The sequence below is a fragment of the Equus asinus genome, chromosome 10 (assembly GCF_041296235.1).
Source record: "Equus asinus isolate D_3611 breed Donkey chromosome 10, EquAss-T2T_v2, whole genome shotgun sequence".
NCBI classification, from domain to species: Eukaryota; Metazoa; Chordata; class Mammalia; order Perissodactyla; family Equidae; genus Equus; species Equus asinus.
The window spans coordinates 82,664,846-82,809,024 of record NC_091799.1 but is presented as its reverse complement, the minus strand read 5'-3'; the positions used below and the strand labels follow the sequence as shown (position 1 = coordinate 82,809,024).

The 144,179-nt window shown below is 41.7% G+C and overlaps 1 protein-coding gene across 4 annotated transcripts; it reads left to right on the top strand.

Moving 5' to 3' along the window:
- Nucleotides 1-31,855: 31,855 nt before the first annotated feature.
- NPR3 (natriuretic peptide receptor 3) lies at nt 31,856-99,339 on the top strand. Of its 4 annotated transcripts, none has more exons than XM_044779447.2 (8): nt 31,856-32,646; nt 44,179-44,301; nt 54,520-54,686; nt 86,669-86,804; nt 92,511-92,605; nt 94,571-94,706; nt 96,182-96,266; nt 97,294-99,339. In XM_044779447.2, exons 1-8 carry the CDS (start codon nt 32,625-32,627, stop codon nt 97,403-97,405), a joined length of 876 nt encoding a protein of 291 aa, XP_044635382.1. In that variant the 5' UTR covers nt 31,856-32,624; the 3' UTR covers nt 97,406-99,339. The 4 variants fall into 4 exon arrangements, with proteins under 4 accessions (XP_044635382.1, XP_044635381.1, XP_014688732.1 ...); XM_044779446.2 differs by having other exon boundaries at nt 96,179-96,266; XM_014833246.3 differs by lacking the exon at nt 31,856-32,646 and adding an exon at nt 33,143-34,358 and having other exon boundaries at nt 96,179-96,266.
- Nucleotides 99,340-144,179: the final 44,840 nt, after the last annotated feature.

The window sequence follows — 144,179 nt, the reverse complement described above, 5'->3', positions numbered from 1 at the left end:
AAAATTTCCTTCAGTAGCAGAATGGATAGGTAAACTATTGACATACCCTACAGTAATCAGCATGAATGACTTAGAAGTATTAAAAATATAACGTTATGTGAAAAAAAATCCCAGGTTATAGAATTATGTTGTTTATGTACATAGCAGATAAAAGTATAAAAACATGCTTGGAATGAAAAGACTCCAGCTTCAGAATAGTGGTTTCTTCTGCGTCGGAGCGAGGGAATGTCATTGGATGAGGCCATGTAAAGGACAGTGGCCACACGGGTAAATTTCACTTCTTTAACAAAAAAAACTGAAGTGAATATGGCAAAATGAAAATATTTGTTACAGCTGAGTGAGAGGGATTATGTGTTTATTATGTCATTCTCTATACTCTTTCATATCATTTTGAAATATTAATAATAAATCAATAATTAATTAAAAATCTCAACATAAGACATAATGGAGTTATTTGGATTACTTTTCAAAAGCAACTTTTTAAAAATAATGCAACATTAAAAAGAAATTCGAACTAGTCTCGTTATCGAGTCAAACCACGTGGTGAGCCAACGAGCGATTTACAGTTTTTCAACACTGTACTTTGACTTAAAAATTGATTTGGCATGCAAACTTCAACTCACTAAGTGTTGTATAATTAGCAATTTGTCTACTTGTCTTTCTGAATGGCTTGTCAGTGAGAATATTGTCTCTTGCTTTCTTTTTTACAAAATTCCACTTGAAAAGGGGCTAAGGGGAATTTTCCACCAACAGTAATTCTTACTAAAAACCTCTGTAGTATGACACCTCCAGCATGAATTTGCTTTAGCAGGAGAAAGTCATTGTTCCAGAATTTTCTTCCCCAGGGACTTACGCAACAGATATTAATTTTCTCTGTGGAACTAGATGGAAACATAAGCTGGGTAAAATTTTTATAATGAGTACAGAATTATCTCTTCACTGTGGTGATATTGAATATGACTTTATCCAAATAAGGGTAAGAGAATCCACCTTCACCAGTTCTACATTTCTGCCTTATGCAAAATGTTACCGACAAGTTTAAAGTCACTGCCATTTAGAAATTTAAGCCAATCTTCTTGCCTGTTCTTTTCTAGTCACCTAGTTACTCTGTACAGTCTTAACTCTGCAAGTATCATGTTGTACTCTTTCTCCAGTCTTCCCAGATTGCAAGGATGAGGTTGCTGACACCCTACAGGGAAGGAGAATTTCTGGGTGAAAAACAAGATTTTAAAGAGTTGAGGGAGTGGAGTCAGAAGTGAACATATCAAGGTTCTTATACAATTTCTTTGTTGTTCACTAAGTTAGAGCAGTACAGATAATACGTTCAGGGCTGCAGCTGGGCCATACAGCTCCTCTGTGCAAAGATTAAAATACAGCTCTTTCTCTGGGTGGACACAGCCTTAATCAGCCAGGTGCCCTTGCGCAGGACACAACCTGCCCAACCATGCATGGCAGCTCTGAGAGGGATTATCCATGGCATTGTACACATCTTAATATAGTAATATGAATATGCTACAAAGAATTTATTTATTTATTTATTTTGAGGAAGATTAGCCCTGAGCTAACATCCGTACCAGTCTTCCTCTAGTTTATATGTGGGACGCCTGCCATAGCACGGCTTGACAAGTAGTGTGTAGGTCCATCCACATCCAGGATCCAAACCAGTGAGCCCCAGGCTGCTGAAGCAGAATGTGTGAACTTAACCGCTGTGCCACCGGGCTGGCCCCTGCTACAAACAATTTAAATGTGCAACCCCTTGCTTGATAGAAACATTTTCAGGTCTCTCTCCTCTGCACTTTCAGCAATATGCATGCAAATTTGTTTGGCTTTGCTGAGATGGCGTGTACAGTAAGAGGCATTTTCCTTCCTCTGAGTCTGTGTGTCTATTCAAACGGTCTGCGAGTCAGGACTGTTGAGTCATTTCTCACACTCACCCGTAGTTCCAATTATGATGCCCCCAACAGAGCCTGGGGAGGGATGGTGGGAGCAGGCATCCTGGGCTTAAGCAGCAGAGGAATACAGCAGTACAATGGTAGATTGGTTCTGCCCACAGACAGCACCCTTGAGGAGAAATAAAGTAACTTGAGTGCCAAGCCTTGTCTTCCAAATATTTTTTTCAATGCCCACATGCAGTCTCATCCAGTTTGAATGTCAGCAGTCCCAGGCAACTGGAATTATGAAACTGCGTGAAGCCTGGCACAGGGACCTTCCTGTGGAGGGAATAAATGATGGATTTCTTTTATTATTGAATACCCCTCCCAATAATTGGCCAGGATTAGAAAATTCCAAAAAGAAAGAGCTACAAGAAAAGCTGGAAATGTTTTTTTGAATTTTTTCAGACCACTGACTCTGTTTCAATCAGAATTAGTATTTCCACAAGAAATTTTAAAGTACGTATATAATTTTGAAACAATCACACAGAAAAATTGCAAGTACAACACAGAGAACTTTTTCGCCTCTGAGACTTGTCTTTTCCCCTTTGTAATTAGTAAGTATTTTGTGGGGAGAGACTCTGAAACTATGTGTGTATCTTGTGTCTCATTCGTCTTACAATTCATTGATTGTTTTCTCAATATGAATATGGGCTCGTGTGTTTGGGTAATAATCGATTACTACCATAATTTATCTTGATAAATTGTTCTTGTTTTTGGCCCCCGTTCAGGCTGGCTTCTGTGTCCTTTTGGCATGTCCCTCACTCTGTGAGCACTTCTTGCTTTCTGGCATAACATGGTCCAGACTCATCTTTACATTCCCTGCCCCAGGATGGAGTCAGTCATTTCCTCTCAAGGAGCCCTGGTTCCTTTGAGTGGAGAATGGTGTTTAGGATTCAAGATCTGGGTGCTACGTGTGCTCATTGCTACTGGTGTATTGTTGCTCCCAGGTCTTTTTGATGGATGGATTCTCTCCCTCTTGATATATGTATGTATACAAACACACTTATGTCTATATTTCTCTACTTATATCTATTGAGAACCATGACTTCACACCAATACCTCCAATTCCAATCCATCACCATAGGGTTCAGGCATTCCTTCCCATATGTGTACCTCTCTTCTGCATGAGAAGCTTGGCTCCATTATCCTTATTTTATTTCCTCTTTTGATCAACCCTCTTGTATGTAACCAATCTAACATCTCTGCTGCCATCCTTTCCTCTGCCCAGATGCCCTCCTTAGTCCCAGAGTGCTGACAGCCCTTGTCAGGCTGCCTTTCCACAAAGACATCCTCTCACCCTTGCCCCAACACCCTACCTGGGGCCTCCTCTGTGGGGGCGCCCTCCTCCTCAGGCTAGAGCTCTGATGTGTCCTACTGGGCTGTCCCCATGTGTGACACTGTGTTCTCCTGGTGAGCTCTGATACCCTGCTTGGGGCTATTCTCTTTCCTTATGCTGGAGCAGAGACGGAGCCAAGGAACTTTGCTTGAAGCAAAGGGACCTGGATGGGATTGTGGCTGACCCCACATGGTGTTATTAAAGATTGAATAACCTTGGCAGACCTGCTGATATAGAAATGTGTTCTGACGTCTTTTGGGGCTAAAGAACAAAACTACAGTCCTGGGGGTGGAGGTTGGAGTTTCCCCTGAAAGGAACGGACAGTCTGACCACCAGTTGTCCTGGAAAGAGGTCAGTCCTGGGGAAGGAGGTGGGAGCGTAAGAGGTGGGTCTCAGCAGAGGCAGAGGAAAGACGGTCTCTTTTCTCCAAGGCCTCAGGTCAGTTAGGCCTGGATGCTGACAAGTGGAGGTGTTCAGAACCCACATGTGGTGGTGAGGTGTGCTGGGCCATGTGACGTAAAGGCAGACTGGGGGGACCCAGAACAATGGGTAGCATTTTAATCTATTCTTTATGTTGTACTTTTCCATGACTTTTGAAATACACACACACATGCACAATTCAAGTCACCCAGATTGGAAAAAAAAAATCCCTGGAGCTATGAGTAGATTTCATCTGTAAAATGAGGAAAATAGGACACATCACATAGGATTGCTGTGTGTATTAAGTGGGATAACCCATGTCAGAGTACCTGCGAAACTGCTCATGAAATGTGGGTTTCCTTTACTTTCCATAGTGAGCACTTTAGGAACTATTTCCAGGGAAGCTTCTGTCTCACACGCTCTGAGACTTGCCTTGAGCCCTTTACTCCAACCCAAAAAAAGCCAGTTCTTTATTCCACCATCCTTCATTTTGATAAACATGCTCATGTGTGGCAGGGTGGCTCATAGCATTTAATTATCTAGTTCATCCATCATAATTGTAAGGAAACAATGACATAGAGTAAAATGATGAAATGTCAAGGTGACAAGGACTTCAGAGATGATCTAATTGGGTTTCACAACAGGGCTACATTGATTTTCTGATGGAACAATTCTCTGTTGTGTGGGACTGTCCTCCCCCTTACAGGGCACTTTACGTTCTTGATTCCCTTAGTTTCATGACAATCAAAAAACACCACATACACTTCCAGATGCCCCCAGGTGGGAGAAAATTATATTCCTGGGGAGAACCACTAAGACATTCATTTTCGCTCAAAGATAGGTAGGCCTGAAGAGGTCACATGACTTGCCAAAATTACAGGGTAGATCAGAGAACCAGAAAAGAAACTAAGTCCTATAACTCCTACTGGTAAATCTTATTATTCTCTTTACCCAGATTGAGAAACTGAAATTCAGAATGGTTAAGGACATCCCTTAGATCAGGCAGTTCACGAATGGCTAAGCTTGTGTTCAGCCCCAGACCCGGTTGTCCTCAAAGTCCACCCTTTATGCTCCATCACACGATGCTCCTAAACTAGCCCATGTCCAGTAAGAAAACGAAGACCTGGCATGCTTGGAACCTTCTACAGGACATTTCCTCCACTCTTGACTCAAACCAACAAAGGGATAATTCATAGATTTGCTGATATTTCTAAAATTTTCTAATTTTTCTTACATAAGTTACTATAAAAGTAACGTTTTAAAGTGATAGATGTTGCAGAAATCTCTAACTTTTTTTGATTATTACCCAAGTATTAACTCATTTTGAATTTTCCAAGTAATTAAACTTGCCCAAACCTACATTCTTTCAGTATGACTAACTTCAACACAGGAGTTTTCATACGGAGATATAGAATGTTGACAGAACATTTTCCCCTAAACGAATTACTGTTAAAAGCAAATTCTTTGAATTTCTGACTGTGGACATTAAGGATAATTGTATGTTGCATAAAATGAAACTAAATACTAAGAAGAGGCTTCTGTGTAGTCTCTCTTCACATCCCTAGAACATTAACTAGTTCTGTTAATCTACATAATCAGAATTATTCTGACATTTGGAACTAGCACACACAGGATTACTTTTTTTTTTGCTTTTTTGGAAGATTGGCCTTGAGCTAACAACTGTTGCCAATCTTTGGTGTTTTTTCTTCTTCTCCCCAAAGCTCCCCAGTACATGATTGTATATTCTAGTTGTAGGCCCTTCTAGTTCTGCTATGTGGGATGCCACCTCAGCATGGCCTGATGAGCAGTGCTAGGTCTGTGCTCAGGATCCGAACGGTGAAAACCCTGGGCCACTGAAGCTGAGTGTGTGAACTTAACCACTCGGCCATGGCCCAGCCCCTGCTTTTTTTTAATATGGGTGATACGAGAGCTATTCTTCACTGAAATATTCATAGCACTGTTTGTTCATGCTTCCAATACACTTGTAAACAAGGCATAGTTATAAATTAAGGAGACTAATTCTACCAGTGACAATCAAAATCCTTCTCATTGTTATAGTAGAGATGGTCACCCAGGTAATCCATAACATGCTGACATTAAGCTTTTTGAGATTATTTTAGAAATATAAGTGCAAAATTTAAACATTCTTGGAGGACTCATTTCACATATGAAAGCATTTCTTTTCAGCTATCAGTACTCTGTTCTTTTTTTTGGATGCATAATTCTTAATCTAACTCAGCCACATAATTTAGAAAAAAATTTAGAACTTACTTAGAAAGTCAATGCATGTAAAATTTGGTTATTGTTGAGTTGATCTTTCTAAATAGAGCAGAATGTCATTTTAGTCTTACTGGATCAGAAATATTTCAGAATCAAATACAGTGTTTCACAATCACTAGAAAGTAAAATTCTCCACATGTGCATTTACTCAGAAGAATAGCTAGATAATTATAAGCAATTTCATAACCAGAGGAATGGTCTGAATCCCAACCTCTATTCATGAACTCAATTTACATGTTTTTTAATACAATTTGACAAACATATTAATGCATTCGTAGAAACTGGAGCTTTCACTTACTTAATAGAGATTATCAACAACTGTAAGGTGTTTTTCCCCTTTAAGTACAGTTTGCAGAATATCAATGGAATAAGAACTATCAATACATATGAAAATTTTTCACCAAATACATATGTAGGAATTTGTAGCAGCAAATCATTGTAATACCCTTCAAAGTGTTCATCTTAGGAGGCCACACTCTTATTCTAAGGATGATGTCATTGCTCTAAACCACCGTTTCTCAAACTGGGAGTCATGTTCCCTGGGGTTCCAAGGATATAGTCTCAGAAATCCATGAGTTCTCCATAAAAAGCTTAAAAGTTGCATTAATATTTTGAAGATAATCTCAAAAATTTTAATATCAGTATGTTGCTGATCATCTGAGTGACCATTTCATAACTGGGTACTGCCAAGAATTATTATGCCTCTGTTTGCATTTGTGTTTCTGATTTATTAACATCAAATAACATTACTCTAATTATCGTGGGTTAATAAGAAAAGAACACAGAGATTTTCACACCAAGTGAAGACCAAGTAATGACCTGGCCCTGCTGTCTCAAGGTTTCCCGGTAGATTGAAGGGATAAGAGTGGTGGGAGAATTGAGTCATCACAAGGCATGCAATGGCATAGCAATGCTGAACTCCCAAATGCCTGCAGTATAGCAGTCAGGACTATATTCACATTGAGAGAGCAGCTCAGTTTCAAAAAAATACCATCTGTCGAGTTAAACTTTTGAAAGCAATTTGAATTATATTGGTTTTGTCATTTTGCTTGAATTGAATTTTAAAATTTGTTGTGGCTTTATAATTTTATAAGTGCTCTAAATCCCAAGGATTTTTACCCTTAGTTTTATGTTTGTGCACATCTAAGTAGCATTGCAGTAAAAAGTAGTTTAAGACAACACCAGATGGCTCAGAAGCTTTTCCTTTAAAATCTTTTATTTGCTTATTTTATTAAAAGTGGACCTTTTGAGAAACAGTGCTGTAAATGTTTTGGATTTTTCTTCGGGAATTGCCTCTATCGTGCATTTCTTTGAATGTTTTCAATAGTATAAATCTTTCTTCTCTTATCATGGACGTGTTTAAAGTCATCGTAGCATTTTCTATTTGCCTGCCTAACACCCATGAAGTCTTCTTGCAGTCACTGCCCCTCGGTTTTCCTTTCTGGAATTCAGTCTTGGTGGAACTGCCAATCATGGTGCCCCATCCCTCCTCCACCCCCACCTCCTGGCCTAGGGCTGGACAGGGGATCCAAATGATGTCAGTCAGACTCTCACTGGAATTTGAGGCTTGAAGCAGAGTGACGCAAGGACTGAAAATAGTTGAAGCTGATTCATCCCAACAGTGGAGGCTCAATGAGGCTGTCCGTTACTTCCTGTTACTCTGTTCCCTCATTTTGCCTGAATTCTGTCCTTACCAAGATTTACTGATCACCTGTTGCTTTAATTCTGTGGGCTAAACATACCTTTCAACAAATACTTTTATTTATTTATTTAAAAAATTGTTTTTTGCTGAGGAAGACTCATACTGAGCTAACATCTATGCCAATCTTCCTCCATTTTGTATAAGGGGCACTGCCAGAGCATGGCCACCAATGAGTGGTGTAGGTCCATACCTGGGATCCGAACCTGGGCCATCAAAGTGGAGTGTGTGGAACTTACTCACTAGGCCATGGGGCTGGCCCCCGAATCTCTTTATTTTAGATAAATTTAGCCACAGTTGGTTTCTGTTACATGCTACCAATCTTGGAGTCATAAGACTGAAGTCTGGTCAAAAAAGTTGTTGATAATGCTAAGAAATTTTGTTTTGGGTCAACAAAATAACGTGGAAATAAAGTCATATGTGTAGCATTTATTGGAGCTCCTCATCTGGCTATTCATTCTGTAAACACTGTTGAAAGAAGCCGTGGAGATTGGCCACTTTAGTGTCAAATAGAGCTCGATCTCTCACTTAGCAGCTGTGCGTTACCTTGAGCATGTTACTTAAACTCTCTAAGCCTCAGTTTCCTTATAGGTAAATTTGGGATAAGAATAGTATATACCACAAGGTATTGTTGTGAAGATTAAATGAGATAAGGTATATAAAACATATAGTAAACATTCAAAATATAAAGTATTATTGTTATTATAATTTTGATATGCTTTATGGGATAGTCATTGAGCTACATGCTGGGGATGCAAAAATAATAAGTTAAATCCAGTCATATTCTTCTTGGAAAAAACATTGACTTTGTTTGAAGAAGTACACTAATATTCTCCTTCAGGTGGAAAGGAAGGAATTAATCTTAATTAATAGTTGAGTGAGGAAGGGAAGAGAAATTAGCCAAAGAATGACAGAGTGGAGATTTTAGAGTGAATAGTGATGTAATATGATTCAGCCTGTGTAAAATGAGGGGAAATTGTCCTCTCTGTTTTAATTCTGGTGTTCTTTGTGGGATTATTGAACTAAAGGACAATACCCCAGTTATAATTTACGTTAGTTCATTTTATACTCAGAAAAAAGATCCTTGAATCAGGATTTTGGGATTAGGATATTTACGTTCAAGAAGCACAGACATTGCTTCCTTGATGGGGTGAGGGGAGAATGGGACATGGGTAATTCATGGCATGCAGTGGCATCATGACTCAAATTATCACTGCATGATACCAAGAAGTGAAGTGCAGGTGGAGGGCGAGGCTTGGGGAGATCAAGTGGCTGTGGGACTTAGTTGCTATAGTGATAGTAGTGTTTGTAAAGATTGTGGAGTCACCTGGCTTCTGAGAACCCTAGATGGTACAAGAGAAATGAAAAGCTATGAATGTAGATTTAAGAATACACACAGGGAACCAGGGGGCCTCCATGACAGCTTTGAAGGAATGCTTCATCTTCTGTAATTGCAGGCTTGATACAGCTGAGGGGTAAAGGGTGAAAAGTTACAGTGCCAATGAAATGCTTCAACCTGCCAGCCTTCTGACCCTAGGGTAAGGATACTGGTGAGGCTGGAGTAGGACATGGCTTGAAGACATTTGGGCAGACATGGACGAGGCTGAGAACTTTGAACCTGTAAATTCCCCTTAACTCCTTTGCCAGCGGAAGAAACCCCATCCCTTTCCGAGGGAACAAGCTTTCCTCTGCTAAAAGCCTTTTAAATGGGAACTCCTGGCAATTGCCTCCCAAACTAACGTCACCACTCCTTGCCTCTAGGTCCATAACAAGAGTCAAAACTTAACTCTTCCTGCTGCAGAGGCACTAAGGCAGGTCTGGCAAGAGAGAGGTTATACAGAGAGTTACAAGATGTCACTGATGGGTGTTGACAAGAGTCTGGGGAGCATATGCAAGAGTGGATTCTAAAGGTGTTAAACAGACCAAAAAGGACAGCATTTAAGGCTCTTTTGGCCTGACTTTATTAACATTGGAGCGCTCATCCAGGCTTCTAGAATTAATGTGTTGGCTTTAGTGTGCTAAATTGGCTAATCAAAATCTGGACTCAGCAGTGGCATGGCAGATTGCATTTTCTAAGGTATTTGGAATGTATATCCCATCCCACAGGCTTAGCCCTAGGGCTGAGTCAGTTCTCTGCTCTCTATCACAGCATAGTTTGGAGGAATGCTGATCATTTTGATATCCCGTCAGTGATGGAATTATGATAATGGGACTTGGTGGTCAGGAAGTAGCAAACGCCTTTGATGCCTTAGTAAGACACATGCATTTCACAGAACGAAAAATAAGCCCTGAGAAAGATTAGAGCTTTGCCATCTTTCTAGATGTCCAGTGACCTGGTCATTTTGGGATATTCCTTGTAAAGCTAGAGACATTTTGTTGCACCTTGCCTAGCTCACCGCTAAGGATGAGGTCCAAAGCTTGGGGAACCTCTTTGGATTTTGGAGGCATATCTATCCCATTTGGGCCTGCCGCTTTGACTCATTTCCTGGGCAACTCATAGGGTGCCAGTTTTGAACGATGCCTTGGATAAGAAATGGTTCTGCAGCAGGTCTGGGCTGTGATCCCAGCCGCCCTACCACTTGAACCTTACAACCCAGTAGAACCAACAGTAGGAGGGGATTTCCTTGGGGAAAGAAATTCCAGTATAATAAAAATAAATAATATTTTTATTTTCTCACTTTTATAAAATAACACATGCTTGGTATAGAAACTTTAAGTATACAAATAAGAAGAAAGAAGAAAATAAATCAACTATAACCCACAACCCATGTCACTGTGGATCCTAGCTCGGTGCATAGCCTCCCAGTCTTTTTTTTTATGTGTGTTAATTTCTTTTTCTTCAGTAAAGCAGATATTATAGAACAAGGAGTTTTGTGACTTACATTTTTCATTACGTATATTGAAAGCACTTCCCACCTTACTTATTATTCTTTAGCAACATTATTTTGAATACCTAGTTCCTGTTTCTTTGTGTGGTTATCTCATGATTTCCATAATCTCTTAGCTTCGGAGGTTTGGGTTGTTTTCAATTTCCTGCTTTGATGACAGCTATCAACACATTTTAATTCTTATTCCTCTAAAGTAGAATCATGAACTAAAAAAGAAAGAAAGCTATCTGAAAAGTTATATACTTTTAAATGAAAAATATTCATGTGGAAAGAAATCTATATATTTACTTTTCACTGGGGAGGAGGAGGGGAAAGCATCTATGTGTCCTTATAATAATGCACAACTTCCTGAACCTGATTATCCTTCTGTGATTTAGGTGGTTAGTTCAGTAACACACCCCACCAGTATTGAGCAATGTCTGGGACAGAACCACTTGTAAAATCCAGATTGTATGGATTTCCTCTGTGTTTCCCATTAAGAGTTGATTAACACCAAATAGCAGGTCTAATGTGACATTTTGTTTTTGGTTAACTCTGCCTGAGAACAACTTGTCTACTACTTATCTTCTGTATGAGTCATGATTTTTATTTTCTATGTTTGATAATGCTTTGACGTCTTGGGGGGACCTGCTGGCTGGAGAGAGACTGACCCTCCCAGGGCCAGCTGATTCCTAGAGATAGCAATGACTCTCCTGTGAGCAGCCCTTCCTAAGCAAATCAAGCAATCCAAAGCCCATACCCCCAACCGCATCCTTTATCTAATTCTCCTCTACCAACCAACGTTTCCTCTTCCCTACATCAGGTCCCAGACAACTGGAGAACCCCCATAACCCAAACCCTCACAGAATTATTCAAACTATTTAACCCTAAACTTGCTCAAACTTGTCTATCCTGTTTTCCCATTCCTTCCCTCAGAAACCACAATAAAAGCTCTGGGCCATACTTTCTCCTTTGCTCCTTCTGCCTCCTGACTGACTGACCTTGGTGCTTTCCCATGTGGCCCTGCATGCTGTGCTGGGCCCCTTTCTCTTGGGAAATGCAAGTAATAAATTCTTCTTTCAAAGGCACTTGTCTCTGTGTCTGTCACATCACCATACCTGATTAAAACAAATCCCTGGTACATGTTAGAACACCTTTCTTCTCTCCTTAACCATAAACATTCTAAAGCTGCCCAGATCCCAATTCTATGCCCATCCTCAGTGTGCTTTCCCCGTTTATAGCAACACCCATTCAGGGCTGTGTGCATCTGAGGTTTTAGGATCACCCAAACCCGGAGGCTCTGTACACCATGTGGACAAATTTTTTTCCATAAATACAGAATGCCCTTTGGGTATTGCAATTTGTCTCTTATTTTTCTTGGTTTTTAACTAGGTCTTCATGTTTTTTTCTTGGTTTTTAACTAGGTCTTCATGTTTTTTTCTTGTTCAAAAGAAGAAAACATGCATTATTTTGCTTCATCTTCTTTGAATAGCTGCATGAAACAAGAGGCCCCCTGGATTTTATATGATGCAAATATGTCTGCGGCTACCCAAATATAAATTTCACACAATGTGAATCTTTCTCCAAAGCCCAGTAACTTGACATGTAAAAGATGTGTCAGCCAAGCTTCTGTTTGATCTCCATAGCTCTGGTGGCTTAAAAATAACTCCCATTGAGAAACAGAAGAGCATCTGCTCACAATGAGTCTGGGTAACATGGGGACATCCAAGAAAACGAGTGATTCACTAGGAAAGGAGAAATCAAACAAAAATAGAACCCAAGGGCTTAAGTACATATTAAAAAACATTTTTCTGCAAAATAAGCTTGGTAGATTTTTTAAAAAACGACTTATTTGATAAATGCTGAGTTTAGAAAATTTGTAAAATTAAGTCAAATATTAAATCATTGCCGAATAATACCCCTACGCACTTCAGGCTCAGAACAGAAGTCCCCAAAGCTCTTAATAACATAATGTATGATAAGACAATAGGACATCATATTGAGGAGTGATAGAGTCACGATGCCTTGGTTCTTGGCTTGACTTCATTTGGTGGCAATGGGCGTTCACTTACCTTTCCAGGCTTTCCTTCATCTATGAAATGAAAGGATTGGACTGGCTGCATTCTTTAAGTTCTAAAATTCTAACATGTTAATAATTTACTTGAGATTCTTTCTATGACTATGCCAAGCACATCCTTAGATCTTTATCTAGAAAATCCCCCTGGCAGAGACCTTGCGTCTTAATTTATTAGCAGTACCTAACTCTTTTGATATAGCTGAACTATAGATACATACACTTACATTGTAAATAAAGAAATGAAAAAAAAAGATTAATGGCTAAAATGGAAAACTCTTTGACAATGATTTTTTCAAGGAGAGGAGGGTAGGTGATGTTCAGCACGGTTATGGAGCCAAGGAGCCCACCATTTTGGTCGGCTCAGATTTGCTCCTCAATTGGAAGTTGGCAGTTGACACACGCAAGTTCAACCCTCGTTCTGGTTGAATCCAAACTTCTTGTTTTGCCTGTGGAATGCTCCTTAGGAATATGGGCTTCAGAGTTAAGCAACTAGGTTCAAATTCCAGGCCTGCCACATACCTGTGTGACTACAGATCAATTATTCCATTGTTTGAAGGTTCAGTTTCATCATCTCTAAAATGGAACTGATAACAGTGCTTACTTCAGAGAGTTATTGTGAGGACTAGATGAGATAATGCCTGCAGAGCACTTAACAGTGTCTCGTTCTTACTCTGTTGGTCTAGTTGTGAAATCTCACTCCTCTCGGTTATTTGAACTTTCAGTGGTTTTCCAGTGAAATTCCTTTTTGCTGAAGAGAACCTGTTTAGTTTGGTTTTCCCCAGAAGCAGACCCTGAGAAAAGAATTTGAAAACAGGTGGTTTACTTGGGAGGTGCAGAAAATGTTGGTTAGGCAAGTGGAGAAATGACGTGGCGAAGAGAAGGCAGCTAAGAAAGGGAATATAGTCACGGCTACCACTGTGGGCTCCCGAAATGGATCCTACAGAGGAACTCCAGGAAACTGCAGGGACATGGGTCTTAGAGTTGTTTCCCTCAAGTGGGGCAGGCACTGGGGTATTTCTATAGTCCTATCCTCAGGGCTGTTCTGGGGTTGCTCAAAGTCTGGCCCTTCCGGCTGCCATTAGAACAGGCAGGGCAGCCTTCTCCTGCTTTGGGCAAAGCCTCCAGTCAAAGAGATGCAGGTACTGGCAGCTGACTCTGGGCTGAGGCACATGGAGGTGGTAAGGCCCGAGTGACATGGGCAAGGTGCTGACAGCATCTACTACAGGCCTAGAGCCAGTTCCAGTTGCTTGAGAATGAGAACCAGGACTGAGACACACCATAAGCAGGGCTGCAGCCAGGCTGCCTCTCCCAGGTCAATGATGCCAACATCACTTGACTTCCTGACATATGCGTGTCTTCCTAATAGTCTCAGCCACCCAGGTGCCCCTCCTTCCAGATTACTGTCCATGACAAGAACAGGCCAGATAGCTGTGTGCTGGCTGAGAGGAAGTGGAGAGAGAAAAGGCTCTCTCTGACTTGATTTCCACAGTGGAAGGCAGAGCACTGAATCCTACCTATATCATCCTAAAATTGGGAAGGGTGGGGGTTGGGGAGGCTGTTGGCCAAAAAACCTGACAAATAGTCATTGCAGCCATCATTTTGACATCTCAATTTTCACCCTCAATGGTATCCCCATGCTCCACAGCCAAACAAGAAAACCTGCCTAACATGAGGAATTACTCCTCATGTAATTAAAGTACATTCACCCTTTCTCTTAAGGAAGAACAACAAAATCATACCTTTTGTAGTAACCAGCTTCTGGATCAAGATTTCTTGATAGGGTTCATTATTTCTCTAATTCTGTGGCGATATCCCCTCAATATTCCATAACTGATGGACCACATTATAAAGTTATCACCACGGCACACCCCAAATATGATAATGGAGTAAACAGAGAGAAAAAAGGGAAAGTGGGTGAAATACATAAACAGACTTAGGATAGAGTAAGAATAGAAACAGATGGAAAGATTAACACCCTCATATCTGTACCAAATCAAGAGTAATTGGGTTTAGAGGACTTCACCACGACATAGTCCCTCTGTCTCTAGCCAGTGGCTCAGTTAGTGCTCTTTACCCACTGAGTTGACACAAAACCTTTAATCCATGGGGATGGGCTTCCTTGGCCCTGGAACACAGGAGTTCCAGTAGTCATTCGTTGTTTTCTCATCACTGGTACTGTCATGTGAGGAGGCACCCCAGGGGAATCCCTGGATTCCACTCATGTTTCTTCCTGTTCCTGCTGCGTTTTAGCATACATAGTGCCCCTTGATAGTCAAGATCAACCCTTCCGGCCAATTTAGGACTAGTTTAGAACTCACTCCATTTTTTGCTTGTTTGCCCATTGGCATGAAGATCCTGAGTAGCCGCTGTCAACTGTAGAATCATTCCTTTCTGGATTCAAAACCAGCAGAACCCAGAGTCACAGGGATAGTAGCATAAATTTTGAACGTGGATCACTGGGAGTAATAATGAAAGGTAATAATCTCATTTGTGTCCCTTGATTCCGAGATCCATGTATTCTGGCTGTGGGAGCAACAGTAACATATACTGATTGAACCTTTAATAGTCATGAAGGGGGTTGTTGAGTGGGAGCCATAACTTGAGAGTCTACTTGTAGCTGATGCTAATATACTTTGCAGCACTGTCTATAAACCAGGCTTGTTTTTTCTCTGTTTTCAGTGAACTGGCCAGAATACACTTCCTACAAGGCCAAAGGTGTAAAATAAGAAAGAAGTATCAGTAGGGAAGGAGTATCATTATGGAAGGAGTATTTAGTATTTATTCAGGGAGTGTGAAAAACTTTCCCATGAACCTTCAGGATCTGTTGGGCCTGACCTTATACATACTTCTTTCACTTGGTGTGGGGTACTGCTGGGCATGTTTGACTTTGTGTTAAGGGGCTAGATAACACTCAGTTCATGATGGACAGCTCAGATCACATAATTACTTAGTGGTTCGTGGTCAGACACTCAGTCTCCATCAGGGTCCAGCAGCAAGCCGAGGGATGTTTCCCACAAGGAGAGCATTTACTTGCTCCAACTCTTGGGCCAGCTATTGTGATTCTTCTAATGAAGCTTGTCATAGGTTCTAGATAGTATCTCCATCTTCCACAGACACTCCAAGAATCTCCTAGATCATAATAGCAAGTAGCAGACTGCTTACCCCTCGGCCCAGACCTGTTAGAGAGCTTGCTTTTACTTTGGGCCCCACTTAAAGCTAGCAGTCTTTCATCCAGTTAACCTGGGTCATTGTAGCAAACCCAAACAAAGTACATGGTCCTCTAAAATTCAAAGAAGCCCAGCAAGTGAAATATATCTTTATTTCTCAAGGGTAGGGAGCACCAGATGCATAAATTTGCCCTTTATTTTAGAGTGAATAACCCTTGTCCTTTATTTTAGAGTGGACATGTATGCATTTTATAGGATCTCTCTTCTGTCTTTACCTAAGCATATACTTTAAATGGTCTGAATAGTATTCATCATGTTATGTTTCCAGGTACCCTTAGAATGCTAAAAAGTACTTGATCAGTGTGGTGACCTATGAGATATCAAGATGGTCAAGGTCCCTGAAAAATTAATTATGTTTCAGGCTAGTGAGTTTACATACATCTGAGGAGTTGTCACAAAACTGTACTGCTTTCTGGGGCCTGTGGCCGGGTGGTTAAATTCATGCACTCCTCTTTGGTGGCCCAGAGTTTTGTTGGTTTGGATCCTGGGTGTGGACCTATCACCGCTCATCAAGCCATGTTGAGGTGGTGTCCCACATAGCAGAGCCAGAAGGATCTACAACTAGAACAGACAACTAAGTACTGGGGGCTTTGGGGAGAAGAAAAAAAAAGGAGATTGGCAACAGATGTTAGCTCAGGTGCCAAGCTGTAAAAAAAAAAAGTGTACTGCTTTCCCTGCAAGGTCAAAGAAACTTGATCTGAGGTTTTTCATTTATTGGGTTAGAGCTGGGGACAGCAAATTACAACTTTCTGACTGTTTTTATAAATAAAGTTTTATTGGAATGCAGTCACACCCATTCATTGATGGATTTTCTGGGGCTGCTTTCATGCTACAACGGCAGAGTTGGGTAGTTGAGACAGATGCTCTATGGCCCCAAAGTCTAAAATATTTCCTATTTGACCCTTTACAGAAAAAGTTTGCTAACTCCAGGGTTGGAGAAACAACTTGTTAAGTCAATAATTGCATGACAGCTTCAGGGGCTGTTTGGTTTGCTGATATCTGTTTAGACAACTACAAATACTGCCTGCACCTGAGTAAACATCAAATAATTCACCATCATTTTCCCAAGACTAATCTCTTTTCATTCCAGCCAAGTTGGGCATATAAATGGACATATGATAGGAATCATCCTCTTTCTGCACTTACAAAAAGTATTTCATGATGGCTCCAATCTCTGTAATTCTCAGAAATGCAGAATTGCTTTTGGTTTCCTATTTTGGAAAGGAGGGGAAGCCCTAGAGTCTCCACTTGGAATAAGGACTATTGTAGTAGATGAGACCATGTGTTAGGAAGCCAAAGCTAGTATTCTTAAGTTGCTGAGAATGTCTATATTTTTAGTAATCATAAGCTGGTGTGGTGGTCCCCTTGGACTCCTGGTGAGGTGGATATGGTTAAAAGAAAAGCCAGTATTTCATATGTCCTCTATGATCTCTGCTGTGATTGGTAGACAGCAGTGATAATCTGGGAACTCTGGGAGTTAGAATTCCCATAGAGTCAGTGTACAATAGTTTCCCAAAGTTTTGGGTATTTCTCTTTTTTTTCTAGTGCATGGTTATGCTGATGAACAGCTGTAGGTCCCTCTGGAGAAGAATAGGAAGAAGAATCATAGTAGCCACTTGTGGTGTTACTTCAGGTTCCTTTTCCGATGGAACCCAGATTTTTCTTCACCGAGTCTGGGAGCGGATTCAGGACTAAAAATTGAGCAAGGTGTTGCTACTCTTAAGTTACTGTTAGGACTTGGTGTTTTTCTAATTCAAATCAAGTAGGACCTTAGCAGTCTGGATTTGTATGTTTTTCTAGGGACCAAATAAATAAAAAATTCCCGAAGTTCCATGTGGGTTGGACCACTTTGATTACAATTATGACTTTACTGCCTGTAATAGCAGGAATGGGAGGAAGATAAGCAAAGTGCCTTGGATACAAAATTTAAGGAGGCATCAGTCTCAGGGTAACACGAGTGCTAAGCCCTTCACTGGCACAACCTGGAGAGTGAATGTCTCCTTAAATTTTGTGTCCTAGGTGCCTTGATTGCCTCACCCTAGTCCTGGTCCTGTATAATAGTAATCATGAGTTTCTACTTTACCTCTGATTGTTAAGTGCTGCTTCTTGCTCTCCAACATCTCTAACATATTGGATTCTTTCATTCCCGTTAATATTGAAGAGGTTATTTCAATTGCAGTGTCTCCCTAGCTATAGTGAATGTGTGTTGTGCTTCCAGATCACCCCTTTAGGAGAGAGGCTCTCAGAGCTCTAGTAGCTCGGAATGTTGGTACTGAGGGCTGTTAGCTGAGTTGCTCTCCAGGAATTGCATTCGGCTGAAGAAAGCTACTTCATCCAAGATCACTCCCCTCCCTGGGGTCAGGCTTCAATGTGGAGCTGGACACCTTGCTTCAAAATTGGGCATTCTAATTCCAGAATTCTTGGTGGGATTGCATTGCAGTGCAACCCCTCCCTCTGCCTAATCCTCCTGCCTCCACTCACCCATATATGTTGACCATAAGAACATTAACCAGTAACTTCCTGCATGCAAATCTCCTCTCAGAGTGTGTTTCCTGGAGAACCACATAATGACAGTTGGTTTCCAGGAGAACCACATAATGGAAGAAGATCAATATACCTTCTTCCAAAATCTCTTTGTCTTCAATATTCAAATCTTCTTCCTTCTAAACTCTGACCATTGAGTCATACCATTAATCTTTTCCTATCGTGCCAATTAGGATTAAGTTCAGTTGCATAGAACAGAGGAAGCAGACTCTACAATGAGATGTGGAGCAGCATCACCTTCCATCTGACTGGCATTGAGGACAGCATCATTGGTGGCAGGTGGAATACTGATTGCCCCTGGCTTGCCATAGTTGTACATTCATTAAAACTTCCAGGGGTTGGCCCCGTGTCCGAATGGTTAAGTTCTTGTGCTCTGCTGCAGGCGGCCCAGTATTTCGTTGGTTCGAATCCTGGGCGTGGACATGGCACTGCTCATCAAACCACGGTGAGGTGGTGTCCCACATGCCACAACTAGAAGGGCCCGCAACGAAGAATATCCAACTATGTACCAGGGGGCTTTGAGGAGAAAAAGGAAAAAATAAAATCTTTAAAAAAAAACCAAAAAAACTTTCACTGCTGGTGTAGTGGGATAAGACACTGGTGGACTGTGGAAAGGAATGCAGAGGTAGGAGCAGTACCACAGGTGTTTGAGAAGTTTGGTGGAAGTAGTAATTATGAGAACTGTGGAATTGGATGGCTCTTCCTGGGGGCAATTAATGAAATAGAGTAAGACAATGAAAAACTGAGGGGTATTAATCACTAATTAAAGGCTAAGTGGGAAAGACAGAGGGCCTCTTTGGCAGCATATAAAGGGACTCCTCCCGCACCTAAAGAGCAGAAAAACCTAAGGATCAGGCCTAGAGCATCATTATAAGAATAATAGTGCCCCAGAGGTGGTTGAAGTTTCAACATTCACCACGGTCAGAGCCCTGATTGGGAGAGTGGTCCCCTATGACATGGGATGGGGAAATCTGGGTCAACGTATTAGGAAATCTCGAATCCCAGATTCCTTCAAACCTCCTGAGCCTGCAGAGAGGCCTTACTACTTCTTGTTAAAGGACCATGTTCCCCGCCTGCTTGAAAACAATGCAGAAGCCTCTGCCATGTAAGACAGTATGAAGCCCCCTTGAGATCTACACCCATCTCATATCCTGGCCACCGGGCCAATAATTAGGGTTAAATCACAATAAAACTCAGCAGTGGAAGTCCTGGGCCTGCTAAAGAAGGATAGGGACTCTACGTGGAAGGAACTGCAGGAACTCACCAACAAGTACTAGTAGCAGCTGGGAGAATTTATGCAGCCTGGATCCTGAGGATGCTGACTGAAGGGAAGTTAGAACATACAGGAGTTCATCATGGGAGCGTTCTTTCGTGATAGATGATTTAACACCTTTGGCAATGACCCTGGGAAATGATATCTCTTGGAAGTTGGAAGAAAGGGAAGGACCCCCACCAAGTGAACTAGAAATTCTAGAACTGCTGTGGCAGACAGTGGAAAAGCAGATCAGAAGGTTCAGAGAAGACGGCATGCTAGAGTGGGCATACATTCTAAGGCCAGAAAGCCCACTAGCTGATTACATTCTGGGGAAGGGCCCGGAGAACAGTCCATTTGTCAAATTAAAGAATGCTCTAGTGAGAGGACACCAGATTCACTGAGATTCTCATTGGTATTTGTCCCTGTTGGACAGGGCTGATGATAGATGTTGATACAGAACTGGGCTTCCCAAAAACAAGGGGATAATAGGATTACAAAATAGTAATGACCAGCTGGTTTTTAATCGTCAGAACAATGAGGCTACAAAATGGGAGTGGCAGGAGAGTGAGTGGGTCTGACCTCTAAGAAGTCTACAGAGTTGGTTAACAGAAGATGTCTTCCCTTGGAGCAAGACAAATGGCAGGAAATAAGGGGATTGCTTAATTTATGCAATCAAGAGAAATCAAGGTTGGATAATAGAAAGGCTGAATGCAGCCAGACCAAAAAGTCATGGTCCCTTGCTCAGTTTCCAGACCTAAGCTGTTTCAAGACCCAGAACCACTGAATTAAGAAGAGGCCATGTCTCCAGGAGGAAGGACCCTGCAACATCATGGTAAATGTATGTGGTAATGATTCCCCTAGTCGTTTCCCAGAGAGACCCATGGCCATTTACTAAGATAACCAATTGCTGGCAAAAAGAGAATACCGAAACATTTCAAGGACTGTTGGACATAGGTACAAGTTGACATTGCTATCTGGGGACCCAAAGCATTTTTGTGGACCACTTTTATAGTGGGGGCAAATGGGAGACCAGGTAATAAATGGAGTCCTGACTCTGGTCCATGTCACAGTGGGTCTGCTGGGCGTATAAACGCACCAGTGAGGACAGTCCTCAAAAGAATTTTGTGTATAACAGGAAAGAACAAAAGGAAAATAATACCAAGTTTAAAGAAACCACAAACAGCCCAATTTACGTAATACAAATTATTCACCCTACCTTTATGTACTAGTTAGGATTAGGTTCATATGTATTGACCAAAAACTCAAAGAATGGCATAAAAATATACATTTATTCATTCTTGTAAAAGAAGCCTGCTGGTTTATCATCAGGGACTCAGACACTGATTTTTACTTTCTTCTTTTTTTTGGTAATATTGTATAAATTTCAGGTGTACATCATTACATTTTGACTTCTGTGTAGACAACATCGTGTTTACCACCAAAGTCTAGCTGCCAAATGCTGAATTTTCTACTCTGCCATCCTTAGCATGAGGGCTCCATCCTCAAAGTCATTGCATAGTCTAATTTGACTGTTAGAGTTCCAGCCATCATGTACATATTCCAGGAAGGAAGAAGAGAAAGGGCCAAGGACCTTAGTGTATGCTCTCCCTTGGAAGAGCCTTCCTGGAACTTTTACCCAACTTCCACTTACATTGATCAGCCACACTTAGTTTCACATGGCCTTACTTAGTGTCAAGGGAGGTTAATTAATATAGTTTTTCAACAGAGAAGATTGTTGCCTTGAATAAAATGGGATCCCGCTAATAAGGACAAGAGGGAGAATGGGTATTGGATGGACAGCTAGCTCTCTCTGCCACAGATTGCTTCCAGGGCTCAGAAGCCCTATTCAGTAGATGTCCTTTAGCTGCAACCTGGCAAAAGCTCGAAGCTACATTGCCTGTATTTTGTCTGTACCTGGAGCTTCTCTCCAGTCTCCATAAGGAGGTGTCATCTTAGAGCTGATTACCTCTGTCCTCCCTCAGTCTCCCGGGCTGGCTCAGGCCAGAAGAGCTAAATACCTCTCTGGGCTTGTCCTACTTGCTTATGGTTTTTGGCCAGAGAGTCATACCTCTTCCCTAGGTGACTCCCAGTAAAACTCACCATTTTAGTGTAGTATGCTGAGGAACTGTCCTCTAGCATGGTCGATTGTTATTTAATGGCCCCCAGTAAATCATGCATGTGGTACTCTCTTAGGAATTGCCTTCCCATGTTGACTCTGGGCTCTGCCATGTGACATGAGTTGGCCAATGAGACATCAATAAATGTCAAGCCAGAGACTTGATGTGTGCTACTGCACTGGGGCTTGCCTTCTTGGACCACCTCTGCGTAAGGAACCCAGGCCATCTTGCTGGAGATGCTACATGGATGAGAACTGTTCCAGCTAATAGCCCCAGCTAATCTCCAAGCATATGAGTGAGGCCGTCTTGGACCTTCCAGACCCAGATAAGCTGCCAGATGATTGTAGCCATGTGAGCAACCCTAGATGAAATACCAGACGAACGATCCAGCTGAGCTTACTTGCAGAATCATGAGTAAATAAATGGCGCTCTTTTAAGCCATTAAATTTTGAAGTGGTCTCTTATGGAGAAATAGAAGACTGAAACATCTTGGATATTACTCAGAGAAGTTATGGCTTGGGTAGTGTTATGGGTTGGTGATACTCCCTAACCACAAGGCTGTGGTTTTAAGAATAAGCACTCGTAAGCACTTGTTTTATTTGATCATCCAGCATCCATTTCTCCCTCTTTAGGTAGTAACAATGGAATTTTACTTAGGACAATCAATGATTCAATTCTCACATGCAATTCCTTTGGCTTCAGTGTTTGGACAGGGCGAGGTAGGTGACCTAATTCAGACAAATAAAGGTCAGGTCCCTATCTTTTCTCCAAACTCTCTTTTCATCTAGAAGACAGACTCCGAAGTTATGAAGGACCTGAGGAAGCTGGTTCAGCCTTCCTCTTTGGTAATGGAGATACACTAAACAGACATCAGAAACATACTGAGTTTTTACTGCAAAGAAGTTCCTGAAGGAAACCCTCAAGTAGAACTGGTGGGAATGTAAGCTGATGCTGCCATTCTGCAGAGTAACCTGGCCATAATAAGTCAAATAAAATATACCTTTGACCTGGCAACATAAACCCCAGGGAAACTCTTATACAAGTCCATGGGGAGACACAGATGAAGATCTTCAACAGAGCAGTTTCTGGTAGCAGAGAATTAACACATGCATCAAAAGCTACTAGAACGAAGAAAACACAAAATATGGTAGAATACTATGCAGCATTCAAAAATAATGATGTATGTCAGTGAGACGGCAGGCTAGGAGGCTCCAGTGCCCATCTCCCCATAAAAATAACAAAAACAATAAATAAACAACTTTAAACTGATGAAAACAGCTCTGGGAAAGCTCTGGACTACAATGAAGAAGGAGTAGAAACTCAACGGAGCTCAAAAACTGAGGATGGCAGTGCAGAAAAGTGTAGGAGGCATTTTGCCTGCATCATCCCATCCCCTGGTCCAAAGCAGCTAGGTGTCAAAAGTGATCCCCCAGGAGGGGTTTTACCCCACGGGGAAAAGGAGAGCAGGAGAACCCCAGCAAGCCTCACTGCCGTGGGCATGGCGGCCTGTGCTACTGAGCACCCCCACAGTCTTCAACAACGCTGAGCCCAGCTGACAGAGCTTCCCAGACTCCCCACAGCTGTGTCTCCTCCCCAGGGCTGGAGCTGACACTGTGGGACATACTAAAGGCCATATATGACAAGCCCACAGCTAACATCATACTCAATGGTGTAGAATTAAAAGCCTTTCCTTTAAGATCAGGAATAAGACAAGGATGCCCACTCTCACCATTTCCATTTAATACTGGAAGTCCTAGCCAGAGAAATTAGGCAAGGAAAAGAAATGGAAGGCATCCAAATTTAAGAGGAGGAAGTAAAGTTATCTCTGCAGATGACAGGATCTTATATATAGAAAACCCTAAAGACTCCACTAAATCCAGTCAGAACTAACAAATGAATTCCGTAAAGTTGCAGGATACAAACACACAAGAATCAGTTGTGTTTCTATACACTAACAATGAACTATCTGAAAGAGAAGTTAAGAAAGCAATCCCACTTACAATGGCATCAAAAACAATAAAATATTTAGGAATAAATTAGTCAAAGAGGCAAAGGACCTGTACAATGAAAACTATAAGACATTGATAAGGAAATTGAAGAAGACACAAACAAATGGAAAAGATATCCTGTGTTCTTGGATTAGAAGAATATTGTTAAAATGTCCATACTATCCAAAGCAATCTACAGGTTCAATACAATCTCTATCAAAATTCCAATGGCGTTTTTCACAGAAATAGAAAAAACTATTCTAAAAGTGGTATAGAACCCCAAAAGACCCCCCCAATAGCCAAACTAATCCTGTGAAAGAAGAACGAAGCTGGAGGCATCATACTTCGTGATTTCAAACTATAATACAAAGCCATAATAATTAAAAGAGTATGGTTCTGGCATAGAAACAGGCACATAGACCAGTGGATCAGAATTGAGAGCCCATAAATAAATCCGCGAATATGTGGTTAACTAATCTTTGACAAGGACACCAAAAATACACGATGGAGAAAGGATAGTCTCTTCAATAAATGGTTTGGGAAAATTGGGTATCTACATGCAAAAGAATAAAATTGGAATCCCTATCTTACACCATTCACAAAAATTAACTCAAAATGGATTAAACACTTAAATGTAAGACCTGAAAATGTAAGACTCCTGGGAGAAAACAGGGGAAAAACTCCTTGACATTGGTCTTGGCAATGATTTCTTGGGTCAGACACCAAAAGCACAAGCAACAAAAGCTAAAATAAACAAGTGAGACGATATCAAACTAAAAAGCTCCTGCACAGAGTAGGAAACATTCAATAAACTGAAAAGGCAACTGATGGATTGGGAGAAAATATTTGTAAATCATTTATCTGATAAGGAGTTAATACCCAAAATACATAAGGGACTCATAAAATTCTTTTTTTTTTTTTTTTTTTTAAAGATTGGCACCTGAGCTAACAACTGTTGCCAATCTTTTTTTTTTTTTCTTTTTTTTTCTGCTTTATCTCCTCAAATCCTCCCTGGTATATAGTTGTATATCTTAGTTGCAGGTCCTTCTAGTTGTGGCATGTGGGACTTCGCCTCAACGTAGCCTGACCAGCGGTGCCATGTCTGTGCCCAGGATCCTAACCAGTGAAACCCTGGGCCACCGCAGCAGAGCATGTGAACTTAACCACTTGGCAACAGGGCCGGCCCCGAGGCTCATACAATTCTTTAGCAAAAAAGCAAATGATCAATTAAAAAATGGACAAAGGACCTGAATAGACTTTTTTTTCCAAAAAAGATACACAAACGGCCAATAGGTATTTGAAAAACCGCTCGACAGCACTAATCATCAGGAAAATACAAATCGAAACTACACTGAGATATCACTTCACACCTGTTAGGATGGCTCTTATGAAAAAGACAGAAGACAAATGGCAAGGAGGTGGAGAAAAGGGAACCCTTGTGCACTGTTGGTGGGAATGTAAATTGGTGCAGCCACTATGGAAAACAGTATGGCGGTTTCTCAAAAAATAAAAAATAGAACTACCATATGATCCAGCAATCCCACTCCTGGGGATATATCCAAAGGAAATGAAATCAGTATCTCGAAGAGATATCTACATTCCCATGTTCAGTACAGCGTTATTCATAATAGCAAAGATATTGAAACAACCTAAATGCCCTCCGACGGATGAATGAGGAATAAAAATGTGAGATATATATAAATACACATGCGATGGAATATTACAATGAATATATGATGGAATGTTGTTCAGCCATAAAAAGAAGCAAATCCTACCATTTGTGGCAACATGGATGAAACTGGAAGGCATTACGCTGCGTGAAATGTCAGACAATGACAAATAACGTGTGGTATCATTTATATGTGGAATTAAAAAAAAGCTGATTCCACAGAAACAGAATAGAATGGTGGTTGTCAGGTGCTGGAGAGAAGGGAAAATGGGGAGATGTAGACCAAAGGGTACAAAGTTTCCATTCTAAGAAGAAGTTCTGAGGATCAGATGTACAGCTTGGTGACTGTAGTTAATAGCACGGTCTTGTATACTGGAAAGTTGCTCAGATTTTAAGTATATTCACAACATATGCAGAAAAACAGTTAACCGCAAGAGGTGATATATGTGTAATTATCTTGATCATGGTAACTATTCTTCAATGTATATGTCTATGTCATCATCATGTTGTACACTTTAAATATGTATAATTACATTTGTCAATTATTCCTCAATAAAGTTGGGGAAAAAAGAGATTACCAGTTCTAAAAATCAAACAAAAGAATGATGTAGGTTTGTCACCTGAGAGTTAAGATCTATCCATGTTATTCTCTGTGAAAATAGCATAATACAGTTTCTATATTGGAAAAAACACATGCACACACAAGAAACACTCTTTTTCAAGAATATAGCCCTTTCTATGGCATATATTAAACACATAAAGAAGAGCCTATGGAGTAAAAGAAATGTGAAGAGAGCAATGAAGGGGAGACATTAAAATAAGACAAGAACTTCGCAGATTGATGATGAATGTGCCAAGAATTGAGCATTTGGCTAATTAAAAAATTTGTACCTAAGGTTAAAGAAAACCCCAAAGTGATTCACTAGAATATGAATGATATGCAATTTGAGACAATTTGTACACTTACATAACTTGGATACAAGAAATTGCTCAAGTAGAAAGTCATTTTCACGTCATATCTCAAAGACTTCCAAGAGTTGCAAAGCAATGGATTGGGGTTAAAAATGTCCTTACTAATTTTTCCCAGACACTTAGTAAAGGGAAAAAGAACATAAAGGCTGAAAAGAGAGTATTTTTGTAGGATGGACGAAGAGAAAAGAAGAACATTTCATGTCAAAGGAGTTACCAACAATTGGAAAGTAACAATGTCAGCTTGACGAAACAATTTTCTCCACTAATGTCAGGGCGAAATTTGATGTCACAACCTGATCACCAAAAATATGAGAGGGCAAATGTCAAGAATTTTCCTGATGTTTTCCTCATGGCATTCTATTCTATTTTAGTCTCATGCATCAGCTATCCAAGATTTCATACCTACTGGAATGTACTTGCTGGAAAGAAAGAAAAAACTATATCTCACAACATTGGCACAAAATGTAACAAAAATTTTCCTTATCACCTTTAATTCCTGTTCATAGCATTACAGAAGATAATGTACTGATTTTTTTTCGGGATACTGTATTTTTCATATTAGCAAGAAAATAATCAAGAATTAAGTGATGAGGTGTTGGTATATCAATGTGTTAAGGCCTCTTAAAGTTGGTATTTAGGATCTTCAGCTTCTTACATTGTTTGCATAAGCAGAAATCCAGTGTGACCATATCTGAATGTTCTGAAAACTACGATTTTAGAATTTACATATATGAGCTAATTTGTTTTTGAGTTATCTATTTTTTCCTTTCATTGCTTCATTATTTCTCTTCTACACTCTGTTTTATAGTAATCTTTGCATTCTTTGGATTTATCATTGGTAAAATAAAATGTCAAATGCCTTCTGTATCATTCTAGAAGGACAGAATGCAGGATTAAAGGAAAAAAACCCCAGCCCCCATGGAGTTTATCTCCTTATGGATTAATGCTGGTTAACTGAGAGTATAAACTGTTCAATAATGTGATGTAATAACACCAGGAAAATTATTTATATAAGATGTTTTTGAAATTTGATATATTTTTGTCCTGATAATGTTTCTCTTAAACACAGCACATTTGACTGTTATAACATGACTATCACATAGATTTAAATATAACTTGAGTCAAATCTCATCCCCAAACAAAATAAATGAATGTCTGACAATAACTTTAAGCAGAACACCATAGTCTTTGACACAGTGTGGCTGTTTATTAAAAGGTTGAGTTGAACAAGAGCATTAAGCCCTGAGCTTGGTATTTTTATAGCCCTGGTATTTAGCACATTAGGATACATTCTATTCTTTTCTCATTATTTATGATAATACCCCTGCTCTAGAAATCACATACATTCTTTCCAGCACAATCCTCTTTTGCTTCCATATGATCTGCATATTGCTACCACTCATGCTCAAAGTCCTGCCCCTAGGCACAGCCACTTCTATATTTTCCCTTTTTAAAAAAATCGCTCTCTGACATATCCCTGTCTCTCCTCACTCCCTTTTAGTTCTCTCAGGCTGGAGGCAGCCTGAGTTTCTGGAGGAGCGCTGGAGCTGTTAAAGGCAGCGGTGGGGTGGCAAATGGCTCCTTCCTACTCTCTTTGCTGCACTGTGGAGAGGAAAGAATATCGATCAAGCTCTCATCTCAAGCTGACCAGGAGTGTCTGAGGTTGAGGATCCAGGGCCAACGTCAAAGTGATTGCCAAAAGGGCTCCCCCAGGGAAGCCACTGTCACCAAACAAATATTAAGTAAGGTCTGTTGTGGTTAGGCAATAGATAATTCCAGACGAGTTACCCATAGGCCATATCTTTTAGGGTTTTGAATTCATTCTTTCATTCCATAAGCACTATTGAACGCTTGCTTGGTATAGTACTCTTTACCAGACGTTTAAGGGAATGTAATAACAAGAGCTGCCATTTATTAATTCCCTACTGTATGCAATGCACTTTGCATGTATTGTTTATGATCCTTACCTCCACCACCAGGATGATATTATCTCCATTTTAGAAGTGATAAAATTGGGGAAAGTGAGGAAACTGAAGGTCAACTAGCTGAGGTGATAATGTACCGACACGTCTGTAAGGCCTCTGAGCGCGCTCTTTCCACAGGAAAGAAAAAAGCCGGATCCAAGAGAGTGGGCCCCAATGGCTTTGCATTTTGCCCTGAGGAAAATTTCCCAAAATTCTATGTTATATTTTTATGTGCCTTCTCAAATCCTTTCCGGAATAATGCAGTGTACAACTAAATAAACCAATTAAATATAGTCCGTATTGGTATGCATGAATTTGGGGCACATACACTAGTTTTTCTGAATGTAATAATCTACATTAAATAACTTCTATAAATCAATGATACAATTATGTGGCTTGCAAATCCTAGAAAACCTCACGCCACTACTCAGGTTAAATCACAGAGCAGCCCTACATTTTTCGGAAGTCTTTCTATGTCACTTTGTCTCAGAACATCTCCAAAGAAATGAAAAGAGATTGGAGCTGATGGAAACCCAAGTGGATAGTATTTCAGAAAGATCTGACCATAAGGAGATAAATCTCCTAGAATAAGTTTTCCAGAGAATCCCTCAGAGCCACATTTAACTACAGTTGCTGATGAAATTGAATCATAAATTTAAATAGAAAAAATATGTAATTACTATTGTTTATAGGGCTGGCAAAAAATATATAGATTTGTATACTAGAAGAAAAGGGGTCAATTAACAGAGTTGCTGCTAGTGACAGCTAAAACCTAGAAGCAAAGTTTTAATTTAAAGTTTTGGTCTTCATTGATTTTCCTCCCATGTCTCGAATGGTTCCCTCTAAAACATCAACTATGTGTTAAAAATAAAATCTCAACACACCGGATTACAGAAATGTTCTTGAATTATGTGTAATATTCTTTCATCTTTTCTGCCTCTAGGGGGAAGTGTGTTTTCAACAATTCTGTCCCCACAAGGTATTTTCTTTGTGAGCCACAGGCTTCACAGCGGTGTTCTTCAATGTGACTTCAGGGCTGGCTTAACAAGGGACAAGAGATTCTCTTTGAAAATCTGGAAGAGTTCTTCCTTTAGAAGGTGCTGCCAGGATTCTAAGGGAGAAGGTCATACAGACTATTAGAGTTGGTGGAAAAAACTTCTGATAGCATTTCTAGCACATTTCAAAAAATTGCGTGATGAGGTGCCCTATATATTGCCGTCTTTCCTGGTGGCAGAGGAATCACATATGGACACTGGTTTCATTTCACAGAGTAGGAAAACAGTTGAATACTTTATAGAAAACTTGCCACCTTATTTTAGTAACTTAAAGTTTAAAAAATATAGTTTGTGGATACTGATGAAAATATTTCTAAATCCTATAAAAAGTCTACTAGCTTCTGTATTATCATGTTTAGGGCTAAGACCGCCTTTCATTTGGCTAGTTTTATTTTATTTTGCACTGTTTCCCTGTAACTTTCTTTTGTTTTCATTCAGCAACTGTAGCTAGAAAGAACTCACTCAGTGAAAGGGTTAGCAATCTTTTGAATGTTAAAAAAAAGTGCTTCTTTAAAAAAAAGAATTTCAGTGTTTTACAGAATCGAAAGGAGCAATATTTAAAATTGAGTCCAAGGGATGTTATTTCTATTTTCTTTTTTTTCTTCTTTCTTGGTTTGATTCATCTTTATGATCATAATGCTGCAAAAAATTCTATTATAATCTTTTAGTAATTTTCTTACTGTGTTGTGTATCCTCAAAAATTAGCTCCATATAAAATAAAATTTTGATATAAAGAATGTTATTACTTAATGAAAATTAGGTTTGTTCCCAACCCTCTTTTACATAGTATAGTAGGTGGTGCGTTTTATTTCTAATCCAATCCCACTTAAGAAAATTCTTAGGAGATGAAGAGGTATTTAAGAGTGCCATGTATATCCTTTGCCCTAGATTCTTCATGTAGAGAGGGAAGGGTGTCAGGCTGGGTGACTTCTAAAATAATTTCCAGTCCTACGTTTGGAGAACTCCATGATATTCATAATATTTACACAAACTTTTAGCTTCTTGGGAAAAATCTAATTTGATGGGAAGTAAACAAACTCATAACACTAAAAGCCATATGCTTAGATTATTTGGTGGGTCTTCTTATAATCTTGTGCATATTTTCCTTTGAAAAACATTTTTAAAAATCCTTATTTCTATAAAGTAAATGTTATGGGGATACAATGTACAGCATGGTGACTATAGTTAATCATGCTGTATGGCATATTTGAAAGTTGCTAAGAGTAGATCTTAAAAGTTCTCATCACAGGAAAAAAAATTTTGTAACTGAGATAACAGATGTTACACTTAGTGTGGTGATCATTTCGCAATATATACAAATATCCAATGGTTATGTTGTACACCTGAAACAAATATAATGTTACATGTCAATTATAACTCAAAAAAAAATCCTAATTTCTGCTCATTGCAAAAATTTAAGGGGTGTTTTGAGCATCAGCAAAAGTCTGTAACACTGGCTTTTCTTGTTCTGCTGTCTAGTGTGCGGGCTCTTCCCTTCCACAGCTTGGTTTGTCGGTGCTCTTGAGTGACAAGCTGGAAGTTGAGAGCTCTGATCCAAAGGCCACCGAGAGCCTGGACACTCGCTCACACGTAAACGCTCTGCCCTGCCGGTGACCCTCGGCGCGGCTGGGCAGCGCCTGGAAGGGGAGAGGCGTTCACACCAGGGGCCGCTGAAACCTCAGACTCTCCGAATAAGCCCACGCTACCCAGTATGCAGAATCATATCGCCATTGGCCGGTGCTCCCCAGACACAGGGCATAGCGAGCAGTAATAGGAAACCCTGGTGCCTTCACGTCTCCTGGCAACTAGTTTTGAAATCCATTAAGACCTTTGGAATTCGAGATTTAGCCCTTGTTCTTTCTTTCTCTCTTTCCTTCCTTCCCTTCTTCCTCTCTTTCTCCCTCCCTTCCTTCATTCTGCCCAGGAGTTTAGGGATGACTTAATTGCTGGGAAACTCTAAATCTCAATTTACAGTGTGTGCGGATTACCCTCTCTGTGGAATTAAATTTTATGCAGATGCCCCTTTTCCTACTGATTAGCAGCTCTAATTAAGAAAGCGACAGTTCTCGCAGGAGTTAGAAGGTCCTACCTGAAGATTCAGGGTTACATAATCTGAAGTCTAAACGACCCAGAGGAGGACACGTTACCCACAGTAACATTAACGGTGTCAGAAAGAGCTATAAGGAGGGTGCCGTTCATAGCGACCGACGCTGGTGCCTGAAGTTGCCACATCTCTGGAAACCCCCATTTGCCTTTTCACCGTCACAGGTGAGAGGTCTTGCTCTCTCAGGCCTCGGCTTAAACAACAAAAACAGACGCAGCGCCTGGGGAGGCGGCACTGGGGATACGAGTCGGCTGCAAGTTTCTGCCGAAAGAGGGCGTTGGTCTAAGACTAATAGAAAGCCGTGGACAGGGACGCCCAGTCAAATGAAAGACCACTTAAAAACATTTTCAATTTATTTTAATTTGCGGGACTTAAGTGTCAGAATCCTCCCGTCCACTATAGCAGTTCACATCGCAAATGACCTCGGGGTGTTAGCACGTTCAGAGGGTCAAGTTCCATTCGAACCTGCCCTGAAGCGCGGAGGACCCCGCAAGGCTCCTCTGGCTACGGACTTCCTCACGGCCGTTTCCATCCTTGTCTCCACTGCTGTTGTGGATGTGACCAGCGGCTGGACTGGGTCTCCGACGCAGGACCTCTCGCTTTCCAGAACCGCGAGCACAGAGTCTAGCGCGCCCCCGAGGAGAAGCGGCTGGATTTCCGAGCGCAGGGGCTGGACCGGAGCGTGCGCGTGCACCCAGGGGACCCTCGGAGTATCGATTTAGGGAGAAGATCGCTTTATTTAGTTACCTGGTTTAGCAAACAAAGCCCAGAGGACGCCTTGGAGATGCTTTTCAAGCTTTTTTGCCACCTCCAGAAGCGGAATCGTTCTCCCGCCTCTGGGAGCAACAAGTTTCGCTTTTCTGCTCGCAATGCGCCCGCGGAATGTCCCCGCAACGCTGCGACTCCAGCGCGAACCCGCTCGGCCGGGGGGGAGAAGCCTGGCGCGAGAAGGAGGAGGGCGGGAGAAGGATGGGCGCCAGTTAACGCCCGGGCTAGTTGGACGTTCCAGGTCGGCGATCGAGCCGTCTGCACTGGGACCTTTGTCCCTGTTCCCTGACCTTGCGCCAGGGGACAGAAAGGTCGGGTGCCTGCCCAGAGTTGGCGCGTCAGGAGGTAATGTGGTCGGAGTGCGAAAGAGGTGAGAGGGAGCAGGACCTGCGGAATTTTGCAACGAAGCTACCAATTTCTAGGACCACCCCCTTTCTCTAATCCTTTTGTGTTTTGCTTTTTTTTTTTTGCACGGTGTATGTGTGCCTGCGCGCATTTCTTTACTTTCCAACATTTCCTTTTTAAAGCCCGGAACAGGAGAGAGCGCTGCCGCGTGCGGGGCGGGGGAGAGGCGGGGACCCCGGAGGCGGTGCGGTGCGGGCTCCTGCCCGTGCTGAAGTGGGCGACTGCGGCTTTAAGGAAAATGCGGAGGGCTGGCGAGGAGTGGGGGTTAGGGACAGGGGAAGGGTGGGAAGGGTAGGGGTGCGGGGAGGAGCCCTGATGTAAGAATGTTAATGACAGGCTCCCCCAGCCCAGCCCCCCCACCCCCACCCGCTGGAAATACAAGCCCGGCCTCGGCGCGCCATGTGTGGTAACACGCTCCGCCGCTGCCACGCTATTTAAACGCGGGCTATGGATCCAGGAACCGGCGCGAATCAATGAGATCAAACGCGAGGGAGATGCACCGTCAATTACAAGCACTGGGACAAGTCTAACTTTTTTTTCTTTTACAAATACGCTTTCAAAAGCAATCTTTGCAACGCCCAAATAGGAAGCCATCTCTGAGCAAAATAGTATATATAAAGGGAGGACGAATATATATATATTTATAAGTATATATATAAATATATTGCAGGCATACAGGTTTACACCCGGTGAACTTTTTCTTCTTTTTCTTTTCTTTTTTTTTTTTAAAACGAGTGAGATTGCAAAGAAGGACTCTTCCTCTCTATCTTTTGGCAAGTTAGTGGAGGGGGTATTCTGTTTTCTTAGAGCGCCCAAGGGGGCGCAGGGACCTGGGAGAGAAGAGTGGGGAGGAAAGAGGAAGGGTGGGTGGGGGGCAGAGGGCGAGTCAGCAGCGAGGGTAGGCGCTTTCCTGCGGCACGATGCCGTCCCTGCTGGTGCTCACTTTGTCCGCGTGCGTCCTGCTCAGCTGGGCGTTGCTGACTGGCAGCACGGGTGGCGGTGGCGGCGGGGGCGCGGGCCCGGGCGGCGGGCGCCGGGAGAGAGAGGCACTGCCGCCTCAGAAGATCGAGGTGCTGGTGCTGTTGCCCCAAGACGATTCGTACCTGTTCTCCCTGGCCCGGGTGCGGCCGGCCATCGAATACGCGCTGCGCAGCGTGGAGGGCAACGGGACCGGGCGGCGGCTTCTGCCACCCGGCACTCACTTCCAGGTGGCCTACGAAGACTCAGACTGCGGCAACCGCGCACTCTTCACCCTGGTGGACCGCGTGGCGGCGGCGCGGGGCGCCAAGCCGGACCTTATCCTGGGGCCGGTGTGCGAGTATGCGGCGGCACCGGTGGCCCGGCTTGCAGCGCACTGGGACCTGCCCATGCTGTCGGCCGGGGCACTGGCCGCCGGCTTCCAGCATAAGGACACTGAATACTCACACCTCACGCGCGTGGCGCCCGCGTACTCCAAGATGGGCGAGATGATGCTCGCCTTGTTCCGTCACCACCAGTGGAGCCGTGCCGCGCTGGTCTACAGCGACGACAGGCTGGAGCGGAACTGCTACTTCACCCTCGAGGGGGTCCACGAGGTCTTCCAGGAGGAGGGCTTGCACACGTCCGCCTACAATTTCGATGAGACCAAAGACTTGGACTTGGACGACATCGTGCGCTACATCCAGGCCAGTGAGCGAGGTGAGCAGAAGCGCGCTCCTGTCCCCCGGCCCTAACCCAACCGCTCTCTGCGACTCTCCCTACACAGCGGTCCGCTCTTCTGCAGACCGCACTACCCCCTGCGGCACTGAAGACCTGGGGATGGCGCGCATGGGGACTCCCCTGGGTATGCGCTGCCTGGCTGCGACGACCTTTGACCACCGCTCCTTGCGGTCGCGGGGTGTACGTAGAGGGTCCTGGGGAGGTGATGGAACCTGGGGGAGGGGCATCTGAGCCCGTAGTTTCCGTGTGCCCATGCCCAGGTCTGACAGGTGCCGCCTGAGTATTTTTTCCTCGCTTCCCCTTCACCGGCGCCGGGCTGACGATTAGGGGCTCACTCCCAGTGCCCTGCCCCAGCCAGGGTGTGAAAGCGTGCAGAGGCCGAAAGAACTTGTTACCCGGTCGTTTCCCGACGTGCGCCCTCTCCTACTACGGAAGTGCATGCAGATGCGCTACAGCGCGCGCGCCGCCACTTGGCTAGCTGGGGTCTCGGGGTTGCCTGGCTGCTCCTTCCACAGATCCCAGCGTTCTTTAAAAGGCTCATTGTATCGCCCTTCTTATTCCTTCCATGGCCCCTCTAGCCCTTTATAAACGAGCTCCTGTGGTTTGTACCAAAAATGCCTCTCTGTGTCTGGACTCAGGCGACACTCACTTTCCCCAGCGCGTTCGGCATCGCGGTCTCTAAAGCGGCAGGAGCGAGGCTTTGCGAAAGCGCGCGCTGGAGAAGCAGGCGCTGAACCTCCTTTCCACGGGACCCCCAAGTTTTCTCCGCGGGTCTGTGACGGTTCGAATAACCACCAAACTGGACAAAGAGTTCAAGGCTGAGCATGGTGGCTCTGGCTACAGGGAGCGGGAGGAGAAGCGGGTGGTCGCGGATACGTAAGCGCGGAAGCCCCCGGTGCGGCCGGTTGTACTGTGGAGCACGCTGCCGGAAGGCGGGCTGAGATCCCAGCGTAGCGCAGTTCCCTCTTTCCGGGTGTCAGGTTTGGCGTGCGCAATGCTCGGGGAATCTCGCCCCTGCTTCCCCTCGGCGCTCACGCGCCTGGATTGTCGCTGGCGCAATTTGGGCAAAGCTCCCCACGACACCACGAGGGGGGACCCAAGGGGAGAGGGGCTGAGTCAGGAGTGGGGCTCCCACCTGGGCGCTGCCGGTGGGAGGCAGCGCAGCCGGAGGCTGGAGGGCCTCTGGAACAGGTGGGAATGGGCAGAGGCGCCACGGAGGATGGCGCCGCGGCCGTCCCTCTTCCCAATTTGGCCACCTTGGATTCGGAGTGAACGCACTCTTTAGAGCGCAGAGGCGGGAGGTGTTGACAGTGGGGATGCATGGCCAAGTTTTAAGCGTTCGAACTCCAGGCTGTCTGCGCCGATTCCCTGCCAGCCAAGCAGGCGGGGCGCCGGCTTTGCTGATGATGAAAAAGGGCACTTGTATCCAACGGCTGCGGACTCGCCACGCCCAGCCGAGAAACCCACATCTACTTCTCTCCCTTTTCTCAGTCCCCAGGTTACTGTAGACCCCTGCAGACCTTGGGCTGCTCTGTTATCCCCGGAAGCCGATTCTTTAGCTCTCAGCGTTTGAGGGCCTGGAGCTAGGAGTCGGAGACTTCGCTGGAGCGGCTGGCGATGGGGGTGTGTCCCCCTACGGGCGAGATCCGCGGTCTGCCAGCGCGTCTGTGCTGCCACCGCCGTGGAGGGCTCCATGCAGGCAGTGACCCCTGCACACGTGGCCTGGGATTCATCGTCGGCCCAGATGAGGGCAGATCTTGGCCACCAGGCCCCTCAGCCTCACAATGGTGTGGCTGAGGCCAGTGGGGAGTGAGGGCGTCAGTGCCCTGGTGGGCCTGGGGACTTCAGAAAGCTTGGGCCACAGTCTGCTGCTGCTCATGATTTTTTAATTACATGTTCCCAAGTCTCTTTGCTTTTTTTCTTTTCTTCCAAGTTTGGATTTAGTGGTGACAGTTTGCTCAGCTGACCTGCATGTTTTACAGGTGATAAGGTTCCCATTCTTACTCTAAAATATATTTCCAACAGCGACTTGGCAGATGTTCAGAAGTGGAAAATAAAATAGTTTCTTGCCTAAGCCCGCGGCCCACCGAAATTCCCTACTCTCTGGAGAGAAAGTGGCTGGATACAAAGCTCTCTGGGGATCTTTCATCTTTTACTAATCACCATTACTTCCCTATAAGCGATTAATGGGTTAAATCGGGGTTCAGTAGAGGGGTTCAGTGGAGTTGGATGTGCGGAGCGCCTGTCCTGGCTCAGGCATTCACTGGCAGGAAGCCTGGGCTGCTACTAAACCTCTTTACCTCGGCTTCTCGGGTAAAGTGGGGGTAGTCGGGGTACCCCCATCTTGGGGACGCTGGGAGGATTAAATGAGTTAACACACAGAATGCACTGGAACTATGCCAGATGCATACTCAGTGCTCAGTAAACGTGAGGTTTTATTATATTTTACATATATGATGATAATCCCCATTACCAGAAGGAGAGGGCAGGCCTGGGGGCAAGACCCCTGGGCTGAGTAGATGTTCTGGATTTGGAGTCTCCATTCAGCTGCTGTGTGGCCTGTGCAAGTCACTCATCTTCTCTGAGGCTGAATTTCCTCTTCTGTTAGTGAGGCAGATGACAATCAGGCCTCATCAAATTGACATTAAGTGGTTGTGATTTGTGCTCACTTAAGTGTAAAAACGTACCCGACCATATTTTTGTCTTTGAAAATTCCAGGGGCCCGCCTGGTGGTGCAGCGGTTAAGTTTGCATGTTCTGCTTTGGCGGCCCGGGTTCACCGGTTCAGCTCCCAGGTGGGGACATGGCACTGCTTGGCACGCCATGCTGTGGTAGGCATCCCACATATAAAGTAGAGGAAGATGGGCATGGATGTTAGCTCAGGGCCAGTCTTCCTCAGCAAAAAGAGGAGGATTGGCGGCAGATGTTAGCTCAGGGCTAATCTTCCTCAAAAAAAGAAAATTCCATATGAAACTTCATAGAACTAGAGAGTTTCCCCCCTTTTGGAGATTACATTTTTAGCACTGTTTTGGACTTAAATTCATCTGTAAAATCGGATCACAAATGTTTGACTCTCTCACAGGGTAAAACCTGATGATGCCACCCTCCCAAATAATAATATGACTAAAAAATACCATTTGGCTATCTGCTGTACTGCAGAATGAAAAACTGAGGGATATTAATCATTCATTTCAGGGATTTTCCATCAAAGTCAATAATTAAAAAATTTTGTTTCTCTCATGTCTTTCGCTAACATATAGTATCACCAGAATACACACACCTGAGTATATATTATTTTTAAAAATAATGACCTTTATTTAAAATGGATTCCCTCATACCCTCATCTACTGCCCTCAGTATTCCACACTCAATGATCAATTTATTTTTAAAAAGGCAAGTTTAAAAACAAATATTATTTTCAAGCAATAAAAGCCAGTAGTTGTTTTGTTTATACACCTTATAAGATGCAGAACTAGAAGTATTGTACACACAAACATTTTTGTATGAAGGGCTGTAGTTTTATCCTTTTAGTTAGTAATATGTCATTAATCTGGGCCTGCACAACAACTGTAGAGATAACAATACTTAATCAGCACAAGAGTCATTTATTTTTAGAATTAGGCTGGAGTAAATGACCCTGTGGTTGATCAGTAGACCGTTTAAGCAAAGAACCCACGATAAGTGTAAAATAACTAACACACAGCAGGGGAAGACGTGACACAAGTCTTTTTAGGAGCAAGAGTTTCCCGTCTCCCACTCCCCCTTTCTTACTTCCCAGAGGCAACTGTTTTCAACTCTTGTAGCTGTTTCTGTGAGTATTTGACTTCATACCTCTACATAACATGTTACTTTTGATTTTTTCGGTTTTGGGTCTTATCTCTTGTCATCCCAGGGAAGATGATGACTTAGTTCTCTTTTACTGCCTGTTAACCACACACTCAAGCTTTCCTTCTAGTCATCCTTCCAATATGGTGTGTCAAAACATTTAGTTAGCTCGCTGTTCAGTGTCTATATTATTATCACCTTCTGAATGCTACTTGTAGCTGAGCTGTATAGACTACTATGATGACATTTTCTTTATTGTCCTACTTGTTTTTCTTGAGGTTAAAAACAAATTCTGTTTTTGTTTGTTTGCTTAGTTTCCTATGGGCTTATAACTAAATCATCTACCAATTCTGTTTTAAGCCTCCTGTGTCGTTCCAGTTTGGTTATTTTCTAAGCATGCTGCACAGTTGTCACTCTGGGTTCTTTCTTCAACACCCTCCTGCAACTCCCATCACCTCTCTCTCTCTCTCGGACTAGATCCCTGTGTGTTCTTCTTTCTTGGTTTATACTCTTGTTTTGGTGGAGCACATCCTCCAGGAGCTTTCTGAGAAAGGATGGATGAGAGTTAAAGTTTGAGACCTTTCAGGACTGAAAATTTCTTCCTCCTACCCTTATACATAATTATACAATTGTAGGTTGGAAATCATCTTCCCTCAGAATTTGAAGGATTGTCTTCTAAATTCCAGTGTTGCTATTAGGAAGCTTGAATTGATGCAGATTCTTGACCTATTGTTTATCTATTTCTTTTTCTAGAATTTTTCAGAACCTTCTCTTTGCTCCCAATGTTTTAACCTTTCATTATCATGTACTTTCATGCCAGTTATTTTGCTTTATGTATGTTACGATATTGTAGGGTAAGCCTCTTCAGTTCAGAAACTCACGTCTTTTAGTTCTGGGAAAATTTCTTAAATTATGTCTTTTATCCCCTTCATTTTCTCTGTTCTCTCTCTCTAGAATTTGTTTTGTTTGGATGTTAGTCTTCCTGGATTGAGACACTACTGTTCTTATCCTTTTTTTCCTGTTTACCACCTCTCTTTTTTCAAAAAATTTCTCTTACTTAGATATTTCTTTGACTACCCCCAAAGTTACTATATTGAGGTTCTTCTTCTTCTTTTTTCTTTTTTTTGCTAAGGAAGATTTGCCCTGAGCTAACATCTGCTGCCAATCTTCCTCTTTTTCTCTGTGAGCCACCACCACAGCATGGCCACTGACAAACGAGGAGTGTAGGTTCGTGCCTGGGAACTGAACCCAGGCCGCTGAAACAGAGCACACTGAACTGAACTTAATCACTAGCTCACTGGGGCTGGCCCCTGAGTTTTAGTTTTTAATTTCTGCTATCATATTTTCAGTTTGAAGTGTGTGGCATATCTTGCTTTGCTTCCACGAAGTAACATCTCTTTTCCCTTCTAAGTTTAGACTTAAATATAAGATGGATGCAGGAGTCAGATGGACAATATGAAAATACTGTTTTTATCACTGATAAAACCTATTGGAGAATATGGATCTAGATCTGTCACCAAAAGGGCCTCCTTGCTATTATTTCCCCTTAGAATTAGTCAGGGTCATCCAGTAAATCACAAATAGTGCTGCAGACCCCCATTCCAGGACAGGCCCCTTGCCACATGACAGAAGTCACCCATAACGTGCGCTCTCTGCAAGCAGACAAACCCCAAAGAGGAGGGAAGAGAGGCTGAGTCCAGTATGCCCTGTGGTTTCTTCTAGTTTCACCAATCTGACAACTCACTCCTTTTCCTCCAGGGAGGTGGGGGAGAGGGATAGATGAAGACACGTTGAGAGATGAGGAGTGTCACCCTGTTGGACGTTGCTCCAGATGGAAACCTGAGACTGGGAAAACAACATTCCTCTAACTCAGCTTTGCTACTTAGAGTGTTTTTGGCTCTCTGAAGTGACTTCTACAGCTACCCCTTTGCACTTCTCTCTGCTGTTCTCAGTGATTGCAGGAACGTGTTGCAATGGGGAGAAGACACTTACAGAGGCACTGTGAGAATCAGATAGTGGAGGATGACATGGAACGTCACAAGTTCTTTGACCAGGAGGAAAAAATAGAGCAGAATGATGAAAAGTCTATCCAGAAACTTCAAATCACACCATCATTCCCCCTTTCCAAAATTTAACAATTTGACTAAAAAAAGTTAGTATTTATATATTTAAATATACCTAAATACAGCAGAAATTGCTTTTCCCTCCACTTTTTCTTTTTTTAATTGTGGCAAAATACACATAATATAAAATTTGCCATCTTACTCATGTTTAAGTGTACAGTTCAATGGCATTAAGCACATTTACACTGTTGTGAACCCATCACCACTGTCCATCTCCAGAATTATTTTTATCTTGCAAAACTGAAATTCTGTGCACATTAAACACTAACTCCACATTGCCTGCACCCCCAGCCCCTGGCAACCCCCATTCTACTTCTGCCTCTATGAACTTGACTGCGCTAGGTACCTCATATAAGTGGAATCGTGCAGTATCTGTCTTTTTGTGACTGGCTTATTCACTTAGCATAATGTCTTCCAGGTTCATCCATGCTGTCGCATGTGTCAGAATTTCACTCCTTTTTAAGGCTGAATAATATTCCATTTCAGGTGTACATCAGAGTGAGTCGCTATTTATCTACATTATGAAATGATCACCACACTAAGTCTAGTTACCATCTGTCAACATACAAAGTTATTGCAATATTATTGGCTGTACTCCCTATGCTGTACACCACATCCCTATGACCTATTTATTTTATAACTGGAAATTTTTTACCCCTTAATCCCCTGCACCTATTTCACCCGCTCCCTGCAACCCTTTCCCCCTCTGGCATCCACTAGTTTGTTTCCCGTATTAAGAGTCTGTTTCTGTTTAGTTTTGTTTGTTCCTTTGTTTGCTAGATTCCACATATAAGTGAGATCATAAGAAGTTGTCTTAACTGGCCTCCACTTAAGCAGCTTGCAGGATTAGTGATGCTCTGTCTTTCTCCATAAACTGTGTTGACTGTTGATGAACACTGGTAACTCGCATACTTCTCTTGAGTATGTCCACACACTTCTCACACTTGTCCATATACTTTCCAAGAGTTGTCCCCAAATCTGTTTATGCCAGTTGTGCTTATTTGTCATAAGTACATAATTTAATTTGTTGTTATATCAACTGATGAAACATGAGTAGGAAGAGAAAGCTATTTCAGTGAAAAGTATTTTAGACCTTTTGATAGATTGCTAAAAATACTTGCTGTTGAATTTGGCATGAATGAAACAGCTATAACAGATTAGGTAGCATCCTACAAATCTAGAAGGATTCTGCATTCTTACTGTTTTGTGAGTGTCCTTAAATGCTTGCTGCAACTTAAACTGGACGATAGTGTGCATTATGGGTTTGTTTTATGGAAGAAAAACAATACCCTGCCTATGAACTTGGAAGTCAGGGTTTCCTTTTGAGAGTTGAACTGCATGGTCAACACAAAATGGATGAGATCTAAAGAAATCAAAGTCTGCTCAGATAGACACAATGCTGCTCTGGGTCACTTTGACTCAGTCCAAGCAGGTACTGGCATTCAAAGAAGGAATGTGTCCATCAGAAGGGGTTGGTCTTGGTGGTGATGAGGATAGAGGGAAGAAGATGGGCCAGGCCTGTAAAAATAGAAAAAGAAGTGAGAGCAAGGTCAGTGTTGGGCAGAGCACATCCAGGACTTAGGGAAGCCTTGCTCCAGCCTGAGGACACAGCCTCTTTGGTCCTGGGCCAGGTGTAGCTCTCAGCTGGATGCTTAGGGTTATCAAGGCCTGATGTCTTTGGATACCTGAATCCTCCTACTGATGTCCCTGATTCTGATTTCATCCTCACTAACATCCTAATTTGGCTCCTCAGTTAGCATGCCCAGGTACATGTTGACACAAACATGTTGTGTCCTCACTGATACAAACATTCTGGTCCTCACTGAAATTAAGTAATCTGTATTTCAGATTATCTAAAAATATCTGAGTTAGCTATTGCACTCTGCCCCCAAGCAGTGACTCTCCTCTTTACATGCCGACAGAAGCAAGTTCTGTGTCTGGGGGTTTAGAGCCAGACTCCAGACAATGATCAATTGATCAAAAAATGATGATGGCTGCAGGGGCCAGTCCACCAGTGCTTCCTGGAGCGTCCTGGAGCTGCCCACTCTCGGAATCCACGCTCTTCGAACTTGACCAGTCTCAGCCCCTTATCCAAATTAAAACAAGGATCTAAGTCATAACAAGTAAGGAGAAGTTTCTTCGAAAGCTTCCTCACTGAGGCATCTTGGAATTTGACTATTTATCCCAAATATAAAACCGTATCTCCAGTCACAAACAACACCTAATCCCACAGTTATAGATCTGTACGAGTTTGGATTGTTTTAAAAACTTGTCCAGAGCTTTCACCTTGTACACCAAGTCCTCTGGTAGTAAGAAATGTCAGAGTCATGATCTAACGCTTTGAATTAACATGAGCAGTAAACTAAATATCCACGAGCGGCTGCCCCTCCACGTGGCTTGCCAAGGCAGCTTTGGCACAGCCTGAAGTTTGTTTTACATCTTTCAGCACCCGCATGTCGGAGGGCTGGCATGCATGACGAGAACGTGGTTATGGCGCCCAGGCCTCTCTGGGTCTCCTCTCCTCCGTGTATGCAGCAGAACACAGTGGTCCCCGTCCTGGGGCCTGGGAGCCATCAACAGTGATCCAATTAACTGGATAATGGCCAGGTCCCCACTTCACTCCAGCCTGTTGTACCCCTTTGTGGCGGGCAACCATACTCGGGAGCTGCTTAAAGCCTCTCAAATCTGACAGTGTGGCTATAAACTGAGAGAACATGAGGAGGGGGCTGGAATCTTGTTAACGATTTCCTATAGATGTTGAGGCAGCTTGAGAAAAAGGGTTCAAAAGTCAGACAGCAGAAAACCTATTCCACTCATTGCATCCTCTGATTTGCTAAATGAACGCTCTCCCTAAAACCATCTGGTTTGCTTTTTCAGGAAAATGTATTTACCATGCTATTAAGTATAAAAAGCAGTGACACTCTTCACTGCCTTAAATTGGGCAAATCTGGTGATTTAGTTGAAGTACTTTTTTCAAAAAACTTTATTTTGAAATAACTTTACACTTTTGGAAAAGATGTAAGAAGGTATAAAGAACCTCTGTATAGCCTTCACCCAGATTTTTACAAATTAACATTCCGCCACATGTGCTTTATCACTCCAAATCCTCTCTCCCCCTCAATACATACACACACTGATATTATCTTTTTATGAACTATTTGAGAGTAAGTACAACCATCCTGCTTCTTTACCCCGAAATACGCGAGTGTGTGTTTCCTTAGAACAAGGGCATTCGCTTATATAACCACAGTATAATTTTGAAAAGCAAGAACTCTAACACAAATGCAATACTATTATCGAATTAACAGACCTTATTCAGATTTCTCCAGTTGTCTCAATAATGCCCTTTATAGCAACACTTTTATTATTATTATTTTTTAAGGTCCAGGGTCCAGTGCGGGATCACACATTACATTCAGTTTTCTGTTCCTCTAAGTCTCTCTCAGTCTAGAACGTTTCCTCAGCCTGACTTCGTTTTTCACGAAATTGACCCTTTTAGAGAGCATAGGCCCACTATTCCACACTCTGTTCCCCAATCTGGCTTTGGGGCTGCTTCCTTCTGATTAGATTCAGGTTGCCCATTTTGACGTCTTTGGCCCTGGGTGTATTACCTTAGGAGGCTCATGAGTCTGTTCCCACGGGTGGTGATAGTTGGCTTGCATCGCTTTTTTATGGCGGCCACCGCTGGAGTTCTCCACTGTAAAGTTACTGTTCTTTCCCTATGTAATTCTGAGCTACTTAAGGACTTAGGTAAGTACCCTGTTCTTGTCAGGCGGCCCCCACTGGTTTCAGCGCCCTCGCTGTTCTCTGTGAAGGGGCGTCTCACGCGTGTTGTTTGTTCCTCCCTCCCAGTGGTGATCATGTGTGCGAGCAGCGACACCATCCGGGGCATCATGCTGGCAGCGCACAGGCACGGGATGACCAGCGGAGACTACGCCTTCTTCAACATCGAACTCTTCAACAGTTCTTCCTACGGTAACTCCGCTTCCGGTTCCCCTCCCCCTGCTAGGGCATCAAAAAGGGGTTGTGAGAAAGAGAAAGCGCCAATAATTTGAGTTACCTCGATGGATTTGATTTCCATAAATAGGATTTTAGAAATTTGTAATTCTGAACACTCCCACGACTTCTCGTAAGTTCTCAAGCTTTTCTTCTCCGAGAACTCAACTAGAGCAAAAAGATACCAGTACTGATCACCGGTGCCGAGTGATTTGTCTGGGAGTGAGCGGAGCGCTCCAAGGGATCATAAATCCAGGCCTTAAAGACCCTGCCTGGTCTGTTTCCAACTGGAAGTTGTCATCATGATGGGCTGTTGGAATAATTTTAGTGAGATTTGGGCAGAATTTTTAACAGAACGGAATAGATTAGAAATATCAATGTAATAGAATAGAACATGTTGAAGTGTGTCACATGTAGCATAAGTATTGCTTTATAAAACTTTTATTTCGGTAATATAATTGCATGTTCGTGTGTATATATTTATGCATGTTACACATATGTTTGTCATGGGCCACACTGTGGAATAAATAAAATAACCATTACTGTAAAGTGAAGTAAACAACTTTGAAAGCCACTGCTCTGAGCCCCACTTCCTTCCAGATTACTGCTCCTTAGTCCTCTTCTGTATACGTAGAAGTCTGAAAGCCACCAACATATATGATTGAAATGGACCTGGGGAAGTTCCCAAGTTTCTTTGGATGCAGGGTGTTTAAGGAGGCCATCAAGATCACAGGTACAAAGCGTTTTCCCCCAGATGTGGTTAGGGCTCTCTCTGAAGTAGACCCTGTAGGGCTATGGAACGTTTTCTCGGAGATGGCACCCTGGCTATTATAGAGGAACTGTAAGTGCGCATGTTACAGATGGCATGCTTGTGCTGAGCGCCCCTTCCCAGTTCTTGCTGTTCAGATACAGTTAGACAAGATCTAAACCTTAAAACATATACTTTGGTTTCCTGCTCTGATATCTTAGTTTACTAAAGCAATATATCATTGTGCACAAACAGATGATAAAATATACTTCTCAGGGGGGTAAAGAAAAGTTAGTGAAACAAATGTAGCCTCTGCCTCCTGTCTGGATAAAATTGGAAATCTGAGGCTTGCAGGATACATACCCATTTTTTCGCTCCTTCCTGTCATGATCATGTTTTTCCTTCTTTACACAGAAGACTAGTGTTTTCTCTTCTTGACCCAATATCAGAATGTAATTACATTATTGGCTACAGTATTGAGTTCATTGGTATAATGGTATAGACTGGTGACAAATGAGAAACTTTTATTCTGAGTTTTGCAAGATTGCAATTGCAAATATAGAATTTGGAGGCAATGCATGTGAATGCACATTATAAATGGGCAATTGCAACACAAGTATTAGCTACTGGAATTCCTTTCATCTACAGATAAAGCTTGTATTACTATTCCCTGCTAATTACAATACATGAGTATTGTAGAAAATTTGGGAAACAGGAAAGCAAAGAAGAAAATAAATTACCATAATTCTGCCACCCAGATAAAAGTACATTGATATTTAGAAGTGTGTATATCCTATTGGATAAAAAAATATATTTTACAAAGAATATTTTTCGTTAAAATGATCATTCTATTTATAGTATGGCTACATAGTATTTTATAATGACAATTTGTCATCTTAATCAGCCTCTTATTTTCCCATATTTGTGTTGTTCCCAGCTTTTTGCTATTAGGAACAATGCTATATTGGGTGGCCTTGCATATGCATGTGTGGCACACACACACTCACTTATATATGTATTTATATATATATTATCTGTAAGATAAATTTCCAGGAGTAGAATTTCTGGGTCAAAGGTTATGTGCACTCAAGTTTTGGTGGATATTGCTAAGTTACCCCTTAAAGAGGTTTACCAAATTATACTTTTGCAACAATGTATGAGCTTGTCTGTTTTCCTATATCCTTGTCAACCCTGCACATCTAACTTCTAAATCATTTTATTTGTTTGAATTTCTTTTTATGTCCATAAGCAAAGGTTTGAAGTTTCTTCTTCAGTTGTTATATAGAAAAGCTGTGTTTTTCTTTATCTAGTTTGTAAGAATTTCACATATTAAGTCCTCTGTTCCAATGGTTTTTATATCATTTTCAAATAATAATAACAGTTTTTTCTCCATTTTGATGGTTGAATGTTTTGTATCCTTTTCTTTCCTTATTGCAATGGCAAGAGCCCCCAGAATAATATATAGCACTGGTGATACTTCAACTTCTGACTTCTTCTCTTGAAGCAGATGTTAAAGCATCCTTTTATTTCTGGCTTAATAGGTGTGGTTTTCAAAATCAGGAATGAGTGACGAATGTTATCAAATACATTTGACCTATACTTTTAATAAATTTCCTAATATGAGCCATTAGAGTATCCTTGGAATTAAACATACTTTGTCATGATGATTTTTTTAGATATGTTGCTGATTTTAAGTTTTTAACATTTTATTTAAGATTTTTGAATCTGTATTCATGAGACTGGACAATAGTTTTCTTGTCTTGAGGTGGTATTGCCAGATTTTAATATCAGGTTTATATTAACTTTATGCAATTGATTGGGACACTTTCCATTGTGTTTATGCTCTAGAACAGTTTATATCATACCGATATTCTTATATACCATAAGAATATTCCTTGAAAGATGGAAACAATTCAACTCTGTATCTGGATCTAACTTCGTTTAGGCAGTAATTTTTGGAAAACTTAAAAAAAATTATTTTGAAATAATTTTAGGCTTACAGAAAAGTTGCAAAAATAATAGAGTTCATGTATACTTTTTACCCAGATTCCTCTAACGTTAACAATTTAAATAACCATAGTACAGTTATCAAAATAAGAAAATTAACGTTGGTACAATGCTACTAACTAGACTACAGGCCTTATTTGAAATTTACCACTTTAATGCTTTTTGTGTTCCAGGATCCAGTCCAGGATCCCACATTCCAGTTAGCTGTTGTGTCTCCTTAATCTCCTCCAATCTGTTCTGGTTTCTCAATCTCTCCTGTCTTTCATGACCCGACACTTTCGATAAGTGTGTTATTTTGTAGAATGTCTCTCAATTTGGATTTATCTGGTGTTTTTGCATGATAAGACTGAGTTTATACATTTTTTGCAAGAATTTTACAAAAGTGATGTTGTGTCCTCACTGCGTGACATCAGTGCATAAGAAATCGTATATCTGTATCTGTGTGACTTATTGGTAGTTATGTTTGGACAACTTTTTCAAACTTAGTTTTCCATGAGTTCAGTTTTTCTTGAAAATTTAATTGTATAGGTTATACAGTGTGCTCTCACACAGTCTACAAGGTATCCTTGGTGTTTCTGATTAGATCCTCTTTCTTTTCCCTTTTACGGCACAGTTGCTCAAGCTCTGGACTCTGGTGTCAGTCTGCTTGAGAGGCTGTGCCACATACTTGCTCTTGGCAAATTGATGTAACCCTGCTCTCCCCCTCAAGCTTTAGTTTCTTCTACTGATAATAATAGTACTTACCTCATGGCATGAGTAGTAAATGAGGTGACGTATGTGAGATACATAGCAAACTTCTTGGAACATAATGAGTGTTTAATAAATCTTAGCTATATTTATTACTAGCCTTAGTTTACTTTGATGATTACACATAATAATTTAAAAATGAAAAGTTAAGTTTGTACATTTTTCTGTGGTGTAGTTTTATGGATAGATCTAGGGCCATACATTCTATTACCAAATTAATCAACTTTTATCTAATACATCCTAATGACCTGGATGCATTAGGAATTATATCTGCATGCAAATAACCAACACTCTTAACTGTAGTGATTTAAACAAATGTAGGGGTTTATTCTCTCACCTGTAAGAAGTCCAGAGGTGGGCAGAGCATCCGCCAGAGCAGGGATGTGGTTCCACAATGTCATCAGGGATCCAAGCTCCTTTGTTTTTCTGCTCCCTCAACCTTAGTGAATGGTATCCATCCTCAAGATCACAAGACAGTGACTGGGGCTCCAGGGATCATGTCTTAATTTGAGACCAGGCAGAGGGGAGAAGAGGAGAAGCAAAAAGAGATCCTCTTAGTTGATTCAATTCTGTTTGAAGGGTTCTCTAGGGCCCCGCTCGTCAACTTCTGCTTCCACATCATTGGCTACCCCCAGTTGCAAGGGAGGCTAGGAAATGTGTGCTTTTAGCTGGATTCACTGCTCCCCCAAATCAAAGTAGGAATCTGTTATTAAGGAAGAAGGGACAATGGATGTAGGGAGGCAACTGCCCACCTTTGCCACAGACCCTGAAACATCCTTCCTCCTCAGAGTAGAAGCAATCAACAGAATCTTACGGCAGGCAGAGTGACCTAGACCAAGGTTCTGGCGTCCGTCTCTGAGATCTTGTGCCCTAAGAATCAGATATGTGTTCATGAGAAGTTCGTCAACATCCTCCTCTCCCTGTGCTTCCTCACACCAAACCCTACACCAGTTCCAGAAAAAGCCTCTATTTTAATTAGTACTTACTTGACTTTGGATTTTCAAAAAACATATTGCTAGTGTATCCATATTTACTTATTACTAGATTGTTTGGTCTTGGTGAGCACTCCCCAAAATTCTCAGATTTGCCCAAATTATATTGTCACAGGAGTTCAGAATATATTATGGGGGAATTCAAGTGATGGAAAATAAGACTGAATGGATAGATTTAAAGAAAATGTAGAGAGAAGGTGATCTATATGGCCCTATAGAGTTTTTAATAGTACCTATTGGCGTTGTCGTTCATTGGCATTCCCTTAGGATGTAAGTTAGGTGGAAAATTATCTGGGTGATCGTTCCCGGGACTGTCAAGATTAGTTGTAGGGCGTTCCTGCCTTCCCGAGAACTCAGAGGGCACTAATTGTGGGGAGGATGGGAGTGTAGTAGAGTGAAGTGATGCACATAAATTATTTCACTTGCTAAAAATGGAAAAATAGCAGAAGAACTGGTGAGGGATTGGATTTATTAGGTTTTGCTATAAAAGTGATCTATGCACATTGAAGTAAGTTTGGGACAATGAGAAAAGAGAAAAGAATTCTCACACAGTCCTTCAACTGTAACGGTTATTAAACCACATTTAGACACTTCCTCTTCTGATCTTTCTTCCTCTGCTACTTTTTTTTTAAACATTTTTGTCATCGCACTGCATTTGCAGTTTTTTTTTTTTTTTAAGATTTTTAAAATTTTTTTCCTTTTTCTCCTCAAAGCCCCCCGGTACGTAGTTGTATATTCTTAGTTGTGGGTCCTTCTAGTTGTGGCATGTGGAACGCCGCCTCAGCGTGGTCTGATGAGCAGTGCCATGTCCGTGCCCAGGATTCAAACCGATGAAACACTGGGCCACCTGCAGCGGAGTGCACGAACTTAACCACTCGGCCACGGGGCCAGCCCCTGCATTTGCAGTTTTAAACCTTGGAACCCCAAAGTCTGAACATAGAGCAGGCACGGCACCAGCATTTGGAGTCTGCCTTCTGTGTGAATCCTGTTTCTGTTGTTTATTAGCTAAGTGACTTTGGGGATGTTAATCTCCTTGAGCCTCAGTTTCCTCATCTGTAAGATGAGAATCATACTTAGAGTTTCTATGAGGATTAAAGAATGAAATCTACAGGCAAAGCCATGCACAATGGCATCCCCCAGTAAGCGGTGCTCTTATTACTGATGGGAGGAACTGGATCAGCCTCGCTCATGGCAAGCATGTAACACCTGGGCATTTGGAGAGGGTGGCATGAGGCAAGGAGGCCGGTACTGTTCTCTCACTTAAATGGCCATCAGAGTTCAAGAGCTGTAGTGCCATGTGTCCAGCCCAGGTGAACTCCAGGCATTCATTTCTTGGATGTATTCTCTGATGTCTCAACTAGTTATTCAGCCCACAGTTACTGAAAGCCTACTATGTGCTGGGTCCTTGGTAAGTACTGAGAGCTTCAGGATGACATAGTCATCCCAGCATAGGCACCCTTGCCAGCGCTGGCTCCCTGGCCACCAGGCTTTCTGAGCACAGGGCTTGGTGCTGAGCAGGTTGTTCTTCTCTCACAGATGTTCTGTACGTTTCTCACTCTAGATGCAAGCTTGGGACTCCCTGATGTTTAAAACAAAACAAAACAAAGCAAAGCAAAGCAAATTCATTTTCCCATAGTCCTGAAACAGCTGCAACAAATCACCTTCTCTGCTCTACTTTTCACTAGCAGACTTCTTCTTCTCTTCTTAATTCCGTGTTCAGGAGCGTTGTCAGTATATGACATGAGTACCCACCACTCCTCTGAAAGTGCTCTCCTCAAGGTCACCAATGACCCCCTCATACCAAAGCCCTTAGCTTCAGCTCAGACCATGCCTCCATGCCTCTAAAGCAGTGCTGTCCAGTGGAACTTTCTGTGATGCTGACTGTGTTCTATTTTGTGTTGCCCAGTATGGTAGCCACTAGCCTCATGTGGCTATTGAGTACTTGAAATGTGACAAGTGTGACTGAGAAACTGAATGTTTAGTTTTATTTAATTTTCATTAATTTAAGTTTAAATAGTCACTCGTAGCTAGTGGCTACTATATTAGACAGCACAGTTCTTGAGCATTCATCATTGATTCCATCCATTTGTTTCTGGAAACCCTGTGCTCTTAGCTTTGGTGGCATGGCATTCCTTGTTCTGTTAGCGGCTCTCTGTCTCTCTTACTTGTCCTGCCCACCAAGAACAGCAGCCCCAAAGTGCCTATGCTCAACCCTTCTCCCTTCTCTGTCTGCCCTCTCTTTCCAGTGCAGTCCATCCCTGGGTTCTAACTAGAATCCATAAGGAAATGACATCCAGCACTCTCTCCAGTCCTCACTCCTTTCTGGCTTCAGACCACTCTTTCCAACCCCAGCCTGGTGTAGTCAGTCACCTTGGATTGACCGTGGCCCTAACTGAAATCGTTATTATTTCCACATCCACCTACCCCTTCTCCTCCATCTGGCTCTGCTCTTTCCTCTAGCGACAGGCGGTTTTCCTTTCCTCTTTGGCGTCATCGGTGACGCGCCTCCCTCTCTGTTGTCTCTCACTCCCTAACTCTAGTAGAGTCTTGAGATTCCTCTTGCACAGTCCTCTGCTTCCATTCTGAAGGGCTCTCCCTCCTTTTATGATTATAAAAGCAGTAAATATTTATGACTGAAAATTCACTAGGTTCAGAGAAACACGAAACAAGAAAAGAAAAGAAAACTTGCCCTGATTCTAACCACCCAGACAACCATGTTTAATTTTTTGGGTATGTCTTCCCACATGTAACCTCTCGTAACCTCTTGCCTGGATTACTGTGGCTGTGAACGCTCCGTGTCTCCCCACTCTAATCCATTGCTATTTCCCAAGGCATGATTCTGATCATGTCATTCTTCTGTTCCGCTCATAAATCTCCGGAGGCACCCAGTTGTCTACTGAATTAAATTTGTCCTCACTGATGTGGCGCCATGCCAAGCCGACCTCTGCTTTCCTAGCATTCAACAGCTCTGTATGGGAGATGTTATTGACCCGTTAAAATAAGAAACACCCACAAAAGCAGGAAGTCATAGTATTGCTTAAGGTTATGACTAGATACCTAGTTAGTTTGGCTTAAATTTATTAAGTGCTATTGTTTCCATTCTTTTTTCCTTTTCTTTTTTTTGGTGAGGAAGATTGGCCCTGAGCTAACATCTGTTGCCAATCTTACTCTTTATGCTTGAGGAAGATTGTTGGTGAGCTACCTTCTGTGACAGTCTTCTATTTTGTATGTGGGATGCCACCACAGCATGGTTTGATGAGCAGTGCCTAGGTCCGTGCCTGGGATTCAAATTTGTGAAGCCCAGGCCACTAAAGTGGGGCACACAAACTTAACCACTATGCCACTGAGCCAGGCCCCTCTATTCTTTTTTCTAGAAAATAAAACTCCAAAGTTATTATCTTTCAGATTGTGGTAGATAGAGTTATTGTACTGGATTTCACTTCCTTCAAAATAAAAGTATTTTTCTTATTTTAGTAACTGAGGTAGTTGCTATTTCCAGTTCTATGTGTATTTTCTAATTACACAGCATAAAACCCTATAGGGCTGAGTATTTCCTTTCTTATGCCCTCAGAGAGGACTCTTTCCCAGAGCTGAGAAACTCTGACCTCTTCTTAAGAAACATCGCTTCTGTCTTGAGTCTTGATACCTCAACCCAATTAAAAATGAATCAATAAATATTGATTGCAGGCCTATAAGAAATGAGTTTCTCCATGGGATGAAGATGTTCTGGAAATCTTAGAATTTGGGGTCTTCCTGGCAAATGGATTTGGCCCCTTCAGAAAGGCCATGTTGTCTGTGTTTTGAGCACCCAGCTGGGTTTACCTGGCCAACGGCCAGTGCTGCGCATGCTGTGGCCTCCTCGGTGTGGGCGTTTGGGAGGTTTCCTAGGGGAGGAGGAGGACTTTGTCAAGTTTTGTTTGTTGGCCTGAAATTTAATCTCGTGCTCATTGAGAACAGATCTAGCCCTTAATGAATTCTGTCCTCAGCTCTGTCTTGCTTATCTTTTAACAGCTCCCTGGCACATAGTAAGCAATTAATAAATGGTTGCTATTATAAGGATTATGATTATATGGATGTCTCCACAAACAAATTCTTTGTCTATGCCTTTTCTCATGCTCCAGACCGAGGTTCCCAGCTGCCTACTGGATGTCATACACATTTGCACCTTTGCCTGTGCTGTAGGCTCTGCCAAGCATGCCTTTCCACCTCCTCTCCTCCTATTAAAATCCTATTCACACATTTAGGACCAGCCTGACGCCGCCTGCTCACATGAAACCTTCCTTCCTTGGAGCTCGTAGTTTCTTCCTCTATACTCGGCATTGTTCTTTGTACCATCCAGCCACCCCTGTAGCGAGCTGTTATCTGTAATAACTTCAGTTGTTTACATGTCCATCTCTACATCCCTCTCGTGAAGGTGGTGGAGACTGTTCGAGACATTTATGGTGCCCTCTGTGGCTGTCACAGAACCTCACATGCAGTACATTGTTAGTCGATGGTGTGTCTTTTAAGTTGTGATAGAAATTCCAAAGCCACCAATTCTTTATTGAACTTTTTCTGTAAGAATAGAGCGAGTGCCATGGGACCCTGGCTGACACTCCAGAGACATCCTGACTGCTCAGCTTCTGGCCTTGGGCTGTCTGCCGTGGACTGGGGGCTCGGAGGAAACAAATGACTTTGGTGTTGGACTCCAGCAGGATGAGTTCCTCTGTGTGTCTGCAGAGATCTCCAGGAATCACAATGATAATTCCCAGAAACAACAGCTTATTGTCAAAAGTTAGAGGTCTACATTTCCTTTTGGGGCCCTACAGGCCACCTGTTTTCTCAAAATGAAATAATAAAGAGAAGAGTAATGATTCTTATCCACGTAATTTGCCTTTGCTTTTGTGAAAGGGAGAGCTGTCGGGCAGCCGGGTAGCCAGCCATGCCTCGATTTCCTCATCTGTAAAATGGAGAGGATAATTGGACCTGCATCGTGGGGTCTTGTGAGGATTAAATGAGTCTGAACATGTAAAGTGCTCAATAAATAGGGCTTTAATTATTCTGTCTGTGCCCAATGACTGTTAGCAATTTTCATTTTATTACTATTGACGCACTGATGAACAGTGTCCAATAATTTTTTATGATGTTCCAGGACTAGAAAGATACAAATCCTCATGTTTACCTAAGCTACTTTCACTCTGAAGAGATTCCAGAAATATTTCAAGAAATATCCATCTCAAACTTTTTTCTTTTAACAGCGCCAGCTTTGTCATACTTGTGCCTGTCTGTTGTCATACATAGGCATTCCTGCCATTCCACATCCGCATAACAGCAGGTTTATTGTACCACAGTAACAACTTGGTTGACCTCCGCAGTTGATCGTAGGTATTAAAAAATAAGTGTGAATGGAAAGGAATAAAAACTTACTTCTTGCTCCTGCAGTGCTGCAATTGGGGTGAAAATACGGTGACATGGTTATTATAAGGCAATTAACACAGTGCTTTTCTTTCTCTCTCACATTTCAAAGGAACATGTGTCCAAGGGGCCTTCTTCCCCTTTGAGGGTGTTGACATTGCCACATCACATCCAAGTGCAAAACTATGACAATACCTCTTGCCCCATCTGCCAAAAGTAACATGTAGAGACACATCACAGTTGTAAAGGGAGAATGGCCCCTTTATGGTGACTACTTTGGAATTATAAATATTTTTGTTTCTCTCATAGGAGATGGCTCTTGGAAGAGAGGAGACAAACACGACTTTGAAGCTAAGCAAGCATACTCATCCCTCCAAACAATCACTCTACTGAGGACAGTGAAACCCGAGTTCGAGAAGTTTTCCATGGAGGTGAAAAGTTCTGTTGAGAAGCAAGGGCTCAATGAAGAGGATTATGTAAGTGCTTGATTACGAGCCTAGACCTTCAGCATCCTGAAAACAGTCTTCTAATTAGATCAGCGGTGACAAAGTGTCCCATTCTGAACCATTCAGAAATTCCTAGGTTCAGGTCTGTGTGTCGCCGAGCTTTCTGTCTGTTTTCCTGGCCAGTTTTCCTCCCTCCGCCTTCCTTCCCTTGGGTCCCCAGCCTCCCCCCGCCGCCCTTCGCTTACGCCTTTCCAAGTGCTGCAGGAAGGAAAATTGCTTTTTGTGGGTACTTGTGTTCTCATGCTGAGCAGATGTCTGCAGACTTCCATCACCTCTTGGCTAGGAGCATCTTGGGGAAGAAAGAGGGATGAAGGAGTGCCAAAGTTTTGCATGCCTAATTTTTCCAAAGCTTGGTGGCAGAAGATATTTTGGGTTTGAGAAGGATCTTTCTTTTGAGAATCTGTCTTAGCTCTTTGGCACATCTGCTCCTCTCCTGTGGCAGTGTCCTTGCCTTCTGCTGCAAGCTCTTTCCTCCTCAGGTGTTCCAGAGTTTCCCACTCCATTAGTTCTCTTGTTACTGACGCGTCTTCAAAGAGTGGACTAGAATCAGAGACTTAGGCCAGGCTAAGGATCAAGCAGAAGAACTCATGTAAGAGGCGGCACGAAGACAGCTGACCACTCCTCACTTGGTGCCATTGTTTTGCTGCCTCTGGCACACCTTGCTGTGTGACCCCTCAAGCCTCTGTGTCACTCCTGCAAATCCTTTCTCAGAGCAGGATGAACAGTGGGCCCCTCAGGCTGGTTGGGTAGGTGTATTGGCTTTCAAAACTCTTTTCTCCGTAGTCCAAAGCAGAAAAGGAGCACCTTCTTCATGACAGGTATGTGGCTTTATCCGCCTGCCCAAGGTGGATGATGACCAGCTTCGTGAGAGATGGTCATTTCCAAACAGGGCCTCTCCCAATTCTTTGCCTGAAGTACTGCAGGGTACAGGCATTGGTCTCAGACAGACTGCATTCAGAGCCTGGATCTAGCACTTCCTAGCTCTGCGATCTGGGGCAAATTACTCAGTCTCCCTGATCCATATTACTCCTCCCTGCTGAGAAGATTACAGATAATCTGTCTGAAGCATTTTGTACTATCCAGTCAAAAATTGGAACTCAATAAATAGTGCCTCTTTTGCATTATTGTTATAAGATTATAACTGTCTTCATAGGAATTTGCTATCCAATAACATGCAAAGTGTCTTATAAGCATAGGTATTAACATGTCAAATGTTATATGTATTATACACACACATCATTCAAAATAGCTTTTCATTTTCTAAATCAACTCTGTCCAGTAGATATGTAATGTAAGCCACATATGTAATTTAAAATTTTCTAGTAGCCGCATTAAAAAAAGTTAACCAGGTGAAATTAATTTTAATAATACATTTTATTTAACTCAAATATCAAAAGGGCTGGCCCGGTGGTGCAGCAGTTAAGTGCGCATGTTCTGCTGTGGTGGCCCGGGGTTCGCCCATTTGGATCCCAGGTGCAGACATGGCACCGCTTGGCAAGCCATGCTGTGGTGGGCATCTCACATATAAAGTAGAGGAAGATGGGCACAGATGTTAGCTCAGGGCCAGTCTTCCTCAGCAAAAAGAGGGGGATTGGCAGATGTTAGCTCAGGGCTAATCTTCCTCAAAAAAAAAAAAATTACATTTAATTAATGTAAAAATTACAAGTGAGATTGTATATTCTTTTTATTGTACAAAGTCTTTGAAATCCAGGGTGTATTTCACCCTTACATGATATCTTAACTCAGTTCAAGTGCTTAGCAGCCGTATGTAACTTGTGGCTACTATATTGGACAGCATGTTCGGAATTATGCAAGAAGTAGGGTTTCTGCAATAGAGCCCAAGTTTAGGGAAACCTGTGATAGTATTGTCATCATCCAAACGTTTTGCCTCAGGAATATTAAAGAACACATAGAGCGTGGAGCTTCCTTCACTAGTGCTCCCGAAGGGGGCCTGGGTCAATACTGAAAACATCTAAGTCTTTTACATATGTCACTGTAACCATTGTAATCTGTGTTTATAAGTAAGCAGATGAGACATTGAGTTGACAGTGACAATGAACCATTTACTAGATTCATATTAATTTATTAATTTTCTGGTTTAAAAACTCAAAAATGATATCATTTTGTCTGGCCTTCCTGAGGTGGTTGAACTTCAAATATTTCAGTATAGGCTGTGCTCGTTGGGCAACGGTTGGCATTCCAACACACTACTGGGTAAGTCTTCTTGGCCATCAGTTATTTTGTGTCCAGAATATTAAATCTTATTTTAATGGTATCCTAAGCAAAATCTCATTGGGAAGGTATACCTCCTACAAAGATCCATAATACATTCCAAAGCAAAGGCTAGTGCTTTAGAGAATATTTGTAGTCATAGATTATAATACTGCTTCTCTCTGATGGTGGGATCATTAAAACTGATTTTATAAATAAAAATTTTATTTTTATAATTTTAAGTAGAAATCAAGCTCATTAGAATAACTTATTCCAGTTCTGAAGATGTGTCCATCTTTCATATTTATGTGCATTTTAGTTAGATCCTTTTGCGTGCCAGTTGCAGATGTTTATTAGGTTAGTTTAGACACGTGGTTGTGGGGAGTCGTGGAAGAGCAAGTTATGCGAGCCAGAGAAGCGGGAGCCTGGTGTGGCTGGGCCTCACAGATGCTGGACCTTAGTCTAATGCAGCAGGAGATGCTTGACAAGACCAGCAAGCCTTGGTGGCCTTCATTCTAGGACTCAGCTCTTTTCTAGGTCTTTCTGCTTTTCCTATTTATTCTAACGGATTCTCTCATCTGCTTACTTAGAACTTCAGTTTGTGACACTCATCATGGACTCTTCAGCCCCTGCTGTCAATCTCAGATCCAGCGACTATGATGGACTCTCTTATTAGTTCTTTAATTTACCACACGTGTTCTAGGCAATCACATCATCTGTGAATAGTGATGATTTTATTTTCAATTCTTCTCCTAAGTACACTTAGTTAAATTAAGCATATTAAATTAAATTAAGTATAATTAATTAACTTACAACTTTAATGGCACTGGCTAGGATCCCAGTACAGTATTGAATGTAAGCAGTGATAGTGGGCATCCTTGCCTTGTTCTTAACTTTAAAATGAAGAGCTTATAACAGATTTTATATCTGTTTATATCACCATTTAAGCATGATGTTTACTGTGGGGTTTTGGGGAGAATCTATTAAATTATGGAGGTTTCTTTTTATTCCTGTGGGTGAAGTTTTGTTTTGTTTTGGCATAATTACACCTTTTATTAGGAAAACTGAAACAAAAATAGAACAACAAGCATCAAGGTTTATATAATGTAGGTTAAGGAAAGGCTTTGGGCACAGGTTTCTATTGTAGGCATTATAAGTTGTATGATATCCCTGACTCTGCGTCATATATGTTAGTATCACATTCATCATATTAGCATATTAGCGGTACCTTTGGAAAGGTTGTGATTTTTTTCAAAAGGCAGAAATTTGAGACTTTAAAATTTTTATAAGGCTATACCGGAACATTGGAAGGATGGACTAGTTATGATTTTTAAAATGAAATTGTTATTATATATTTTTAACTTACCAAATTTTGATGGATTAATGCAATTTTGTTTACATAAAATTGATATCCTCTCCCTTTCTCTCTGTCTCTCCCTCCCTCTTTCTCTCCCTTTCTCCTTTTCTCTTTCTCCCTCCCTCCTTCTCCCCCTTTTTCCCTTCCTCCATGTCCACCTCTTGCCCTCTGTTTTAAAAATTGACTTTTTTCTTGAGATAATTGCAGAATTACATGCAGTTATAAGATGCAATACAGAGAGATTGCTTGGTAACATTTTGGAAAATGATATATATGATCACAATACAGATATTGACCCTGATGCAATGCACTGATCTTACTCGGTTTCCTCAGTTTTATTTGTACTCGTGTGTGTGTGTGTGTGTGTGTGTCTATGTGCGTATTAAGGTCTTTTCAATTTTATCACCTGTGTAGGTTGGGGTGTTTGAATTTTACCAAATGCCCTTCCTAAATCTATTGAAATAATCAGAGATTTTTTTCTTTATTCTGTTATAATGTCTTGAGTTGCATTACTAGATTTTTCTTTTTTCCAGTTTTATTGAGATATAATTGACATATAACATTGTATAAGTTTAAAGTGTACAACATAATGATTTGACAGATGTATGTATTGCGAAATGATTGCCGCAAGTTTACTTAACATCTATAACCTCACATAGTTACAAATATTGTTTTTGTTGATGAGAACTTTTAAGATCTACTCTCTTAGTAACTTTCAAATATACAGTACAGTGTTAGCTATAGTCACCATGCTGTACATTACATGCCTAGAGCTTATATATCTTATAACTGGAAGTTTGTACCTGTTGGCCACCTTCATTGCTAGATTTTCTAATTTTAACCATCTCTGCACTCCTGGCGTAATTCCAGTCTCTCTATACCTTGAGACTTGGAGCTTCTCTATTTCCTAGGTCATATTTTGGAGACTATAATTGTGGTTGAACCTATATATGTTTGCCTGGGTGGAGCTTTCCAGGTTGGGTTGTCTCTAAGGCTATTGGCATCCTGTAGATTAGCATCTCTGGGTGAAATATTCCCTCCTGTTCCACTCTTTTCTGCTCAGTGGTTGGTGGGGGCCTGTGTGTAGTGTGATAGAAAATAGGATTGCTGAGGGCTGGGTTATCATCGGGGCTGTGGGTGTTGCGTGTACTGTAATGGTCTAGCTATTAGAACATGTATCTTATGACAGTGTTTCCACCCTTCCTATGGATAATATAATATTTTGTAAAGTGCATTTGTTCTCTTTCTAGTGAACCTGATGGAAACCTATTCCATTTTGATACCTCATGTTTTAACAGGGCCTAGTGGCTGCCACTGGAGACAGTATTGCCTAGGGGTTAAATATGCAGGCTTGGGGTTTCATAGACCTGGCCCTGCCTGGCTCTAGGCACATTTCAGAAACTCTGTGCCTTGGTTTACTGACTATAAAATCGGGATAATAATTTTAAACTGACAAAATTGTTGAAAGAGCTCAAGAATTGTATATAAATAATGTTTAACACAATGCCAGGCACTTAGTAAATGTTCAATGGCTGTAGCTATTATTTCTCTTCCTTTTGTTTCTTATACTCCAGACTAAGGTATAGGATGCTCCTGCATGCCTAATGCACCTAGGACTCCTACTCATCCTTCAGGTCTGAACTCTGATACCACCTTCTCAAGACCGTCTTTCCTGACACTCCAGACTGTCATGGCAGTCTGCTCCTTTCCCTCATGCACACTTCTCCGGTTGTAGTCACACACATATATGTGATATTTTCTAATTAACTCGGTCCTCTTCTGCCAGAGTGTAAACTCTGCAAGAGCAGGAACCATGTCTGTTTCTGCCCACTCTTGCATCCCCTTACTGTAAGCTTGGCACACAAGAAGGAGCCCATAAAAGGAAGCTTTTATTATTATGTGTATTATTTTAGTTATTACTAAACCAAAGGAGATGGAATCCAGCCTGCTCCCTGTATAGTGGGGGAAACTGAGGCCCAGGGAGGTGAGGTAGCCTTTCCACATGTAACCAGTATACTGCAATCACTACAGTGTTGGGTGGTGACAGAGTCCTGTACCTAGACCTTATCAGATACACAAAGCCAGGGGTTCAGTTTCATTTGTACTGTGGGAGATGGTGTTGGGGGATAGTAATGGGTTTTCGCACCAAAATGGGGTTCTGAAGACCTCTGGGCAGGTCATCAGAAATCTAAAGTTAGAAGTCAAGCCCCACTGGAGAGGGCCTCAAGTATCAGTGGACTCTCAGCATGGCTCTGACAAGTGTTTGTTAAGTGCCTGTCTGGCCTTCTCTGGTGGTTTTATTGGGTGGCCCACATGTGCAGTGGCTCTCACTCAAGGGTATCTTAATGGAGGTGTTTGGCTTCTGCCATGCGAGTGGTTCCAATTCTGGAGCACTGGTATTTGGTTTTAGAATGTGCTGTGTGGTGGCCAAGCCAGGATTAGTTGCATCCCCTGACTCCTAGTTCAGTGACTTTCTTTTTCCACTACATCAGTCTGACCCTTTTAATAACAATGTGCCCGATATGGGGGCAAACCCATGACCTGAAGATTAAATGTCTCGGGCCCTACAAGTGAACCTGGCAGGCAACACAGGCTGAAGTATTTCTTTCCTTTCCCTACACCCTGCCTGCTCAAATACATACTTTCAAGATACCAGTTTCTCTTTCCTCTTTCACGCACTTGGCAAAGTCCGGCTGGGACTCTCCTCTTCATCTGCAGCAACTTGTTTCCCCTGTTTTCTTCTGAAGTATAAACCATCGTTTCCTGGACCATCAGATGCTGTGTATTGAGTGCCCCAGGGAACACGGCTGTGAGCTTGATCCTGGACCATGCAGTAGTCCAATACGGGGTGGGATCCTCATCGCCTAAAAATACTTAAGCAGGTGTATAAATATCTATGGCTATGAGCTCTGGGAGCCCACAGGAGCTGCATTCCTATGCCAGCACGGACGCAAAACATCACGCACCTCTGTGTAAAGCACTCTGACACACTGATGGTACTCAAAGAGGTCTGGACAGTTTATCTTGTAGCAGACCAAATGTGGCACATATGTGAAAATATCTACGTTTCTAGAGAAAGGAAACCAAACACAGTAGAGTGGGTTCACTTAGTTCTTTAGTAGGAAGCTCCTTACAGATTCATCCAAGTTTCCGTGATCTCTTTAAATGGATGAGGGTTTCTTGACTTAGGGGGCATTAACTCTTATAATTATGTTCAAAATTTTTTGTGTAAGTACACATGTGTTTATTTCTGGAGAGAGGGGCCAGCATCCCTCGTCTGATTCTTAACGGTGTCAGTGTTACAAAAAGTTAAGAATCATTGAATTAGACCAGAGCTAGTCAGCATAGTATTTGACCAGTTATTGTCTCAAGTCCTGTTTATTCACATGGATAGGGTCCAACATTGTTCTCGCGGGGCTACGTTGAAAAGTCATTCCCGTGGAAGAAAATGAAGAAATACCTAAATGCGCTAATATTTCATAATCTTACATTCTAAGACCATTTAGTTTTATTTCTGAGATGACAGAGATACTAATCCTTTTATTCCTTCCTTCCTTCTGGACTAGGGAGTCAGTCTAGTCTTTCCAATTCCTGGGGTTTTCACATTATGTCTTAAAGAGATAAGTCAAGTTTGTCCCTGCTACTATTTCTCAGTTTAGATGAGCCAATGTTAGAGACATCTTTTCCCCTCTGGCAGCCTCTCTGACTTCTCAGTCCTGTAAATCCCGCTCTTGGCTTCCCTCCATTCTCCCTATTGTGTTTGGCACTTCTGAGACCCATTGACTGGCTGGCCCTTTAACAGCTGGTGCTGCCCTTGGGTGATGCTCACCTTGGTTCCCTGATGTTGTTGTTTAAATCTAAATAATATATGACTTTCGACGTTGAATACAATGAATTAAAAAAGACCCAAAATGAATTAAAAGTAAACTCGTGGTACTATAAGAGTTAGAGATAAACGTCAGTCTCCAGTTTTGCTCTTCTCCACTTGCAACTCTCATTCCTTAGAGGCAATAATCCTTAGTGTTTCTGTCGGCGGCTTCTGCTGTTTCTCTCCACATTTCTAAAATAGCTGATTTATATTGCTGTTTTTAATATTAAAATTTTTGATATTCTCTCTCGATTTTCTAAAATGGAAAAAGACTTAGCTCCTTTACACACTCTTCCTCTACAAATACTTTCTTTTCCTCCCCTTCTCCCAATATTTTATAACATAGTTTTTAAGTAAAGGTAGCTTCAAAAATTAAAATTGGAAGAAAAGCTAAAATCAAAAACCTATTCAGAGCTCTTATTATTATGACCATATATATATTTACTGCAGAACTATGTCATGCTATGATTACGTTTCCTCTCTGTGTAGCTTTTTGTCAATCATTTTGTTAATCATTTGTTAATAATTTCCTTGGTTTTCTGTTTGCTTCCATATAGTTCTCACTATTTTATTCTCATTCCCTCAGTCAAAAATTTTATTTAGGTGATGATGTTAGGCTTTTATTTTGAGCCCTTTGTCTTTGTGCTCCAGTTTAGAGTAATTGCTTCCTTCAATGTCAACCTGGAAGTGTCCTTTAGTTCTCTCTTGTATTGGATCCCCTTTTTCTTGGACATCAAATCTCTTTCTTTGTTGAATTTCACCTTCGTTTTGAAGGACAAGACAGTATGAGTGGAAAATCTTTTGAGACACTGTGTATCAGAAAACATTTTGGCTTAATTTTATTTAATTGATTATTGATTACTGTATTGTTGATTGTCTCAGTCAGAGTCTATTTAGGAAAATAGTGTTTACACTAAGTAATTCAACAGAAGGAATTTAATAGGAGAAACTAACTTTAAGGTGAAGGAAGAGCTGAAGTGCCAAATAAAAGAGTAAGGTAAGCCAGAAATTAGCAACAGCAAAAAATTATTACCACCTCTAGAGCTAGAGCGACCAGGGAAGAGAGTTTTACCAGGACCCAAGAGTTGGGGCTGCTCATTAGGAAGGAGCTAGAAGTGTGGAAGAAAAGCAGCCTCTGCCAGAGATGCTACCTAAGGCAGAGAGAGAAAGGGAGAAATATCCTGGCTTTTCCCTTCTTCCTGGCTCTTCCACCAGTGTTTCTTGTTGGCTGAACCAACCAGAAGTCAGCTGACAGGGAAATGCAGCCTGAAGGATTCATCCTCCTTTGACATAGAGCAGAATGAAGCAGATGTAGAGAGGGAAATGAATTGGAAACCAAATAGGCAGACAGTTGGCTCACTGGTGTTCTGAAATTTCACAGTGCTGTGTCTTGGTGAGGGTCTTTTAAAATCTTTGTGCTGGTCACTTTGCTTTTTCTGGAAATTTTAAAGTTAGATGTCGGCTCTCCCCAGTTGATTCTCTAATTTTCTCTCTTCTTTTCCAACCCTGCCTTTTTCTTTTACTTTCTGAGAGATTGCCTCAACTTTATCTTCCAAACTGTCTATTGAATTTTTGATTTCTGCTACCATATTTTTAATTTCCAAGAGCTCTCTCTTGTTCTCTGAGTGCCTCTCTTTTTAAAAAATAGTACCCTGACTTTGTTTCCTGGTTGCGGTATCTTATCTTTCTAAGTGTAACCTTTAATCCGTGCTAGAATATGCTTCTTTTACATTTTAACTTATTGGAAGTTGGGATTCGTTTTATAATTGGTGTGCTGTCATCATTTAATAAGTAGAACTTTTTTCCCTAAGGGCGCATAAAACAAAGATGCTTCTTGCAATTGATGGTATCTTACGTTTGCTGAGATAAGGGTGTTTTTTTGTTTGTTTGTTTTCTTTTACTTCCTGCATTGCCTATTTCTTTCAGGTTCCTTTTTTTAAATATTAATTTTGACTTCTTTCTCTTTCATAATACAAGCTTTTCTTAAATTGTTGGTAATTCTTAGCCGTCTGTTTATATTTAGGGGTGAGCCACTAAAGAGCTCTCCAGAAGCTCTGTGTGTACTGGAACTTGTCTAGTGCTGGACTTTATTGTAGGGTGAAAGATGTCAAGCTAGCTTTTTCAAAAAGGGTCGTCCCAAACATGATTATCTGGAGATTGTTTCTCTTAGGCTGGTCAGTTTCACTAAAGAATTCTCCTCCAAACCCTTCCTTAGGGTCATAAGGCTGCCCTGCCCAGAGTGGGAGAGTCTCATCTTTAGGATTGTAGACTTTTCACTTAAACCTCATTTCCACTTTTATGCTTCACTCAATCTCCAGCTGTTCCTGGTACCCATTCAGATCTTCTTTGCGTCAACATCTTCAGACAATAAATCTCCTGTCTTCTGCCTGGATGGGAAAGGGCACTTTCTTCTCTGTGTAAGGTTTAGGGGTGGGAGACATCTGACTTTTAAGTACTCCTTATACAGACTTTCAACTAATCCCGCTATTGTCAACGCCACTGCGTCCCTACCTCCAGAGGTAACTGGTGTCTCCAATGCTGGAGCCTCTGGGCTGGGATTTTTTGCTTCTTGTTGGAGTTCCCTGCCGTGCTCCTGCGCACACTTCAGTTTTAGTTTTTCAGGTGTATTGGGTCCCCAACTGGGTGTATTCCAACTTCCAAAATTTTGTTGAGGTTTCTCATCTATTTCTTTCCTGTACTCTTTTGACTTGTGAGTTTACACCTTAAAAAATTTGTTTATTGTTGTTGTACTGGGGATTTTGAAGGGAATGAGTGTTTAAATGGCTGTGATTTACCAGAAGCCTCTCTGGATTGTTAAATCTAGTACCATGCAAGTGTTCAGAGATGGTGGTGCCATCTTGTTTTCTTTGGTGGGGACGTGGTGGTGGTGGTAATCTTGTTACATTCAAAGCAAGGAAGGAAGAGGGAAAGAGAGAGTATGTGTTTGAGAGAGGGAGCCAGCATGTTTCTTTTGGTGCAAAATGTTCTAGCTCCTTTAGAAATTCCCATTTGGTTATCCCTCCCAGTAGCTACTTTTTCTTGATTTGCCAGCTCAGTGCTTGCCTTCTTACCCCCATGTTTACAACAATACTTCCTCACTAAGGAGAGGGTTGTTCTTTTACAGGTTTGTCATCCTTGTGGATGAAGACCTTATCTTACTTTATGTCCAGGGCTAGCCTGTGTCCCCTAGTATAGTTCTTATGCCAGTTTCCTTTGAAAAAGGAACATATAGGCCAGTTCCAGTGACCTAGTGATTGAATTCAGTGTGCTCCACTTCCGTAGCCTGGGTTTGGTTCCCAGGTGCAGACCTACACCACTCGTCTGTCAGTCGTCATGCTGTGGTGGCAGCTCATATACCAAAAAAAAAAAAAAAAAAAAAAAAAAGAGGGGGACCGGCCTGGTGGTGCAGAAGTCTGCACGTTCTGCTTCAGTGGCCCAGGGTTTGCAGGTTCAGATCCTGGGTGCGATGCTCGTTAAGCCATGCTGTGGCAGGCGTCCCACATATAAAGTAGAGGAAGATGGGCACAGATGTTAGCTCAGGGCCAGCCTTCCTCAGCAAAAAGAGGAGGATTGGCAGCAGATGTTAGCTCAGGGCTAATCTTCCTTAAAAAAAAAAAAAGGGGGAAGATTGGCAGTGGATGTTAGCTCAAGGGGAATCTTCCTCAGTGGAAAAAAAAAAAAAGAAAAAGGAACATATGTAGGAACATCATCTAGGAATCCTGTTGCCAGTGTACATAGAAGTTTAGGTTTTAAAGTGGATTTTTAAGAAGGCAAGTAAACTCAGTTCTAAGGTTAAAAAATGGGATATTTACATAAAAATAATTGGACCTATTTGTGTCCTGGCAGGTTATTGTAATTTATCACAATGTAGTGGTAGCAATTTATACCCTTTCTAGGATCTATTAGAACTCTTTCGTTGTAAAACAAAATACTTCAGAAAAAAGTTGAAGAAGATTTGAAGACATAAACTTGTTGAGAGGGTGCCAGTGTGGGGCTCGGTTACCTTCTAAAGCTAGCTTTGATAGCAGAGCCCATCTCTGAAAAGGACCCACCCCTAATAATCTTCAGTGTTGCAGACAGCATCATTCTAGAGCCAAAGACAATCCAGCTGGCAAAGGAGCTTTCGGAGAGAGAGAAGAGCTCCTGACCTTGGACTAGTTCAGTGGACTTGGGCTGAGAAAGCCCTTGGTTGGGTCCCTTTACTTCTTAGGGCTTCTTCCTCTGCTGTAAAACCAGAGGTTTGGGCCACCACCTCAAGGGGCTTTCCCATTCCCAGGTTTCTGTTATTGCATGTTGAAAGTGTTTGTCTAACTTTAGTCTTAATTTAGAGGCTGCATTTCATTGTCATTATGTGAGTATGGAACTTATCCTTTACTGAAAAATCACAGCGTAGCCATCATCACAAACCCGCCTCCTCTCCTGCCCTCCCCGCCCATTTTAGGAGAATTTTATGACAATAAAGTATTCTGCTGCTGGTAACATTACATCAGAGAAGTTTCTTGGACATTTTCCTTACTCCAACTTTCCAATACAAAGGATCAACTTTTCTTCAGCTCTGAACTGGTCACTATTCTATGGCATGCAACTGTATATGCAAAACTCTCCTTTGTGTCCCCAAATTAAGTGATTGCAATCTTCTGTGTCCCAGTTTGCATTTGCAGAGATGCAGCTGCAAGTGTAGTTTTGCAAACACAAAATTAGAGCCTAGTTTTTAAGAGTGGATCAGAAGCATTTTTTTAGTATTTCTCCAATTAATCTCAGAGATGGCTTTTTTTTGGTGGTTGTTAAAGAAAAGTGTTTTAGTTATAAAGAATGTGTGAAGTCCATTTTTTATGAAATAATGCTGCATCCTTAGTACTTTGGCTTTCAAATTCAGTTTCATAACTCTTAATGCGACCTCTGTTCTTGACTTCGGGTAGATTTTGGTAAATGCTGTTTTTATTTCTAACCAGGTATTCTGAGCAGGGGTGATTTTATAATCTTGGATATTTGCTCGTTTGAGGTTAGCGGGCCACCCATAGCTTGTTTTTTCTCCTTATTTCGTAGTTGAGAAATTGACTAATTAAACAAATACTTCGGCAGTGTTCGACGCACAGCAGTATTGTTGAGAGATGGGATGTGTCTGTGGGCTTTCCCTCTCTCCCAGGTCTTCCTCTGACGCTCAAAAATGAAATGGGAGCCTGAGAAGCAGGCGGTTTATCTAGCCAAGGTATTTGAACAGAGACAGGGTTTAATAAATCATTGTTTAGATAGGCCAGACATTACATTTTGGAAAGGCCAAAATGTTCAAAAACAACGCTCTCATTTGCTTCAATGAGGGGAAGGCCAGGCAGAAAAGCTGCTTAAACCAGCTTGGGTTTTGACACTGGTTTTGCCCTTTAGGAGCGTGGGAGGTGACATCCCTTGAAAAGTTATCAGATCATCAGTAAAATCTCGGCCAGACACTTCACCCCCTCTTCTCTTACATAATATCATTTAATTGGAACTGTATACTCTTACTGAAATTTTAAAAAGTTAGCTAGTCAGTGAGACTAATGAAGGAAAAAAGATACAAGCCATATTCGCCCCCTCGCTGTGCACAGGCAGGCTTCTGTGTCTGCTGGAGCTCTATCAGAATAGCAGACTCCCCCTCTCCGCTCCCATCCCCCGCATGCCCTCGCCTCTTTCTTTAAAGTCAGCCAAGGAATAGTTTGTCCAAATGAAAAGGCTCTTTCAGGCACTGGACGGCTTTGCTAATTGTATTTGAAAGAATAAAAGCAAACTACAAGTAGGCTTTTAACAAAAGAAATATAATGAGTGCACATACCAACATATTAATAAAATTAGTTTTATTAGAAAAATGTAATCAGGCGGACCGGGCACTGCAAGAGGAATGGCTTGTTAAAAGCCTTTCTTTTTTTCCAGCTAAAGAATTGTCATTTGGCTTTCAAAATGTTTAAATAAAGATGTACTGAAATCTAAAAAAATACATCGCTTTCATTTTCTTGAAATAAAAAGGAAAATTGCTTTAAAATCGTTTATTCCTGTAACTTTTAAATCAGCTTTAGTTGTGCTAAATTAGAATATTTAAAAAACTTGAGAATCTTCTGATTAAAGTATTTTTTGTCTCATTGTACATGAGTATCCATTTGTTTGTGATTGTGACATATTGGCAGGTGTGGATTTATTAATTGCAAAAATCCTATTGAACTGGTACAATTTGAAAATGCTCAAGGAAGAACCCCAGTACCTATGAAAAATAACTTTTCCACGCAATAGGCTTCATTCTGACCTTTCAAAAGACAATCACTGGGTGGTTTTTTTCCCGTTATGTGCCATGATGTAATTTCAGTTAGAAAGATATTTTGCAATAATGGTGCCAATATACTCAAATATGCATGACTGAAATAGCAATGCAGTGTGGAAATACGTTTCACAATTGAAAGACTAGGCTGTTTTACTTTTTTTTTTTTTTCCTCTGTATTGTCACTGTATGGAGTAGAAGGGCATTTCAGTGCATTTGGCCAAATTCTTCACAATGGAAACACAAATTAAATACTTTTTAGAATAGTCAGATCACTTAAAATATAAACTGTGGACACATTAGCAGTTCAGCTTACAGAAAGAGCATGCATCAGCTTTAACAATTGTATCCATTAGCATAAATGAAGGAGCACACGGCAAAATCCTAGGGGCTGAAAGGCTCAGATTTCTTTTTTCTGCCTTTCTCCCTGCTTCCCATGCCTCTGTGCTCCTGGGGCCTCAGAGTCTCAGCATCCTTCTTTTTCTACTTGGTGAGGAACTCATTTACACAAAGATGTTGGGGTTTCAGTAAACCAGCTCTACCAGGACATTGCATTCAAACGACGAACCTGGAAAAGCAAAGCTTAAAGTCAGCGAACCTAGAGGTGGTATTTTGCTGTGAGGTGGAGGAGATGAGAGAGTATCTCTTATGCCAGGATTCATTCTTTCTATAAGAGAGCTCTGCTTGGGACACATTGCTTTAGTTAGACCACCCCACGGCTAGAGCAGTGTGGTACTTTCAGAACTTCAACTCCCTAGCACGAAGCTTTGCATTTTACCAATAGAGCAGCAGCAAAAGGACTCTGCATTTCACATAATTTGACAGGAACCAGAAAGGAATGCCCGTATGTTCAGCCTTCCAGCTTGGAAGAAGGGAGGCTTCCAGGCCCCTGCCAGCTTCCTTGGTCACTGCACTAACAGAGGACTCTGGTGTTTGACGCTGACAGCAGCCACAGGTCTTTAAAGTCCTGAGGCAGAGTTCTGCTTCATAAGGCCTGGCCATTGATGCTGCTTTCCGTGTGGGTGGATGTGGCAGAGAAGCCCAAGGTAGTGGTTCAATAAATATTAATTGATGGGCATTAAAACAATCAGTGACCCCAGGGCATGCCACCTTATGTGCCAGAGACTTTAATCTGTGAAATGGAGAAAACCACAATGAGTTGCACTTGGAAGTTATGAAAAATGATTGTAAAGGGGTTTTATAAGCTTAAGCGCTTTGAGGGATAGCGTCCAAAGAAAACAGCCCTAGCAGCTGAGAGCAGAACATCCCCAAGGCCCTGCAAGCAGTGTGCAGTAGCAGTTTTAAATGACATCTTTTCTGGGGTCCAGCCAATTGGTAAAACAGAGGAACTAGAATAATATATTGCTGGGGACTCAACCCCCTTCCCAGTTATGAAATTCGAAAGTAGCTCAAGCTGTAGGAAATTATTTTGGATTAGTCTTTATCTTCTGATTTTTTCTTTCCCCTCCCTGGAGTGAGCTTGCTTCATTTTGTAAAGTTCTAAAAAGCTTGCTCTCACAGGCTTTGATTTGGGGGTAGGGAAGAGGTGAGCAGAGGATTTTTTTTTGAGGACCTTTATTAGTTATTTTTTTTTACCCTGTTATCCCTTTGTGGGATGATTAGTAAATCACTGAAGTCAGATAGCTGTGTTTCTAGCCTATCCCAAAGATCTTACAGAGGTTTAATTTATTAGTAAACAGTCCTGCGTCAGACTGGCACCCTAGTTTGCGCCTTGTTGCCCTGTGAATTACAATTATTTCAATTTTAGGCTGTTTTTCCTTTTCTGTACTCAGCAGTGACATATATTTATGGTAATCATGTGTCCAGGAATTTCTAGGGTAGAACAGATTTCAGATTCAGTTCATAGGCCCTCTAGGTGCGCGTGTATTCTTGTTGATCGCTTGACCTCATGAATTGCCATACATACAGTTGAACCTGTAGATGGTTATTGATTGAGCCGCTATGCATACCATCGCCCGCTTACCAAGCCCCTCCTTTGGGCAAGGCATTCTGCTGGGTCTTGTGAGGACAATTCAGCACCTGTGTGCGTTGCTCTTGAAGGATGGATAAGAAGAGATGGGTACAGATGAGCCTCTTAAGTGAGGCAAATGCAGGGAATCCAAGCTCAGAAGTACGAATGCATCAGACACATCTGGGGAATAGTGAGCAAAATAACCAGGCTTGACTGGAGGGATTTCATAGAGAAGTGATTTGGAAAAGTCTCTCTTTTTTGAAACTTGCTCCTCCTTGGCTGTCAACACACCCCCGTCTCCAAGTTCTCTGCCTGCATTGCAGACTTCGTAGTTTCCTTTCATGACTCCTCTTTTCCACTTGCTCCACAAATATTAGTGTTTCCCAAGGTTCTTCCCTTGTCCCTTTTCTCTCTAAACACCATTTCTGGACAGCTCCTCCACTTGCTTGGGTGGGATGTTCACCTCTATGTGGATAAGACCTAAATTTATATCTCCAACTCCAGCCTTCCTCTGAGTGGCAGGCCCCCACTTCCAATTTCCCACTGGCACCACTGCCTGTCTGTGTCTACCTGTCTCATCCTTTCATTGGGAGCTGCTCCATTCTGGACCAAGCCTAGAGGGGGAGTCAAAGAGGATGGGAGTTTGAGTTCAAAGAAATTGTTCAGCACACAGAAGGAAGTGGGAAGTAGGAGAATGTAGTCAAAAACAGATTTTCAAGGATTTTCAAAGTAGAGCAGTTCCAGGTGATGATAAGATCTCGGGTCTTGCTACTCAAAGGGTGGTCTATGGACTAGCGGTATCAGCATCACTTGGGAGATTGTAGAAATGAGGAGTCTTCGTGCCCCATCCCTCAGACCTACTGAATCTGAATCAGAGTCTGCACTTGAACAAGATTCTTGGGTGAACTGTACACACTTTATAGTCTGAGCATTGTTCTAGGGTGTGTGCATGAGAGTGAGTTCATGAAATTGAGTGGAGTTGAAATACACTGAATAATGGTGATTAGGGAACCAAGAAGCTAGGGTGTGGAATGAATGGCAAATGCACAAGGACGCTGAAATGGCCCAGGATGAATGCAATAATGTGGGTGGAGAGGAAGAATGTGAGCTGACTGGCAGTCTCCTTAATGCATTCATTATGCCCTGGGAGTGAGGGAGGGTCCTTGGGTCAGATGACAGTGATATTTGATGTCTCAGTTCTTTGATAAGAGGGTCTGTGATTAGGATTTCGCCCCTTTAAGTTCTTTGTCTCAGCTCTTACAAACATACAGCAGGTCCTTAAATGATGACAAATTGACTTTCTGAGCAGTGATATAAGCCTTTTTTTCTGGCTTTATGTCAATTTACAGATTTTTTTTTTAAAGCAAACCTGGAGCTGACTTTAACAATCTGGTATCCAATATTACCTTTTTCCTCCTTTGATCTTATTTTCTTGACAGTTAATTAAAAATGTGTTTGCCAGGGCAAACGTCCTCATTCTTTTTTCTCCCTCCTGATATGCAATAACATCTTGGAAATCTTATTCATCTTAGAGAAATCGTAAGAAGTCTTTGGAAGGAGAGGCTGATATACTTGGTGCTGCATCCCTGGGTGTGAGTTTGGCCTTTAGGGAGGTGCCTTGAATGATAAACAAGTTAGGACTGATGATGAAGGTGCTGGTTTGGAGTGAGGAGACCTGAGTTCCACTTGCAGCTCTGTCTTACTATCCATGCAGCGTCGAGTGAATCAGGCAACTATTGTGGGCTTCAGTTTCTCCTTCACACAATACGCTGGTTGGACTATGTGAGCTATAAATTCCCTTCAAGTTGTAAACTTTTGTGACTCTGTCATTCTTTTAGGCTGTTAGGAATGCTTGTGAGGTTAAAATAATGCAACTCCCTAAGACATATACCCAGGGGTCTCTCTTGTATTGTGGCCAATATACTTATTAAGCTCAGTATCATTCCACCTTTCAAAATATTGGGGGTATCTCCATGATTCAAAATCGTGATGCATCTGCATCTAGAAAACTCTGCATCATTTTGGTAACTTTCTTAAGAGGAATGAGTCTCCTCACATTCATAGAGTATGTTAGCCCTAAACGTTTTAAAAAAGAAATAGAGTATCTTTTAGTTGCCCAAGGGAGTGAAACAATTTTCTTTTGGAATAGACTCAAAAAGATCAGTCTCTTCAAAAAGTATAATAAGGTGAAGCATGATCCAACCTTGTGAAGACTATTGGGCATCTCTGGAAATTTGAAGACAACTGAATTCTCCAACTGTGGACCTGAAGGGGTACTTTCAGGATAATTACAAGGAATGACTATTTTTCCTGGTAGTTAGTAAGCATGTGGAACTCGTTACTTGCATAGTTTCTAAAAGCTGTATTACAATGGATTCCAAAATGATTTAGATCAGTTCATTATGATGGATCCCAAATGGGATTAGGGGTGTGTCGATTGTTTGGTGTGTTGCCCTATTCTTTGAGGTTGATACTTGAGATCTACAAATAGCTTTCTTTAAAAAAATCATTGGTTGAAAAGTTAAAAAAAATTTGATTCAATGACGGAAAACACAGAACTGGACTAGACAAAACATGCGTATTGACCTTATTATTATGTATTTTCATATGTTCTAATAGCACCAATTGTGGAAAAGTTTCCACAATTTTCAAGGCTTGGATTAATAAACATTAATAGATTAATAAAGAAAACTTTTTGTTGTGCGAAATTTTAAATATATATAACAATAGGGAGCCCAGCAGAGTGAAGCTCCATGTCCCTGTCACTCAGCTTCAACAATTATCAACTCAGTCTAATTTCATCTGTAACCTTTTCTCCACCCTCACTCCAAGTCCCTGATAATTTTGAAACAAATCCAAGGCGTCCTCATTTCATCTGTAAATATTTTTGTGTGTATCTAAAAGATAGGGCTCTTTATTATTTTGTTAAAATAAAATTTATATACAATGGAATCCATAGCTCTTACTTGTACAGTTTGATCAGCTTTGATAAATGTGTATGTCTATGCAACTACCACTCCAATCAAGATGTAGGAGATTTGCATGACCACATATAGTTCCTTCGTGTCCTTTTCCAATCAATTCCCACCCCTATAAGCAACCACTCTCCTTCCCCCCCCCCAATTTATTGAGGTACAATTGACAAATAAAATCGTATAAATTTAAGGTGTAAACATAATGATTTGACACACGTATATATTGTGAAATGATTACCACAATAAAGTTAGTTAACATATCCATCATCCATCACCTCATATAGTTATCCTTTTTTTTTTCTTTTTTTGGTGGTGAGAACATTTAAAATTTACTTTCTTAGGAAATTACAAGTATACAATACAATATTCTTAACTATAGTCACCATGCTGTACATTAGATCCCCAGAACTTATTCATCTTATAACTGAAAGTTTGTACCCTTTGACCAATATCTCCCCATTTGCCCCCCACTCCAGCCCCTGGCAAACTATTTCATTCAACTCTGTTTCTATGAATTTGAATTTGAATATATGAATCCCAAAATATAAGTGAGATCATACAGTATTTGACTTTCTCGGTCTAGCTTATTTCACTTAGCCTAATGCCCTCCAGAGTCATCCATGTTGCCACAAATGGCAGGATTTCCTTCTTTTTTATGGCCAAATAACATTGTGCACATATATATATATATATATATATATATATGCAAATATATCGCATTTTCTGTATCCATTCATCTGTTGACAGACACAGGTTGTTTCCATGTTTTGGCTATTGTGAATAATGCTGCAGTGAACATGGGCTGCTGATATCTCTTTGAGATACTGATTTCATTTCCTTCAGATATATACCCAGAAGTGGAATTGCTGGATCATATGGCCATTCTATTTTTAACTTTTGAGAAAGCTCTATACTGTTTTCCATAAAGGCTGTATCAATTTACATTCCCACCGACAGTGCACATGGTTTCCTTTTTCTCCACATTCTCACCAATGCATGTTATCTCTCTCTCTCTTCTTTGAAAAATAATAACCGTCCTAACAGGTGTGAACTGATATCTCATTTTGGTTTTGATTTACATTTCCTTGATGATTAGTGATGCTGAGTACCTTTTCATGTACCTGTTGGCCATCTGTATCTAGCTCCCTTGCCAAAGATTAGTTGACCATATATGTGTGGGTTTATTTCTGGGCTCTTGATGCTGTTTTCTTGGTCTGTGTGTCTGTTTTTGTGCCAGTACCATACTGTTCTGATTGCTATAGCTTTGTAATATAGTTTGAAATCAGGAAGTGTGATGCCTCCAACTTTGTTCTTCTTTCTCAAGATTGCTTTGCCTATGGGCGTCTTTTGTGATTCCATACAAATTGTAGGATAGTTTTTTCTATTTTTTTGAAAAATGCCATTGGAACTTTGGTAGGCATTGCATTGAGCCTACAGATTACTTTGGGTGGAATGGATATTTTAACAATATTAATTCCTCTAATCCAAGAACACAGGATATCTTTTCCATTTATTGTGTCTTTAATTTCTTTCATCGATGTCTCATAGTTTTCAGTGTACAGATCTTTCACTTTTTTGGTTAAATTTATTCCTAAGTATTTTATAGTTTTGATGTAACTACTCTTCTTATTTCTATTACCATACATTTATTTTGCCCATTCTTGAATTCATATAGCACATACTGTGTGAGCAGAATCATGAAGTGTATACATTTGTGACTGGTTTCTTTCACTCCATATACTGCTTTTGAGATTTTGCGTGAATAAATATTCATTCTTCTTCTTTCTTTAAATTGCTGAGTAATATTTCATTGCATAAATACACCATAATTTGTTTATTTATTCTCCTGTTGATGGACATTTATTTTTTCTTCCCCCCCCCCCCCCCAGTTTGGGACTATTATGACTAAAGCTGCATGAGCATTCTGATAAAAGTCTTTGTGTGGACATATGTTTTCATTTCTGTTGCGTAAATACCTAGGAATGGAATTGCTGGCTTGTAGCATAGATGTGTGTTTAACTTTATAAGAAGCTGCCAGAGTAGTATTGTTTTACATTCGCACTGGCAATATATGAGAGTTATGCTTGTTCTACAATCTTATTCACATTTGATTGTCAGCTTTTTGATTTTAGCTATTCTGATGGTGTGAAATGGTGTCATATTGTGATTTTAAATTGTATCCCCCTGGTACCTAGTGATTTGTGAGCCTCTTTTCATGTGCTTGTTGGCTACTTCACTTTTGTGATCTGTCTCCTGAAGTATTTTGCCCATTTTTAAATTGGGTTATTAATCTTTTTTGTTATTGACTTGAAGAGTTCTTTTTTTGATATGCTTGATATGTCAGATATAAGTATAATGAATATTTCTCTCAGGCTTTCACTTGCTTTTTCATATTTTTAATGGTGCTTTTTGATGAGCAGAGTTTTTTTTATGTTGGTGAAGTCTTTTTTTATATGTTTAGTGCTTTTTTTGTATCCTCTTTAAGAAAATTTGCCAACCCCAAAGACACAAAGACATACCTTTTTTTTTCTTTGAGAGCTTTATAGTTTTAGTTTTTGTGTTTAGATCTCTGATCCATCTCAGATGAATTTTTGTATATACTGAGAGGTAGGAATCAAATTTTAGTTTTTTCCTGTATTTTTATCAATTTTGCTTATCGCCATATGTTGAAAAGACTTTGTTTTTCCCATCGAATTGCTCAAGTGCTGTGGCCAAAACTCAGATGACTGCATAAATGTGGTTTTTGGACTCTTTTTTCTGTTTCACCATTGATCTGTTTGCCTGTTCTTATGCCAATTTCAGACTGTCTTGAATACTGTAGCTTTAGAGTATATCTTGAAATCTGGTAATGTGAGTCCTCTAATTTGTTCTTCTCTTTTAAGAAAGTTTTGCCTAGTCTAAGTTCTTTCCTTTTTCGATATAAATTTTAGAATCAACTTGTCAATTTCTACAAAACACCTTCCTGGGATTTTTTATTTGGATTGTATTGAACTGTAGACCAATTTGGGGAAAAATTGGCATCTTAAAAATATTGAGTCTTCCAATCCATGAACACGGTATACCTCTCTATGTAACTGAGTCTTCTTTAATTTTTCTCGGTAATGTTTGTAATTTTCCATGTGGCAGTTCTGCATATGTTTGATTAAGTTAATTGCTAATAATTTTATGTCTTTTGATATTGTTGTAAACAGAATAAAAAATTCATTTTCCAATTGCTTGTTGGTAGTGTATAGGAATATAATTGGTTTTGTATGTTGGTTTTGTATTATTTCTTTTTTTTAGATAGGGATGTTTACTATTGATATATCTTTAAGATCATGGACTCAGTCTGCTTTTAAGCCTATCCAATAAATATTTCTTTTTCAAAATTGTACTTCTCCGTTCTAGAATATCCTTTTGTTATTTTTTTTTTCGCTTCCATTTCTCTGCTGAGATTCCCCATCAGGTCACTCTTTTGGGCCATCTTTTTCTTCAAGTCCTTGAACATATTTACAATAGCTGCTTCAAAGTCCTTATCTGCTAATTCCAACATTTGGCTCATCTCAGGGTCAGTTTTTGTTCACTATATTTTTTTTGACTATAGGTCATCTCCATTGCCCCTCTATTTCTAGTATTTTCGATTTTTATACTGGATATTGTAAATGATATATTGCAGAGATTATATTCAGTTATGTTCCTCTGAAGAGTAATTTTTGTTCTAGCAGGGAGTTATGCTGACTGACCACTTTGAACTTTTGGAAAGTTGGTTTTCTTTTTTCTCAAGAAGAAAGAAAGTGGTTCTCTTTTGGTTTTGCTCTTAGTCTTAGGATGAATCCTTAGTCTTTGGACATAGTCTTTACTCCTAAGGTGCAGCCCACATAGGGTTTTACTGGGAAGCCTGAGGTATTACCCAAGTTCCTCTAACTTGGTGGTATTAAGCTCCACACTTCTGTGCAGAAGGCAACAGTTCAGATGTTCTTTAACTTCTTCAGCCTTCCAGCTGTTGCTTTCTCCTGGATTCCTTGGTATCTTCCACGTGTGTGTGCAGTTTAGGAATCAACCAAGGATAATAGAAATTTATGGACAGATTTGGGCCCTCCCTTCTCTGTGGCTCTCTTCTCCCCATGGTTTACTTCCTCATCATATGTCCTCAATATCAGCTCTGAACTACAGCCTCTGACCTCTAAAGGCAAGAAGGTTGTAACTTTCTGCTTGAGTTCTGCCTGCTCTGTGCCTCCTGGACCAGGTACAGTACCCTCAGAGGAACTGAGTTCTCATACAGTGTGGTCCCTTGCTTCAAGGGTCACATTGACCTTGAACTCCAACTTCTGCCTGCTTTTGGCCACTTTCCTGTGCTTTCATTAGTTCTTTTTAAAATATTTTGTCCAAAGTATATAATTGCTTTTTGCGAAGTTAAACTGATAAAAACTACCCTGCCACTACTAGAACTCTGTTTTCAAAAACGTAACCATGATAGTATTATCACACCTGAAAGTTTCCAATAATTCCTTAATTTCATCAATAGACAGTGTTCAAAATGTAGGAAATTAAGTTTTTTGCAAGACAGATGATATTTAGTTTAGTTTGTTTTCTTGGTAGCAAACTTAAAAACAAGTTCACTCATTCACTGGCTGAGAATTATACTGTTAGTTTCAGTATGAGCATCCTGTATTGGTGTTAAAACCTAGAAGTCCTTCCCTTAGCAATAGCTATTGAACCAATTTTTATGGCAATCCCAACTACATGGGACCCAGTCATGAGCAAAGAAGTGTGTGAAAAGGCCTTTGAGCTGCTAAAACTGACATATAAGCTATTAATTTATCATAGAAGAATCTCTCCTCACTCAGGACCTATTTACCCCCCATTTTAAGTATGACTATCACATGCTTTGCAATTTCTTCCTCCAGCTTACAGAACATTAGTAGTAGGAAGCATAAGAGAAGAGGATGACATGCTAGAGGCAGGCACAGTGAGAGTAGCAGGTAGTGACAGGTGCCAGTGGAGTCAACTCAAGTGAGTGCAGTCTCCGTATTAGAGGCAGGGATAGGTCCTAGGGAAACTAAGATACCTCCCATATGGCTTGCACATCAAGGAGCTTGTGTAGCGTCGGGGTATACAGATGTGCAAAAGTGTACAGTAGACTAGTGAGTGAAATAATACAAGTTTGCACTAAGAACGCTTGTGGAAGAAAGGAGGAATTGGGTGGTTCAGGGAAGGCTCCAGCAAGAACAAGTTTGAGTGGCTCACAGAAGGTTCATATATCCATTTGGGTCCTGGAAGGAAATAGAAGACAGATTGAAAGGAAATGAAAGAGAACTTGATAAACATACTATTACACAGGTATGTGCAGAGTTAAGGAGAGTCGGCAAAGGATGGCAACAAACTCCAGGGCTTGCAAAAGTGGGAAGCTGTTGCCACCCTTAGACCAGAATGGGCAAGAGGAAGGAGAGGTTACTGGAATTTGCAAGGCCTTTGGCAGCTTGGGAGAGCCACCTGTGACATCTGTGGAGGAGTGCAGCCCCTGACATCCTGAAGTTTATCTCCTTCTGCCCTCCCGTCTCCTGCTGAATCCAACCAGAAGCCAGAGGACAAGGAGAGCCAGTTGATGTTGTCCATATATGTCAACCTACCAGGGCACAGGGCTGACTGGAGAAGGACGGAAGGTGGATCTGGAGGGGATAACCTGAGAATATCCTGCAAAGTTGAGTAGGAGTTTGCTTTGGATGAGACAAGGCCCAAGGGGAGGCCGTTCCAAGCCCCAGGGGCTAATACGTGAAGGTACCTCATGGCGTGCTCAGAGAATCCAAGAGATTTTGTTAAAGAGTAGGGCATAGAGTCCATTTAGGCATGTAGCTATTAATGGAGAGTGTTCTTCACCATCCTGAAGCATTTAGACTTAATTCTTTAGCTGTTGAGAACCCTGCAGGTCACCAGTAGGAAGGACTGGATGAGGAGATGCAAAAGAATCAGCAGCCAAGGGAAGGAAGCATTCCAGGAAGGGAGAAAGGTCCCAGCTCATATTCTGTCAGCATAGAAGAAGAAAGATTATCTAGAAACATACAATTCTGGTGTCAGTATTGTGTAAACAGCACAATACATTCTTCAGTAGTGATGGAGGCTAGTGCACTGTTCATTATCATAGCCTTGCATATAGAGAATCTCAATAAGTTAATATGACATTCAGCATATTTCTGTTACCAAGGCAGGAATGTATGTGGTTCATTTTAGAAGCATGTCCATCAAAAGCGTTTATATTGTTGAAAAAGTTTTGATACTTAGAGAAATAACATTTAAGAACCTGGAATGTTTGCTTATGTGAAACATCTTTTTTCCCGGATGAGGCTGGGTAAATGAAGCTTTGCTACATTTATTATTATTTATCAAGGTTATTACTATTTTCAAGAATTAAGACCATACAGAATAAAGACCCTACAAAACCAAACTTATCATACTTCATATTGAGTGCTAGTTAGAAAACATTAAATCAGTAGATTTTTATTACCTGGTTTGGTTGCTGATGTGCTTGGAGTAGACAGGTCTCTGAAGTAGGACTCTGGTCATTCACATTTAGCTTGTTTACATGCTCCTTTGGCATAATAGGACTTTTTGATTGTAGCTGGGGCAGGCTCAACTTCAGCTAAGTCCGTGGCTTACCAGTAATCCTGATTCATTTGGTCTGAGTCATGCCGTATTAGCTGCTGGTTTAAAGATTTGCTTAAGAGATGAGAGACAATTAGCTTGTTGTCCCATGTCCCCTCTCCTCCTTTCTTATTCCATCTTCTGTCCTCTTATTCCCTCTCCAGGTGTGGGTTCTGTCCCTCCCTCACCCTGAAGTACGTTGACAATCTTGGTCTTCTCTTTTGGACTATCATTGGTCTTTCCAGCCTACACACTCAACTTGTAGAGTGACCCAAGTATTGGCCGATTACAAACAGACGCTCGAGCACAAAGCTGTTTTCCAATATTAGCTGGCTGAACGTGTGTGTCAATAGGATAAATGTCCTAACTATCCAAGCCTGATTTGGACCCCTTCTTAAGAACTTGCCCACCCAACATTTTCTGGAGTTTTGACCCCATCCACTGACCAAGATCTCTTCTTTCTGTTAGGATGTTAGTCAGCGTCTCGCTCATAGGATAATAACGGTACCGATCTATGAACGTTTTGTAAGGCCTAAATGCAATAAAACTTGTGTTTACCCAGCTCCTAGCATATGGCACATGTTCAATAAAAGTTAGCTGTTATAATTATAAATAAGGAGACTACCTGACTTTGTTCAATCTAGCATTTTGTAAAGATGTTTAATCACAATGCTACTATTTCTAGAGCCATCCGTTAACATTTTAAGCACCGCTGCTTCTATGGAACACAGCTTGGGAAACTCTGAATTAAGAACTGAACAAAAATTAAGCTGCTAGCTGTTCACAGTGAGTGACTAAATCAGTAATGCTTAAACTAGGAGTTGGGGTTCTGGATCTGAGCTCAGTCCTTACCACACCTTGAAATCGCTTAAATAAAAGGGGAGAGGGTTCATTTTAAGACATGAAACAGAAATGAAAAGAGGTGGTCCTTATCCAAAGCCTGGACTTTTGCTCATCTCTTAATTGTAATCACATCTCCAAGCGGACTCAGGAAATTCAGGGAAAGCTGTTTGAAGTTCTCAGCACCAGCTTAAAAGGACATCATCAAGTTGGATAAATTAGGATTTACATGATTTTCTGATTTTGGCCTTTCAGAAATAATAAGGTCAGAAACTGTGCCCCGGTGTTCCCTTGTCTCCATCTCCTTTTGTTTTGGTCACCCCTCTTCCTGTCTTGGGTCTACCTCACCTCTTGGTGAGCATTGCACCAAAACTCCCATAGGGTTTTGGTTTATGGGTTTGTTCCCCTTGACATTATGCCTGACAGGAACAGAGAACCTTGGGAAGAGAGGCCGTTAAGTGTCCAGAGCAGTCTGTGGGGGTCGGGTCACCAGTCTTTCCAGAGGAACATCTGGTCGGGCACTGGTGGGACGTCAAGGCCAAGGACAGATATCACTCACTTGATCCTCTGAAAGCCAGAGACAATTATGTCATTATGTATGTGCATTTCTCAACTAAGCCTTCAAGCCCAATAGTTGATGAGAAGCATCTGTACATGATGTGTGTTTGACACATTCAAAGGGCAAATATATCAGATGGCTGAATTCACTGCATGAGCACTGGGGGAATTATTTAAAGTCATTTTTATTTGCTTGTGCTCCACACCCACCAATTTCAAGAGTCTAATTCCATGGAATTCTCCTCTTTCTTATTGTTCCCTATGAGCAGGCCCCAAAGTGGCTCTACTTGCTGAGGTTTCCTCGTGTAAATGATGCCATGTGCCAGCACTCTGGTGCCTGTGCTCAGCCTCCACTGCTGCTCCAACCATTAAAAAGGCAGCTGGCTACTGTAATATGGGAGACGAATGAGGGGTCTTAACTTGACCAGAGTTGCTTTTCTTCAGTGATCTATTTTGTTTCAGGTGATAAGAGAGAGAAAAATCTGCTTCTATTGGCAGGCAGCCACACTTTAGGCCATTACGGCATTGCTACAGGGGCAGAGCTGAGCCCAGGATGGAGACAGTTATTCAGGCAACCTAGGGCAAACCTCCATCCCAAATAAGTCATAACTTCAGTATGGGGAGAAAGAAATCTGCTAGACAGTATGAGGATGCTTCGGCCAAGCACAGGGCTGCACCCTGGCTCTCTCCCTGATCTGTCCCTCACTGTTAGTAAGCCACTTGTCCTTTGCATTTCCTCAGAGTTCAACTAGGATAGGGATGAAGATTTTCAACCTAACTTTCCTCAAGGCCAAAATAAGTCAATAAGTGACCAAGTGTGAATTCCACGAAGGCAGGCTCGTATAGAAGAGCAGACATTGGGGTGTCTGTCAGTAAGAGTGAGAATTCCCTGTTTTGGGTGTTGAGGAGGTTGTGATATTACTAGGTTTATGGAAGTTCCTGCTGTTTCTATAAATTTTGGACTTTTAATTTTATGATTCAAAAGAAAATTGAAAGAAAACAGATAGTATCTATGTTTTTATTGTATGGAGGTCATATGTACAGTGTTCATCAAATGCATAATATTCTTTCACCTTTCACCTACCCAGGCAGCATGCCCAGACCATTTCCTTCTGTGGTCCACCTTCTCAAGTGGCCCAGGAGGGCAGGACAAGTTCATTTTCAGGGTCTTATTACTAATCAGACAAGGTGATGCTGCCACTGCTCCTGCTGTGATAGGGAAAGGCAGGTCCTGGACCCATCTTTCCTCTTACCTGTCTGCCATCAAAATTTCCTTGTCTCCTATCTCCCCTTCAACTGGATGGAAGGTCAAGGGTCATGTCTTTTTCAAAAGACTCTTGAGGATGCTGCCCAACACCCTCATCTTCCGTCATTTGCATTGGGAACCACTGGTTTGTGGTAAGGAAGATGGAACCACTGTGTGACATGCTTGAGTTCATGTGGATACCGCAAAGTGAAACCCCAGGACAGTGTAGCCTTGCATTTAACTTCGGTAGCTTTCTTCCAGTCATCTTTATCTGAGAGCTTTACAGGCTTTCTCAAATATCTAGATGAACTGGGAGCTGGATTGCTGCCGTGTTATTCACTCTCCCTTTCCAGAACAGCTGAGGCAGGCAGCATTCTTTGCTTACTTGTTTGGAACACTAGCACCGAGGAATTCATCTATGAATCTGCCTCCCCAAAGAGAAATGAGCAAGACTCTACTCACTGTCACAGGTTGGAGCCATGTCATGAATGGCAAGTCTTTATGCTCAGTTAAAAAATAACAAGATTTCTATTCATCTTTCCCCACGATAGAGAATTTTAAAAGAAACACTAATAAACAGGCATGACTGACAGGTGCTATCAGAGAGGAAGGCCAATGACGAAAATAGTGTTCTTTCGTTTGGAATACCTGCTGCTGGCCAGCTACAGAGAACAAAATCAAGAGAATTGAGATGAAGTGATGGAAAAGTTAATGCCAGCTTGCTATCTTGTTCTGTCAGACTTCCCAGAGAGAGTGGAAGATGGTGAATGATTTCCATCTTGTTTGAATGACAGACACTTTATTTGATACATAGCACAAACAATTATTACTCTGAAGCTTGCCCCTCATGGTGGTCCACTTCACAACTGCCTTGTGTAGAGTCCATCCACGTGTACGTATGGAGCAGTTTGGTGGAGATTGTAAACTCCCAGGGCTCAGGAACTGTTCTCTTAACTCTGTTCAGCATCTAGCAGGGGAATGGCTGCACTTAGGAATTTAATTAAGACTAATGACAGTAAGAAGGACTTTCTGGCTAGAAGTGATGCTAAATAGAAAAGATCGCTCAGGTGAGGGAATCTTATTTTCTGGGATCAGTAACAATAGCGTGACCTGTCAGTCAGGACTTTGAGGTTCAAGTGTTCTGACCAGAGGCAGAGGGACAGGCCAGATGGCCTTGTTCATTTTTGCCTGGAGGTCCAGTGAAAAGTGTTGGCAACTTAAAACTGGATTTTTTTCTCTCTCATTTATTTATTTTTTAATTTGTGCTTCCAATTTTCACTGTATATAATGTGCTAATGGGTTTTCCTCCCATTAAAAACACGTGTGGATGTGAGATGTTCTCCTCGAGAAAACACGGCCTCTAGGGTTTTGCTCCTGGCTTGAGGTCCTATGAGGTAGGTGTTATGAAACTCCCCCGCAGCAGGCTGGGGTGCCAGCGAACCTCACAGGGGATCATTAGCTCTCCTGCTAATTTTGGTAGGAGAGGGAGACACTCAGCCACTTTAAGAGGAAAGAAGGTAAATTTTGTGATTCATTTGGAAATCAAGATAGAATGAGTTTTCAGACCTGGGTGTGCGTTCAGAGCCTGTCTGTTCTCTTCTACCATCAAACCTATTAGGACAAAAGTAATCCAGGTTCATGTTTCTCAGCTAGATAATCATCCTTCCCATCCTGGATTGCAGTGGGGCAGCTCAGAGGACGTATCAAGAAGGAAGGATGGGGAAGGGCCAGAGAGGAGGTGGTGCTGGGGCACACGTCCTGTGTTTTGGGTGGCTGACGGCAGCATGGTGACGCTGGGTTATGATTTGAGAAGGAATCAGGAGGAGAAGGAAGAGAGGAGGATAGGTGATGCCCAGCAGCTGATACTTCACAATTTAAGGAGGGGTTGTCCGAGGCTAAGGACTCTAAGGAGTATAGAGGGAACAACCCACAATTACAAAGTGCAGGAAGACTGGGGACAGTGATGCTCTTTTGGTCTTCAAAATAAGGAGAGAATTAGACCAGAGTTTTTCTCAGGCACCTTACATCTCCCATATCCATGATTCTGTGACTTCCTTCTCTAGCATGGTGGTTTTGATACAGTTATCAAATGGGAGATGGTTCTTTTGAAAAAATTATTTTTATTATGGCCTGAGAATTAAATTACACATCTAAAGTCCACTTACTAGAACTTAATTCGTGAGCATGCATACTTTACAAACCATGATTACTTCATGGCCCAAGTGAAGATTTCGTATTCCATTGGAAAATTGAATTAGCATAGCCAAATCAGCAGAAAATTATCTTTGACTAGTAGATGTTATTTCTATACCATTCTTCTTTGCCTAAGAAAATGATGATTCTGAGACTTAAGTTTGATGGCTAAGAGTAAGAGCCACTGTCTACCATTTGCATGCATGGTCTCAGGAACTGTTTTAGATGTTTTACATGCATTGGTTCATTTAATCCCCAGAAGAGCTCTATGGGATGAGTACGTCCTAAACCCCCATTTAACCAATGAGGAAACTGAAGATTAGAGAGATTAAGTAACTGTCAGGGCTAGGATTAAACTTTGGGTCCAGTGGCTAACTCAGGGCTCCCCTGTGAACCAGCACTCTCTTCTGCTTTCCACCTCTCCCAGAGGGTCAGTGGAATGGCCAGCTTGGGCTACACCTGTCATACTTGTTCAGAATTACGGGCATGACATTGTGGTGCCAAAATATGAACAAGGTGGTGCAGAAACACAGCTAGGAAGTGGCAGAGCTGGGTAGCGAGTCCAGGCTCTTTAACCATTATTCTAAACTGCCTCTGAGCCATAGGCTTTGGCAAATCTGAAATATTTACTGCTGTGATGGAAACAAGACTTACTGTTCTTAGGGGGTGGGATGCGGCCAAGTATAACTGGAGGTTGAGCCATGTCTTCTGTGAATGGTTGTGTATTTCAACCAGGTGATGCAGATCAATTGTGGCTCTCTTCCTACAGGATCTCTTTCTAGGGATGGGGCAGGGAATGCCCTGCACAAAGGCTCACTGTGGTCATCTGCAGGTTGCCCAGTTCGTTCTGCTGCATGGCATTCCATTCGTGACACTTACTCATGAAATAAGAAAGTTTGAATTGTTTTTGTACTTTTGCACAGAATTTGTAAGCTATTCAGTGTTGCAAGATTGTATTTGCTCATTTCATGTTCAATGAGTGTTACAACTGGTTTAAATCTGATATTAGAACTTGCCAAATGGTACTTATAGAAAGAAACAAGGCTTAAAGAGATTAAATGAATTCCCCAAGTTCACGTGAAGCTGTAAGTTTCTTGAGTGCCAGGGCTTGAATTACTCAAGCCAGGATTCAACAGGGATAAATCAATATCCAGGCCTGTTTCCGTTCCTCTTCTTCAAGCTTGGCAGGGGGTGGAGGTAGGGAATCATCAGATACGTATGAACCACTCTGAACACAAATTGGGAGGAGAAACTGAGTTGCTATTGCTGATAGAAGAGAGGACACAAATGCCAGGCAGGCAGGAATGGCAGTACCTACTCCTGTTTGCATCTTTAGCACTCTGGGAGGCATTTAATAGTATGTGAGTATGAATGAATGGATCCCTACTATTGTTTTAGTCATGTTCCACGTTCAGAGCATGGAGAGATCATAGGGCCGTTGAAGATGGAAAAGACTTCAAGGGAGAGGTTGGTTTCAAGTTGGCTCGAGGTAGAGAGCAGATGTGGGAAGAAAGAGGGTACCTGTGCAGAGGGAACTAGGGAAAGGCGGATGCACCTGGAATACTTAACCTAGTCTACAGGTACAGTTTTCTTGACCTCTGTAGTATCTTGTCTGCTTTCCAAATTCCCAAACTGGGAAAGGCTTTTCCTTACTAAGCCAATGCCAGGAAAACTGTGGCATTTTTCTTGTTAGCTACCCTTTTGTCCACCTCTGCCATTGCTGTGGGCCTGGAGTTAACCATTTTTTGTTAACCATTTTGATTTGCTTATGTAGTTCCTGAATATGAGTCATTTGGTGTTTGGGCTCACCCAACTGGGATTTTCTTTCCAGGTTAACATGTTTGTGGAAGGATTCCATGATGCCATCCTCCTCTACGTCTTGGCTTTACATGAAGTACTCAGAGCTGGTTATAGCAAGAAGGATGGAGGGAAAATTATCCAGCAGACTTGGAACAGAACATTTGAAGGTGAGGATTCAGTCTATAAGGTGACAACACTCTATCGCTGATCGAGCTGCTTCTTTCCTGGTTCTGTTTTTTCTCTTTGACAACTGTGGGACTTTGCCAGTGTCTTGCTTTTCTCAGCTGTAAAGTAAGGATAATAGGTCGAGATCCACCCACCTCACAGGTGTTGTGGAAATTAAATGAGATAAAGCTCGTGAAAGTGCTTTGAAAGAGTCCCACTGAGATAGGAAGTGCCTTGTCTCCTTCTGATGGTTAGGTAACAACGTTGTGCTTCTTAAAATTAAATTTATCACAGGCCTCATTCACAACAGATAATCAGTTTGTCAAGAGTTCTGTGATCCGTTTTAAAAGGAGTAATCCCAGATATACATTCCTCTGTTCGAACCTAGGTGGGTTGAGATGATGGGAGGTCCACCGGAGCCCTCTGCTTTAATTTTATTTTCAGTTTCCTCTTTTTTTTTTTAAAGATTGGCGCCTGAGCTAGCAACTGTTGCCGATCTTTTTTTCCTGCTTTTTCTACCCAAATCCCCCCAGTGCATAGTTGTATATTTTAGTTGTGGGTCCTTCTAGTTGTGGCATGTGGGATGCCACCTCAGCATGGCCCAACGAGCGGTGCCAAGTCTGTGCCCAGGATCTGAAGCGGTGAAACCCTGGGCTGCCGAAGCGGAGCACGGGAACTTAACCACTCGGCCATGGGGCCAGCCCCTATTTTATTTTTAAAATGATGAATATTAGCTGTTGCTTTTTTTTAAGAACAGAGAAGTGTAAGAACAACAACCAAAAAAATGGCCCATCATCTCATCATTCAAGCAACTTCTGTTGACTTTTTAAAATGTACAAGAAGGAGACTGTTCCTGGCTGGAAAATTTAAACAGTACAAAAATGTACAAAATGAAAAGTGAAAGTTTTCCTTCCCGCCCTAGGCTCCTCTCCCCACTGTAATCACTATTAACGATTTCCTATGATTCGGTCTAAAAATATTTTGTGCCTTCTGCCAGAGCATATGAATTTGTATGTCTTATCGAAAAAATTTACATGAAAGGGCTCATACCGTGAATGCCATTCTTCATCTTAGCCTTCTTACTTGCATGTCAAGTAAAAGAATGTTCCATATGAGCACTCATAGATTCAACATGTTTTTAAATGATAGTTCCACATTTTCCCACCATATGGCTGTGTAAGAATTTCTCTAGCCGGTCTTCTATTGATGGAGACTTCAGTTGCTTACAGTTTTTGCTATTATGCAAAATGCTATCATGAGCACATTACACGTCCTGATGGATTTTTGTGAGTACATCCAACATGGAATATTCCTACTCATGGGATTTCTGGATTCAAAAGTGTGTTAGTGCCTTTTAAAGTGTGTTAGATATTGCCAAATAGCTTACAGAAAGATCTGCTAGTCTATATTCTTACCAACAGTAAATCAGAGTGCTGGTGGGGCCAGCTTGGTGGCACAGTGGTTAAGTTCACCTGTTCTCTTCGGCGGCCCAGGGTTCGGTGGTTTGGATCCCAGGTGCAGACATGGTACCGCTTAGCAAGCCATGCTGTGGTAGGCGTCCCACATATGAAGTAGAGGAAGATAGGCACAGATGTTAGCTCAGGGCCAGTCTTCCTCAGCAAAAAGAGGAGTATTGCTGGCAGCTGTTAGCTCGGGGCTAATGTTCCTCAAAAAAAAAAGAGTGCTGGTTTCCTCTTACCTCACCAACACTGAAAGAAAATTAACATGAGACTCAATATGGGAATGATCCAGCTGCTGGAGCTCTGCAGATATCAACTTCATATTCATTCATTCATTCATCAAATATTCATTAATGGATGTGCCAGGCACTGTTTAAAGGGCTGAGGATTCACCAGTGAACTGAAAATGTTCCCTGTAAGCAACTGAGCTTACGTGGTATTGGGGGGAGCTGGCGATAAATAAATACTCCGATCAGGGGCTGTAAAATAATGCAGTGTAGGGAGGTAGAGAGTGACAGGATGGGTATGGTGGGACTGCTAAATGAATAGAGTTGTCAGGGAAGGCCTCTCTAATAAGTGGCAGTTGAGTAGAAATCTGAGGGAAGTGAAAGAAATTGTGTAGATGTTTAGGAGAGAACATTTAAAGGGAGCAGCCAATGCAGAGACCCTGAGTGTGTCTGGTGGGAGAGGGCTGAGTGTCCTCGGAGGAGCAAGGAGCCTGTGTGGCTGCAGCAGAGCACATGAGGGGCAGTGTGGGACGAGCCGAAGTCAGAGCAGTCACCCTGGGGGAGACTGAAAGCCACCAGAGAGTTTCGAGGGACATCATGTGTCTTGAATGTTTAAAAGACGTGTGTATGGGAGCTATGTGGACAATGGACTGTAGTATACTGATGGGCATCATTTGGGAACCACTGGCATAGAGTTCCTGCATCCTAACCACTGACTAGTAACCTCAGTCCTCTGGGCTTCTCTTTCATCACTTGTGCTAAGCAGGTTGAACTAGGTGATGCCTGACAGGGGCCCTTTCAGTTCTGTATCGTGCTAACTCTTCCTTAGAGCCCTTTAATGCATTGTGAGCTATGCATGTATTTATTTGCAATCCAACTAAATGAAATTTTTCAGGAGGGCAGGAACAAGTACTGCCAAGTCTAGATTTTGGGCGTTCCTATCCCCTTCACTGCCCAAGCCTGCCCTCAGTTATCAGAAAGGACAGAACAGTACAGAGAGGTCAAGTTCCAGCTAGAGTTGACCGGGCAGTAGCTCTGGTGACAAGTGGTGGAGTTCATTTCTTCTTGATAGTTTTAGTGAGTGCCACATCTTATTCGAAACTAGAGTGGCATCTGTTTTAACTTTAGACAGATTGTAGGACATGATCAACTCTGCCTCCAGTATTGTCTTGCTTAATCTTTGACTACCTCAGCTAGGGGCTGGAGTCAAATAGGATAATCCAGGGGGCATATTAGGACAGAGTCACATTTCCCAGAAGTTGTGTCTAATACACTGAGAAACCGGCATGTGTGGACACAACCTCGGTAGGCCACATCCTGTTCTTAGCTATTCCTCACTACATGGTGTGGTCATTTGTTCTTGGTCTTCTGAGGGAGGTTGTTAAGGGAAGGGCAGGTGTCCACAATGGCTGGAATTCAGTTTTGTTTAGAGCCAGGGCATGGACTGAATTTTCCCATAGACCATCTCGATGACTCCTTTCTAGGGCCAGGTCTACACAGGCAATATGAAATTAGTCCTGAAACAATCATCTGTATAGTTCAGTCTAAACTTAAAATTCCATTTGTCCAAATGTAAAGATAATTGAAGCCAAAGTAAGTTTTAAGCTTGAATTGTTTGTAGAACTCATTTTATTTGCTAAACAATGATCAATCTGAAGGTAGCCCCCAAAAGAACTCTAAGAAAAACCTTAACCTTCCTAAAATTAAAAACAATTTTAATTTTAATGGCCACTGTAAGTGACCATTAAGTTGTCAAGGGAAAAATACTCTGGATGTTCTTTGACAAGTTTGGGTTTTATTGCTGTGAAACCTATGATCAACTCTCAAGGCTTTCAATAAATGGCCTAGGAAGAAGCTGAATTTCCTCTCTATGTGAGAGGTCAGAGCGAGAAGGTAAATAGGACTGTGGCTCAAACCTTGAGCTCCATGACAGGCCAGTAGAAATGAGGGTGGAAAGTCTCATTACTTATGTACAGGAAAATTCTACTGTCAACCTGACAATCTCACCTTAAGTACAATACTCTTAGGTGAAATCTCACTTGCTAATCGGCCACCCTGAGGGTTCTCACCCCATTTCTTGGCAGAATTGTAATAGCTTAAAGTGTAATGAGGTCTTGGATTACTAGGGCCACCTTGTTTTATAAAATACTCTGCAAAACACTTAGCAGAACACACCATCATAGACACCTCTGAACAGATTGACAAATGGTTTTGGATAGCCAGTATATTTGGAGAAGGATATATTTTTTAAAAAATGGTGTTTATCAGCAAAAGTTTTATAGGCTGTCAAGGATAAACAAGTTTGAGAAAGATGTATCCTTTGTAACCAGTCTACATTAAGAAGACAGAAAATCAAGATGAATGGTAGCTCCATTCTCTTTCCGGCAAAGTAGACCTAAGTCTGGAAAAATCAGTGGGCCTTCAAACCACAACCCAAAGGACAGTAAACCCAAATGCCTGCCCTCTTCAAACCACACTAGAGGATGGAACTTTCCCTTGGGATCCTTCTTCTCAGACATTCGTTTTGGAGAGAACCAAATCAATAGAAACACCAATTAAGAATTACGCTGAACTCTACCACACTTTAAAATGGAAGAAAACAAATAGCCTTGGTTAGTTACAATGTGGCTGAAATATGCATTCTCTTAGTTAATAAAAATTACAATATAGACATATTTAATATCAACTAACGTTACATATTTGCTTTTACTGACCAGCTGCTCTAAGCCACCATTGCTAGCCAAAGCAAATTCAAATCCTTTGTGTGGGCACCCAGGACTCTCTGTGCTCTGGGCCAGCCTGTTCCAGCCTTGCATCTCATGCTCCCCTCCACACACGTGGGCTACCTTCCCAGGAACCGCAGGGTCCCTCTGGTTCCTTTTGGCTTCTGCGCCTTTGTACATACTAACAAGGCCAGCCTTTCTGGCTAGAATATTCCCACTCCCTGATGGCTGCTTGTCCAAATCATAGACTTCCTCCAGTGTCCCTAGAAAAGACCTACTCCTTTCCTGAGTCCTCCATAAGTCTCCAACTAGATGTGCCAGCGCCTCCTCTGAGTGATGTGGGCACGGTCAGCGGTCTTCTCCCAGATTCCAGGCACAGCCAGAGTAATAGGAACAATAGAAGAAAACAACTAACTTCTCTTAAACCTGTGTTGAAATTGCTTTCCCCGCTTCCATGTCATCTCATGTCATCTTCTCAACAGCTTCTTGGCTGGGAGGTACTACTATGCTTCTTTCACACTCGTGGAGACAGGCTCAGAGCACTAAGTCCTTGCCCAACGTCACAGAACTAGTAAATGTGGTGGCTGGGATTCAAATGCAGGCAGTTGAATTCTGGTGCCAACATGCTGAATCCCTAGGCTGGGCTGCCCGTGTCTTGAGTGGAGAATGTGTCTGATTCATCTTTGCCTCAGCTGCAGCATTGTGGTAATCACCCAGAAAACATCTGGATAAACAATGAATGAGGGAACACAGTCAGATAAAGACCAGCTCTTCTTCAGCTCTTGGCTCCCCAACGCCTGAAGCAGGCGCTCTCCTCTCCCGTGCATCAGAGGAGCCCGTAGCAGAGCACATTCACTGCGGCCTGAAACTGCAATGAGTTTTCTATTATAATGTTGGTCTGGTGAGAACACGACCCCATGACAAGTACCACACCATGAATGTACCACACTGCACTTCTCACTCTTTGCATTTTTTTTTTAATTAATACAAAACTCTGGGATAAGCATGCTGCTTTCAGGATTAACCTTATTTTTTTTTTTTAACATATTACCCAAAGAAGGTCATTTATTTCTTTTTCTTTTCATTTTTAAATGGAGAAATGTTAAGAATTTAGGAATGCAGACATAGATGAAATTACAATGTCTTTCCAAATGCCAACAAAAATGCTCAGAGTCTGATGAGATTCCCTGTGGCATGAGTTTGTTTAAAAAATCCTGTCCATTCATTTTCTTGTTTTTTTTGGCGGACAGAGGTATTTTAAGTAACTAACTTGGCGTTTTTCACATCTCCTCCTCGAGGTATTGCTGGGCAGGTGTCCATAGATGCCAATGGAGACCGCTATGGGGATTTCTCTGTGATCGCCATGACTGACACGGAAGCGGGCACCCAGGAGGTGAGCACGCGAGACTCCTGCCCCAGCTGCCCCTTCTGCTTGTTGAGATTCCAAGGAATGCATTTGTCCTGGTGTCCAAAGACCCACCCCCACCCAGAGCAGCCTCCATGTAAAAATGAGCTGAAAATCTGGGGGTTTCCAAGTAGGGTGGGCTCACTTCTGGGTGAGGGTATCAGCGAAGACTTCCAGACGTGGTTCCATGTTTATCCTAAGTGGGGAAATCCTACCTTTCAAGTGGGCAAGGATCACATCTCATGCCTCAGATGCAGAATAGGACCATCGGCTAAAAGAGGTAAAGAGAAACTGTATTTATTTCCTCCCTTAAAATTTGGAAATTTTTTTGGTTGGAGGGATTATAGACCAGACTTGGGTTAATATTTCAAAAGATAATGGGGTTTCAGGACAGCATCATGAAGAGAAAAGTACCCTGGATGCAGGATGAGTCTCTGACACTTACTGGGGTGTGAGCTCTCTGCCTCAGTTTCCTCAGTTGTAAGATGGAAATCATCACATCTTCCTTGCCGATCTCACATGATTATTGTGAGCAGCAGATAAAATGAAACTTAGAAAAATACTATGTAAACTTTAGATGATAAATATTTGAATAAACATTATATAGAGATGCAGTGTTTCAGGTCAAATAATGCTGCTTGCTCTGTGCCTCCTTGATGGCTCTTGCCCAGCCTCATTGCGCCCATGGCACTTCATGTGACCTGGCACATGGGACCTGCTGTTTTTCTCTTAGTACGCAGATGCCTGGCCTTTCCAGGAGGGGCCGAGCCAGTGGACCAGCACTTGCTACATTTACTGAGTGATTTTGCCCCTTAGAGTAGCTGGGTCTCATAGTATGTTCTAGACTCCCCCCTCTGCAAAAGGTGGGTTGTAATAGTCCATTACAGGGTTGCTGTGAGGATTCAGGAAGAATGTGTGCAAAGCACTTGGTAAGGGCTTAGTCCCGGCCAGTGATTGTTATATTTTGGTGATTATCTAGAATTCTTTTTACTATGACATGAAATAGTCTTTGAGATGCTGCTGGGCCTCCCTCAGGAGAGAGAGGGGAGGAGATGTCACAGGCCTCTCAGGAGCAGGACAAAAGAGAAGCAGATCCTGAGACCCTGAGTGAGAAGGGACTTCTAATCAGGACTTGGGAGCTGACTGAACAGAAACTGAGGGGTGAACCTTGAACTGAGCCATAAACGGATACTGATTTTCCAGGGCCAAGGGAGCCAACTGAAAAAGAGAGGTCAGCCTGGAAATGGGGATGTAAATAGGATACATTCATCAGAGAGAAGAGTGTGTAACCCCTGAAGCAGGATGGGGAATAGTCTTCCAACCAGAAGAGAGTGAAACAGGAAGTTCCTAAAAGATGTTCTTTAATGCTTTAATAACATCCTGAGCTGACTGAGTGGTGTGAGGCTGTGTACCATAATATGCTTACCCTGGGTAGAAAGTGGACCTTGACACTCCCTCACACGTCCCTGAAAGTAACTTGGGCCTCACAAATGGCTGACCGTATGGGATTCTCTGTGGCAGATGAGTGGAGCAGCTCCCTATCCCATGAACAAGGGAAAAGCCATGAATTCCAAGGTTATTATTTCCTATATAACCACTTTCCCCGCCATGTTGAGCACTGTTCTCCCTAAATTATACCCACCTTAAGAGCATCATTGGCGACGCAAATCTTGACTTACAAAGTCCTCAGAAACACACCCTGACAGTCAATGTGAAGGCTAGGGGAGCCCACCCCATGCCCCTGTTCTTCTGAAACACATGCTCTTGACCAGCCTGGCGGGGGTGATTTGATGATGTGCAGGCCATCTGGCTTCCTTGGCCCCCACGCAGCCCCTTTAGATCAGGCTGTGCATTTTTGGCAGCAGCAGTGCAAGGCTCTGAGCTTTCTGCCTCCTTTGGAGACAGATAAAGTTGTCTTTTCAGTTTGCGTATTTGTTTTTTGCCTTTATATAGGTTATTGGTGATTACTTTGGAAAAGAAGGTCGTTTTGAAATGCGGCCAAACATCAAATATCCTTGGGGACCTTTGAAACTGAGAATAGATGAAACTAGAATTGTGGAGCACACAAACAGCTCTCCTTGCAAATCATGTAAGTTTACAGACTTAATCTGCTCTTTGTTTCATCATCTGTAGTATTGGCATAATGCAAGTTTAAAAGACAGGAGTTATCCAAAAGCACAGCTTCTGAAAGTTCAGACTTCTTTCTCTGATGTGGCAAAACCCAAGGGAACAATTCACAGACTGGCATCCTGTCTTCATCAGAGGCTTCTAGGTGTTTCTTCCCTGCCATCCTTTTCCAAAGTGGTAGACAGCTTCTCCCTCTTTTTATGTCTCTTACTATAAAGTCTTAGTATTTGAGGTTTCCACTTTTAGGGAAAATCAAATACTAAATGTCACTCACTCATTTATCTCTTGTAGCAAGTCTCATTCTGATTCTCAGAGTTTGTGGTTCTCCTCCTGCCCCTCAGAACCAAACAGATAATGTTCCTTAAACACCTACAAATTTACAAATTGACAAATAAATATAAAATCTGTTATTTATGAGCAGCCTCACCAGAAATATAGAAGCAAGTGGGTATTCTTGTAAGGAACTTAGAAATAGGAGAATTGTTGGAAATCATTGCTTTAGAGAGACCATTTTATAAGGTAGTCAGGGAGGACAAAGTGAATATCGATTTTTCAGGTCAGTCGGTCACTTTCAGCTAATATATGTATGCTCATTATTTTGGGACCAACCTTCAGACTCTGAGGAATTTATGTATATGCAATAATTACAGGAAGGAGTAAGGCAGAAATTTAAGAACATAGTCTCTGGAGTTATTGGGTCTGGATTTGAAATCCTACCCTTGTCACTTCCTGGTTTTGTGACCCTAGGAGTGTTCCTTTACCTCCTTAAACTTCCGTTTTCCCGTATGTAAAAGGAAAGAAATGCACGCAACTCTTAGGGCTGTTTTGAGGATTAAATGAGATAATGCACTAAAAGCTGTACACTGAGCTGTTTATTTAAAGCTAGCTATCATTTTTATGTAATAACTAGGACACTGCTGAACTTGATTGTTTCAAATTGTTATTCACATTTTCACAAAGCTATATAGGACATTTTGACATGAAACTCCGGCTTTGGTGAGAGAACATCTAAAAACAGAACATTAACCCAATGAATTTTTCACCAAATCTCCCAGCACTTTGAAGTGTCACCATCCATCTGTGAAAAGAAGTGCTGGGTCCGTTCCAATGGTCTGCCAGTTGTCTTCTCTGACTATGAACTCAGAGCCTGGATAGATCTGAAAACTGCCGTTTCCAGTTTTCCTCAAACCCTTCTTGAGCCTACTTTGTTCCCATGGTGCTCACTCGTGTGTTCATTCATCTAGTACTTTCTCATATGCTTCTTAAGCTTTGCACTTGAAAAAGAAAAAGTGAATGTGCAGGATTCCCTAGGAAACCTCCTAAGAAGAAAGGAAAATTTGCCTCAAGTGGGAAACCGAGAAACACCTTCCAGTGAATGAAACTTGACATTTCTATTGCTCAAAATGCACTCTGATTATCTGTTTCTTTTTCAAGCAGGCGGCCTAGAAGAATCAGCCGTGACAGGAATCGTTGTGGGGGCCCTACTAGGAGCTGGTTTGCTAATGGCCTTCTACTTTTTCAGGTTAGGACCGCTTTATAAAGTTTTCAAGTTCACTCTCCTTTTTTGCCCTTGTCACTTGCCTTTGCGTGATCCTCCTTGTGACTTGTCCATATTTTGATTTTACCCAAAATCACGCTAGCTGAAAGAACCAAGCCATTGTTTTGGTGTGATCCCTGGTGTGGTGGTCAGTGGGTTAGCATACTGGGTAGTGGGTCAGGCATTTCTGTTGCATCTCCCTGTGGGCCACAGAGTCACTGCTATCCTTCGATCAAAAATATTCTGACCTGAATTCCTACCGCCCACCAAATTCTTCAGTGGAGAGGGATTTGGATAAGGGGGCAATCAACTGCCCCATTCTCAGGATTCCTCCAATTCAGAAATAGGTGCCTGAGTTCACCTTCTGAAGAGGAAGATGTAACACCAAGCAGTCTGTACCCTCAGGCTGGTCTTTGCTCAGTATTTTGAGAACCCATATGCTTAGTTGCTACTGTGGTTAAGCCCACGGCTGGTAAAAATGTAATCTTGATGTGTGTTCAAGATACCAATAGTTTCGTACCACGAGAGTGGTCCATTCCTTTGTAATCTTTGGTGGTTGAGTTTGTGGCTTATTCTTAAGTCATTAGACCAGGATTTCTTCATTTCTGCTTGGAAGTGAAACTCTGGGTGCATGTGGTTCTTGGTGGGAACAATTGTATTCCTGTTCCTTTGGTCACAGTACACTTAATCTGATCTTTATCTAGGGCATATCCTGGGAGTTGGGGAGAATTTCTGTGGCAGAATAGACAAGACTTAACCTACAAGGCACCCGGGAAAGAAGGGGAAGGCTTGTTCTATGGCATTTCGAAGGACAGGCCAATTTTCCTCCTTGAATAGGGCATCATGCCTTGGGGCACACTACTTTAATCTCTGACCACGGTTTCATATTCTGTCACTTCTCATTTATCAACCCAAACCCAGATGTCCCTTGAGGGCATTCTTTGTAAGAGAAACCATAGTATTTTGTAGCCAAGTGATGTTTTATTACTACATTCACTTTCCCTTTACCCAGGAAGAAATACAGAATAACCATTGAGAGGCGAAACCAGCAAGAAGAAAGTAACATTGGAAAACATCGGGAGTTACGGGAAGATTCCATCAGATCCCATTTTTCGGTGGCTTAAAAGGAAGTCTTTTCTTTCAGCCTGAGATTCTTTAAGAAGATAGATGGGATGAAAGACATCAATGGAACAGAAGGGGCGCTCTTGAAGAACTCATTCTTTTAAGCAGTTAGTCATTTCATTTTAAAATTTCTTTAGAAGCTCAGGAATTATTATTAATCACCATATGCCTCCCGGCCTTTCATCTCACGACAAACACATATAAGAATATAATGTCATTCTGTTAAATGTTCATAGTGTTTCAAGGGCATATGATTAGGTTTATGTTTTGAAAATTTGATGTCTCCGTATCTTGATGGCTTTTGGGGGCCTTTCACACAAGGCTAGGGAATGTGGTTTTCTTAAATGAAATGTTTATGGCTAGAATAAAATCATTTTTACAAGTAGAGTATACTCGGAAAGAATTTAACACCCAAGAAGAGGAAAATGTAGTGAAAATCTCAAGGTTGGACATACAGCATTCCTTTCTATAGTGCTGGCCGACAGATTCGAGGTTGAGGATTGCTCTGTCCACTGTGTTCATTCAGGTCCTGACTTCATATCTCAGAAAAGGATTTGCTCTCTGTCTCCTTCAGTGTCTCATAAAAGCTGCTCTGGAAAGTTGTAACTGTTAATGAGATAAGAGGATTTATACAAAAAGCAAATCTAAAACGTTTCATTTTTTAATGTAAAAAAAAGAGCCCTATTTCACACTAACATTTTATTTTTAAGTATTTTAATCTTATATTTTGCTATTAGAAAATGTGTCTATTTTTTCATTTTGAAGATTAAATTTCACTTATATTTTAAAAGCGTGGGTGAAGTGTACAACAAACGAACAATGATGGAAGATGCTTCTCTTTTTCTCCCTGTTTCCCTCTCCCCCTTGGCCATAGCCAAATCTAATTGCTGCTGTAATTATGAAGATCTAGAAATGTATTTGGATTACAGATGCCACAGGAATACATCAATTTGCCTGTTTTAAATGCATGTTGTTTTAGCATAGACCCCTTCTAATTCTGGCCAAGTGATGAGTTTTAAGATCACAGGTGAAACTTACTAGAATTAAGTATGGTTTTGTAAAGGGAGACAGCCCTTTTTGCTCCAGAACAACTTTATAGAGAGTTAAAACTTGACAGTAAGCACAGAAATGATAAATTAAAAAAAAATGTGTACATGATATTTTACCAAAATTTGCAGTGATGGTTTTGATTAAAAGAGAGAATCTAAAAGCCACTATATTCCCTTTCAGTTCCCTCCACAGCTTTGTAGTCATCCACTAATAACCTGTTAACAGGGGATGGGTGTGGATAGAAGCAATCTGGATAAAACTGAGTAAATATTTATTGAATATCTACTTTGCACCCGGTACTCTGCATGTAGGTTTAAACTCAGGTTGCCACTTTCATTTTTAATTTGTGGAGGAAATAGACAGTGAGGGAAGAATGGGAAGTTACCGGATTAGTGGACCATCATGTAATTATGTCAGTAGAGTCTTTCCTCAATAAGATTTTGAGCATCTGGAAAATAGTTTTAAAAACTATCTTAATGTCTATGAGAGATCATGCATAGGGAGGAAGATAGGGGAATTTAAGAAAATAAGGGAAAATAGGAATCTGAGCAATTCCTTTTAGTAATGGAGGGCGTAGTTCCCACAGGGGATGGTGGAGTCAGGGTGGGGGAGAGCTGCGTGTCCTGGAAGTTGGTTTGAGCGTGTTTCGCTGGAGGAGTCTGCCTCTGTCACTCTTGTGTGAGCCAGTCAAAGTGAATGGGTTATTTCTGCGGGAGGCACATTTCCCTTCTATTGTTTAAAAATGGGACGCAGGCAGCTGGAGAATATGATAAAAGAATTAATTATGATTAACTGAACAATGTTCAGTTACTACTACTATGTTGTAGTTTTCCATGCTGGATGCAAAGGAAAAAGTGCTGAATTCAAAAAAGGATGGAAAAAGAAGGCAAGAAAGGCAAGTTCCAGAAATTCTAATGTAGGAAGAAAGTTTGGGAAGTGAAATCCAGGAAGGCAAAACGTTAACAGCTCAGGACTCTGCTAAGTGAAAAGAGAATGGAAGGTTTGCATCCATCTATTTTTGTGAATTGAGAGCTTGAGAAACTTGGTTAAGTTTTGAAAACTCCCTTAAGTTGGAAACATTTGCTAAAAGTGAAGGTGTTTGGCCCAAGGCTATCCTGGGTTAAGACCTCTGGAGATTATAATTTAGGATTTAAGTTCCTAACTGCTAAGCAACATCTTTGACAACTAGTCATTCATACTCTGCCAGTAGCCACATATCATACAGTAAAATAAATAGGGCTTTAGTTCTTAAATCATTCTATTAATTTTTACCCTGGAATCCAGGGTGTTCAGATTTTAAAAGGGATACTTTATCAGTATTTTTTCATCTGGCCAGACATAAGCTGACATTGTTACAGGTCAAAATGAATATATACTTTTTGTATACTCTAATGGCGTTGGAAATAAGTATAGATTTTATGGTCATCATTGTCACCTTCTTAGATTTTTTTTCTGGACTCAGAAATGAAAGCTTTCTCCAGATGATCACTTCTATCCAGAAAGAACTTTCTGTATGGAGTGCATATCTTCCCCCAGACTGACCACAGGTCCCGCGAGGAAGCCCCTGTAAACATTACATTTCTCGGAAGAACCATCAGCTTGTCCTTTCCTGAACCACAGGCATGGTTCCACCGGCTTTAAAGTAGTTCTTTACATTTCAGAAGCTGTGTTTAATGGAGTGAGGGCAGAAATGTATGGAAAGAGAATGCCTCCTTTTCTCCTCTTCCCTAATTTCAAAGACTTTTGCTTTGGAATGTCTGGTCACTTCTCCGTATTCACAGGCTTCTGGGATCATTAACTTATTCAAGGCACCTGTGCCCTCTTTGACCCTAATTTACCACTTTCCTGTGGTTGTCCCTGATTTGGGGAATGTAAGATACACTGTTGGCAGTGAAATTAAGGCCTTGCGTAGACCTCACACAGACAGTGATAGAATTCAGAAAGTAGGTTCCAGTGACATCACCACTTTCTTGTGAGTAAATATACAGTGGCTGTGTGTGGAAGCCTCTTTAGGAGCCCAAACAGAATATTATGCCACTGGTATTAAGGGAGTGTTTGTAAACTGAAAGGAATACACACGCATGTTTCTTGGAACACAAAGAACTCAGATCCTGAGTGGATACAGTCATAAAGCCAAATGCCAACCAAAATTAGGCTCCTCGATCTCTGTTTTGTGGCTCTTGTTTAGTTGTGCCCTATGGCTCAGTGGTTCACGAGGAAGCTGATAATGTGCTGAACTTCTTCAGTGGCAAAACCTGAAACTGTCTAAAAACATGGAATGTGTTTTAGGGGCCAGTGTGGAAGCAGAGAGAAAGAGATGGTGCCGTTCAGAGAGATTTGTTTCTTTTCAGATCTCGAGAACTAAAGAATAACCAATAATTTAGTCCCTCTTCAACAGCCAGACTCAGCAAGGAGCTTGGGACACACCCAGCAAGAAGAATCAGGAGCGTGGTCCTCCAAAAGAAAGAGAAGTGGGTAGTATTGCAAGCTGCCACCATCTTTACCACTCCATCCTCCCCCACTCCCACCATCCATCATGGCTCCAAAGACGCATTGGCATCTTGCCCATGCAGGTAGAAGAAACTTGGGAGTAGGACCTCCAGACTTCCTCAGAGCAAAAGAAGACAAAACAGTGCTGGCTGTAAGAATGCAGCTGGCTTTTGATCAGAACCCTTATGCTAACTTGACCACACACACTCTTGGGGCAGTTCAAGCCTGTGATGTGCGTATGCTCCAGGAAGCCTGGCTTGGTTGTCAGCGTGTAGAGCTCACAAATATCTCTTGCAGGCGTACCCTACAGCTAGACTCTAGGATGAAAATGACTTTCAAAAGGTGCTGGATTTGAGTTTGTTAAAATTTCTCATTAACCACTAATGTTAATTCATACCAGAGGCAAAGCAATTCTAAACCAGCTGATGCTGTTAGGTTCGTGTTTTAAGCTACTTCAAACACAGTGAAAGGGTTGCAATGGGAGCCAAGTCTCAGAAGTAAAAATCCATATGTTCTAATAGCTCTTTGATGTATCAGGTGTGGGATGATTCCTCCGGGAGAAATTTGAATCAGCAGAATTAAGTGTTAACGAAAATCCTGCATTGCTTTGATTCACATATTTAAAGACCTAGATTTCTATGCACAAGGAATAAAGGGCCCATTCACCAAATGCAAGTCACAACATAAACTACCAAATTGTTTTTTATTTGCTAGGAACACAAAGCTGTCATTGCACATAATAATTGGGCAGAGAAGGTTGAGAAAAAGGAAAATTTGGATTTTGAAACAGGATGTCCTATTTATCATTCAATGCCAAGATTTGAAAATGTTCAGTGTGGTGTGGCTTATTTATAAGACAGCAATGAGGAGCCCTAAAAGCCTGGAGATGCTGTGAGTTTCCAGACCTTTTTGCTGGGTCCTGGGAATCCGAGCTTTGTTCCCTGTGCATGGTGAATAATTGAAACCAAGAGGACACGGTGTAGACACTGTGGAAGATTACTTCCGCAGCCCATGTCTTCTGGGCCCTATTATTCATTGTTAATTTAAATACAGGACTACCAAAACATAGACACCTACCATGAGTCTGGTAGAAAAACAAAAGTAAAAGCTGCACAAGCTACATACAGTTTATTATTCTAATGTAAGTAGAACTATCTGCATATAATGTGATTTAATTTATTGTTGTTTTGTGTAGAAAATGAAAATTAATGACTGTGGATATGACCCCTGTTTTGTATAATATATTTTATTTCTGGTGCAAACTGGTCATTTAAAGTATCTACTTCATTTGGTGTTTGGATATAAATGTGTATGTGTTCTTGTAAATGTTTCTATTAAGCAAGAATGCCACATGCTCACAGCATAACAATGTGTTCTCATTAAAAAATACATCCCACAGAAACCTTTTCCTGTTTATAATTCAGCCAACATACGCGGCACATATCCATATTCTCTGAGGACTTCCTGTTCTCCTGGGACGAGTGTAAGTAAAAGATCAATTGGTGGATGTGATGAATTGCACTATTTGAACGGTACCCGTGAAAGAACTCAAGAATTTCTTCCCAGCAAAGGGAAATTTGCAGAAATAAGAAAAGAATATATTGTTAAAATGAGGGGTAAACCTTGAATTGGCAGGTAAGGGAAGAAATCTTCATGAATAATACTGTCTTCAGTCTGTACAACTTGAGAACACCATATAGCTACACAGGACTCATGTCCCTTGCCCACTTGGACTGGGTCCTAAATCAGTTTTGTCAATCTAAAGTGGTCCTTGGGTTCTAGGGTACTAAGCAAACTAACCAGCATCTCCAGGTGCCTCTGGGTTGTAAAAAGCTGCTTCACTATCTGGGAAGTTACTTGTGATTTATTTTAAGCCCAAGAAACACATAGCAATTCTTGTGGTTGGAGCAATGTTCCCCTGGTCCTGCTGCTGCTGTACTGCCCAATGAAATCCTCTGACAACACCATAAATGCACTCACGTTAGGTACCCATTTGAAAAGAATTTGCCAGTGAGAAGATTCTGCAGCAGGATGCGAATTCAAGGGGTGGGGGTGGGAGTTGGGGGCAGTGCAGGAATGAAGGGTGGGACCAGGAAACCTCCAGGAAACACAGGATGTCTTAGTCCACTCCAGCTGCTATGATGAAATGCCACAGACTGAGGAGCTTATACAACAGAGGTTTGTTTCTCACAATTCTAAAGGACTTTGTTCCGGTGAGGGCTTTCTTCTTGGCTTCTAGATGGCTGCCCTCTTGCTGTATCCTCATATGGCCTTTCTGGGGGGGCGGGGGGGGGCGGTGTACAGAAGGGGCGGGGGAGAGAGGGCCTCTCTGGTGTCTCTTCTTCTAAGGATGCTAATCCTATGGGATCAGGGCCCCACCTTTATGACCTCATTTAATGTTAATTACTTCCTTAGAGGCCCCATCTCCAAATACAGCCACACTGGGGGTTTGGGCCTCAACATGAGAATTTTAGGGGGAGACAAACCTTCAGTCCATAACACAGAGTATTACCACTACTTTCCCATATCACCTTGGGGACCGCGGCCTCCTTGAATGTTTCCACCTATGTCTTACCTCCCCATCTCCCTCTGAACATCTGCATGCATACCCAACATCCCATGATGAGCCAAAGATGCCTCATGACTGTGGCTGGTCAGGGTATGTCCCCTGGAGGAACCCTAGGGAACTCCAAACACCATTGACTTAGGGCTCTGCCCTAACCCTAAATCATGGGCTTCTGGGGTTGACATAAATAGCAGCTACTATTGGGAGAGGTACCAACGGCTATGTGTACTTTTAAAAAATAGCAATTTAATAAGCCGTTTATTAATGCCAAACTAGAATCAAGAAAAATAATTTCTTTTGCAGGCCTTGTGCATCCCTGACCATCATGAGCTGCTGAAGCTCTATCCTTCCCGCTTCATAGATGAGGACACTCTGGAGCCAGACTCCTCAGGTTCATAGCCTGGCTCTGATACTTGTGGCTGTGCAACCTGAGCGTAAATGGGGGCAATTATACTCTCAACCTCACCAGGCTGCTGTGAGGACTTCAAACTTAGAAACTACCTGGTGCATGATGAATATTAAATAGAAGGATGGTACTCTCCTGTCTCCTTGGATAAGGAGACAAGAGCCTCATTTGGCCATTTTTGAGGGCTTTCATAACAAGGTCATCAAGACAAGTGCTTGATGAGAAGTAGTCTCACTCTCTTGGAAGATGAGAAGAGAGAGAGTGAGGAGGAAGAGCTCCATTTTCTGTATGCTGTCCTCCTCCCAAAGGGTCCAGACAAGGGCCAAGAAGGGGACAGTGATGACCACATTGCCTTTGAAGCTCTCAGAGGACCAGGCAATTTCTTCATTCAAATCTGTTTTCTCCTCATAGCAGAGGTGCCATAGCTGGACCGGCACGTCATACCTGCCGCGCACGCCTGCGCTCTACCCTGGCTGAGATGGCCCTAAAAGCTGCTCCCTGGACTTCATCGCCCCGGACAATGACACTAGCTGCTGTGATCAGTGAGAGCAGCGCCTACTCCCTCACAACACAGAGGGCCCTCATGTGCCCTGAAGATCACCTTTCCCCGCTGGGGCTGCCCTCGCCCCATGTCTCCCCTGAGAATGCTGGGATTTTGTCCCAAATGCGACAGTGGCACCTCATAAAGGTGTTAGTGGGTGAGAGGATTTCCCATCGTAGACAATAGGAGTTTTATTCCCCTGCCACTCCAGTGGGCCAAGAGAGACCAGGCGTCATGAAGCCTGGTGGAAAATGACCACATCAAAGTCACAAAGTTCCTAGGGCTTACAGGGACCTTCACTTCCCAGGCCCAGCAGCCCCACAGACCAGGAGAGAGACAAAACCACTCTTCTGAAAGCGCCTCAGACAGTTCAGAAAGAGAATCAGGCAAGGCAGATCTGGGAGGCTGCATTCCAGGCTGTGTCAGCCGCTCTGCATCCCTTAGTGCAGTGGCCAGTGCTGGGTATCCTCTGGCTGGGTGGACTGGCCCCATGGAATGCTTGAGAAGAACCAGCTGAGTGAGAGAGCTGTGGTCCCCCTGCAGGAGTGTCCTGGGGAGTGTCAAAAGTATTTTATGCTTTCAGACAAAAACTCAGCAGTGGAAGTTATCTAAATAGAATTTGCCACCTGGTATCTTAACTGTACACTACTATATGACTATTCTTAGCATTTTGTTCAGAAGGAAAATGAAGAATGAGCAAGGGGCCAGCCCAGTGGCTCAGCGGTTAAGTACACATGTTCCACTTTGGTGGCCCTGGGTTCACCAGTTCGGATCCTGGGTGCGCACCTATACACTGCTCATCAAGCCATGCTGTGGTGGGCGTCCCACATATAAAGTAGAGGAAGATGGGCACGGATGTTAGCTCAGGGCTAGTTTTCCTCAAAAGAAAAAAAAAATGAGCAAGACTGCGTGCCCTTCCCAATTCAATAATGGTAGCTATTCATTGAGAGCTCTCCACATGCCAAGACTGGGCTGAGCACCTTAAATGTGTTCATTTATTTAACCACATACAGTTACCCACGTGTCTCTCCTATGACATAGGTCTATGGTCATCCTCCTCACTTAGAAGTGTGTAAACTGAGGCACAGAGAGGCTAAGTAACTTGCCTAAGGTCTCCTGGCTAGCAAGTGGCAGAGCTGGGGTCTGAATCAGGCTGCCTGCTCTAGACCACGACTATGCCAAACTGCTTCTTCCAGTAGATAGTGGTCGTTTTCAGTGTTCTACAAGTAGACCTTGTTTCCTTTCCATCACCTCCCACACCCAGTCAGACTCCCATCCATCTCTTCCTCTCCATTTTCCCCGCCATTAATCAAGGCCTCTACCACCTTACTCCCAAATTAGCAGGGAATAGCCTCCGACTCTTCGCCTTATTTCTAAGCTCTCTTCTTTCACTCATTTTTCTCACCACTGCCATGTCAGTCTTCCTCAAACACTGCTTCGATAGTGTTACTCTCTTGCTCAATAACCTTTAATGACTCCCATTCCTCACAAGTCAGATTCCGTGTTCTGTGCCTGGTGTTCACAAGCCTACTCCCTCAATCTTACTTTACCAACTTATTATTCACTATTCCTTTGGTTCAGTCACATTGTGCTGAAATTGACTTAGATGGATTTACTTGTCACCCACGAAACATTCCCTGCCTTCACCTTTTTATTCCCACTGTTCCTGCTGCCTGGAAAACCCTTTGCTTTCTAACCAGGTCCATCCTTTATCTGCAGTTCACATTCCAGTCCCTGAGCACCTTAACCTCAGATGAGCTCTACCTTACTTTGTGGCATTGTCTCGGGGGTTATGAGTGGGTGATCTGCAGATGCGTTTTGGTGGCCAGCTAGTGTGTAGAGAAAAAAAAAGAAGGAATTTGAGTGCCTTTCGATGGTGCAAATGCTCTTCAATTTGCCAAAACCCCTACACACCCACTGTTCTGACATTCAGCTTTCTTCGCTCATTTAAGTCAGGTCTTAAGGGCTTATAAACTCTCTTGTACAATTAATTGGGCAGTCATGGAGAGCTTTGTACCATCTCTTCTATTGCTGCTTCATTTATCCTTTTAACATCATAACTTCCAAGCTATTGATCTACAAAGAATTCCCTGACACTTTAGATCTGTGTCTCTCTCCCTAGCCTCTTCTTCAGGTACTAAGTGGTTCCAGAATTAAATATTTCCTTTACCGGGGAAATTATTACCCAAAGAAACTCCACACAGTTTTTGTAATGTTAATACTCACTCCATAATGTTTCCTTTTTGTGACATTTTCTTAAAACTGAGATATTCTTAGATAGCCTCCCACACGAAGGACTCTGGAGCTTAAGTCCCTGCTTTTCTATTTACTTTTTGTGGCTTCCCAGCAAACCACAGGCGTTTCTCAGCCTCAGTTTCCTCTTTTGTACAATCAGAAGAACAGTTACTACTTTGTAGGGTTTTCAAGTTATGCCTGCTATGCAGCAGAGGCTCGATAAAGCGGACCTAGTACTATTTTCATGAGGCAACCTTACATAGCGCCTCAAGTTCTTGGGTTCCTGGTGTCAAGACTGGCCCATAAACTGAGGCCCTGGGGTCTTGCTGGCATGTGACCTTGCCGTAGAGATGCATCCTTTCTAATCCTTATCCTCATTTTATAGACAGGGGTCCTGAGGTGTGCACAGGATCGTGGGTGTGAGGTTCCTGGCGCAGAGCAGTGATGATGGCTCATATCTGTGGTGTGGACTCTCCGCCAGGCGCTGCTCTAAGCCCTGTATCTCACGCAGTCCCCGCCACAGCCCTGTGAGGCAAGCACTGCAGTTATCTCTGACACACACAGGGCTTAAACACCTCGCCCTGGTCACCCAGCCAGGAAGCGACAGAGCCAGGGTGTGAAAGTGGGGAATCTGGCCCCAGAGCCCAAGTGCTTATCTGCTCTGACATACGACAGAGACACCCCCAGTGTTGTCACTCGCACACTAGGAGAGCCTGGACGACCCTCAAAGATCCTCCCGGCTTCAAGCCTCTGTTGCCCACTGCCCTGTCAGGTATCAATCGTGATGACCAGAAAAACTAGTGCCTTTACAGCAGAATGTAGGACTGTAGCTCAGAGCTTCCCAACACCACCTTCAGACTGGAGTCAATCCAGGGAGTTTTGCCACTTTGTGCTGAAATAAGAAAAATTAGGACCATAACTGGGAAATGTTCGTAAATATAAATTGATTCAATATTTAAAGCTTTGGCTTTCTTTCTGAGATTATGACTTTATAATTCTGTGTCTGAGTTGTGAAAATACCTTTTCTAGTATCAAATGGTAGTGATAACAGTGGGTTTTTGTTCTTTTATTTTTTTACTTGACAAAATAAAAAGTTGGCAAACAATGGTTGAAATCCATGAGATTCATCAGTCTAGAAACACTGCGTTAGTCTGTTGTCTGATGGCATTACAGAAGGTCCACTTGTTTATCCACTGTAACATGAGAATACATCTTGACTTCTGGGCCAGCCTTCTCCCCTTTTTGTATCCCAGTGGCTTAGAGGTATGCGTTTAGTAAATCCCGGCTGGCTGATTCTTGTAAGGGCCACACAAAACCTGTGTCCCAGCCCAGATTCCTCACAGTTTATCTTTGTCCTCCTTTGAGAGGTCTCTCACATTCTGACAAGTTGAGTGATTAACAAGTCATCTTTGACCAAACTGTTGGCAGAACAAACATCTCCACGGCTGCTGTTTAATGGCTGTTTCTCACAACCAGCCTCCAATGTTGAACTTCAAGTTACATTTACAAGCAGCTTCTATGGTGAAACAGATCACTACTTATCAGCTTATTATAAGAATGACAATAGTGATAATAATTCAACAATACACTAGAGACTTCTACTTATGTGTATCCTTCCAAGCAATCTCGCTGAAACATTTTTTTTTTCTTACTTTAAGCCTTTTCTAAACTTAGTTGCTTGGACTTAAGAGAAAAAAAGAAAAGCCTGAATGCCAAAACCCTGCATATCAGTGTGGATGCTTTCTTGCACTTTATTCTCATTTTTAACCATCCAAGACTCTCTATCTCTCATTCAAGTAAGCCTTGGCCCAAAGCCATTCTTACACTTTACTTAAGAATTGTGTCATTCTCTAGTTCATCTCTCTCGTATAAAAGAAACCAAACCCACTGGTGGTGTGCTGGAGCTGCCTTGTACTGGCTCGTGAGAACAAATAATTACATTTTCAGAAAGTTTGTAAGCTGGTGGTAAATAAAGCAATTCTTAAAAACTAAATTGTAGGGGCTAGCCCGGTGGTGTAGTGGTTAAATTCAGCATGTTCTGCCCTACAGTGGCCTGGGTTCATGGGTCTGGATCTCAGGCGCAGACCTACACCACTTGTCAGCCATGCTGTGGTGGTGTCCCACATATAAAGTAGAGAAAGACTGGCACAGATGCCAGCTCAGGGCTAGTCTTCCTCAGAGGAAAACAAAATAAAATAAAATCTAAATTATATATACTTACAATTAAATACGTTTTATTAAAAACAAAGGTAATAAAGACTCAAAACATTTTCTAATTATTTTACTACATTTTACAATTATCTATGCATTTGAGGTTGTTTACATCTACTCTAGCTGTACAGTATCTGTACAGAAATACAAAATGATGGTGCGCTACTGTACATCTCTTCCCAGCTCCACATTCAGGGAAGTCACGTTGGTCGCTTGAAATCGGCCACGGTAAGGGTATTTATACCATGGAATTCAACAAACGCCACAAATCATGGCACGTTTCCTCCAAAGACCTGGTTGTTAAACACTTACCAGCACACCATTTGCCTACCATTCTCTTCTTCCTACTAGGTGGACCTAGAACTCAATTCATCAATGATGTTTCTCTTTCACAGATAAGAAAATTGATGTCTGAGAAGTTAAATGATCTTGTCAAAGTCTCACAGCTGATAAACAGTAAACCCAGGACTAGAGCCTAGGGCTTCACAAGCCTACCTAGTGTTCTTAATATTCTAGAGAATGAAGACCTCAGATGCTAAAAATAACCTGGAATGTTACAATGAATTTCCCAGCTCAGTAACAGCCCTGGAGAAAGTTCTGCTGAGGGTCTGCTGACAGATCAAAGATTTTGATTCTTATAATAGAAATTCTTAAAAATATGAAGATGCTCTTATGGCCTCAGCTAATATTCCAAAATTGCCATCTCACAAGTAAACCTCAGTATTTTAGTCAGGTTTGTGTATGCATTGCAAATTAGGGGGTGGCAAGGGGAGGGTGACACAGAAGGATGAGACTCACAGGAATCCAACAACTGGAAGATATTCTGTCCAACCTTGTAGACTTCCCATTTCCTCCTAAATTTACAGCCCCCATACCCACACTCCGCATACCCCTACCTGGCGCACGTGGTAAAGTTGGAAATGTGATAAAAAATACAGTAGATAAAAATTCAATTCAAGGCAATTGAAACCTAGTAGGCATTCCAAGTAAGATTTCAGTCCATCCATTTGCATAATGCTATCTCTTGTGACATTTTTAATATTATATTTATTATATAGAACCTGTCTAAGCACACTCATGGTAGAGCAGAGAAAGTTTTACATGCTTTCCCAAGATTAATGAATATAATTTCCTAAGTAGAATGAGGAATCCCATACCAGCCTCTACTTTGGAAATGATTTGTGTTAACTATGTAAACTAGAAGAGACTGGTCACCATTTTTTATAAAGCAAAGAGTGTTTTCAATATACTTAATTTTAATTTAATTAATTTAATGTAATTAATTCTTATAGAATTAATAAAATGAATGTAATAATTGATAACAAATTAATGGCTTGACTTATCTTTTCAGGTTATTATCTGCAAGGCCCAGCTACTTCCTCAAAGGACTCGCATTTTTCTCTCTCTCTGCCATGCACGCTCAGTGCCTCCATAGGCATCATATCCATGCTTCCATAATGGTATTTCTGACTCAACATTTGACTCTCAGTTTCATACCCAACCTCTCACCAACCAAATTTTATCTTCTTTTCTGTCTTAGGAACTCAGGTACATTGTAAATGTTTCCATTGACAACCACAATATAGTGTTAATAATAGAGTGTTTGTCTAGATGCAATGTTATGCTAAATAAAAAAGGGCAGAGAATGTTCTCCATGCCAAGCCATACACTTGGGTATTCAAATTGCGATGATCCCCTGAATTTTTAAAGTATGAGTGACGCTTTCTGATATATAAATGAAGGACTGAGAATAGGCAAGAAATGGAGACGGAGTACATCCAGTGGCCCTCTGCAGGTTTGGGAGTCATTTAGTTGTTCACATGATTGTCCTGTTGACTATTATTACATCCCAACTGGATACCGAGAAGTGTAGGAAGCTTACACTGTTAGTTTAACAGAGAACTTTCAATGAAGAAGAGAGAAGATCTATTTGGGTGACCTCAATAGATTTTACATTGCCACGCTCATCTATCATGTAGAAGACGCAGAGGCCAGGCATGCCCTATCTCAATTAAAGCCACTCTCTAATTCCTTCACTACATTTGGTGTGGAGGATTCCCGATGCGACCCGGACTTCTCACCTTTTGCTTGAGAAGCCCACGGTAACTCAGCTGTACTGGAAGGTCCCCAGGGCCTTCATTCTTTAAATCCCTTCTGAACATGTACAGGAGACATTCCTGCAGCCTACTTAGGAAACTATTTCTTGAGGAGCAGTCATCACATTTCTGAAAAATTATGGTGGCAGCTGATCCAAAATCTTGGCCTTGAACTCCAGCCAATGTTTTCTTGACTCCAAAGTGTCCTGCCAAAACAAAGTAATTGCACAGCTGACAGAACCTCTCTTGTTACCTATTAGGAATGACCATAATTTATAGCCTGCAATGCCAATGGGGGTCTCCCAGTGAACATACAGCTACTCTGGGTGCATTTCAGCGAGTCATCTCGGGGCTAAAGACCTTCTCGTATTTACCTTCTCGGGAAAACACAGAGTTCCTTGTTTGAGGAGAATGAACATCACTGATAAGGAGTTCTGTATTTACTGAACTGTGTGCTCCTTTTTCCTTCCAGGTATCTACTGGTTTCCTGCCTTGACAGTTTGGTGCCATTTCCTGAGACCTCCAATTCTTCTCCCAGGTGCTAGTTCCAGCCTTGAGGTGACCATGAGCAAAGCTGTCACTATGGAGGCTCCCTCATTCTAAAAAGAAGAATTGTTTATTTTTTCTGAAAAAACTCTCTAGGCCATTCATTTTAAGGCAAGGTAGGCTCTGGGCTCAGGATCCTCTGGGCTATAGACTTTAGAATCTAGAAGCCCTGTAATGGGGTAGGCAGGAAGATGTATCTCTGAACTTTGTGAACCTTGGTGAGAAGGTGAGGAGCTGAAGGCTCATGGGTGACTAAATGCTGCCAAATCTGGAGGAATCTGAGGGTCTCCAGGGATTGTCAGTATACTTAAGAGGCTTCCATGTCCTCTGCTTTCTGATAGACATAAACATATACAGAAGAAGCACTGAAGAAAGTTCATTACGTTCATCTTCAGGACCAGACAATGGAAAGAAAGATCTGGGGGCCAGCTCTGACCAGGGGGACAGAAGTCACCCAAGGTCACCCAAAGAGAGACACCTAGTCATGGCAAAATTTCTCTGAAGCATTCATCTTCTGTTCCTGCATGGGTGTTAAAAACTCAAGTCCTGATTTCTGTAAACTGGCAAACTCCCCACCCACTTGGTACCCAGGGCAGTGGCCTTTGGCTGGTGCTCTTACTGCTCTGGTGTTCATTAAGTTCCTTCTACATTTTGGGCCCCTGGAGATTTCCCTTAATTTTTTGGTGAGCTCACCTATGCATTTACAGGAATGTTCGTTACGTATATCTAGTACTTCTAGCTGTTCTGTTGTGGGCAGTTTCTACGTAATCACATCCTCCATATTGCCAGAAATGAAGTCTTTGGAATCTAATGTAAAGGGGATGGAAAAAGATCGACAATGGACACCTTTTCTTGCTCTTAGCAGGGAGGGTCAGGCATTGGTGAAGTCCTGAATCAGGGTCTTCGAGGTGAGTTGAGTTTCTATATGTGGTGGTCTATTACTCTTGGGATGAGCCTGCTGACAGAGGCATCAGCTACATTTTGCTGTAGGGTTCCTGGGTCTGCTGACTGGATCACCTGACTGAGTCCCTAAACCTCTGTTGGTCATACTTCGAACCTGGGGAATGGAGGCACTTACTCATGCCTATGGTCTGGACTGCTGGTCTCTGTTTCTTAGGATCTGACCCACTGCCTGGACTTGTTTTCAGTTCTTTGTTATCCTGTGGTTTCTCACTGCCTGAATATTTTGAACTATTGCCTTGCTCCAACCTAAAGAAACATGCATATCTACCCTTAGATGGCTCATCTGATCCCCAGATTTCCCCCCAGGCTCAATCCATTCTTTGTTTTGGCTCCCAGGAAGAAGTACTTTCTCTCAGTCTTCTCCCCAGCATGGATAGAAGCAAATCATATGAAGACCCTGCTTTGACAGTTCAGGTAGTATATATTCTAAGGAGAAGAGAGTGGGGGGTCTGTTGTATCAAAAGATGTAGATCTATCAAAACATTCAGAATTGAGGAGACCTGAAGTTAGCAGAAAGGAGGTCTTGCATAAACCTCATTAATCCCTTTGTATTCTGAGGTTGTTATCTCATTTCTGTCTTCATTTACACTCTGCAGCCTCCATAGTTCCCAAGTTACTGGGAAGGACAGACAAGTCTAGACCCCTTAAAACTCTCTATACTTTTTCCCCAATCCATCTTCCTGTCATCTGTGAGGAAGTCTCTCACCTCGTCTCTCCTGAAGGTAATTTCCAATGAAGAAATTAGAAATGCCTTTTTTGTGTGTGGTAAAAAACACATAATATTTACCATCCTAGTCATTTTTTCCCCTGCTTTATCTCCCCCAAATCCCCCTGATACATAGTTGTATATCTTAGTTGCAGGTCCTTCTAGTTGTGGCATGTGGGATGCCGCCTCAACGTGGCCTGACCAGTGGTGCCATGTCCGCGCCCAGGATCTGAACCAGCGAACCCTGGGCCACTGCAGCAGAGCATGCGAACTTAACCACTTGGCCTCGGGGCCGGCCCCATCCTAGTCGTTTTTAAGGGTACAGTATAGAAGTGTTGTGTATTCACATTGTTATGAAACAGAGCTCCAGAACTTTTTTATCTTGCAAATCTGAAACTCTATATCCGTTAAATAACAACTCCCCATTTCCCCTCCCCTCCAGCCTCTGGAAATCACCATTCTTGTTTCTATTTCTATGAATTTTACTACTGGATAGCTCATATAAGTGAAATCACATAGTATTTGTCTTTTTGTGACTGTTTATTTCACTTAGAATAATGTTCTCAAAGTTTTTCCATGTTGTTGCATGTGACAGGATTCCCTTCCTTTTTAAGGCCAAATAATATTCCATTGTGTGTATGTATACATCTATATATATGTATATAGATATATATCACATTTTGTTTTTACATTAATCTGTCAATGAACATAAGGGTTGCTTCCGTCTCTTGGCTATTGTCAATAGTGGTTCTATGAACATGGGTGTACAAATATCTCTTTGAGACCCTGCTTTCAATTTTTTTGGATATATACCCAGAAGTGGGGTTGCTGGGTCATATGGTAGTTCTACTTTTAACTTTTTGAGGAACCTCCATACCGTTTTCCATAACAGCTTCATCATTTTACATTTTTATCAATAGTGCACAAGGGTTCCAATTTCTCCACATCTTTGCCAACACTTGTTATTTTGTATTTTTTTTATAATGGCCATCTCAATGGGTATGAAGTGGAAATGTCTTTCTTATACTTCTTCATAAAGTCCTTGGAATTATCTCTGGTTGCTCAGTTCAACTTTCAGTGGCAGAGGGGGATTCAAATGATCTTCAAAATTCAAAGAAGCTTTGACAAATTAAGAGTTTTCTGATCAAGAGTGGAAGGCATCCAGAACATTCATGTTTGCTTTCCATCCAAAATTATCACTCAATTAATGTTCACCACTGAATTCCACCTGGTTTCGTTACATAAACTTTATAGTGCTCTCCTTACAAGACTTCTGTGTATTTTCCTAATGATGGAAAGACCACTTCATCTTGGCTTCTGCTTTTCTTCTGTGGGCTCATGCTGGGGTCATTGTGCTGCATCTTGTATATGCTCGGACTAGACTAGAACTACAGGGGTCCATTCCCTCCTGATTCTAAGTCTTGGTCTCTCCTCAAGCTGGGGTGGGTGGCCTCTTTTGGAGGGTACAAAGGTCTTCTTGGTTACCTTTAAGTAATGACCACAAGCAATGTATTGTTTTCACTGCAAATGACTTTCCTGTTCATCAGATTTTATTTGTAGTTGATCCTGGATCAGAAGCTGGTGGATTTAGCTTGGCAAGCTGTGCTCCTGTCAGCATCATTCCATTTCCGAGGAAGGTATATCATGGTGCCTTTCTGCCTGGTGTGCCTCTCCTCTAATGCATGACTCTAAAATAAGAAATGATACTTCTAACATTCTCTTTTATTTTCTCATCTTTTGAGTTAGAGCCCTGTACCCATTCAACACAGCAAAGTACATGGCAAGGAGACAATTAACACCTCACAATTGATGAATATTTTATTTTGTTGGGAGGTAGCTTGAAGGCAACACAGTGTGCCAACCTATTCTTGACCAAACACTATTAAACATTTCAGTCCAATATAACTGAATGCTTCTGACCTTGAAACTCATTGGCTGCTGGTGCTTTACAAACAAGTTGGCATGGGACCATGGTACTATTTGGTCATGTGACCAGGGTGGTAATTCTCCAAATTTTGCACCCTGGGGAGGCAACAGATTCCATGAACCCTACCTACTCACACTTTAAAATACCTTGCAGAAGTGCCCTCATCATAATTAAGGGATAAAATGAAAGCATTGTAAATAACAGTTGAATGAAGGATTGATCTAGAAACAGAATTTTTCCTTCATGACAAAAATTATGGTGAGCATAAACCAGAAATCTTAAAAACAATTCAATGGCAAAGAAGAAAGATGGAAGGAAACTGGGTCCTTGAAGATGTCAATCCATCTGGAGCTATCATTTTAAGGACTTCTTGTTAAATGACATCATTATTATTTAAGCTAGATGAATGGGGATGGGGGAGACTTCTCTGTTATTTGCAGCCCAAAGCATCCAAAACCATAAAGCCATGTGTATGGTTTGGTCTTTAACTAATGAACAATGAGAAGCTGCTAAAGGAGTTTAGCAAAAGTGTGACATGGTCAGATGTGGGTTAAAAAAGATGGTCTAGTTTCAGTGTGTGGAGATGGGGTTGTAAAGGTTTAAGGATGGACACAGGGGTAAGAATAAATGAGGACCAGTTTTGAGGAGAAAGATTATAAGGTACATCTTGGACATGTTGAGTGTAACCTGCCTATAAGTTGTCCTAGTGGAGATACCAAGTAGGCAGTGAAATATATAGAACTTAGAAATGAGATCTTGTCTGAAGAGATAAGTTTAAGATCATTGATACATATATAGTTATTGACGTCATGAGATGGATGGATAGGCCTGGGATGAATCCTTGAAGAATTCCAAAATTTAATGACAGGATAGAAGAGGGTGAGTCTCCAGATGAGATAGAGAATGATAGGCAATATAGAGGGTCTGAATACCTTAAAGTCAGTCCATGGATTTCCACTTAAGAACTCATGGGATAGAGGATTGGACTTGAAGATTTCCAGAAATCTCCTACTTCTGAGATCCTTGATTCTAAGGTAATTCTGATTGCTCCATATTGTGGCATCAATGATAAATACTGTTGGATCTTTTTATGGACCCTGCCAATCTCAAATAATCCCTCTGCCTTTGAACTCACATTGGATATTATCTCTACTCCTCTTCCAGCATTTCCTACCTTGTACTGTGGTTGTGTGTGACTAAATCTCATTTCTCCTACTAGACTAGGTGTTGGTGGTGGCCAGGAATTATTATTATTTCTTTATCTCTCTCCCCAAACTGCTCTCCCTAAATGGCAAGGTGTTTTAATTATAGTTGGATACCAACACATTCTTTGGTGAATGAGTATTTGGTAAGTAATTAAAAATACCGAGTGAAATTGCTAATAATTTTCCTTTATTGAAGTCTTGAACATGAACTGGAAAGTCTGATGGAACTCAAAGGTAAATCAAAAGCCCATTCTGAAGCGATCTAAGGGTCGTGGGACATTTTCCTGATGTCCTTCACCTGATGAGCATCCAGCTGTCTGTTCAAGGTGGTAAGATCACTTACCAGTCACTGACTTCCAGATTTCTGGTTCAGTCTAATAATCAAAACATACAGAAGATAAAATAACTCTTACTCTGGCCAGCCATTCTTATGCCCTCAAAACTGATAATTTTCCTATCTCCTACAGTACTTCCAAACTGGATCCTTCCTCAGTTGAGAAAGAAACAAATGTCACGTTTGGCCAAAGCAGTCTTCAAAAATGGGTTTAGCATTGTTATAATCTGCAAGATAGTCAATATTATCAGCTTGGTCTTACTATAGTCCCATTTTGTGACTGCGTTTTTAACTGATGTCCATCCAAAACAACACATTTAACATCTAGCTGAGTTCGTTACAAGATCTAAGAGTTGGCAAACAATTGGTCCATACTTTTTGGGCAATTGAATAAAACAGAATGGAAGAGGAAATGAAACCTACATTTGTGGATGCCTTCTATTTGCTGAGCTCTTTAACGTTGTTATTTCATTTGACAAAAGGAATAAAGGCACATGTGCAACTGTTTTCTGCTTTTACCCATATGTTTCTAAGTAATTAAGAATTTTGAATATTATTACTATTACAACTATCCAAGTAAGATAAAAAAGTTAAATTAAATGATTTTATGTACCAGGTTTTGAAAAAATGTAGATAGGCTCTTCTGCTTTCACACAACCAACAGTCCCTCAAAAATTCCCTCTTTCTTAAGCCAGCAACCATTAAGTTACTCTTAAACCTACACTAAGTACTATTTAACACAGGGGACAGAAAGCCAGATAGGTCTGGGTTTTGGTATCAGTAGCGTCTTTGTTGTGGAAAGATGTCAGCTCCCAAATTCTCACTGAGCTGTACAGATCTGCGTACCTCAGGCGACTTTATAGCGCAAACTCCACACCCTGGGGACTCATAGCAACTTGTAAATCCATGAGGAATTTTTCAGCAAAGGTGTATTTCTTAGTTTATTCATGGATTAGACTTGTAAGAGTAGATTCATTCTAAGGCTTTAATGAGCAGGGTTTTTTTTTTTTTTTTCCACACTGAAAAGAACACTTGCTTCTCTTTTTCCAACATTTAGCTTATGATGGTTTTAGAATTTATGTTCTCAGTTATATCCTCCATTGACTTTGAAATCCTAGAAAATACTCACCATAGTTCTTCCCAGAACCCAGCACTCTTCAAAGCCTGTCTTTATATAGCATTAGAAAATGGAGACGCACAAAACTATTTCACATGAGTTTGTTGCTCTGGTTCACTTCTAAGAACACTGGCTCTGCTCTTCCGACTAACCAGAATCACGACAGCTGTCTAATAGCTGAGCAATGTCTGTTATTAGGAGTGAGAATGTGAAGAGATTTCCACGCTAAGTTTCTCAGAGTTGAGCTGAGGGTAAGTTCTATTTTCTTTCACTGGAAAAGATTTGAGCTAGATTTTTTTAAAAAAAAACAATAGATGTCTTCAGAATGAAGTCCCTAAGACCGTGCTGGAAAGTACTAATGGCCGTGTTTGCCCACCTGGCTGGATGTGCCAGCCTCATGTCTGCAACTGGTCTAGGTCAGTTCATGTCATTGACTTCTACGGGGCTATCAGTATTTGGGTTTTTTAAAACTTTCTATTCAGAGCTGAAATCCCATCTGGTCTTCAGTACTTATTCATTTCTATTCCATTGTTTCCAAACTTCATTCCTGTCTGCTTCAAATGCTTTTCATGGGCATCTTCCTCTTTTGGGGCCATAGGACATAAAATCTTTGAGCTGAAAGGTTCATTAGAGTTCATCCACTATGATGTCCTCATTTTACATATGAGAGAAATGAGGCACAGAGAAGGGAAAGGAATTGATGGTCATAATTTAATGGGGTTTGTCTTAGATCCCAGCTCTTCTGAGTGCTGATTTGGCCACCTGCCTAAAGAGGTGGTATAATCTGAAGTGGGGATTAGAACTAAGGTGCATGTCTGAACAGTTTGTGCCCTCACTATATGACTCTCTATTAGTTTTCTATGCTATGTAACAAATTGCCCCAAGTATAGTGTCTTAAAACAACATACATCTACTATCTCACTGTTATATACTAAATTATTATATATGTGTGTGTGTGTGTGTATATATATACACATACATGTATTTATTATACCATATATGTTCTATACTATATATATCTTGCTATTTCTAGAGGTTAGGAATCTGATCAAGGCCTAGCTGGATTCTCCAGATTCAGGCAGCAATAATCACAGTAGCTGCCAGTCTGTGTTCTTATCTGGAGGCCCAACTGCAGAAGTATCTTCTTCCAAGCTTTCTCAGGTTGTTGGCAGAATTTATTTCCTTGTGGCTGTGAAATTGAGGGCCCTGGCTTCCTTATGGCTGTTGGCTAGAGATGGTCTCAGCACCTAGAGGCCATCCTCACTCCCTTGACATCTGGGCCTTCTAAGTTGCTCACTTACTTCTTCAAAGCCAGCAAGGGAGAAAGTTTCTAGCAAGATAGAGTCTTATATAACTTAACAGAATCAAGGCGAGAGACACCGCATGACTGTTTCCATATTCTATTGGTTAGAAGCAACTCACAAATAGTACCCAAACTCAAGGGGAGGAAATTACACAAGGGCGTGAACCCCAGAGATGAGGATCATTGGGGGTCACCTTAGGGACTGCACAACTCCAAACAAATGATTTACTTGGGCTAACACAGGAATAAATTTCAGGCAAGAAATATTCTCACTATAACTCACTGTCAGTTTGCAAATACGTTTCCAGTGGTGTGTCTCTGAGCTCTATCCTCTATCTCATTCAATAATTTTATCCTTTTTATCAATGAATCCGTGAAGATACAAAAGATAAGCTTTTCAAATTTATAGGTGAACGAGATCAGAGTGTTAGCAAATAATTTGGATGACACAATTAAGTTTCATTTTTATTTCAATGCTAGTGTAATGGGAATAACATTTTTGATTTATATCAAAATAATTTTTCTATTTGAATTTTCTTGCATGTGACCTCCCATTCAGCCAGAGGCATCCATTTGCCTTGGAGAAAATTAAGATTTTTGTAGCAGGAGTGCAAGGAAAAAGGCAATGCTGAATTTATAAACTCTAAAATGGAAGTTTTGAATTCACAGACTGACTATTTTGAAAGACAGGCTTGATGAGAGAGAATAGATTTTCTAAACTTCTTTAGCTTCCAGTAACATTATTTTTCTTTTCTTTTCTTTTTTTTGAGGTAGATTAGCCCTGAGCTAACATCTGCCACTAATCCTCCTCTTTTTTGCTGAGGAAGAGTGGTCCTGAGCTAACAGCTGTGCCCATCTTCCTTCACTTTATATGGGACGCCTGCCACAGCATGGCTTGACAAGCAGTGCATAGGTCTGCACCTGGGATCCGAACCGGGGAACCCCGGGCCGCCAAAGTGGAACGTGTGCACTTAACTGCTGCACTACTGGGCTAGTCCTCCAGTAATACTTTTGATCATTGAGTTTTAATATAAGTAACAGGGCAGAGGGAACTTAGGTAAGATGTCACAGAAGCCTCTGCCATTAAGGAAGGGAGGAAAACACACCCCTTGCATTCCCAGAGGGCTGTGGGAAAGAGAAAGGAGACAGAACAGGATACGGTGGTCAGATGTTGGGGCCCTGAGGGACCTTGCTCAAGGCCCAAAATTCAAGGGTTGCTGAAATATCTAGGTAAGTATATGGAAACCCAGTCATACTGGGATGATTGATCAGTTTCCTTAGGTGTAGCCTGAGGCTACCTGCAAACTTCTGGAATTGCCTCACAATGGGCTGGGCAACTGTAATTTCCAGTGTGGTATGTATCACTGACAGAGAGGCGGGTTGATAGATGAACCTGAGGCACCACTTCTAGCCTCCTGTGATCTGTTAGTGTCATTCTTGGAGCTCAGAAATTCCCATATGGCCCAGGGAGGGCACATGGAGATGCTGAGGGGGCTTGGAGTGGAAACAAAGGTTCGCAGTGACAATGTTGGACCTTACCTGAGCCCTGTGATTCGGGAAAACTAGCCAAGGATAAGAAATCCCCTATCTTTTTGTGTTCCAGGAAAGGGCTCACTTCAAAGCACCACCCTCTCCCATATGACCTAGAAAAAGCTATCTGATGCCACCTAGTTTACCTACTACAAGACCAGACCCGTACCCTCGAAATTCCCATTCTTTGCCTCATAAATGGTTAGCTGAATTGCTTGTGTCTACTGATCAACTGAACAAAATACTGGTTAATTAAACTTTAGTTAGAGTTAGAATTTTCTCCTTCTCCCAGTTCTCTTAACTTTGGCCCACCTCCAGCTGAGTCAGTACACAGCCCCTCCCAAGATTAGGCTCGCCTCTCAGTAAAATATTCTCTGATTCACTATTCCATCACACCACTCTTTCATCCCACTTCCTCACACCCAGTTCTTTGTAACCTTGTTTACTCTTCTCTATAAAAGAAAAGCTCTATGAGATGCTTGCAGATATTATGGTCAAGGCGTCCTCCCAATTACAATAGCCCCGCCTCCTACTGCAATAGCCCTTTTTGCAACAATCCTTTTGAATAAGTCTGTCCTTACTAAGTCTGTATTTCTTTTTATTTGACAACAGCATATGTGAGCTTGTGACCAGAGGCAAATGGCCAGAGCCACTGATCCAACCGTGGATGCCAGAATGATGTCCCAAGGCTCAGATGGGGCCATCGACACCTCAGGGATGAGATCCCACAACTTGCTCCATGGTACAGACCAGTGAGGACCAGAGGATGTCACTCAGGTTTGGCGGCCCTTTTCCATCATCGTGAGGTCTCATGATTCCCTCCTTCAGCCAGTTTACATCTTGGAGAAGAGGGTCTGGAGTGATCCACAGGCACTGAAAAAATTTACTCAAAAGAATCAAGTCTGTTTCTTCCAGCTTAAAAGTCTTTTTTGAATGAGACACCATTACTGGAAAATTTATTTTTTTCTTGCTACCCAGTAGGCTCTTATGAGGGTGACTGGCTCTGTTACCAAAAGTTTACAAAAGCCACATTTTCTTAGCACAACTAACAGTAGTGTGTGCAAATTTGTGACCAGCTACACTAGAATTATGAATCAAACAAAACAAGATGATGTTCCACAGCAATAAATGTAAAATCCTGCCTTTGAGCTCAAAAACATGTAAGGACAGGATGTGAATATTTGGTTTAGGAACAGCATGGCAGCACTCAGGAAGAAAAAATTAGGGGTTGCATTAGTCAGGAATTTTTTGGTCGCAACTTACAGAAACCCAACTGGAATTAGGCAAAAGGTCAAAAAGGGAATTTATTGGATCTTGGAATCCAAGAACAACCAGACTGAGGGAAGGAAGGGGGGCTGCTGTGTTTTAGGGAAAAACGGGGCAAGGGACACAAAGCTGTGGGACTCCCTCCATTCTAGTCTTGGCTTCTCTTTGGGTGGCATTCTCTCCTTTGGGTTTTCTTCTCTCTCTCTACACACCATCCTTCTGCACTAGGCAGGGTTATGGCCCTTCAATGCTTGTGAGTCTCACCTCTTCTGACTTTTGCTACTGGACTTGATGGCGGCTCAGAAGAATGCTGTGGAAGAATTCTCATAGGAAACCTGGTAAGGGCTCTCCTGTGGCCAGGGAAAGAGAATCATGTAAAAAAAAAAAGCTGTTCTCAAACTAGCCATTTAAATGTGTTTATGGGAGGGAGAAAAGAAGGGGGCCACTCCAAAATTTCAAGAAGTAAAGGAAGTTTCTGGATAAATAATCCCATATAGTCCAAGTATAAGTGTGTGGTCAACATTGTTAATATTAAGTAAGGGAGAGAACATGTTTTTCAGAGAAGTTGATGTGGTGGGAGCCCGGGTCTGTGGATGTGGAGTTCAGGGTGCCACAGTTAGCACACATGGAGGCTGGGGTTTCCTTATGAGGTCACACTTAGAGGACATTATAGGCCACATGGAAGGCGTTTCAAGGGAAGCAAGTAGACTGGTGCGGCAACTCAAACCATCCCATGTTATTGCTGATGTAGCTATCTTGAGGACCCCCTGAAAGTACTGAGGATGTTTAGACTGGAGAGAAGAAGGCCAGGGACATAGCAGCCGTTGTCAGCTGCTCCTATTCTTTATGGACTAGTACCTAGAAGCTTCAAGGCAACAGAGTTTGATTCAATATAAGGACTTCCTCACAGTGATGGCTGCCCCCAGATGAATGGGTGTGTATGACGAAGTGGTGAGATCATGACACATGACAGTACAGGGTACATTTATTGACTCCTTCATCTCTTCATTCATTCAGCAAATATTTATTCATTAACAAATAGACAACATTAGTAAATGGACAAGTTCTACAAGAGCAGCTCAACATTGCAGTACCCACACGGCCCAGTGTACCAGCACTATGTTAATATTTGTTAAATGAACGAAAGAATATATGGATGAGTGAGGGGGTGTGGTCACTGTGCTGGGTACTAGAGATGACCTTACGACCCTCAAGGAGCTGACAATCTAGTAACCGAGGCAGTTGATCAAACAGTGATGGTGCTCTGCATGCAGTGGATACATGTACAAGTTGCTTTGAAAGAACAGAGGGGTGGTATTGGCAGAAAGTGCTCCTGGAGCTCAGAGAAGGGCTGGCAGAGGTGGAAACTTCTTGTTGGAAAAGGTAAGCAAAGTGGAGAGGAATGGGAAGACCATTCCCAGAGGGAGAAAAAGTATAGCTACGGGAAAGAGGTGGGGCGAGGCAGGCCTCTTGCTCCTGGGTTGCCCCTCTGCCTGATGGAAGCCCCTCTGCAGGCCCCATGGTGCTCTGGTTCTGTTCCTTCCACTTCTGCACTGCACTTCCCATTCCTGCCCCACGATATGTGCTGGAGTGGAGGGGGACAGCCAGAGAACTCTGGGTGTGCAGAGGAGGCCTTCAGCCCATGTTCTCCCCACCTTCATACGGAGAAGGCAAAGGCCTAGGGTCACCGAGGTGCCCTAAACTCCTCAGAAGAAGCCCTTTACCCACTCCTTCGTTGGAGCATTTATGCTCTCACTCCCATCCCTTCCCTTATCAAACCTGATCTCCTTTCTCTACTGTGATGTGATGTGGTGTATGTAATATACTCAGTATCACAAAGGTGTAAATGATGGACCAGGTTTAATCTCTTACCCATTCAGCGTTCATCTACATTTTAATAAGAGAGAATATTTTTAGCCAAAGCAATGATATCCTCAACAGGAAATCCTGAGCATCTCCAATAGGAGTGGGAAGATTTAGAGGATCAGTGATAAGGATGAACTTCTTTACCCCTCCACCTCCAAGAGTTTTTTTCACACTGCTGGTCGTGGATTGGGAAATCAATTTTGAGGGTCACAGTTAGCATTAAAAAAAATGAAATCAAATTGAGTAGAATGGAATAGAAGAGACAAAAATATCAGAGTTCATAGCATGCAGTAAGGGTAAGTTACGTTTCACAAAACATATTTCAGGTAAATGTATATGTGTGTGAATGATGTAAAATACACTTTTTGCTGTGAGTTGTAGTAAAACCAAAGATTTGAAAAAGCACTGCCTTAAAATTACCCTCTAGAAAAGTACAATTTGATTTTTCCTGAATGAGTTGGCTTTTTCTTAGAATTGGGACAATCTCGGCTAGTCTAGCCTGCCTTGTGGTGGGTTCTAAGCAGAATAGTATTTCGATTTTTTTTTTCTATGTCCCATATCAGAGGAGCGGAGGTCTCTCAGTTTTTCCAAGTTCTCTCAGGAAACGAAACAAAATGAAATGCTAACCATTGTTTCCTGCCTACCTAAGCAAAGGATTTTTGCCTGACATGTCCCCATTATAAGAGATGAAAGCTTGACTCAGTGTTTCTAAGTGCCTTTGAGGATTAGAGTCATTCATAATGCATATCTGCCATTCACAAGAGTAAATGTGGATTTCCTACTGGACTTTTTCCATTTGTCGAAGGCAGGAAAACCAATGCGGCTTGTTTAAATCAAATGAGGTCACGGCTTGGATAACTAGTCCTGAGGAAGAAAAGCTAGACCCACTACTAGTATTGCAAAGTGTTCCCCTGTTCCCAAAGGCAAGCTGAGCCCTTGGGTCTATGGCACCAGGTAAAGGGAGCACAAGAACACACAGACTGTAGAAACATTTTTTTTTCTTTTTTTGCCAGAAAGGCCTCCTGAGCTCTGAAGAGATGCATGGAGAATTCCATTTTACCGAGTCAAGAGGATCAATTAAAATGCCACGTCTGCTAGGTTTAAGGTGAAATAGAGCCCCTGGAGATTCAGAAGGACCACTTCGAGAGTTTCTGCCTCAGGGAAACCTCCCAGAATTGTAAACTGGTTGTTTAGGTGATGAAATTTGTCCAGAGTCTGTGCCACCCAGATGCAAGAAAATAAATCCACAACTTTGGCCAAATTGATAATGAGTAATGATTAACAAAATGTTCTTTTCCCTGGCTGGACTCCCGGGAGAGAGACTTTGTTTCTCCCAGGTGGCTTAAAGAGGAGCTTGCCTTTGTGTGTTCTCCACATTCCAGGAAAGATGAAGGTAGAGCTGACGTCTCTCCTGCAGGCCAAGTTCCCTGTCCTAGGTGGTCTTTATGGATCAGGCTGCCTCCTAATTACATACTGATCATTTAAAAAGTGAAACTCCAGGGAGCAACGGGCCAGTGAGCAATTCCTCTGACTCCTCAGAGCCATCAGACTCACGTGGTAAGTGGTTACCTCCATGATATCATATTTCAAGAGCTTCAGAACAGAACCTGGTGCTCCCTGCCTGAAGTTCCACATGACATTAGCCCCGACTGAAATCGAGTCTACCGGAAGAAGTCACCTCTAAGCCTTATCTGCTACCTAAATTTTAGTATGAAAGATTTTTTACTTAAAAGGAATACGTGGGGGAAAGCTGGGAATATCAAATGTTATTAGCATTTCTTTCACGTTTGGCCCCACGCAATTCGAATGGACTTGTTTGCAGTTTAATAAATCAATGTCCATAAAGAAGCAATGAGATGAAAATTGGCAAACAAGGTCCCAGTAACCACTATTTTAAGGAAATGCAGACCATAATGATCAGCAGAGGGAGGGAGGATAGGGGGCTATGATAAGGCCGACTGAGAAATGACAAATAATCCTTTACATAGAGAGGTTTGCTTAGAAATGAATGGTCTGTCTGGGATTCTTGTAAAGTTACAGGAATTATACCAAATATGACCCAAGTTTCACTGGAAATGGTTTATGGATCAGAGAAGTATGTTTGGAGAGACAGTTGAAGAAAATTCAGTGAAAGCTATGAAATGTAAACGAAGTCTAAGAGTCTGGAGCCTTCCATGAATGCCTGTGAGGAGTCTTTCCCAAGCAGAATTCTTTTGGGAATGTAATTCTGGATTCCCATTTTCGTCATTTGAAGCTTAATATGTGCATTTCTCTTCTTAGGTGAGTTGGGCATATGCATACTTAACATCTCCCCTCGTTCTCTATATTGCTTAGCAGAATGCAAGAGTTTCACAGACAGAGGTTGGAAGGAAGGAAGGAAGAATGAAAGAGAAGGAAAAGGAAAAGACATAGGTGAAAACGTGGAAGGAGGGAAGAGAAAGAAAGAAAAAGAAGCAAGTCCTACTAGAGCCTAGAAAATAGAATGCAGACAGAAATAGAGGCTTTGTTTATTCTGCTTCACAGTCAGGCTGTAGCCAGGACTGATATCTGCCTTCCTGTCCTGGGAGCAGGGTGATCTTGCTTATCTGAGCTTGGGATACAACCAGTAATGGGATTCTAGAATGAGCAGTGCCCACACGGCTCCCTAGGAAGACCAGTCAAATTGAGTGAATCTTAGAGAGGTAAAGAAAGAGAAAATGAGGAGAGAAAGAGGAGGCCCAGGAGGTGTTATGTGGGGAAGAACGAGGCAAGTGCGTTTATTTCCAATACACAGTAAATGTTTTGCAGGTTGTGCAAGCTAATAGTCGATACATGAGGTTGGTCTTGGATAGAGCAGGTAGTCAATAAACAGTCCCTGGAAACTGGGGGTGGGCAGAGAAGTAGGTGCTAAAAGATTTAAGGGATTAAATTATTTTCAAGCATATTAGAAGTATTTAGGTTTCAAATTGATGTGCCGATTATAAATAATTTTATATTTTTGGTGAAGCAGGTCCCCAAGGGTCTTGTTAGCAACATGTGTTTTTGTCCCACTGTGGTCATCTTATGGACCACTTCCAAATTCAAGATGCTAAAGTATTTTCTTCTTGTGAATTGGAGGCCAAGCCAGAGGCTTGTCTCCCTGTGGGCTTCATGCTTCTGCGAGGGGCCACCTTTTCCTCTTCCTCCTTCCCCACACCCCATTTCTGCGACCATTCTCATTCAGCAAGGACGGGGACCACCATGTGAAATGTGGACAACTGTGAGTGTCTGCTGATGTTCACTGAAGACCTAGACTTCTACTACTGCCTTCACCCCAAATCTCCCCCTAGAATTCCCTCTCTGCTTTCTGGGGTCCCAATTTCACTGCAGGGAGTTCTGCAGACAACAGCGGCTGGAATGGAAGAGAATGAAGGAGTCCCAGCAGCTACTCTGTGACGTCCTGAGTTGGAACTTGGGGTGTTTTAATTTCAAAAGCAGAGTTGAAAGTGGTGATGAGATTTCACGGTACCATTAGTGTGGTACTAGACTTGAGGCACAAAATGAGTTAAGGAAGCATCTGGAAGCTGGCTCAGAATTCAACCACAATGTTTCTATGACAAATTGGCTACTAATTTGCCAATAACCAACTTAGAAATGACTATTAGAATCAAGACATATCCACTGAGAACTAACAGAACTAATACGGTCTAACTATTTCAGATTTTGCACAAAACTCAGATGGATCTAACTTGTCTGAATTAGGGTCTTCAGGTAAAGTAGATTGAATACATCCTATTTCAGCAGGCTTGCCCTCATTACAGGCTGATTTGCCCACAGGGAAATAGGCAATAAAGTCTGATACTCTGATGGTACTAACACTTTCTGGATGTTTGTAGAAGGAGTAACCTTGGTCCAAGTGAACAAGAAAAGAGGAAGTTCCCAAACCACTTGCAAAGGGTTGAGGCTGAAGAACAGATGTCTCTGGGCTGCCCAGACGTCGGCCACATGGCCCAGCAGTGCTGCCGCTGCCGAAACCCCAAGTCTGCAAGTCAGGGTGGTCTGGAAGTGAAGGATTGTTTTCCTGAGAGTGGTTTCAAGAATGCAACTCCTCACCTAATAAAAAGAATGTGCAATGATTAACTGAGTCTAATATTAGCATCTGCAAAATAAAGAGCAATTGGGCCTGCTATTAAAGAACAAACCTTGCATGCACCCGCTGCCAGGTAAAATCTGTTCTTTCTCAGTCATAAATCTTTCTTGGACACCAGAGAAGAATTTCACTTCCGTCAGAAACACTGGGTGAACCGAAGAGAAAGAACATGCTGTTTTGGAGATGAAAGCGACTTGAGTTTAAAGGTCTTGGTGCCTTTTCTGTCTGTTTTGCTTGCTTTCTCTGTGGTGTCCTTGACTTGGCCATGCCTTGCATTGTTTGTTGGACGATGAGGCAGCAGTGGGAAAAGGTCAGGATGGGTCATTTGCTTCAGGCTGTAGCTTCAGGCAGAGAACTAGCATCTGACATCGAATCTCACTGTTCTCCAGGGTGGACCCTTGGTGAAACATCTTTGAACACCGAACCCTTGATAATTGTGAAGAATACATTAAGAGACTTTAGGATTTTCCTAAACTTGAGAACTCCATCCACTAATTGAGATGCAGAAGTTGAATTGATTTGTTCATCAAATAAGGTTACCACTCTTGCTGAACCAGAGACTCAAATTGGTAGTTGCCACTTTACTTGTATTACCTAATCTGACTTCATGAAATGCTTTGATGTAAGGCAGTGGTTTGCAAAGTATGGGCCTCACAATACCAGCATCACCCGAGAACTTGCTAGAAATGTACATCCTTGGGTCCCACTCCAGACTTACTGGGCCAGCAATCTCCCTTTTCAGTAAGTCCTCCAAGTGTTTCTGATGGACGCTAAAGTTTGGGAACCACTAATGTAGGAAACATTATCACCATAAAACATATTATATGCTGTGATGTCTTGGAACTTTGAAGTCTCTCTTATAGCTAAAACTTTAAATTCTAGCTTTCCAAGGATCTTCAGTACCATGCGTGCAGTAGGCAGTCAATAAATGTTCCCTATAGATGCTGTGTCTCTGAGATAGCAATCATCTTTTATTTTCCTCTTTTCTTCCCTTCCCTCCTTGCTCCCTCCCTTCCTACTTTCTTCCCTTTCTGCCTTCTTTCCTTCTCCTTCTTTTCTTTTTTGTCTGCCCTGTATCACTTTGGGGAGCATCTCATCCCCTTTACATATATTTTAGATGGTGCTGATAATCAAGTGGGTCTGATCTCACCTACCACTCAGTGTCCACTTCACCCAGGCTGGCCAATCAAAGTGCTCCACTCCCTGGACACAGTAATTGGTCCAGAGGTCCTAGCAGGGCCACTGAGAGCCTTTGGGTTGGGGAGATCAATATGAACTTTATGAAGGAAAGACTGTCTATTCCCGACTTTGTGAGCACCAAGAAACCAGGTGAACTTGGAACTTCTTGGGGGCTCATCTGCCTCCACATGCAGATGGTCTGCCTGGGAATGAAGCCATCTTAGAGGAAGGCAAAGCCAAGTTCTGGACGGAGAGAGGGCAGGGAGTTGATGTCACCTTTTGAACCCAGAGCTTCTCCATGCCTTGAAGTCAGAATCCGCTCTCTCCTTGGACGTCATATTCAATTCAACATCCCCTGGGAATACCTTAATCCGGGATCCTGGGGACATTCCTATTAATGATTTTGTACTTATTGAAAAAGTAGGAGATACACATACAAATTGGTATCTAGTAGACTGTGTCATTTAGAAAGTCCTTGTCCCTTGTGATGATAACCACTACTTCCCTGAAAATCACTGTATGTAGTTTTGTGCATATTCCTTTAGATTTTTCTGTCAGTATACTAATAAATTGGGATGTTAACTGAGAATTTTCTTGATGCCACAGTTTTTCTAGAAGCCAATAAAATCAAGGATAAAGCAATAGGTTCTAACACCTACATTCTAGAGTGAGCTTGTTGGGCTGTTCATGCAGGATTTGTAAAGCGAGTGATCCAGGCCTGCCATTATTAGCTCATATAAGAGGTTATATTTAAAAAAAGCCTATGAATTCATGAGGGCATTGACAAGGCCAATAGGAGCACATCTGTAGAGAACATTCTCAACATTGGGAGGGCCACCCCTATCCTGACATAGGGGCAGAGAAAACTTCCCTTTCACCCTAAGCCAAGTAGGGGAGGTGACTTCAAGAAAATCACTCAGGGGATGTCTTATGCATCCACTGGAATTTGGGTATGTGGTACCTGGTACCTCATTCATCCTTTATTGCTACCCACAGGGCAGCAGAGGGAAGAGATGAGACTGAACTCATAATTTGATTTGATTTGACTTGATTTCCTCTCTGACTGTCTGCCAACTGTTTCCAATTTGGAACGGTTACAAAATGTGAAATTATTCTGGCAGAATGCATCTATCTGGTTTGGTTGACCCTTGGAAAACCTTCCTCCATCGTATCCAATCATGGATTTCTCCTCCAAACCCATGACCTTTCTTTTACACTCTCCTGAGTCATTCTTCCCAACCTGGGTCCCCACCACTCAACAGACTCAGGCACCGCACAGTGAGGTGGTTATTATTGTGTGAAGTCATTTCGTAGGGCCAGTTACGCTGGTCATACACACAATGACTTTAGATATGTGTGCACAGACAGTGGAATTCTTTACAATAATTTCCAGGTCTATGTCCCAATTAACACCAGAACTTTCTGGAACTATAATTCTTTTTCTGGACTCTCTATATACCTTTCCATCCCCAGTTTCTTCTCCATGTACCCAAATAAACTCCACTGCATAAAGTTCTTGAATTCTGCTTATGGGATCTCCCCTCACTGAATCCCCTCTTTTCTGTGCATCTAGCTATTAGGTTCTACTCCCTTATAGACGCTGTAAGAATATTGTTTATAATAACCATTTATTAATTTTAAATAAGTGCACTTTTGCCACATTATCCCGTCTCTTACTCATAAAATCCTTCTGAGGTAACTCTGTCTCCATTTTGAAGATGGAAAAAGAGAGGCTCGAAGGGATTGAATGATTTGCCCAGTGTCACACAGCAAGTAAGTAGTGGAGGTAGGACAAGGACTCAGATTTTCCTTCCTTGTAAGATCTATCTTCTTTTCCTTACAACCCCATCTCCTCACTGCCTACTCTCTGAAACCACAGGATTACATTCAGGTCCACCAGTTTCAGCTATTTCTCTCTGCTCTATATCTCCGTCCTTTCTCTTCAAACTCTCTAGAAATACTTCAAACTCTTTTAGAAGTTTCTATTAGTAGAGTTATATTTCAAGCACTCTGATCCTGGTCAGACTTCGGGCTGCCAGTCTACAAAAGAATTTTCGGGAGCAAATTGCTTCTGCTGATCAGTCCAACTTGAATATTTGAGACTTTTGTTCTATTAACTTTTCTTCAGAGGTGTTTTCTTTTTTAAAAGAAAAATATTTCCCTCTGAACAGAAAAGAGTTGAAATTCCCATTTGTGAGATGGGGGAGGTTTCTAAAAAAAAACAAAAGACGTTTCTAAAACAACAACTTGAGCAAATATCTGAAAAATGCTAGTAAATTAAAATATTCACTCAAAAATCATTGTTTCATTATCATTCTGTATGTATATAACATATTTACTTTTTCTCTTCCCATATCACTCTTGGCTACCAGCAGTTTTTATGAAATCTTTGTTCTATATAATTGTTTTTTTGTCAACTTTTCAATTAACAAAGAGAAAAAAGGATGATCTTTAATAATATTACTTGCTTTTGACTTTTGATATAACATTCTAAAATTGTTGACACTGAATAATAATGGAAATAAAGAGTAAAAAGGGCTTATTTCTTGTGTGTAACTGCCTGAACGGACGCTAAGTGATTTACACAGTTGATTTCAAAATTTAAATCTTTTTTAAAAATACACTTTCAAGTATGTTGGTTTTTATCTTATCTGTCTAAATATTAGGCATCCGGGTTTATACGTCCACTGAAAGTGGCTCGGATTAACAGCATTTATTCTTGGTTCTCGGGAAAAAATGACATAACCTAATTTCGTATGTCTAAAAACACGAGTTGCAAAACAGCATTTACGGTAAATGTTTACAAACACAGCCTCACTTGACCTTCAAAACAACCCAGTGAAATATTATCATTATTTACAAGGTGAGAAGTCTGAAGGTCAGAAGGCCCTCATTCTGTAAACATTGATTAAGGTTTACAGGGCCGAGGAGAAATCTTCAGGGCGGCCATTTGGCCCAATCTGCAGGCTTAAAAGGGATGTTCATTACAGCTGTTTTTAAGTGGAGATTTTGTCTATGGAAACAGGGTCTGTTCCTGTCTCTGATACCAATTTCAACCTAGAATTACTCTTCTGTCTTTCTCAAAAAGCTACATGGCTGTCATTTCAGAAACTGTGATGGTCACTCAGAGGTACTAGGAGATGGCAAGCTGTTAGGGTTGCCAGATAGAATATAGGACTCCCAGCTAAATTTTAATTTCAGATAAACAATGGATCATTTTTAAGTATAAGTTTGTCCCAATATCTCAGACATACTTATATTAAAAATGATCCATTGTTTATCTGAAGTTCAATTTTAACTGGACGTCCTGTAATTTTAATTTGCTAAATCTGGCAATCCTATAAGCTGGCTTTGTAGGCAAGAAGCAGTTGGTGGCCTGGTTCAAGCTTTAAGGAGAGTGAATCTACTAATAACACCATGCGAGGCAGACAAATGCAGAAGCCAAAGCTGGACTTTGCTGCTTGGGTTCATTTTGTGGTTCCACTGCTTACCAGCTTACTTCACCTTCCTGAGGCTCAGTTCCCTCCTCTGCAAAACAGCAGATAACAGTGTCTATTTCCTTAGGATTATTGTGAGAAGTAAATAAAATAATCCAGAACATCTTTCCCATGATAAATGCTCGATAAACTTTGTTTTTATGTTATTTCCACATAGTGCGTCCTCTTCCCAGAGAACACAGTCACAATAATCCTTTGAATTATCCATAATGTATCTATATCTATGTCTGTATCTGTGTCTACATCTGTATCTACATCTGTAGCTATATATGGAGTTTCTTACCGGCCAGGACACTTGTAACTAGTAACTGCATTGTCTGATGAATCTCCTTTAAAAACATTTTTCTCCATTTATAGAATGTTTTGTATTAAGTTGTCAATATTCATTATTATTGGTTTCAACTCTGGTAAGAAAAAGGGAAGTATTCAGTTTTAAAATATTTGAATATAAATCTGTTTAACTTAATTTTCCTGTTAGTTTCATCCTAATGTTATAAACTTTTAATGTATAATGTAGTGTAAACTTTTAATATATACATAGTCTTATTTGTCGAGTTAAAGACAAACTATTCTTCCTTTATATCCTAAATTTCCTGAATTTAGATATTGTTTAGGAAATAATTTAGGTAAAAATGCAGTTAGTGTGTGCTCTGAATAGTGCAGGTATTACGGCTTCACAAAATGTCGTTCTCTTGTGTGCGTGTATCCGTATACACACGCACACACACATATAAAACAAATGTTTCTGGATTTGTCTCTTTATCTTTTAATTCGTGGTTACCATATGCGTCTACCTGAAACTCCTAAATCTAGGAATAGCCACATGCGAGGGTGAGAGGATGGGATGAGGGATCTCAATATGTCTAAGCTGTTTGAATTTTCCTATGCTTTCACAAAGTCTGGTGAATACCATGTACCTATCACTAAACACTGTGGGATCATGCAAAGCTGCATAAAACCTAAGGGGCTTATAATTTGCTTGAGGGTGGAAGAATGCAGAATAAAACAGACATAAAATTAGCCACAGTAAAAGCAGCGAGTGATAAACGACTTATGATAGATACTGATAATGTACGCTATGGGACCAGATGTGTTTGTCCATTTACAAGGACAAGTGATAGATCCAACTGCCACATTGACAATGATGACTTCAAGGTGAGATACTTCCCCACTGAAGTGTGATTTTCCCTTTCCTTTTCTTTTTCTCTTCTCCTCTCCTCTCCTTTTCTGTTGGACACAGACCTGTCCATCAAGGTCAACATTCATGGTGACATTTTAAAATAGTGTCTACTGCATAACATCACTAAATAGCTTGCTTTAATTTTTAAAAATTTGATGGCTTTTAAAAATGGCCCAATATTTCAGACATACAAAGTACATATAATAATATTTTAACACAAATGAAAATGAAATTAGGCTACCTTTTTTTTCATATTAAGTGAACAAAACTGTTTACCAGCACACAGTACCCCCCAGTGCCTAAGTGGCTATACTCAACCTGTCCTGCCAGGATTTGCTGGTGGCACTGGAAGTCACCACACTCTTCAGCAAAGTAATCTGTCAACATGCAGCAGGAGCCCCAACAATGTTTATACCTTTGTCTCAGAAATCCTGGCATCTGACCAACTAGCTTAAGAAAACAATACAGGGAGGAGCTGGTTACACACACGTAAATGCATGTGTGTGTGTATCTTCTGTTTGTCTAAATCTATATGTCTGGGGAAACTCTTGTAATTTTTATGTTCATATCCATATTTCCTGTATTAGGAGAAAATAGGGCTGCTTCCTGAGTGGGTGCTCAGTGCAGTTGCACAAAGTTCTATGCTCAGAAAGTGGTTCATGCTTGGGGTTTGATGCTCTGTGGTCGTCATCTTGAAATTCTTAATAATTTTATCTTTGAATTTGTGTTTTGTAAGTGAAGGGTCAATGGAGCATACACAGGGTCTTGGAGCCTTGATTTACCTGTGTTCCTGTCTCCTACCACCTCTTTTGGATGGGTTGTCTGCCTCCCATTCCCTGAGACTGCCCAGTTATGGCTGCTGCCTTCTGCTCCTGGTGGGGGCCTGGGCCTGGGTGGAGAGATGGTTGGGGTCAAGCATATGCATCCTACATTGTGGTTTGGGGGCCTGGATATCTGTGAGGGTCTCCATTCGCTTGAAGATTCCTGTTGCACTCAAGTGAGTGCGACATTAAATAGCAAATAAAAAAAACACCTTGATAGGCTGAAAGAGAGACCACAAAAGAGAGGAAAAACTTTTCCCTGCTTTTGCAGACAAAGGGCCCACATCTGTATTTTACATAGGGCCCTATAAATTATGTAGCTGTCTCCGGAAGAAAAATGCCAGCAGGTGAAATTCAGAGGGCTTGGGGTTCCAGGACAGCTTTACCAAGAAGTTACTCTAGCTAAAGTGGGACAAAAGCAAACTCATCCTCTTAGCTTCAGACCCAGGCTGCAGGAATCCAGCCAGGGAGGGGGAGACTGCTCACAAAGCCCATGGCATTCCTGTGGGCAGAGCTTATGGCTTTTCCCACACTGGTAAGAAAGCGTCTTCCACTCTTGGCCCTGAGAATTATTGCCCTTGGGAGGAGTGTGTGTGTGTGTGTGTGTGTGTAGGAGGGAGGTGTGGAAGTCAGCACTGCCTGGGTCACTTTCTGCAATATTTCTTGTGGCTTTCTTCTTTGTTTCTTTTTCCCTCCATCTAAAGAAACGATCTCTTTATTTTAGACGAGATTTGTCCTAGAGCTTTAGTTCTTATGTGTGAAGATTTTTTTTCAAAGAAAAAAAAAGAACGAAGGTAGATTCAGCATGCCAGGCAGACCCGTCAATCTCGTCTGTAATTGGGTCTGCTATTGGTGAGTAGCCACTTGGGAGGAAATTGCTCATCCATGTGGAGTGAATGAACTGTTTCAGGGTGCGGGGCCTCCACAGAGGGCTGCATGCTGGCCTCCTGCCAGACAGTCTCCTCGCGGTGCCTGGCTCGGCTGCAGACTCAGGTTCAGACCAGGGAGCGGTTTGTTCCTCTGGTCCTGCAGATAAGCATCTGTTTGCTTGCTTTCTTCCTGGTTCAGTGGGGCTGAGTTCCCTTTAGAGAGGCATTGACATTTAGATGTATGACGGCTTTTGGTGATGGGAATAGGGACCTGGACTCTCCATGAGCCTTGAGGCCCTTTGTTTGACGGAGGGAAGAGCAAGCAATAGTAGTTTCATGACGTCAAGGTGAAAGCTGATGAGGCCACTCCTGCTTCCAGTCGATTAATCTCTGGACCATTGGAAGCCAACTGTTTATAAAGAAATGCCAGCTCCATTGGCAGTTTCTCCATAATTGTTCTACAGAGTTGGCATTACTTTTTCTTTCCTCTAACATATTCCAAAGAATGCCTTGTTGCAAGAGCTCACGTAAAATAGTTACCCCTCCAAGTCAATAACGTGAGATCACCTCTTTTATCCGCCAGAGGCGTTGGAGATAAATAAATTGATAAGGAAGTGGAATTCCTGTGTTTATACTTTCAGATGATTTAACTGAAAGAACATTTAGCTGCCACTCCTTCCTGTTTTGAAAGAACCCTCTGCTTAGGAGGCCAATGACTGAATTCACATCTTCAATATTCTGCATAAAACCCTTCAAGAGGAAGGCCTCTCTTCCTCCTGAATGGATTCCAGAGCACAAAAGCCCATGTACTTCGTAGCTGTTATTTGGAATGGCATGGTACCTTGGAGAAGAGAGTCAAAAATCTCCCAATGGCCTTTATGATATAGGGACTATAATAGAACTTTAATAGAATGCAGAATTAATAGGTTAGTATAAGACATACTAAGACTTTCCAGGCCCATCCTTTAGAAAGAATAGAGAATAATGCTGTCTTCTGGAAGGGACTGAGCTAAAGGAGAGAAATGTATATTTGGGTCACAGTGAAGAGTCTAAGAAGGCAAAATCACTGAGATGAGCCCATAATTTAGTTGAGGATAAGAGTGTTGAAAAATACTCCAAAAGCACTTTTTTCTAAATCTCTTAGCAATAATTATCTTGAATTGTGGTTTCGTGTTGACTTGTGGATCTCTCTCACTTGCCTAAATCCTCTAAGCTTAGTATCTGGAGCACATATCATCCTTTAAGGCTTAGTGAATGAAAGAATGAACTTTGACAAGACTCTTTTCTCTGTGCTATGAGTATAGAGTAGGAGGAGTGGTCAGGGTGTGGTGATACCCAGAGCAAAGCCCTTGATGTGATTTTAAGGTCTTTGCCTCAAAGAAGCCAAGATGAAAACATTCAAGGGGAAAGACGCTCCCTGAAGAGAAGAATGTATTGGCAACACCCAAAGTGTCTTAAGCAATATGAAACAACTTACAGCTCTTGATAGATGAGCTAGGAATTTGGAGCATATATGCCCCTGGGAAATCAGCCAAACACTGCGTGGACATATATTTTAAATCTATAGCAACAACTTGAACAAATTGAGGTTGTTCTCAACTCTGACCCTCTCAGGGCTCCTCCCTGGCCAAAGCTGCTTTCTTTTTCCCTTGGTGTTCTCATTTTACTCCTTGGAAGAGAGCAAAATATTCTGCGTGGAATTTTATCTTGAAATGTCTGTGGCCAGTGAGGAAAGCCCAAGGGACTGTCTCAGAGAAATGGAAGATCCAGGTGTGCAGCCTTTTATTCTTCACAGCATCAAGTATTTAACACTTTAATAGTTTAAATCAAGCTCATTGAACTTGGAGCTTTGGTCTAATTTGGGAAAAAATAATATTTTGAAAAATTCTATACAGTCCAACTAAAATCAAGCTTGTTAACCAGAATTAAAAGCCACAGTCAACTGTCCTGAGCATTTCTAAACTGTTGCCTAAATAGACTTGTGAGAAGACAGGGTTGTCTGGAGTAAAGCTCTTCCACAGGACAATTCCTTCTGACATGACAGGAATGTTTATCAAGGAAATTCATGTCAGGCACAAACATGTTCAGCTGTCACCTTCATTGCTGTGACTGAATTTGTCATAGCACAGGACTGTGCTTGCACACCTGGTTTACCCAGAGATCTGGGTCTGTTGTGTTTGATGGTTGTTACTGTAGGATCCTGACATCCTTTTGATTCCTCAGAAGTAAGTTAAAGTGTCTTTCTCCAGTTTTTGCATCTTATAGAGAAGAGTATAATTTGATGGGCTTGGCTAGTGTGATGGAGGAGCAAAAGCATGAGAATCAGGAGTCCTTTCCTTCTGGGCATCTATGTGGGGCTGATGTATACTCACTATATTGAACAGAACGGCATGGTGGTTTCTCCCGAGTTATTAGCTCCTTTTGAGTTTCCACTAGCCTCATCCTGCAGACACCCCCTAGGGTTGAAACCAGATCTGCCTCTAGAGACAGGATATTTAGTGAACAGCCCTCCATTTGGCAGATACCTTCTTGATGAAGACATCCTTCAAAGGAGAGAAGAGGGAGCTAAGTAAAAGGGAAAAAGCTGCAAGTACTCATGGCAGAAACATGGTCCAGGCTGAGGAGAACTTGAAATTCACCCTAACCAGGGCCTTCTCGGCCACTGTGAACCCTCTGAAGGAAGGCAATGTCCTGGGGACAGCTTTCTCTTCCTCCACAGAGACTCCCCCTGGTCTATAGTCTAAAGCCCCAGTCCTTTGACACAGCATTCAAAGCCTCCCAGATATTGTCTTGCTTATTTTTCCAGCTTAATTTCTTGCCTTTCCAGCCTCAAACTTTATGCGCTGGCAACCCTTCTTCTAGATGCATTACGCCACATTTAGGCTCTGATTTGGTCCATAACGCCCGCAGTGTCCTTGCACGCTGCACTTCCTTCATCTGGCTAATGTCTTATTTAGCCTCTAGGATTCAAGATAAGAACCATATTGTCTAGGAAGTTTCTTCATGATTTCCAAGACTGGATTAGGTTCTCTTTCTGGGCATCCATAATACTCTATGCATATCTCAATGACTGACCCAATGACATTTTTATATATAATTATCTGTCTGTTCTTTCCCTGCGGTGAGAGACACCGATCCCCTTCAGGAATGAAGAATGTCCCTCAGATGCTGGAAGTGCTGCTGAAGACATTCCTCAGTCATCAGTTCTTGATGGGGATTGTCTTTGTTGAAGAGAACAGCCTGAGCCAATCATGTCCCCATTGTGGGGTGGTCAGCATCCAATGACTAATGAACATGGAGGTGGAAAGGCTCAGCTATTACATCCAGGTGGATTCAAGTTGGAAGCTCACCTGAGCTTCAGAACTCTCTGCAGGGTTGTCTGCGGCTTGCTTAGAGACTGCATCACAGCCGACTTCTCCCTGTGCCTAATCTTGCTTCCTTCCTGCCTTTCCACCGATATTGATTCCAAGAGCTCTCTCGTAAGTCTCCTGCATGCTGATCTCCATCTCAGAATCGGCTTCCAGGGATCCCAATGTGAGCCACCTACTTTCGTCTGATCTGAGTAACTTGAGGACAGGGACTGTGCCTTATTCATCTTTGTATTTCTAGCACCCGCAAAGTGCCTGGCGCAAAGTGTGCTCTAAATCAATGTTGGTGGGCAGGCTGAATAAATGAGATGCAAAGTGTGAGAGGGATTTGGCATTGTTAAAAGATGACGGGGGCAATCAGGTTTCCTCTAGAAGGCAGATAGCTTCATCGTTTGATCGTCTCATCGTTAATAGCCTCAACTATTAAACAGGCGAAGAGGTCTGGATTTGGAGTTAATAGATCCAGGTACAAGTGTTATTTCCCCCCTTACTTATGTGTGTGTATTGCTGGGTTCTAGCAGGAAGGAGAAAACACACTCAAACCTGGTGATTCCAGGAGAATTTAGTTGAGGGACTATTTACAAGGCAAAGGCTGAGTTCAAGGAAACCAACAAATAGTGCAGTATCTGGGGCTATTGACACATTACCATCTGAAGGCCTGAAGGGGCAAGGGAAGGGGGCCAAGTGTGGAATGCAGAGGGGCCACCAAAAGGGAATTGTGGCTTGCCTAGGGGGATAGAGTCTGTTCACTGAGACCTAGTAGGAAGGGAGCAGGGGAAATAAGGGCTCAGGGCTTATTCTGCAATGCCCTCCCCTCTCCTATCAGTGTATCCCATTGGCCATGCCCCGTGAGAAGCCAGAAGCCCAGGGGGTCCTTGCTGCAGGCCAGTGGCTTCCCAGGCACAGAGGGCAGAGAAGGGGGAGAGGGTGGAGAAGAGAGGAGAATGGATCTGGAGTGGTCAACAGAAGATGCCCAGCAGAGGGACCATGGAGGGACTCAAGAGTTTAAGTGATTTGCTTCTTACCTGGGGACGGGAGCTCCACCCTGCCCACTGGATGGGTAAGATACATGAAACATGCTTTGTAAACTGCAAATTGCAATACATGTATTACATGTGGTTTAACTGAAAATATTCATGCATTGTTTCCAAGGGTAGGTCTTCTTACAATACAACTTCTTTCCAAATCTAGGAAGAGCTGCAGCAGACAGTGTTACTGATTCAGTAGCAGGAAATCACTCCCATGCCTGCTGGCTATAGTGCATTTTGATTAATGGGACCTGGGGGTTGGAAAGGCCAGCTTTCTGAGTCATGACCTGTGCCCTGAAATTTTAGTTCTTAAAAAAAAAAGAAAGAGAAAATAAATGACTGTATGTGTTGAAAGCCCGAAAGTTTCAGCCATGCTTTTAAGTGCTTTTCATGGATTAATTTATCTTTAAAAAATATCACAAGGCATTTCTAATTTTTATTCTTGTTTTAAAAATGAGAGAACTGAAATGATGAGAGATGAAGTAATTTGCCCATGGTGACATATTTAGTAAATGATCTTGTAACTCACTGCCTTAGCCAATAAATATACTGCCTCTCAATACAGAATGTTCTTTTGCCTGTATTTGAAATGAAATCAAACGGTGCCATATTGAACTTGTACTTTTAAAATTTGTTTTAAATATTTATCTATTTTATCCAAGCAGATTTATTCACTGTTGGGTGGTATAAAATAACTGGATGAATTTCCAAGAATTTATTTGTCTATTCTCTTATTGATACATTAAGTTGAATCCAATTTTGCTATTACAAATGATGCTCCAATTGATATTCCTGTATATGTCCCTCTGTGAAAATTTGCTAGAAGAGAATTTATGACTAAGAGTGGAGTTCTTAGGCCATAAAATTTGTGTGTTCTCAATTTTATTAGATACTGCAAGATAATTCTCCAAAGATTCTGTAGAACTTGGCGCTCTGACCAGCAGTATATGAAAATTACTGTTGCGTCTTATACTAACCAACTCAATATTATGTTTCTGAATTTTTCTATCATAATGGATGGGAAACGGAATAGTCATTATTGTTTGTCTTTTATTGCTACTAATAAATTTGAGCATCCTTTCATATGTTTATTGGACGTTTGATAGCGCTCATCTATGAATTGCATATTTGTACTCTTCCATTGTTTATCTTGTTTGTTAACGCATTTTGGTTAGTTAGAGTAGACTTAGACTTCCCAAAAAATAAAGTTCAAAATGGTCGCTCAAAATATTTTTTTTTTAGTTCTTCAGTTCCTACATAAGAACGTAGCACGTTTTCTTCTGTGAGGAACTTTAGAACTATAAGCTGCTAAATGCTGCTGATATAGTTTAGCATTATTTGAAGAATAGTGTCACTTGATTTATTTGCCCAATACTCACTTAAAAGAATCTGTATAGTAGCTTCTCTAACTCCACAGCTTTCATCTCCCATCCAGTGGAAACTTCCGGAGTAAAGTAAATGTGCTCAGGCTCAATATCATTTGTGGGAAATGAATACACAAAAGTTGAATTTAGTTTTTAAAAACTAACAATTCTTTCATTTAACTTATTTTTTTATTATTTTTTAATTTTAATTCTAGTATTTTGCTTATATATATGTGTGTGGATATATGAGACCTAAAAAACCAGAGAGTTTAGATTTCCTGTGTCCCTTAGCAAAGGACACTGTGGAATGTGTGCTCCCAAAGCAGTTTCACCATTTAGTTTCCTTCTCTTTTTCTCTCTGTCTCTGTCTGTCTGTCTCTCTCTCTCCTTCTTTCTGCCACACATTCATGCATGTACGTGTTCATTTACTACATACTACAATTACTGAATACCTACCATGTACAAGGCACTCTTAGAAATACATACTCTTTTAGAAATACGGTAGAAATACAGCAATGAATAAACCGAGAAAAATTCCTGCTTAAATTCTAGTGGGGGAAACAGACAATAAACAAAATATATAAGTAAAATATATAGCATGTTAGATGTTGGCAACTGCTTGGGAGAAAAATAAACTGAGAAAGGGAAATAGGGAGAACAATTTTTCAAAGTGCGATGAATGTCTATTTTTAGCGATACGGATAGCACCACACCAGTGTAAAATGAAGTTACACTATGTATCACAAACAGAAACAGTTTTGGTCCTAAATCCTTTAACACAAAGACTTTGGGTAACTCAGTGAGATTCTCTGAGTTCTGCGTTTCTCACCTACAACACAACAGAGGCGGAGTGAGGGCGGAGAAGGCAGAAGTAAGTGCTCTAACTACAGTGCAGTGATCTAGTGTAACATGTAAACAAAATACTCAAAGTCATAGTTGACTCCTTTTTTCGCAGACTGTCAGTAAATCTTCTTCGCTCTGCTGTCAACATACATCCAGAATTGGACCACGGCTCCCACCTCCCCTGCTCCCACCTTGGTCTGAACCACCATCGTGTCTTGTCTAGTTTATCACAATAAACACTTAATGGCCTCCCAGCTCCTAACCTGACCCATGTCAGCTAGAGTGAGCCTTTAAAAAGTCACTTTTTTGTTCAAACCCTGCGTTGGCTCCCAGTGCACACAGAGTAACCGCCGACGTCCTTAGAGTGGCCTTCGAGATCCACTCTGACCTCTCCTAACAGCTCCTGCCGTCGCTCACTCCCCTCAGGCCACACTGGCATCTTCATTCATTCTTGAATGCCAAGAATTTTCTGCCTCCTAGGCTTTTACTTTATCTTCCCTCTCTGGAATGCTTTCCCGAACTTATCCACTTCATTAACTCCCTCAAGTCTTTGCTCAGTTCTCTTCTTTTCAGTGAGCCCTGTGCTGAACACCCTAATTAAACTTCTCAACCTTTCCCCCTTCACCGTTTCTACCCCCGACCCCCATCTCCTGCTCTACTTTCTTCTTATTTCCATAGTACTCATCACTTTTACACATCTGATAACATTTACTAAATCAATGACTTATGTTTGTGTGTGTTTCTGCCTGCTAGAAATAACTTCCTGAGGGCAGCTCATGTGCCTGCAACAGTGCCTGGTCCAGAGTGGGTGCTCAATAAGTATTTGTTCAGAAATAATTAATGCTGTCTCATGCACATGCATGCACACACACACACATACACTTTATCTCCTCATTTCCTCTCATGCTGTCCTTGGTCTAAACCACTTTCCCTCACACTTTTGGGTTATGTCATACTGTTATCGGCTGAATGTTTGTGTCCCCCTGCCATATTCCTGTGTTGAAGCCCTAACAGCCAGTGTAGCTATATTTGAAGATGGGACCCCTAAGGAAGTAGCTAAGGTTAAATGAGGTTATAAGGGTTGGGCCCTGATCCCACTGGATTAGTCCTTATAGGAAGAGACAACTCACTCTCTCTTTCTGTCCTTGCTCACACACTGAGGAAGGGCCATGTGAACACACAGTGAGAAGGTGGCCATCTACAAGCCAGAAAGAGAGTCCTCACCAGGAACTGAATCGGCTGGTACCTTGATCTTGGACTTCTAGCTTCCAGATCTGTGAGAAATAAATTCCTCTTGTTTCAGCCACCCAGTGTATGGTGTTTTGTTATGACAGCCCCAGCAGACTAATACGCTTACCCACATGCTTAGACTCGTCCTAAATCTCTCCTCTTCCATTAAGTCATTGCCAACTATGTGAGTCCACAGAGACACCCATATTCTGACTTTCAATAGCATTTTTAGATACATGACAATTTTTAGAGTTTGCTTATAGTTTGCATTGACTTGTTCTCTGTTTTGTGTGTACATCTAATCTCCCAACATAAAAGTGTAAGCTGCTTTATGAGGGCAGATGTTGAAGCAAATACAAGCCCACGGTGCCAAGTTCCCTTTGAGGAAAGCAACTGTGTCTTACTCATGGAGAGGATTATAGAATTATTTTATTGCCTGAGGTCACACAAATGCTCTTGAAACAGAATCGGATCCAATGCTCATAAATCCTAGGCCAGGACTCCATTTTTGAGCAAGTACCAGTTTTGGGCACCACAGAAGGTACCTGAAAGGTAGATGTTGAATTCATAAATGAGACATCTATAAAAATATATTTATGACAAAATGTAGCTTTTAAGGACATCAAAGCATGTCTTCCTGACATCAAACTAAGGAATAAGTCAGGGTATAAGACATGAAATCCTGGATTTCATCTCATCTTTCAATTATCTATAATGTCATGCACGCCCCCCGCACCCCCTCATGCTGTGCAGGCAAGCTCATCAGCCATAGAACGGGACTGAAATAATGAGGAAAACAGGAGACTAAGGAAAGGAGCATGAACTCTACAGTCATTGATCAAGCAGACAAGCAATTGAAAGGGATAAGAGAATAAACACATTCAGATAATTACCCTCGTGGAAAAAAATAATTGATGGCCCTTTGATGTAT

Coding starts and splice junctions, on each gene's coding strand:
- NPR3 (XM_014833246.3), top strand. CDS start 33,602: ATGCCGTCCCTGCTGGTGCTCACTTTGTCCGCGTGCGTCCTGCTCAGC. Junction 34,359..44,178: donor CATCCAGGCCAGTGAGCGAG/GTGAGCAGAAGC, acceptor CCTCCCTCCCAG/TGGTGATCATGTGTGCGAGC. Junction 54,687..86,668: donor GGCTCAATGAAGAGGATTAT/GTAAGTGCTTGA, acceptor TTTTCTTTCCAG/GTTAACATGTTTGTGGAAGG.